This window comes from Gopherus evgoodei, chromosome 2 (genome assembly GCF_007399415.2).
Source record: "Gopherus evgoodei ecotype Sinaloan lineage chromosome 2, rGopEvg1_v1.p, whole genome shotgun sequence".
Lineage (NCBI taxonomy): Eukaryota > Metazoa > Chordata > Testudines > Testudinidae > Gopherus > Gopherus evgoodei.
Window position 1 is genome coordinate 210,621,939 of NC_044323.1, and position 144,179 is coordinate 210,766,117.

Sequence of the window (144,179 nt, forward strand, 5' to 3'; positions counted from 1 at the left end):
CTTTGGGCAGGTGTGACAGTTCTTGGGCTACCCAGGATTGGAATTACTTTGTTATCCCCTGAAGTAGCTGGATGTTAGCTCCCTAACACCACAAGCCTGCCAGCCTCAGCCCTGTCTTTTCCTTGCAGGTTAACGAGTGCCCAAGTCCCCTTGAATCATTCCCCTGTGATATCCAGCCCCTTATATTGGCTACTCACAGAAATCCCAGATTCTCTGCTCCTAAGTGTATCCAAGTTTATATTTTACCTTGAATCATCGCACCTATATAACTAGGACCATAGCTGACAACTCTCTCCTGATTGAATGGGCCATCACTGAGACAGATCATTTCCTAGTGACTAATTTCCCATTCAAGACCATCAGGCATAATTTTCAATATAATTACATTATTCCTTAATTATTACTGTACACACATCTCACACTGATTATGAGTATTGATAAATTACAGGCTTTCAGTAGCGGCCTCACATGCTATCCTTTATGGATAAATACCATGAAAGAGGAGTATTGGTGTAGTCAGTTTGTCAGATCTAAGACAGGAGTTGCTTGTAAAGTACAGTGAAGCCTTTGCCAGGTGTCAGCAGGTCTATGAGCAGTACCAAACATGCTCAAGCACAGTCCTCCTCCCCTGTCTACTGCCTGTTCTCTTTTGGTGCTGCTACCGCCACTGGTTAAAAAACCAAAACACTGTCTCTTGCAGGGCATAGGAAAGGATGTGCACTATCAATAGAAACAATTACATTTGCTATATACTGTCAAATGCACAGTAAATTAAAAAATGGTGGAAAAAACTCTTTCATCTCAGTTATTAGTAATCTTATAGGTTTATTGTAACATTAGTCAATACACAGTTTTCAGATGGCAGATTTTCAAGTTGGCAGTGTCCCTTTAAGCCCTGGGACTTGATGGCTCATCTATAAATCCATTCCAGGTCATTTTTCAGACAGGTGGCACTGTATCTTAATCCCATTAAATGTTTCTAGGAGGAACACAAGTGATGTGAACACCTCCTACTAGTTACAGAGAGATCAAAATTAAATTTGTTTTCTGGATTGTGTCGTGCCATAGTTGCATAAATGGATAACAAAGAACGTAAAAACAAATCCATTACTTTATTTGCAAATAATTTGATTAACCTCTTAATTTTTTTATATAATGATGCACGTACTAAAAAACTAAAAGAAAGCTATATACATTTGTAAAAGAGTTTATGAATCATAACAGCAATTCAGCTAACAAGGAAATCTATGATGGGTGATGCCTACATTGAAGGACGGATACCTCTAGAGCTCTGCAAATCCAAAATTGTTATCTTCTTCATCCTTTTTGAGAATTACATTGCATCAGCCTTCTTTTTATAGTTGTCTAGGATCTCTCTTAAGTTTGCCAGTAAATTTTCTGACATGAATTCTTCAAAGTCTCTATCAACCTTTACATTCTGTTCACCCAGGTATTTCTAAAAGAGAGTTATAGCAAACTAGTTAAACTATTGCTTTCTATAATAATGTTGAACAATGGCTCCTTAGAATATCAGTGTTGGAAGGGACCTCAGGAGGCCATCTAGTCCAACCCCCTGCTCAAAGCAGGACCAATCCCCAGATAGATTTTTGCCCCAAATCCCTAAATGGCCCCCTGGGTTTAGTTGGCCAGTGCTCAAACCACTGAACTATCCCTCAGTATTTGGGATTTGCAGCTGCATGTGTTTTGAGTAATCTCAATTTATAGATGTGAAATATTTTAAGTCATCCTATTCTTAGGGAGACACAGAAGAGGGAGGGAGGAAGATTAAAACTGACAAGGAAGGACTATAAAGTATCAGTTGCCATTCCTGACTTTTAACTGAACAAAGAATTAAACCCATCAACTTTATTATCAGAAGCTCCAAGCTCTTTTTAGCAGGACTATAGATGGTATGATGGGTATTTTATTCAAAGGAGCAAACTCTTTATATAAATGCACAGTTATCCTTCTGAAAGTCCCATGTCCAGAAGGATTTCATTGTAGACAGCAACAAGTTTGACTTACCTCTACTGATACTACATGAGTAGCAATCACTTCCAAGAGACGGTTCAAATTATCACCTACTTTCCTACTCTCTTCTGTTGTCATCTGCATAACAACCTGGTATCTAAAGAATATAAAAAAACCTTTTCTTAATTATACAAGTTGACACAGTGGAAACAATCATTTTACTCTGGCTCAGATTAATACAACTCTTCATGGGATAATTTATTTGAATCAGATCAGACTTGTTTTCTTAAACTTAATTTTGAAAATCAAGCATCATTTTTATTCTGATCAGTAAAAAGTAAAGGATCACAAGGAAAATAAGAGCAACTGAGAAAACTCTATCAGGATCAAAATACAGCTTTCCTGGATTCTTCTAGATGAATTACTGTACTCAGGTGTCTTTACTGAACTTTGATGGATTTCCACTTTCACTATAACCAAATACATGATATGAAGGTACACTGGAAGACAACTGAACACAACTATTGGGCAGACTGGTTAAAAATCCTGGCAAAGCACATTTACTGTGGAGGGAAAATATTTTATAGCTGTAAGCTTGCAGAAGGAAGGTAATGATATTGAGCCTGATGAAAAATAGGTACTTACTCACTTGATGAAATATAAAAATAATATCATATAATGCTAGATATGTTAACACAACATAGAATGACCTGTGCAATATCTCAAAAACCAGTCCCTAGCTGTTGTTGGACTTACTGCCGCTGAACATCATGCAACTCGTTCATAGCTTCACTGAGGCCTTCATTGATTCCACTCTCAAGTAAGTGTTTATGCTTCTCCAATAATTCCAGCTCAGTTGCAAATTTTTTCTCTTCCTCTTCTGCTTCCTGTAATGGTCACAACATAAATTAGTAGTTCTATTTTTTATTTTTAAGAGATAAATTGTTCTCTCTCAATTTACTATTAATATTCACATTAGAATTAGTAAATCAATACACTTGTAACACTATGCTACAGCTTATTTGGAAACCAAATGAGAAAGAATTCAAGGGGGTCCCTTTGCACTGCCCTGGAGTACAACTCACACTCTGCTCTTCAAGGCTTGGGTTGCTCCAGCCTTCCCTTCCAAAGTCTACCCCCCCGCAAGTTATTTGAAGGACTAAGGCAGTAATAGTCACCTTTCTCACAGTGGGAGTACGCCTGGATCCTGACTACTCTTGTAAATTTTTGTGATTTTACAATAATATCCCTTTTAAAATATATATATATATATATATATAAAAGTTTCTCTTCTCTTTCCCCTATTCCTCTGTGAAAGGCTCAAACAAAACAGACGAAAGAGTGAAGTTGGCAATACACATAGTGCTATCAAATGCACACAACCAACAAAAAGAATTCCCCGTCTCCTAAGCTTTCAGTTCTAGTAAACGTAAATGTTACTCATAATAGCAGATAAGTCATACTTCTGCTAAAAAATGGTTGATAGTCTTTCTAATGTTTGTATAGTGTTTTGAAAGTATTATTACCAATATCACAGCTGCTAGATATTTTGTTGACTTACTCTAATCGCACAGTATCAATAGCTGAGTTTAGGTGTGTTGTGAGGCAAGAGTGTGATGATCAACTGCCTTCAACTCCTAATTAGTGCGTCAGCAGCCAAGTAATGCAGACCCTTTTTGTGGTTTACAGCTCTATTACCTCTTTTAAACCTACACCTTTAACATTAACACTAGCTTATTTTGAAGTAGCATTTTTTTTCTGTGCATCATTGTTTCTCGGAAACAAAGAACAAACATAAGGGAAGAGGTTGCTATGCAAGGTGACAGCTGCCAGAGCAGCAATGGGAATGTTAAGGGGACCACTCAGTCAACAGGAGGGTTCTTTTTCGTTACCAAACATGTTCTACTGAATGTTAGATCAAGACTTTCTCCAGCACTGAATTCTCAATTATGTATGAGTTTATTTATGGCTGTGACAGCACCAATAAGATTCAAATGTTCAGTCAGAACACAACTTTAGATTTTCACTATCCAAATCCTTCATTTAATTTGTCTCCCTTTATAAATAGTGCCTACCTTAAGCTTCTGGTGGTAAAGGTCATCCAGCTTTTGGGCCTCTTCCTTAAGCATTTTAACCCTGCTTTTCTTTTCTAATACCATTGTGTTCACCTGAAAGTACACAGTTGGTAAAAAAAGTCCAACAGTAGTCCTGCAAAAATTCCAACCTGCAATTTTGAGTACTTTCCACCTTCACAGAAAATATATACATAGAAGCCACATCCTCCCATGACTCTTATTTTAACTCCCAAAAATGAATACTTAGATCAACTACTATTATGGACCAGTGTAAGGAATAATTGTTAGTGAAACAAACGATGTACACAGAGATAATTATACCCTTTGCCATCAGTATTACCTCTGATTAAGTGAGGATGGAGGTTGGGGGAAGAGGTGAAAAAAAAAAAACTAACTTTCAATACACCACATTGCTAAATAAAAGCTTACTTGTTTCAGTTTCAAGGGGCTTGTGTTGGAAATGGTGGAGTTCTTGCTAATATGTTCTCCTATCAGATTTAGGAGATGCTGGAATTTAGTCTTCTAATTCACATCTTTAAGATTTAAAATACCTAAGTACACTGTGTTTGTATTTCAATCTCTAAATGTTCCAAGTTGTAGAAACAAAGTGTTGTGATACCAATTCTTCCTCTTCAGTATTCTCCAACTACAATTTCCAAATCAGTGATGTTCCCTTTCGTGTCAAACAAGTGAATTTATCCTTTTCTTTTTCTAGAATTCACTTCATTCCCTGACTGAAGACAGATTTGTGGGTTGCTCTGATGATGACATCAAATCAGAACCACGGTCAATTGCAGGAGGCAGACAACTTAAATGTTGTAGTGTAGCTTCCTGTTTGCTGAAACAACTGCCTAATTGACTCTTTTATCCAGTTACTGGCCCATCCTCATATCCAGTAAGGAAGGCTGATGGGACTGAAGAGTTTTTACAGTTATCAAGGTCTCATTTTTGTTGGAGAATCATGTTAAGCGTGCATATAAACATTCTAGACAGAAGTGTTTATATATGTTTCAGATTTAGTGAATACTAAATTTCCCAATTAGTTTTTATAAGCATTGTGTGAGGATTATAGTATTTGGGACTCTGAGCACAGGTACAAGCTTGATACTTATGTACTTTCCCCTCTCAGCGTAGAAGATGAACAACTTTCATGTGTTTAAAAAGAGAAAATATAAGAAAGGTTAGTTCTCGTCATGCTTTCACTGAGCCACTAGAGCCATCTTCACTGACTGGAAGGAGTTGGAACTCTTCTGCCGCAAAGCAGAGAGGAGAATAAATTTGCTGAGTACACGGATTATCCAAGTGAAGTCCAAGAACATTAAGGACCTTTAATTATGCAGGTCACTGTTTAAATGGATGATCTTTAAATTGAGTTTTTCAATGGGCACAATTTAAGACAACTACAAAAACAGGTCTTAATTCCTGAACAAGAGGATTTTGTAATAGGTGTCCTATTAAAAGTGTTTGTTAAAGTGGCAGCAAACTTAGCAGTATGTTATTTCATCAGAAATTTCAAGAACAATTCTTCTATCTGATGCGGTACCAGCTTTGAATGCTCCTTTGTTGGCTCCTCCTCCAGACATGTCTGCACTTTTTAAAATGCTGCTCCTGTTAGTTAATACATGTACACCTACTATTCTTCCCACAATTCTGTTCACCCATGTCAAGTATCCCATAACACTTTGCAAAGCTGAGTTCAGCTTTGGCGTTAGAAAATACGAAGCCCATCAAAGGCAAGATACATTTGTTCTAGGTCCCAGTAGAAGCACCTTCACATGCAACTGGCTTGGAATATAGTATCCAAAACAAAGATAAGGACAAGTTAAGGAACTGGTGGGTTGGATCTCACCTGATGTATAAAGTACTTTTTAACTGGTAAACAGCCATTATATAAATGTAAGTGGTCTTGGGGGTGTATCTTTGAAGCATACCTATTGTGTGATAATCATGCTGAGAGAAAAAAATAAAGTTGTTCTCAGAGGAGGTGTATGCATGTCTTCCTTTTGTATTGTAGCACACAGTTTTGTCTAGACAAATTGGCTGAGCTTGGTTATTTGGTCTCTTGAGCATTTTTAATATCCAACTGCAAATATAGTCAAAATCAATTGGCTATAATATTAATCAACAACCCCTACACATGGAACATCTTTCCCAAACTAATCCATCTTCAGACACCTGCTAGGTCCAATTCTACTCTGAAACCTACAAGATATCAGCCAATTAGTGATGGCTAGGTTGGGCAGCAGTCTGAGAAAGCTCATTTTACTTATTTGTTCATCTAAAAAAAAAAAAAAAGAGCTTTCCAATATTTGGAGCCCTCAAACTTATGTAACTGCATCTTATTTTTGTTACCCTTGACCACCTAACTTCCTCTTCTGTTTCTTTTGTGTCTTTGAGGCAGGGACCATATGTACCTTTGTTTTGTACTGTCCCTAGTACAATGGGGGATGTTGGCTGACCCTGACAAACGCCTTTGGGCACAACCAGAATAAAAAAACTAAATAATAAAATGTTTTTATAATGTGTAAGTCGTCAAGTGTTGGTAATAGATGATCTAGCAAAGCTTAATATTGAGACACCATAAGCATGTGTAGCTCACCTGTTCCAATGTATCCTCTAAACCCATTTTCTTGTGGGTAGCTTTTCTAATTTCTTCTTCGGTTCTATTTATGAGCTCCATAAGGGGAGCCTGTAATGTACATACAAAAGAAATAGCCATTTTAAAAGGGGTGTGTATTGAAATAAGGAAATTGTCCCAGAAACCTCCAGAATTACAATAATTTAGAAATGAACAAAGCCATTATTGCTCAGAGAAAAGCCCCACCACAACTTAAAACCTCAAAGGATGGGAACCTGGAATCTCTTCAACAAGACTCAAGCTTTCAACCAAGCCACTTTATAAGCAAAAAAGATGACTTCGAGGTGGTGTATGTGACAAAAAAAAAACCCTGAAAGTGACGTCTGTCCCCCCCCAATGACTTACCATTCCCATCACCCTATATATTTTGTTATTTAGAATATTTCCTTTTGCCATTCCTGTCAGTACGTCTCAAAGGACTGTACTGATGTTACATAAAGTGTAATTTAAAATTTCTTTAAAAAGTTGCTTATAAATGAAGTACTAACTCTGTTCCTAAGAGTGAATCAGCAATAAAATTACCAGTCTTTTAAACATAATGGTGTCCACTTACATTAATATGAGTTCTGTATTTGACTAGACAGTTTGGTCCTGCTTCAGGATTAAACTTAATCTCAAAGTCATGGCCTTTGGAATTCTCTGCACTTATTGGGATTAGTTTCAGCTTTCGAGCCAGCTTGTGATACTCTGCCAGTTGTGTTTCAATCTGTTGGGGGGTGGGATGGGGGAATAGGAGGGTGGAAAGCCAAAAATTAACAGATATTCTAAGCATGCATCCAACTCTAATGCCTTGCAGCAAGCTCATTGTTCTTGCTGAGTAAAAGACTGCCCAGTTGCTCCATAAAGTGCACACACTTCTTGGAAATGCAAGAGTTCCAGGTAATTGTCAACTTATCAGTTAGCGTTTTTGGTTTAACCACTGTGAGTCTTGTAGATAGGCTCTCAGAAATTTCATAACGTATACAGGTGAGATTGAACAGTTTCCTTATTTGACTTATTGTATTTTCTTCTCATGAAGTATAACTACTCTTGAGTTTTAATTTGGGTACTGACTCTCAAAGCTAGGAGATGGATACTTATGACTAGTTTGTAAGGCTCCAAAAAAAGGCAAACATCTCTCATAACTGCAATGCTTCTAGCGTAGGGAGCAAGAGTTATAAACATTGGTGTAGGGAGCAAGAGTTATGAACACGACACATACACAATTGAATGGCCTAACACGTTATTTTAATGATTTCATACCTAGAGAGTTTCAAAATTGGCCTGTTTCCTGATCCCTAGGTGTTACTTAGCAATAGTGCAACATCTATTTTATTTTTATTTTGCATTAGCTTTGTATTTTACAGCTATAAGCAAGCGATATGTAAAGTTATACAGTGTTTGAGCAGAATTTTTTTTTTTGGTGTGCTTTGTCCAACAAGTAGCAACTTTAAAAAACTGCCATTTTAATTAGCATACTAAGGGCCAAACTCATCCTTTCAGCAGGGCTGAATTCAGTGGAATTGAAGGATGAGTTTGGTCCTAAGAGCTCAGAGAAATATTAATGCAAATTAAAGTGCTAAAATGTCATAAATTACATTAGGGATATTTAATTCCAGGAAAGTGATTTAGACAGCCAACAACTTTGAAAACGCCTTCTGTGATTCAGCATCAGTGGTGCATACCTGCTATACAATCGACGATGCACAAATCATTGTGCATCCCAAAGACATTTCCACTCCACTTGAAAAGAGATGTGGGCAAGAAAGAAGTGTTTGTTCATGATAAGAATAAATACAGACCTTTTAAACAGATTAAAAAGACAGACACATTAAACAGACACATTACTGCTACTGTTGAATTTAGGAAACTAATTGGCAACAGTGTCTTAAATTTCAGTTTTTGACTAATCTTGAAGTAAGTTTTAAGGATGCAAACTGACAATCGCCTCTCACAGATAGTACTGATTTCACATACCGCCTCTTTCCCTCTAGCATATTTCATCTCTTCATTCCATAATTGGTGCTCTTCTGCCTCCAGTTCTTTGGTCAGCTTGTTGATTGTTTGCTGTAGTTCATCCCTTTCATGATTTATTCTCTCAATGTCTGCAACTGAGTACTTCTGGTTATCAAAGATGTGCTGGAGGCGTGCATTCTCCTGCTTCATCGCTTCAACTTCCATTTCTGAATTTACAAAATGTTTTTTTAGATCTATTAGAAACTCAGACTAGTTAATGGCAGCCTCATGTAAGCATTATAACTACTCCATATTAGTTCATACTTTGCTTTCTTAAAAGTTTCCTAATTTAATACGTGACATATATTTCTGAGCCTTGGAGCTAACATGTCTAATGTGACTCAAATCAGCTATATTTTAACTTTTAGCAAAAGAAAAGGTGATTGTTTCAGAAGTTTTGGCAATTTCTAGTTAAAACAAGTTAGAATCAGATGTTTTGCCAATTAAATATTAATGTGGAAAGGAAATCAATAAGTACACACTAAAATTAATAATAGACTCTTACATTTAGATAGATTATTTTTGTATAAAAAGAATCCCAAAATGCTTTACAAACAAGATAGGGATGCTTTCACTCAGTTTTGGAGTAAACCTAGTTCTAGATCAGTGTTTTCAAGCTTTCTGTACTGGCGTCTCCTTTCCCACAACGAGCCTCTGAGTGCAGCCCCACTTATAAATTAAAAACATGGAATAACTTCATGACCACCAGTTTGAGAACCTGTGTTTTAGATGTTAAAATATATAAATAAAAAATTAGGATCAACTAATAGGTTCTTAATTATCAGCCTATACATTTTAAAAAGTGATCTATACATTGGTCTAGGAAGTAATCACTCGCTTGGCATTTCCTCACCCCATTCTTCTCAGAGCCTACAGAGTGGCTACAAATCTAATGAAAATCTGTTTTGTTAGGAATCTATATAGGAAAGTTTCTCTGTAGGATCATGATATGCACAATAAATATTTCACACACTTACAGCTGAACCAAGTTGTTTTTAGCATGGTCAATCATTTGTGAACAGTGCTTCTTCCTCACCTGCTGTTTCAAGTTGCCCATTAATTCCTTTCACTTTTTGGTCAAGGATGGCTGCATGAGACTCCAGATTAGCCATGTAAGCCTGATATTTCTGAACATCTGCTTGCAAAGAAGATTTCAGTTTTTTCAATGACACTAAACGATCCTTTTGTGGGGAGAAGGGGGAAAAAAAAACACCAACCTTTCACTTAGAGAATTTGTAGAAATAAAATCATTTTTACTTTCTACACAGAACTGTGCTGTGATTACAGGCAGCTTTGTTAGGCTGATGATGTTTTTCTTTATACTCTCTCCCTCTTTTTAGTGGCTAAAGCCTTAGGCATTCCCAACAGCTTTATTAATCTCAAACATTTCAATCCAAAAGCCTCTGACACTTTGTTTGCATCACAATACTACTTAGAAGCGTGTATCAAGGATAAAGGCCCAGTTGTGCTAGGCACTGGACAACCAGCAATAAGCTAGTTCCACCTCAGAGAACTTGCAATTTAGGGTTATGACAAGACACAACAGATGGTGGAAACAGCGGAGAGGGGACAACAGTAAAACAAGCACATTTTGCACAGGAAAAGTAGTCTCAGTTTGCCAGTTACCTAGCTACTGAGACAATTTATATTTCAGTAAATATATATTTAAAATACTTGAACTGACTTTTCAAATACATAATGCTTTCTTACAAAACAAACATTTTGATAAGTTGCTGCCACTTTGTCCTGTACTCTCCCACCCCCCAGATATTAAGTCCTTGGAGAGAAATCTTGTTGGATAAACAGTGCTTAGAATTACATTGGCTAAACTGTGAACATTGCAAAGTCTTCCATTATTTGAAAGTATCTACACAATACCCAACTGTGACTCAAGCCTTCCCAATAAAATTATATTGCATTGATATAGAGCACAAATGATATCCAGGGTCAGCGTGAGTCGCTTGGAACATCTGAAAGAATATTTACATTTTATTCTAGCATGAAAGAGCCACATCAGTTTGCCTGTCTTACTGCTGTGGTATCAATGCCTTGCTATGGAAATATTATTTCCAAGAAATGTGCGAGAGGACCCAGAACATCAATATAAATCATGTTAAAAAACAGCTCCCCTTCACTTATATGGGCATATGTACTAACCGGCTCACTTTCCCTTTCTTTCTCTAGTCTTGCAATCTCTTCATGCAGCCTTTTGTTTTCTGCTGCTAGAGCCTCCACCTGGAATTCATCTACATTAAACAAATCCTCTGAAAGGAAACAAAGAAGTTAGACTGCTGTCCTAAAACATCAACATCCATACTGCATAATGCCATGGCAGTTGCTTTTATTATAGCACACCAGACACCCATTTTTTCAATAGACACACTTTTCAAAAGGTTATAGTTTTCATTTAATTCTCAGTGTTCACCTCATGAACCAAATCCCTCACAACATCTCAAGTGTAGCCCCATTTGTGATTGTGCAATATATTACTTATGTAAAAACTGTGATAAGGGCAGGTGGGGAATGGTCACTTTCTCACTCTGCTCCTCTAACAATGATGCTCTTCTTTTCCTCCCATGTGCCTCCCAACAATCTGAGTTGTCTCTTCCCTTGCACCCTGCACATGCTGGACAGCTGCCTGGTTCTCTTTCCTTTTGAATTTTCCTCTCTCACTGATAACTCATGTCTCCTCTCCTACTAATGGCTCCATTAGCAGGCAACTCCAGTCCTATTGGTGCCTCTAGTCTGAGAGTGGCTCCTACGTAAGCAACAGCCACTGAGGGACTGAGTGAAGCGCTCTCCTTGTTTTCAGCTGTTTTGACAGGCTCTGTGTTGGATGCCTGTAGAAGCAGGTGAAAACAAGGAGCTGCACCATACAACTTGCCAACACTTTTCAGACCATCAGCAAGTACTTCACAGGTCAGTTTGAGAAGCTCTGCAATACAGTGTGGAACCACACAGGCCCCGAAAAGAGACTGCAGAAGTGGAACGTTCTTACTCATCTGATCTGCCCTGTATGTAGTCAGTCACATCTGCACCTTTTAGTGAGAAAAGGAAATTTGGATTGCCTTTTATTTGTCAGCCCTGCTGTGCCAGAGGTAAGAATGAGCAGCAAATGCTATTTCATCTTTGCATCAACAGCATTGCATAATGCATTCCAATAAGTTACACCCATAGAATACCACTGATAACACAGGATTGCACGGGTATCGCTGAGGGCATAGGGTGACCAACCTGCATTACTGCAGATGATACATAAGATGAAGACAACCTCACTTGACTGCATGGTTGGCAGTTTGGAGGGGGGTGGAAAAATCCATCCTTTTATTTCATATCAAATTTGCAAGCAAGAGAGAAACATGGAATCAATCTTTTAGTTACAACTAGGCACTTTACAGAGAAGAATTTCACTTTTAATTGAAACAATTTATGGCCAAATATAGACTAATCCCTCCAGCCACAAAAAGAAAAAACTTACTTAGCTTTAACTGTACTTCTGCATCAAACTCCTCAAAAGTGTCTCCACCCTTCATGAAGTGCTCATAGCACTTTACAGTGTAGTCCATAAAAAGCTGAAAATACAATTTAAAAAACTTGCATAAAGGAAAGCCAAAAGCTTCTAAGCATCTGGATATCCAGTTCCACTCAGCAAGTGGAATTAAATTGAACATCTTAACAGATCTTTTTGGTTATCAGTTTATTTATTAAGCACTGTCCCATGTGCTCAACTCTTTACAATACAGACAGACAGGGTCCTGGGCAAGGGATTTACATTCTAAATTAAAAAACAGAATACAGTTCAGACTCACTATACACCAACTGATCAAATGACCATTAACTCTTAGAACTGTTTGTTTTATTCCTGTTAGGTTATTTTTAAATAGTTTGAATTAAGATAGCATAACTATATGGTGCATAGGAAAGAGACTATTCTAAGCATAAAAAAAAGAAGGTACACAGATGAGAATGCAGAAGAATACAAAGAGAACAGTGAGAGGCAATGGAGTGAAAACAAGAACAGGATGAAAAGAACATGATGTAAGCTGTAGCAGAGTTCAGAAATTTGAAGGCAAGATCCAAACACTTGACCTTCATATAGCAAATGAAAGGATTTAAATATGGGACATATATCAAGAGGCATGAGGGGAAATTTTTTTGAAGCAGCATTCTGCATGGCTTGGAGGAGAGCAAAGATGTACAGGAAAGTGTACAGAAATCAAGGCAGAATGGATGAGGATTCAATGGTACATAATGGGGAAGAGGAAAAATTAGAGGCAAAAGGGTGAGTTCAGTTTGAGCTGAAGAGGGAGAGGAGCAGGAGTAAAAGTCATCAACCAAGATGCTCAAGAAATACTGGAAAAAACAAGTGAGCATGGAGAGCAAAGTATGAAGAGAAAACCCATATAAGAGTGAATTAAAGACAGAAAGAATAGATTGGGTATTCAATTGAATTTAGATGCAAAGGAGAAGGGAGGAAGATGAAATGGTATTTGCAGCGGTAAGTCTATCAAAAAAGTCTATTTTTGGTGGTTTTGTATGTTTTAAAAATTAGATGTATGAGGGATGATCTGATATAGTCCTCTGACAGAGGATGTAGCCTATATTGTTGGGGAAGGTGTCCATATAATCCAGGAATCCCCAAGATTGTAATTTGTTAGCAATTTTGCACTGCAGTTCTCTCAAGAGCAACAGAAAGTGGTATTGTGTGTCTTTTGTTTTATGTTAATTCCAGCTCATATTTGTTCAGTTTACAGAGGTTCTTTTTAAAAAACAGTTTTTTGCTAGCCCTGCAACCTCACCCCAGGATCGAAAATTCATCCATGGTTCTTTCTTGCTTGTACATCACTGCTAATAACAATTCTATAGGTCCAATTTTGCCTTCTGTCAAACTATGCAACTCCACTGAAAAGTACTGCATAGCTTTAACTCAGGGCAGAACTTTTATTACTGATAACAGGAGGAAAGAATGAAACTTGGCTTTTAGATCTAGGGTTAGGTTGCAGGGCTAGCAGTTAGACAAAAGTTTTACCCAGTTTAAAAGTAAAAATGAAGATCTGAACTGGAAGCATCTGTGACTAAAGGACCTCTTGATGCCAACTGGCAGAGGGCCCGGGGTAAAGGGATCCTCTGGATTTACCAAAAAAATGTCATGTAAGGTCTCTAATGAAAGCCAGTCACACTGGTCATCATAATCATCAACAGATGTCCGTACAGGAAATAAGTGAGGTATTATGAATATATACTGAAAATTATGTTCTTTAGGCCTGGTAGTTAAAGGCAGAACACTCCAGGATAGAGTATCTGGAGACAACCTTCTCCAGACAGAAGATGGGAGACACTTATCTCCCTGGTGGACAATTCAGTATCCAGTATCTCACAATAGAAGTCTATTAGCATACTGATTCAAATGCTAATGAAGAACTTGGAGACTTTAGAAGAGAATTAACAAGAAGGGGTAAATGGGGATTAGGTTTGCCAATTTTGGTTGGATGTATTCCGGGAGGTTTCTTCACATGATAATCTTTAATTAAAGATTAATTTTTAATTCCTGAAGACTCCAGGACAACCCTGAAGGGTTGGTAACCCTAATGGGGATGGAGAGGTGTCAGGGGAAGAGGGGAATGGAGAAGCAGGGTGGATGGAGAACCCTGTTTTCAGGTGAAAAAATCAAAGGTTTGGTCTGGTATATTTGGGAGTGTAGAGACATACTTTGGCATCTTTTAATCTGTGAAGTCAAGCTGCCAGTGGGCTTGATTTTATGAAAGGGAGCTCTCGGCCATCCTGGCTGAAAATTCTTATAAGAACTTGTGGTAAGCTCTCCCATAGCAGAAAGAGACGGTCTTGTGAGTTAGGTTTAGGTCTAGAAAGCCTGTTATGATTTTGTTTTGTGTGTAACCATATTTCCAATATTCTTACTATCATTTGAATCTTTATTATCAAAGAACAAACTTATTCTTGTTTTTACTATACATATATCTGAGTGCTGTGGGTTAAGTGGGAAGGCAAATAATCCTGAATTAAAACTAATAAGATGGTGTACTATTCCCTTGGGAGCAGTGAATCTCAGAGTTCTGCGAGTGTTCAGTGGAACAGGGGCTTGACACTTCAGAGGGATGCTTGGAAGACTTGGGGGTTGGCATGTGCCTATTGATAACCTATGCAAAGAAACTGAAAGGCAGTGCTTGTGTTGCCAGAGAATGATGGAGTCAGGGAATTGATCTACATAAGGCACAGACAAGACTACTTCATGCTAAGGGCAGATGGTGGTGAAGCGTCACCCCCATAAGAAAGAAACCCTACCTTTTTTAAATGGAGTTACTGTTCAGGACAGTATTGCAATTTAATAAGAAAAGAACAAAGTTCCAAACAGAGGAAATCTTTTACACCATGCCAAGAGAGGAAAATGAAAAGCAGGATGACACCCCCACTCTTCTCTCCTCCCGAGGAGCAGAAGCAGTATGTGATAGAATCATAAAAATCAAAGGATTCCTATTTTATTTTAATAAACAGTTTCCATCCTGAAGTAGAACACTTGAGACTATTAATCTGGTGTTGACCCACATTCAGGGAAGTAGTTTTAGCTGTAATTTACCAGAGCTCAGACAAAAGGAGGATGAGTGCCTTTGCTAAGAAATTTATCTTATTTTAAAAAATAATTTAGGTTGAGGTAAACAGTCCAGCCAATAATCCTGCCAATACAATAAAGCTTATGCTTTATTACATAGTACAATCTGCAAACATTACATAGTACAATCTTACAATTAAAAAAAAAAAGACACTAGTACAAACTGTTACTTTATTAAGCTAATTTACATTGCAGTCATGATTTTGTGAAAATAGCATTAAAGGTGTAAAACTGACCAAGAAAACTGAAAGCCGAATTAAAGTAGCTTAAAATTTTAATGAGTTATACACATTGTCTTATGACAGTATACTTCAGAATCTAGGTCAGAGGTTCCCAAACTGTGGGGCGCACCCCCTTAGGGGAAGGGTGTGGAAAAACATTCAGAGAGAAGCAATGGGACCGGGGCCAGCCCCCACAGGGGGCAGAGAGGGAGCACCACCCTGTCCAGCTCCACTCCAGCTCTGCTCTGGCCCTGCCCCCAGCTAGGACCCCGGCTTCCAGCCCCATCTCAAGCCTCAGCCCTCGTCCGCAGCCCAGCTGCGCCTCTGCCCCCAGCCCTCACCCCTGCCCCCAGCCTCAGTCCTGTTCCTGGCCCCACACCTGCCTCCAGCTTCAGCCTTCTTTACCCTGTTGCTCCCCTGGAACCGCAGCCATGATGGCCCTGGCGGACAATGACTCTGAAAATTGTGGGGACCACTGTTCTAGATGAGTAGTTACTATAGTCACTGGTAAATTGTTATGGTACCTTATGATGTACAATTCCATCTTCCGTTTCTCCTTCCCAGGTCTGTCCTTCATCAAAGGGTGTGTTTTCCCTCATGGCAGAATACAACTAGAAGGGGAATTAATGGTATATGAAGTTAATAGTACTCCAGAGAATGCAGTCTGTGAAGACCTCTACCAGTTCCTGGATTAGAGTATCACATTCATTTTACGAAAAAGTCCATGGATGCAAAATTAGCATCACTGGACCAATATCTCCCTTTTTGATGGTAATTTCTGAATAGCAGCAGTGAAAATAAGTTTTGTTAGTTTAATTCTACTGTTATGTTGCCAAGCTGAGTCTCACAAGAGAGGAAGAAGAACTGTTTAGAGACTCTATATAACAAAATTGTATCATTTAACCTTCTGAATGTAAGCCAAATGTATCTTTGCAGCCATAAATACTGGAAGATTTAGGGTTGGCTTTTCAAGAGTGCTCAAGACACAGGCACACACATCCCATTGTGGGACAGGTGTCCTACATTTCTATTGAAAATTCTACCCTTACAGTTTAAATTTAATAAACTGAAGCAGATGGCCATGGTCACAAGGGGAGCAAAAGGGAAGCTCCTCAGAAGCAAGTGGATTTTTCAAGCCCTAACTTACATACCCTCTTTGAATTCAGTCCACATTTTTTAAAGTGTTCATATATTTAATTTTTACTTCCATGCAGCTACCTTGTTTTAGTGTACGTATTAATCAACATCACAAGTTAGCTTAACAAGAGGTGTAAATATAAAATTAAAATAAAGTCATATGATATACCATTATAAAAATAAGGCTAAAGTCTAGCTCTTAAGTTACATCATAACTAAAAATGTCATCTGACAATTTTTTTGCTTTCTTATTGTAGTGTTTAGGCTATTTCAAAAGTCACTCATTAAGATATCTAACATTCTAGCCTACAACAACACTCCATACATGAAATCAAAGTTATTCTGCTCAGTGAAGTCAGATAGTACCTTGACACAATCGATTAGCCAAACCAAAGCTGCTACAATCTGAGGCCAAGTGTGTGGAGCCCCCACTGTGTACATAGAGCTTTTTGACAATGCAAAGGGATACCTATAAGGAAAAAGAATCAGAGCATTTCTCAAATAAAAGTTTTATTCTGGTAAAAATACCCTGACTACACAAAATGGCCTTCTTACATACACCTTGAGGCTCACCTTACCAATAAAAAAAGGATGTGCTTCTATGAAGCAGCTACAGAAGAGCAAAGTAGATTCTACTTTATATCACGTATGAAAAAAATAAAAAATAATAAAATCAGCTAAGTTCCAATAGCAAAATATTTCAGCTGGTGATGACAGGAGTTTAATGTCTTCTTGGACTGAGGAGGTGGAGGTTTGTTGCGTAGACAAGGGTAGTGCTGAAGCCAGAAGGAATGTCCTCAAACTATTCCCACAATTTCCATTTGCTCACCATATTGCAAGACACATCCCTCCCATTTTCCTCTTTCTAGTCTGGTGCTGGGGGCAACTCTCGGTCGTGACTCTCCTTTGATGCTCTGCCTCCCCACCTGATATCTCCCCACTTGGAATGATTCTCCCCTTTCTCCTTCTTAGGCTATTTTGATGCAAGAGACATCCACAGTAGTGCTAGATGGAAGGAGAGGGAACTATTTAAATAGGTGCTAGGAAAAGAGGCAGAGAGGCCTGGAAGGTAGGGTGTGGGTGATGAGGTAAGGAAGGAAAAAAGAATTCCAACATGTGAAGTACACCTCTACCTCGATATAAAGCTGTTCTCAGGAGCCAAAATTTTTTACCATGTTATAGATGAAACTGCGTTATATCGAACTTGCTTTGATCCACCCAAGTGCGCAGCCCCGTCCCACAGAGCACTGCTTTACCGCGTTATATCCAAATTCATGTTATACTGGGTTGCATTATATCAAGGTAGAGGTGTACTGACCGATCTTCTCCTGCACTGGGGGATGTGGTAATGGTGGAGGCAGGTCTGAAGCCCACCCACTCCTAACCAACTGGACAAGAGAAACAGAGGAAGACCACCCAAGTCCCCACTAAATGAAATTCTCACTTCTGGGGCTCTCTAAATGCCAGACTGGCTTGCAAAAGTGGTTGTGAACTAAAGATCATGTGATATTAGGCAGAAATAGCATAGTTTTCAGATCCTAGGTTGAATTTACACTGCTGGGAGCTAACTAAAACAACATCTGTAATCTGACAAAATTTGACATGCAAGTTACTGAGGAAGTTCATAAATATATAACACCTGGATGTTGCACTGCTAACTACAGACATAGTTTGGAAATCTTCTGAAATTCAATGTTTGGAAAAGTGCACATTTTGTTCTGATTTTGGATGCCAGCTACACAAAATTAGTTTAGATTTATAGGGCAATGAGCTAAAAACGTTTTGCTGCTAAAGTGTGCTAAATGTAAATGTTCTTTAAACACCCAGATTCAGTTTTTTACAAAAAATAATTATTTAAATCCATCCTCCAGCTCTGGAGACAAGTTTCTCAAACAGTCTTAATTCCAAGAATCATTACCATGTTTTGACTGTTACCCAGGATTGTATTTTGGTTACCTGGTTTCTAGTAAAACAGTTAGTTTCTCAGTATCACAAAGTAAGGCCACTGGAAAGGACCCTTCTTTTCAAAATTTCTACTAGATAATACAAACCAAAGACCTCACATATTTGACATGGTGAGTATGCTTGACTCAAAGGTATCAATATGAGATGATGGCAATCATCAGCCTCTCTATCAGCACAAGGCACCTCACAGGATGAGTTAAATGCAATTCACACTGCCCCATAAACTTGGAAATTTGGAGACTACCAACATTTAAGATTTTTTAAAAATGTTGGACCTACTACTATTTCTAAGTAACACCAAAGATTACTATGACTATAGCTAATTGTCCAGCTTGAGTGAAATGCACCCTCAAAAACCCTCTACATCCAACAAGCCACCTCCTAAACAAAACAAACAGGACCAATAACAATGCTGGGGAAGGAGTTTGTACTACACAATTTTAAGTTTTACCATGCACTTTTACAATAAGAAATCAATAAAAATGAATTCCTGATGCATACCCAAGCTCTTTAAAAATTCTGGGGATTTCCTCTTCAAACTTAGAATCAGGAAGCTCATAAGGGCACAGGAAGCCATAGATAAAAGTGAAGATCTTTAAGAAGTCCTTAACGGATGGAGATTGGAGTGATTTCATGGAGACATTATGGGCATAGCCATTCTCTACAAGAAACTGAGAAAAGATACATGCATATTACTAGTGTGTGTAGGTAGGGTCTAGACAAAAGCTAGGTTTGAGGGAAAGGAAAAAGGTAGATTTAACCTTTATGATTTAAACCAAACATTTAAAGAAAATAGCAAAATACCTCACAGAGCTGTCGAATACACTGTTGGATGAATGCCTTGTCATGAAGTGGCCTGGGATCCTTGATCTTTTCTGTACCAAACACACCATACTGACTGTTACGTGAACCCCCTGGACCACTAGTTCTATGGAAAAAAAAAAAAAAAGTTTAGATACCTGTAGACTATAACTGTAGTGTTCTTAAGCTTATTTACTTTTCTTCACTTAATCACTTTTATTAAGAATAATTACTCTGCTTTGTCATTTGTATTCCGGAACAGGGTATCCACACAGGAAGTTATTCTGAAATAGTTATTGCAGAATAAGTTATTTTGCATTATCTATGCTAATCAATGTCTCCATGTAGACAAAGCCTTAGTTTTAATACTAGCTGAATAACAATAGTTAATTGGACTAATAGCCAAAATAAACTGATATAAACCATATCCTTAGATTTCAAAAATAAATTCTCATCTTCCTTACCTTCATCCTATCACTGAAGTTTTTGGTGGTCCCCATCTTCTAGCTTATTATCCCCAACTCTGGTCTAACTGAGAAAAAAATGCATGTGGGAGCAGAGCAGTACAGCCCACTAAAGACTTGTCCCATTGCCTCTCCCCTTACTGTGGCTTCTGAGGGGAAGTCAGTGATCTGCACAGGAACATGAGCTCTGTACTGCTCAACCCTTGTGAGGCGAGAGATAGAGTTATGAAGCTCCTCCTACACCAAAGTGCCCAAATCCCTCCTTCCCCAATAGAAATCTTTCTAGGGAAAACAAAACTGCAGAGATCTTTAAAAAATTGTTCAATTACTTTTTACATTTACCATATAGAGCCCTATCACCAATACCTTTTACCAAAGAAGCTGATTTTTCTTTCTGAGGTACCAGATGCAGGTTTACTCATACTCAGCTTCCCAAAGTTTGTTCGGTCTTGCCTTAATCAAAAAAAAAAAAAAAAAGTTTGTGTAAGTTACTGATATTACAATAATTTCACCTTTATGCTCACTTAAGAAAACTACAGCACATATTCCTAACAGAAGGCAAGTTAGACTAGGGTGGATAGATTTGTCACCAATTTTAATTGCGTTTTGCATTAGTACTTTTTAATTACTGTCCTAAAGAAAGGCTGACTTTCATTTATTGGTAACCGTTAAAACATACTGATTTACAGCTAAATATAACCTTTACAATAAATATGCTGCTGCTTTTTGTTACCAGGAAGATACAAAATGCCTACATACATTTAAGCAAGCAATTATATAGCTTAAGGTACGTTTATTCAGATTTTTAAATTTGACATATTAATTAGATTAACTTTATATTTGCAATATAGTCAAGGTCTACTTGGGTGGAAATTCAAATTCAGTTTAAAATGCACAAAACCGATACTCTCTTTTTATTAAATAAAACCACTTTAAATATGCAGGGTACACAAGAAAAAAACATTTATCAAAAAATGTGAACATGATTTGCATTTAAAACTGACTTATTAAAAAAGGAAGTATTATCTGTAGTTAAAGAATTGAACTGATTGTTTCTGGTCACTGTGTCCTGCAAGATTTTAAAACTAACAGATATCCTCTCAGACCAAGTTTTTATTTTTAGATTGGGAAAGGAAAACAAGCTTTCTGGGTTCAGTGCCCAACTGGTTTCTTAATGCTGAACTAGTTGAATAAACTGAAATGAAAAAAACATTCTGCTGTGCACCTGCAGAAAAGGCAACTGCTTCTTCAACAAGCACTGGTTCCGGGTACTTACACAGTGACAAAGCACTGAACTGGTGGAACAGTCTTTAAAAATTGGCTACAAACACAGATTGCTTAAAATTATTTTTTGCATTTAATTTAAATGATCATAATAGATTATACTAAATTAAGGCCTTAGCACAGGTTGACAATTTTAAATTGGTTTATTTTTTAAAAATAAACCTATATTTAAATTTAAAAAAAAATCAGATTTTATTTTATTTTTTTAAAAGCACCAATTTTTATCCACCCTGAGCTAGACTAAGCATTCTAGAATTAAAAGTTACTTGGTGCTGCTGACCAATTAAATATATTCTTTGGAGACTGTCAATTGTATAAAAACAATGTTGCCAGGGTGTTCTGTACTTGATAATGCAACAAAAAAAAAGTTAAAATATGAAATTTTAGTCACATGGAAGCCAGGAAAATAAAATAATAAAATTTTATTCTCCCAAAGAATTGACCATATTTGCATGCAAACATAAATTATGGCATTAAAGCTAATACCATTACACAAATTGTTGTTTATGGATCTGACCCTGCAGTGACTTAGACGTGCTTAACCCAGTGGGATTAACAATTACCTTTGTGAAAATCCACTCTAAATTACTTGATCAGTGACACTTACGCCTGAGGTGTATGAAGACCCATCTTGTTGGTATCCTGCACTCTCAGAGGCATCATGGATTGCCTACTACTGCTACCAGTGGTACTCGAGCTGCGCCGCATTGTGAATAAACTACAAGGTAAATTATGTTGGTATTACAGGAAAGTCACAATGTCAAGGAACATCATTCTTCTTGTAACACACAGCCATTATGTGCAGGGACTGGATTGAACTAGGCTTGGTTGGTATGTTGGACCAGCATATCTGATGGCCCTAGCATTCCTGAAGAAATTGAAGTTTTGTTTAAGAAAAAAATAGTTAGTCATTATAGCTGCAAAGTAAATTTCCCAAATGTATACTGCCTGAGCCTGCAGATAGACTCTGAAACAAGAGCTTTATCAAAGGGATGACCTGTCTCATTCACCTTATTGATGTGCTAACTCTGAAGACCAATGATAACTGCATTAAACATTTAAAGGAACAATTTCACCACTCCTGTATGCAGTGTTAGTTCCAGGATATTAGAGAGACAAGGTGGGTGAGGATTAGACCAACTTCTGCTAGTGAAAAAGAAGTTTTTGAACTACATAGAGCTCTTCTTCAGGTCAGGGAAAAGTAATCTGAGGCCTTGGCTACACTGGCGCTTTACAGCACAGCAACTTTCTTGCTCAGGGTGTGTGAAAAAAGACCCCCTGAGCGCAGCAAGTTACAGCGCTGCAAAGCTAATCCCCACAAGGAGGTGGAGTACCTGCAGCGCTGGGAGACCTCTCTCCCAGCGCTGGCGCCGCGACCACACTCGCACTTCAAAGCGCTGCTGCAGGAGTGCTCCCGCGGCAGCGCTGTAAGGCTGCAAGTGCAGCCACACCCTAAGTGTCATAGTGAATATAAAGAGGAATAGATTCTTTAGCATGAGAAGTTAACACATGTTGCAAGAGACCATTTAAAATGAAGTGGACTGTTAATTCTTCTGCAGCCATAAGTCAAAAGAGGGTTACTGGGTTACAGAATATTGTAATGAAACATAAAACCAGTGTCTAATGAATCTATGATTTTTTTGGTATCTAGCAGAGTTATGAATTTAAGCTCCCAAGTTCATCTTTTCAAGGTGTTTTACAGGTTTCCTCTCAGGATGAGGACTGAGAGGTCAGATATGGATTGACTGCTTTGTGAAGTGTTCACCTATGGATGACAGGGTATTTTTGTATTCTTTTTTTCTGTGAGAGTTCATTTGAGAGTGTAGTGATTGCCTGGCTTCACCCACATTGTTGTTGTTGGGGGATTTGATGCACTGGATGAAGTACAGCACATATTGTGATAGGCGTCTGTAGGATATATGGATCTTGAAAGATGAGTTACGGGTGAGAACGGTGATTGATCACTGTAGTAGTGGAGGTATGTCTGCAAGTTTTTCATTTGTTATTCTGGCAGGGTCTGGGGTTGCTTTGACTTTGTGTGTCCTAGTCTGTAGGGAGGTTGCTTCTCATGAGCATGGCAAGGTTGTGGGAGTTGTTTGAATACCAAAAAAGGGAGTTCCAGAAAGAAATCATTCAGGATGAGGTCCCCATCAAGTATGGGTTATAGCTGTTTGATGATATTTTGTACAGGTTCCAGTGTGGGATGCTAGGTGACAACTAGGCATGTGTGGTCAGTGGGGTTATTATTTCTGTATTGAGCAGGCTCTCAGGGAATCTAGGTGGCCCATTCCATGATGTGATCTACTTCTCTGGTGCAGTGTCTTTGTTTGGTGAAGGAGGTTTTAAATGTGTTAAGATGCATATCCCAGTTTTTTTCCCTCTAAACATATTCTTGCTTGGGTGTAGATAAAAGATTTTTTGGCATGTCTGGGGTAGCTACTGGATCTGTGAAGTTAAATATGGTGATCCATGGATTTCTTATATATAGTTATCTGTAGGGTTCCATTGATGGAGCTAATCATGATGTCCAGGAAGTTGATGCTGATGGGCAAGTGTTGTAGAGAGAGTTTGATATATGGGAGGTGGCTGTTGAAGTTGTGGTGGAAATCTATGAGGGAACTGAGGTTGTTTGTCTAATGATGAAAACATCACTGATGCATCTCAGGTATACCATTGATTTCATGGTGCATTTTTCCAGAAATTCTTCCTAGAGGTGGCCCATGAAAAGGGTGACATATTGGGGAGCTGTTGTCTGTTCCCATGGTTTGGGCAAAGTGTGTGTTGTTGAATGTAACGTTGCTATGGAGAATGAAATGGGTGAGTTTTGTGATGGGATGGATGTGTGTTGCCCCCTGTCTTTTAGATATTTGAGGCAGGCAGCGATGCCATCATGGTGAGGGTTGTTGGTGTATAGGGAAGGGGCATCCATGGTGGTAAATATAGTGTTCTAAAGGAAGCTGTTAAAGTTGCAAAGTTTCTGGACAAAGTCCATTGAATCTTGGAGGAAACTTGCCCTTTGTATGGTTTGAAGACAAGTTCTATAAGTCCTTATATTTGTTCAGTAGGAATACCACACTCATATATGATGCATCTGCCTGGGTTTCCTGCTTGTGTATCTTGGGAAGAATGCACGAGTTCCCTGGGATGGGAAAGGCACCAGCCTTTCAACAACTCAGGCCATGTCTACATCTAAAATTTTGCAGCGCTGGTTGTTACAGCTGTATTAGTACAGCTGTATAGGGCCAGCGCTGCAGAGTGGCCACACTTACAGCAACCAGCGCTGCAAGTGGTGTTAGATGTGGCCACACTGCAGCGCTGTTGGGCGGCTTCAAGGGGGGTTCGGGGAACGCGAGAGCAAACCGGGAAAGGAGACCAGCTTCGCCGCGGTTTGCTCTCGCGTTCCCCGAACCACTCTGCAAACCGCAGGGAAGGAGACCTGCTTGTTCGGGGAACGAGAGAGCAAACCGGGAAAGGAGACCAGCTTCGCCGCGGTTTGCTCTCGCGTTCCCCGAACCACTCTGCAAACCGCAGGGAAGGAGACCTGCTTGCTCGGGGAACGCGAGAGCAAACCGGGAAAGGAGACCAGCTTCGCCGCGGTTTGCTCTCGCGTTCCCCGAACCACTCTGCAAACCGCAGGGAAGGAGACCTGCTTGTTCGGGGAACGCGAGAGCAAACCGGGAAAGGAGACCAGCTTCGCCGCGGTTTGCTCTCGCGTTCCCGGAACCACCCAGCAAACCTCAGGGAAGGAGACCTGCTTGCTCGGGGTTCGGGGAACGCGAGAGCAAGCTGGGGAAGGAGACCAGTTTGATTACCAGAGGCTTCCTCAGGTATGCTGGGATACCTGCTTATTCCACGGAGGTCAAGAAAAGCGCTGGTAAGTGTCTATACTTGATTACCAGCGCTGGATCACCAGCGCTGGATCCTCTACACCCGAGACAAAACGGGAGTACGGCCAGCGCTGCAAACAGGGAGTTGCAGCGCTGGTGGTGCCCTGCAGATGTGTACACCTCCTAAGTTGCAGCGCTGTAACTCCCTCACCAGCGCTGCAACTTTCTGATGTAGACAAGCCCTCAGGCACTCTCCTCAGGACTCAGGTAATCCTATCCTTACCTTAGACGTTAACATTAGGTGCACCCCAATCTTCAAACCCCCCTCAAAGAGCATTCCCTTGCAATATCCAGACCCCATCATTAGATATTTCCAGAAATTACCACGTCTGCTATCGCTAAAGAGACAATGTACCCATCAGCCTGTTGGCTCAGAGGAGGACATGCACTCCATTTTAATATATTGCACTGAGATTAACCCTTTCCCCTGTGCGATCTTTTTGCTGCAGCAGGTGCGCTTCGCACAGATAGAGCTGCAAAATCCAGGCCAAACCAGGCATGTGTACATGGAGTGTGTGCGTGTGTATGGGGGGAGAGGTGGGAGGACTATAGTGGTGGCTTGGGACTGGCTAGTTGCCAGTAGGACCTGCCCATGCCCCAGCCCCCCCTAGCAGGCAGGTAGGGCGAGGGCTCTGTGAGACACTCCCCCCCCCTTCTCTTACAGGCAGATGGGTCCTGAGTAGGGTTGCCTCCTGTGACTGAAGCTATTCTAGGAGGCCCCCACCCCCTTATGCCGCAATGTCATTTCCTTAAAATCTCCTATGAAATCTCCTGGGCTGCTTGCAGTAGTCACTGGGAGTTCGAGGCCAATGGGCGGGGGGGGGAGGGGTGGCAGCCCCTGGGGACTCTGCCCAGGCCCGCCGGGGAGCGGAAGCTACTAGCAACTGCGCCTGTAGGCCGGAGAGCAAAGCGGGAGGGGGCTCGAGCGGGAGGCTCCTGCTCTGGCGCCAGCCAGACCGCCCGGTGCCCCAGCAACCCCCAGAGGATCCCTCCCTCCCGTCCTCTCCTGCCACAGCCGCGCCGGAACCAACCACCCCTCACTCACTCACTGTCGCTGTTACAGCCGCCGCAACTTTTTCTTCTTCCCGTCCCAATTTCAAATCCACCCGCCACCTGCGTCACTCCGCGTCCTACCCAATGCGGGCAGCCGAGCGTCTTACGTCAGGCGAGCTGAGAGACTCTGCCACAGGCTTGGAGCATCGTCGAACGGTGGTGACTTCACTTCCGTTCTCCTCCGGACGGTATTTTTTCTAATAGCTACGGCATTTAAAAAAAATTCCTCAGAATCCAGTTTACTAGCAGTCGCAGCTGTCGCGCTTCAGCGGAAGTTAGGGAACGACAGTCTGACACAGCCGTTTTGTCCGTACAACAAGATGGCTGCGCTCAGTGTGGACTCGAATCGCTCAGGTGGGAAGAGCTTCTCCTCGCACAATTGGACGTTCGCCTGCCAGTGTCTGAGAATGAGGGGCCAGTACTTGGGGCTCACATAGGCAGGGCACACGGGGCTTCTCTGGGACCTGAGCAGGGGTCCCGCGAGCGGCCTCGCTCTCACCCCAGAGGCGCTGCCTGGCTCCGAGCTGCGCACGCTCGAGTCACGGCGCTGCCTAGGTCGCGGGCCAGCGGGGCGACGCAGAGCCCCGGGACAGGCGCTGCCGGGCGAAACAGGGGCAGGAGGCTGGAGGGCCGAGGGCATGTCCACAACCGGGGCAAAAGCTGGGTTTCCGTAGGGCTGGCTGCGATTGGCTCTGCAGGCCAGGACAAGCCCAGCCTGGCCCTTCGAGGTGTGAGGTGACCCGACCGACCCCCTCCCTGAAAGGTGCAGAAGTCTGGCCAAGCTGTATGTGAATTCGTGGCACGTTATTTTCAAAGGGAGACTCGCGCATTCCTGTGTCGGGGGTTGTCTAGCACAAGCTCTCCGTTTACCTAAACACTGTCAGAGCTGCTAAAGGGATAATCATGGAGTAGGGAATTGTGGCATAACAGGCATTTATTCTGCATATGCTAGAGACGCTTGTGAAATAAACGTACAGTAAGAGTACCGGGGCGAGAGAGTTTAAAGGCTGGAGTTTGCAGAGTTATTAACAGTACATGGTGGGGGGTCAGCAACAGCAGGGCTGGGGAGGGTAGGGGAATGCAGTACAAATTACCGGGTCCGGTGATCTGGAAGGGGGCCCGAGGCCCAGATTCATCGGTCCTGTTTAGCAGATCCACCTTTGCTGGGGGGCCCGAAATTTTTTTTTAACTGGGGCCAGAGCCCATTCTCCGTGGTTCTGGCAACAGACTGTATATTTGAAATGCTTAGCATACTTTAGGCATTGTTTTAATACACTTTAATAATTCTATAAAGTCTGCTTTTGTATTAATTACAGGAAAAACCTAAACTGGAAAGCGAGTATGAATTTCAGCTCCAGTTTCTCAGAGACTGTCCTTGAAAAGGAGAGAATGTGATGTCTGTGGTGCATCAGCTGTCAGTTGGGTGGCTACTGGATCATCTTTCCTTCATCAACAATGCCAGTTACCAGCTTTGCCCCTCCTGCCAGTGCCCTTCTCCCTTGGCTTCTCATGTTGCTCCTGTTTCTTCCGCTCCTTCTACAGAGGATATTGTTGCTCCTTCCACTGTTGATACTACTTACTCTACTGGAGCTGCAGTAGAGAGAACAGGGGCAACACTAAAGAAAAAATATGTGTTTCGGGAAGAGTTCTTTCATGTTTTTAAGCCCCATATAGTTTCAGCTTCCGAACAGAAGCCCCAGCAAGAAAGCTCTGATGCTAGTCCGAGGGATGGGAAAGGCAGTGACAATGGAACAGAGCAGCGCGAAGGAGCCAAGAACAGCGATGGGGATTCCATTGCCAGTGCTAGGAAGGTATGGTCTATAGGAAAAAAAAAGACAATAAAATAACTGTGCATCTACCGTAACAACTTCTTGCAAATTGTCTTGCTACTTTCTGAAATAATTTAAAGCACAAATTGTTGGCAGGTGGGGTGAGGAGGAAGCATATCCACCGCAGATTTCAAAATGTGAAAGAGCTCTGCACTTAAAAGTTGTGTGAAACCGAAGACTTTGCTAGATACTCGCAGGGATTTACCCAGCTTCTTAACAAGATGATGTCAGGGCCTTGTAGCTCATGACCCCATTTTCAAGATGTTAGTCCTGTACAGTTTAGCATAATCTGCTAAACACCTGTGGTCTGAATTTTCAGAAGTGCTGAGCTGACTTCAGTGTAAGTTGCTCAGTCCCTCTGAAAATTAGCAGATGCCTGCCCAGCAAGCTTAGAAATGACTTTTTAATTGCTTGTTTTTGATTTCTAATGTTTTCTAACTTCTTGAGGGAAAACTAGTCACAATCATAGTTGGACTTTTTGTGTAGTGCTATTTTAAAATTATTTTTACCCCTCCCCCTAAATAATTGCTCTAAAATAAATCTGTGGCCAGATCTTTAGATGCTGTAAATTCACCGATTTAAGTGGAGCTTTGTTGATATCTGATATCCTTTATTTTTTTCTTCTAAATAACATTTCTAAAATGGCTGGGTAGTTTCTACTCAAACTTTTAAACAAGAGTACCTTTGGCTGAAATCCATCATGAATCACTTCAGCCCAAAAGAGCAATGTTAGGAAGGAAAGACTGAAAAGAGAGGTTTGTAATGGAACTTTAGATGCTTAGGTAACCTTACAGTAGTGATGTTCTATAAAAAATAACTTTGGGCTCCGTGTTAGACTCTGAATGACTCCTTGGTTAAAACATGCTCAATTTATAAATAACTAGCATGTCTATTTTTTTAACAACTATTTTTTACAAACAGTCTCAGATCTGAGAGTCAAGTTGTTGAGGTTTTGTTTGTTTGTGTTTTGGCTAATGCCTAACCATCAGTGACAAAGCTGCAATTAAACTTCACAATTTTGTTGATTATATGTAAGCTTGAAAAGTATGCAACTCACTACTGATTTTAAATCAATAAAAACTCATTGTTAGTCAAATAAACAGCTATACCACTGAAAATGCTCTTGGTCCAGATATGTTTAGAAAGCACCTTTCATTACACACTCTGTTTTCTGACTCTGCTACCTTTTTTACAGCATTTGTTGGCATGTTTGCTATTCCATATTGAACCTGTTATACTCTGAGTGTGCCTGGATATGCAGTATGTCCATTGGAGTAACTGACTAGGTTTAGGATGTATACAGTAGAATCTCAGAGTTATGAACACCAGAGTTACGAACTGACCAGTCAGCTACATGCTTTATTTGGAACTAGAAGTATGCAGTCAGGTGGTAGCAGAGACCTGTGTACTGTGTTAAACGTACATTACTAAAAACCGAAGAATTCTGTTTCTGTGCCTGTTTCATTTAAATTAAGATGGTTAAAAGCAGATTTTTTTTTTGCATAGTAAAGTTTCAAAGCTGTATTAAGTCAATACTCAGTTTTGAAACTTTTGAAAGAACAACTAGAACGTTTTGTTCAGAGTTACGAACATTTCAGGGTTACAACCAACTTCCATTCCCAAGGTGTTCGTAACTCTGAGATTCTACTGTATATATTAAAGTCTCTTCATGCTGTATTATTGAAAATTTAATAAAGATGGGCAAAATAATGGATCTCTGGACTTTGTCAATTGTTATTGCACTTCATTTATCGACCCCAAAAATAAAAACTTATATATTTTTACTTTAATAGCAAATATTGTTTTACAACTGCAGGACAATACTTAGCTTTTCACAAGATTGTATTTAAAGAAAGTTTATTTGCCAAAGATGATTAAGTAGTTCTGAGGGTTATTTTTTTAAATTAACATGGTAAGGGTGAGTAAACATATTTTGTGCCTGGGCTTGAAAGTTTTCATGACAATTTTGCTGATGTGTTCCATGTAGCATTCGTTGAAATACAGAAATATGAGGTGCATCTGTTCCCTTTAAATTTTGTGTATATGATGTATGGGCTAAATCAATATATGGGCTGTATCTTTCTAGAGTTAGGTGACACTTTCTTGTTGGCAATAGCCTGGGCTTGGCAACCAAACAAAGATTGCATAGCATTTTCATCCGGAGACAGAAAAGCTAAGCAGTGAAGATTAGAGTTAATATGAGCTGTGAAGCGGCATATCATTGAATAGCACTGGCAAATAAGCTGATACAGGCTCTTACAGCACAGATTATCGTATATACTTGTTCATAAGCCAAATTTTTTTAGTAAAAAGGGAAGCACCAGAGAAAGGAGTCGGCTTATGAACGGGTATAGAGAGGGAGAGGTGGGACACAGCCACTTCCCCAACAGAAGGAACAAGGAAGCGCAGCAGAGCCAGAAGGGAAGAGGCGGGGCTAGAGTCTCTGCTTCTGGCCACGCTGCTCTTTTCTCCCAGCCTCCGAAGCAGGGGGCTGGCAGGCTGCAGCCGTGCCGCTTGGCCCCGCCCCCCAGAGCAGGCTGTGACCGCACCGCCCGGCCCACCGGAGCATGCTGCAGTCATACTGCCCGGCCTGCTGGAACATGCGGCTGCTCCGCCTGGTCTGGCCCGCCAGAGCAGGCTGTGGCTATGCTGCTCAGCCTACTGGAGCAGCTCCAGCCAGGTCAGAGATGACATCCTCCCCTGGCCCTCCCCAGATAAGGTGGGAAGGGATGGGATGAGGACAGTGTGGGGGGAGGGAGGGAGTGTCCCAGGCCAGGCCAGGGGTGGGTCATGTGGGAGGTGGTCACAGGGGTTACTCCCCTGACTTCCATCTTCTCCCCCCATCAAAAAATTTCTCTACCAGTTGCTGTCCCAGCCTGCCAGGGTAAGCAGCTGGTGTGCCGGGACACTTTGTTTGCTTAGGTTTACCTCTGTACTTGCAGACACTCGAGGTAAACAAACCTTCTCAGCCCACTAGCAGCTTATCCTGATGGCCCGAGAGCCAAAGTTTGCTGACCCCCGAATTATAGGGTCGGCTGATGAACGGGTTATAAAAATTTTCCATTTTTACGTATCCATCTTGTGGGTGGGGTTGGCTTATAAATGAACCGGCTTATGATCGAGTATATACAGTTTTAAAATGACTGTGGCACCATCAGAAGCTGACTATGACAAAGGACTTAAATTCATAAAAAGAAGGGTATGGCAAATTGTTACAAGCTCTGAAGGAATGTATATGTTTCTCTGGCATATTTTTGCCATGTAGTAGCACAGCTGATATTTTTTTCCCCCCATATTTTGTTCACTGCAGAAACGTAAAAGAAAGTGTAGTGTGTTCAACCAAGGTGAACTGGATGCTTTAGAATACCACACAAAGGTAAGCCTGAGCAATAGTAAGTAACAATGACAAGTGTACAGTGTGTATCTATAGGTAATTTATGAATATAAACCCTCTGAAACTATTCCAAAATATATAGAGCATGAGTCTTGTAATTTCAGTTCATTACAGTTAGAGCAATATTTGGTTTCACCAGTCCCCAAGTGGAGGACTCAATACTGGGACTATTGTAAGTGTGTGTGTGTGTGTTTGTTTTTTGTATAAAAATTAAACTGCAGCTGAGAAATTTCAACGAGCTAGAAACTGGTTTCACATAACACCTTTAATATTCTAGGTAGCTGAACATCCTGGAGTAAGCACCGAGTTAGCTAGGTAGGCAATGTCTGCAAGAAAATGGTACAGATGCTGGTTTTGAGCCTTGGCAGTATAAACAGTTCTAACGATGTGTATATTGGACACCGAACTGAGATAATTCCCCAGCTCTTTTATAAAGATGCTCTGATGTGCCACATCCACTGAAGGGGGGGCAGAATTACCCATTCTTTAACATCTTCTATAGTATCCTGTTTGCTACAGTAAAGTGTTAGGAATGAGTTAGAGCCCATGTCGTGATGTGGGTTTGAAGCCATGACCTTTGGAGGTATGATTACTACTAGCTGAGACGTACTGATGGAATCTAAAAATTGAATCTCTGGACAAATGAGCCTTTCTGAACACTTCTATTTATCAATTTGTTTTGAAAAATGTGTCATGTAATGTAGCAAGAAAGTCTTAGACAAGATAAAAATTAGTCTGCGCTGTACAGTTCATTTGTAACAAAGAGGTGTTATATAAAAATGACTAGGGTTGGCATGGAATCATGATGGGATGCGAATAATAGGAATTTTTTTTCTTTTTGGTGATTAGTTTGGTGGTGATAAAATTTTAAATTTTATTTTCTTCCTTTTAGTCCTTTCTGGAGTAACAGTGGTAGAAATGGAGAATCAGCATAGCTTGGAGAAAGGCAAACCATTTCAGAACTTCGTAATCGCTCAGTGACCAAATCCCCATTCATTTCAAAACTCTTCCTCTGGCACCTTTTTTGGTTTACAATGCTAACCTTTCCCTTCTGGTGAATTCTGTACATATTTTAATTAATAGAATTTAATGTTCTTATTCTAGCACATATTTGTTCATATCACAAAACTACCACAAAGTTGGGATAATTGATTCCTCCACTGCTTTACTTGATAGCAGCTTTTTTCCATCATGGCAAGTAACATGCTGCTGGTGTAAATCATCATTGCTCCATTGAGTTTTGTCTCTGATCTCTGTTCAGCTTATAGTTGTCTTTAATCTGGTACTCTCAGATTTCTACCTCTCTGATTTCTGCCACCTGAGGATTTGGCCCATGATGTTTCCAAAATTTTCGTTGCTTTACTTTTTGAAGTTTTATAGTTTGTATTTAATTTTTTTAACATTTGTAAAATGATTTGAGCTTTAAACATGTCAGTCAGGTACATGGAAAATTGTAGAAATGTGAAGTTACTTAAATGTGACTTTAAAAAAAAAAATTGTGCTCCTTTTCTTCCAAGGTGAGTTGGCTTGGGAAGATGTATGAGAGAGTTTAATTTCCTTTTCTGAGTAGGAACTTAGTCTTGACATTTCATTTGTAAGAGTAGAAATGCACAGTAAAGTGATGGTTTGTGTTCTAGCCAACGCTGAATATAATTCATTAAAAAAATTTGTTGACTGTAAAAATCAAGAAAAAGTTATATAAATGTTAGTTTCCTCTGTTCTGTTTGATTGCAGACAAGATCCATATCACATATAAACTTCAAAATAATTTATTACTAACAAACAAACAAAAATCAAGAGTTGTAAAAGATTAGTTTGTGTAGTTTTAAAAATAGATAAAATATATTAAAAGAATTATAAAACACAGTTTTGGTTGGGAGAATAACTTTATATTGGCAACAGGATGGGAGAGAAGACATTAATATTTGGTGCCAGATGGATTCATTAACACCGTTATGACACTTTTTATACATGATCGCATTGCTAGAAATACATGTTTTTAGATTACATTTGTAGCAAGTATACACTGATCCCATGGTTAAACATTGGCCCTTTCATATGACATAATTGAAAAATAAACCAGATGCAAAAAGCATAAAGCAATAGATTTTTAAGGCATCAATGCAGGAATGCACTCATGCACATGCTTATGAGCTTCCTGAATAGTAATACTTTCCTCAGTTGAGAGGTGTTTGCATTCCTTTCTCCTGATATTGGTGGTAATCACTGTATAAATTTTTATTTTTCTCTTGAAATTGTATTTTAAAATATTAAGATACATAATCTCTATATTACATAACAATATTTTTATAGGATCCCCATTTTATACTCCAAACAAACATTGTGATCTGTTTATACAAGTAACATCTCCTATCTACAGATCTCAAAATGCTTTAGACTTTGGTTATCTTCATTATTTATAATATAATAGGATCCAGGGGTCTCAGTCAGATTAGGGTTCAGTATGCTGGGTGCTATACAAATGCATTGCTCCAAATTGCTTACAGTTTAAGATCCTGATTCTGAAAAGACTTGGGCACAGACTTCTTGAATGGAATTCAATGAGATCACTGTTTGTGGAGTTAAGTGTATACTTAGCACTTTGCAAGATTGGGGCTAAATAAAAACAATGCATGAGGGAGTGAGAAAGATGGACAAGTGATGAAATCTCTTGGTTGCCTATGTTAGCTATGTGCACAATTTTGGGTTTTTTTAATGAAGGTGTAAACAAACAGTAGCTATTAATGAAACACTGTTAATCTCTGTTAGACTCTATTTAAACCATTAGAAAATTTAACTTTGCATTTATAGCAGTAAAAGCTAACCTCCCCAGGTTGTTCCTCCCCATAGGATGAGAAGTCAGTACAAATTATTTTAGCATTTATTCATAGCTGTTGTAGGAACAGAGAAACTGCATTTTTTAAAGTTTGGTTTTTTTATAGGAACCCCTAGTACATTCATTGGTATTCCTGAATGCTAAGACCATGAAGGCTATAATTATATTCCAATATTGCCAACCCCAAGCGTTCAAAAATATTGAGATTGGCTTACTCATGAGATTTTAAAAATAATAGATGTGGTGTTCTTGTTGTTTGCCTTCTCATGTTTGAGCCTTTAAAAGTTCATTGTAACCATAAGGCTAGAAACTTACTTAAAAAAAAAAAAAATTAAGATTCTCACATAATCTCATGATTCCAGGAGCAAGAGCTTTAAAAACAATAATAAATATTGTAAGATTCATGATAGTTGGCAACACTGATAAATGGACAGTATTCTTTTTTTTATAATTGAAAATAGTGAGGTCGTGATGATGATGGATGCAGGGAGTAATTTGAGGCTCGGAATCATTGATGGGAAGTGCATAACCAGATTCTCAATTAAAATCACTGGGATTCTGCATGAATGACTTCCAGGATCAGCGCCTAAGAGGGTGTCATTTAGATAGTCACTAAAAACAAGATATATTAATTTGACTCACTATTTTTTTTTTGCCATTCTTAATTTAATATATAAAATATGTTGTTTTTAAAGTGAGTTTAAGGTTCTGGAAAGATACCATATTAAAATTCCTGGATACTGACATCCTCAGTTTTCCTGATTGTAAATTTGTTTGTCTCAATACGGGTCCTGATGGTAACCTGCAGATTCACAATGTAGCAAATATATATGAAATTTCTGTTTAATTCTCCAGAGGTCTCAGCCAGACATTTCAAAGATCCTTTCCCTTGCTTTGTATGTCTTATTACTGTACAGATCAGGGGTCTGATACTGGAAGGCACCAGATGTTTAATCAAAGAAGGACTCAAAAGTGGTTTTCTTCACCCCATTTCTGCAAAACAAAGTAGCATCAAGAATGTTGTTACAGGACATGTTGGCTGTGAGATGGCTGAATTATGTGAAATGGCAAAACGTTTTCCTTCTGTGAATGAAAATGACCATCGATCTGCACAAATTATAGATGAGGAAACATCCATTCCAGAGCAGGATCTGCTTTCATGCGTTACAGAGAACAATACAGACTATGCAAAGATAATAAATTTAATGGGGCAGAAGTACCTGGTGCCGCCAAAAAGCAGTTTCCTTTTATCTGATATTTCCTGTATGCAACCGCTTCTGAATTGTAAGTGTCTTTACTCATTAAAATTTCCTGTTTTTGAACTACAGTATGACAAGGTATTTAAGAAGAGAGAAATATTTTTTTTCCAGCATTAATTCCTTCATGTGTAGTACCAAAAGAACAAATTATTTAGGCTGTAACCAATAATCAGTGATTTGATAGTTACTTTTATTTCCCACTCTCCAATACTCCATCTTAAAATTAAAAAGAAATCACCCATCTTTTGATAAGAAGGACATGCAAGCAGTGGAATTTAACCTAACAATTAGTTCTTCCCTGACAAATTGGGAGTTCAAGCTGTATGTCTGTTGAGCAAAATGTCTTACTTCATTGAGGTACATGAAAGAATAAAGACATTTTGTATTTTCTAGATCAGACCTCAAATTTATTGCCGCACATAAAAGGTCTGACAGGCCGGAGGAGGCCCACTGGCCATAGTTTGCACATGCCTGCTTTAACTTGTTCTTAAAAACTTAGAATGGTTGTTGCATCATTCTTTATACATGCCTTTCCACTGTGAATAGTTAGTTTGTGCTTTTTAAATGCACGGGTTATCTCATTCAATATTTTTAACTGAATATAATTGTGATCTAATTCTGTCAGAAAGAAATCTGAATTTAGATAAAGAATTTTAAGGTTTTTTTCCTCTTACGACAACTAAAACGGTGGTTGCAGTACTGGCAGGATAATAGCTGAAACATTAATACATAAGTAGTAGTAGTTTACAATACACCTGTAACCAACATGACATAACATAGCAGTCTGAGTGGGGTCTAAAACCATAGCTCTAACTGATCAGCCGTTTTAAAAATCATTAATAACAGAAACATATCTTAGATTGACACATTTATCAGTTTTCATTAATTCCTCAAAATGATAGTTATCATATTGTGGTAAGTTAAAGCAGTTAGAAGCATTTTAGTTAATTATTTGTAAAAGCAAAATAGAATATCGCCCCTCTGCTGCACAGTCTAGTCTTCTGATCTCTGTATTTAGGTTACTTACACTTTGGGGAACAATTTTAGCTTTTTGTTTTAAAACTAGTCTTTCAATTTTACTTTCTTTCTAGATAAGAATAAATATGATGTAATTGTGATAGATCCACCATGGCAGAACAAGTCTGTTAAAAGAAGTAACCGGTAACTTTTTTGTAAATTTAAATATTTCCTGTTTGTTTGTTTGTTTGTTTTAAGAAATCCACCAAACCCCACATTTGATTTTGTTCATGTGCTAGTGCAGCATTCCTGCAAAGTTCTGATTATGTGTTTGTTTGTATTTTTGTTTTTGTTTTTTTTTACCTCCACACAGATGCAGTTGATATAATATGGTAATGCAATCCAACACATTGATAACTGCTAGCTTTGGCCCCAATCTTGCAAACACTTTGACATATGCCTAACCTGAAGCATATGTGTTTGTGAGTAATCTCATGGATTTCATTGAGACTAGTCAAATGCTTCAAATTAAGCATGTGCCAAAGGGCTTGTAGGATTGGCACTTAAATTACTTTCCAGGAGAGCTTGAAGCCAATTTTATTGCAAAGCCCCAATCCTGCAAATACTTACGGATGTGCTCAATTTTAATACCATGAGTAGTACCATTGATTTCAAAGTTAGTGCATACACAAGTGTTTGCGGGACTGGGGCCTAATTTAGAAATTTCAGAATTTTTTTGTTGTGGGTTTGATTCTCTGCTTGATCGGTAGAAGTAGAAAATTTAATAACACAGTACTGAAATTCTCAGGCACAATGGGGTCAGCTGCTGAGAACTCTAGTTTGCAAAGTCATTACGTTAGAATTCATGGGCCTGTTTCTTAAGTGAGCCAACTAACTTTTATTCCAACAGGACTCAGTTTGTTACATAGACTCGCCACCATGTAAAAGTGGTGAAAATGGTGGAGAATTTGGACGTATAACTTTCCAAAGTGAATATTGATATATTTTCTCTCCTGTAGTTCTGGAAGCTTGCAATTAAAAAATAAATAAATAAATAAAAAATTGCACAGACGGGATAGAGTTGAAGTTAAGTGTATTTCCTGAGTTAGCAAATTTTTTTGTGTGGGTTTCAAAATTAATTAAATTAAAAACACCAGTCTAATCCTGTGACATCAGAAGTCTGATTTCAAGTAATTTGTTACTTAGAACATTAATATCTGCACCTGGTGCCTTGCCTCTTAATCATAAAATCCAAATGCCTCTTCTGAAATAAACTGCTCTAGCATACAACCACAGAGAGTACATATTGATGCAATCCTGAAAATCACACTCATGCACAACATTAACTATCTCCAGGTGTTCTTAAATAGTAATAATACATTACAGACTTTTCAAGTGAAGTGTGTCTGCCAGTAAGACGTTTTGGTGTGGTCAGTTAAGGTTGTGCGCATTGGGAAATAGAGAGGAACAGGAGCTACTGTCTTTAGGAAAAAAAATGGTACATAATGTCATGCTGTCTGAAGTGGTTCAGAACCATGAGTGCCAACCTCAGGCAGACATCCCAAACTGGTAATATGTTTTATAATTAGATTTCACCAACCCATTAACAAGTGTGAACTCCTGGATTACTGTAACAGTCTTACTGTGAAGTCACAGTCTCTTTAGGCTCTCCGTCTATCTTGCTACCCAGGCAATATGGACTTCATGATAAATAGTCATATCAAAGATCACAAAATATTCATGTTGCTCCCAGTCCCAAGAGACTAGTCACTTAACCCAGATCAATTATCTCACACCAAAAACAACACTGGTAGCCAATCGTATAGTAAACTAATTAAGGATTTAACAACTAGGGAAAATGTTATTTATAGGTTAAAGCACACAACATATATGCACAACTGAGTTCAGTCTATGGGCTTGGCTACACTGGCGCTTTACAGCGCTGCAACTTTTGCGCTCGGGTGTGAAAAAACACCCCCCTGAGCACTGCAAGATACAGCGCGGTAAAGCCTCAGTGTAATCAGTGCCGCAGCGCTGGGAGCGCGGCTCCCAGCGCTGCAGGCTACACCCGTAGAGGATGTGGTTTACGTGCAGTGCTGGGAGAGCTCTCTCCCAGCGCTGGCGCTCCGACTACACTCACACTTCAAAGCGCTGCCGCAGTGCTCTCCCGGCAGCGCTTTGAAGTTTCAAGTGTAGCTATACCCTATGATTCCAAAAGGTGACAGTGTTATAGCAATCTGTCAGCATTGAATGTCTTTTCAGGGCTTAAGTCAGGTTGGCACTGGGGATGTGTGCTTTGTTTCTTAGCTCCAGCCCTAGTAAGAGTCTAAACAGTAAAGAAATAAAAAATCTTCATATCAGCTATTTTTATTTCCCTCTTCCAGCTTTCAAAACAATGGGGCAAGGCCTTCTGCACGTACTTCTCCTTCGGGCAATTAACAAAGCTTATGTCCTACAATGGCCCGCTTAATTTTGATAGCCCTCCTGGGTGGGTAAGAGGCAGCCACTCTTCCTGTCTGAGTTCACAAGTTCAGAGCAGGCATTTTTACAATTATAAAATAAACTTATATTTTACATTGTAGCATGGAATACGGACATTGCAAGTAAGATTAATGCATGCAGCATTTTATACATTCTAAATATCCTTAAAAGTCTAACACCTGTCTTGAACAATAGTAACATGTAGGTGAGCTGGTCTGTTTCCAGCTATGAATTTGTCACCTGCCGCCTACAGACTTGGCAAGAGCTGGCACCTGGTTTACCAGGGTCACATGTAATAATAGTCTTTTTTTGTTACTAAGGTCCTTAAAACAAACAAACCAAAAAACCCCATCCCCATCATCCCTCCCCTTCCCCTTAAATAAAATATCAAACTTTCTGTCAAAGCAGAAAACTCAGTTATGTCTGTTCTTGAATGTGGTACAGGTTTGTATTTTGAAATAGCTGCACCACTCATAATAGGACTCACCTTTCTATTTTATCCCCTTTGAGGAAGGCACGCTCTTCCACAATAAGTGCAAGTGCTTAATTTTTGAGCTGGAAGCCAGCCAAGGGCTTCAGTGGAGATTCCTTTCAGGTTTTTTACTCATTGCAGATCAGTGGACTATCTTGTTGAATGGGGTTTAGCTTCCTATTCAATATGAGGATCTTGGTCTGTATGATTAAAAATAATTAAGCTAGAGTGGAAATACATATTGAGATTAGTGCTTAACTGAAAAGAAATATTTCTGCAACATTTATAGGAAGACTGCATCCTGAGTGGCTAGTGAGTTCCATGAAAACTACTGTTACTAGTGTAGATAGCATGGCATTCAAAACAATAAAGAACCACCGCCATAAATTAGATACATGATCTAAAAACCTCACTATATTCTTCACACTGGAGTAAAATTAACTTTATAGTATTCAGATTTATTTTGAGCAACCTACTATACCTCTAACAGAAATACTAATTTAAAATTATAAATGATTTTTATATATGGTTTGAGAAGTGATTACTGTTTTGACCTTTTAACCTGACAATCCAAATTGGTATTGCTCTTGCGCTTATAGGTTACTCCATTTGCTTTTCATTCAGATGGGAGATTTCTTACTACACAGTGAATGGTATTGACCTGAGTGGAAGCTATAATATAAATAGAAACTATTGTGTCATCAAATAGTTTATTTTAGTGGACAAATGAGAGTATTGGATTAAAAGCAATAATCTTTGTCAAAATTAAGACTGGAACTCAGCCTTTTTCAAAAGTAAAATTCTTACAGACCTGACACATTTTGAGAATCGGAGAAATATTTAGATTAAAAATTGCAACGTGTGTGGGTGGGTCACACACACACAGACACAAAAAATAATGTGGGGGGGTTGTAAGCATCCAATATATTTGGCCACTAGATGTCACTCTTGACTCATATTTAAGTTTATTTAACTGTGTGGTTTTATTTCTATTCAGGAAATGTTTCTTAAAAGAAGGAAGTCAGAGTTGGGGCTTTATATAGCCCCTTTCACTGTTGTTGTTTTTTTATACTAGTTTTCTATTTGCTAATACACTTTCTGAATATACCGAGGTACAGATATAGCCACTTGTCTTCATGGCAAATCAAGCAAATTCCCATACCATCGCTAGCTGCTCCAAATTGTCTTGTGGTCACATGGGTGACCAATAGACAGAAGCACCTACGTTTTGTTAAGGATGAACTTTATCCTTATTGGTCTGTGAAGACTCTTGCTGAGTGGCACTGGGTGAAAGTAAGTTATGAATCTCTTTGCTTTTGGTGGGTGGGCCATGCAACGTTGTGCTTTTCTGCATATTTGTGTAATTTTTCTGTCCCTTCATGTTTTTTGTATTTAAAGGTCATTACTTCTTCACTGAGATGCAGTAATTTTATATCTTCATATTGTATTGAAGGTGGAGGGGGGTGATTAATAATAACTAGAAAAAATATAGCTGTTGTATACCAAGTCACATACAAAATTTATTTCTCATTTCTTTTTGTCAGATTACCAGATCTGGAGAATTTGTATTTCCATTAGATTCTTCCCACAAAAAACCCTATGAAGTTCTTGTGTTGGGGAGAGTTCAAGGAAGTATAGATTTGCCATTAAGGTAGGAGAGACTATTTTTAGTAAGATTTTTCTAAGTGGTTGTTCTTTTTGCATGTATCATTCTTATATAAGCTGTATAATAAGCTTCCAGGATTGTCACTGTGTGTCACTCTGGAGCCGAGAATCTCTGTTTAGTCAGTGTGAAGCGATAGAAACATACAGCTATAAGCATGGCTGAGAGCTCTTTTTGTTCAGAATATCAGTAGGATTTGTGAGGCGTTACAATCCAGTTTTTAAGTTCTTAATCATTTTGACTTTACAAATTACACTTGTGGTACTGTACCTGTATGCTAAGGCATGTATCTATGCCACGCCAGTCACTTTTTGCCCCTCACCTGGTGCATATGGCACATAAAACTGGCACAGCTGCTCTTGGGAGCATCATCCCAATGAAAGGGGAATTCTCCAGTGGCACAGAGTGACCAAAGCAACTCCTGTCTCTCCCAGTTGCCTGTGTATGAAGCATGGCTCTGGGAAAGGGGACATGGTTAGGGCTTCCCCTTGTTGGCACTTCCCAGCTGCAGTCCTATCTGCTTGGGGCTGTTGGCTGCCATTAGAAGTTGGAGCAGTCTTTTGTCTGTTCTCTCTCTTACTGGGGGACCAGTCCAGTGAATAGGTGGCCCAGAATCAGGAGGAAAAAAAGTGGGTGGGGTTGTGCTGTGCATTCTGCACCATAGCAGAGGGCCATGTGTATGTATTTATGTATGCACGTAAGGTAAGGGTGTGGTGTGGGTTCTTGTGGTTAAAGTAGTTGAAAAGTGATAGAACTGTCAATTAGTTTGTTTTTTTTCCCCCTCTTGTTTCATCCCTTTATTACCTGTATTTTCTCCAGAGCCTCCGGAATTTCATAAACTGCCCTTTATCTTTCAGGAAAACAAATATACTCAGCATTTAGATATTTAGCTTCCCCAAGGCTTACGGTGAAGTCTGATAGTGAATGAGTATTCTATATTTTTTATATCCCATTTGAAACAAAGCTTCATGAAAATGCATACCTGTATCACAGTATTGATTGAGAAATCTCATTTATTTTCTTCTGATTTTATACAACAGGAAATCAGATGTGGCAGTACTTCCAATTCCAGACCGCAAATTAATTGTCAGCATACCCTGCACTCTTCATTCACACAAGCCTCCTCTTACTGGTATGTTATTTGAACACCTTTCTACAATATAGTGTTTGTATAGACCAAGATTTTTCAGACTTGAGTGTCTGAAGCTAGGCACTTAAATCCATATATAGGTGTCAAATAAGTAGCCTGATTTTTCAGATGCCAAGCAATTGCAGTCAATAGGAATGACAAGTGTACAACATCTCTGAAAATCCTGCTGCTTTTAGTTCCTTAAATATGGGTGTTAAGCACCAAAGTTTGGGCATTTGTTTGAAATTTTTGGACAGAGGTCTTAAATAAAATAAGTTGCATTGTTTTATAGTTTATAACTACTTCAAAATTGCTCTGTTCCTGCGTTCCATATAAAAGAGTTCCAGATGACCTGAGTTCTTTCCTTTGTGTGGTGAGCACCATTTCCCTGGCTAGGAATACATAAAATAGACTGTCTGTTGTTTACTTAATTAAAATCACCAGTCTCTTCTTTCTGGGACACCTAATCGTGGAAGAGATTTATTTATTTTTTCATACATGGAATATGCACATATCACACACAACCTTGGGTACGTTTTATATCTTTTTAAACCCACAAATTTAATAAAAATAACTTGACAGCAAGTAGACCATACCCATATAAATTACCAATAGCCATTTTACATTACAGGAGTTGATCTCCAGCCAATCAGTTAGACAAAAGGTACCTCCCATCCAAGCCCTTGCTCATGCTAGATCTGAAGAATCTCATCACCTTTGCACAGTGCCATGAGAATCTGCAAACTGGGGCTCTGGCAGAGCAGTGATGAATTTTCAAATCAAGATTGGATGTTTTTCAAAAAGATATGCTCTAGGAATTTATTTTTTGGAAGTTCTATCGCCTGTGTTATATAGGAGGTCAGACAGACTACGTGTTGGAAGTATTGTTTATGCACAGTATTTCCATGACACTAATGTAACCGTAAATTCATTTATTAAAACAAAAGGCCAAAGCTATTTATAATTGTTCTAAACATGCCTAAATAATAAGGAATTTAGTACATTAAAATGGTAACAAAACACTTCTAAGCATTTGATCAAGATACTTATAAATGGGCTAACCTCCAGGAGTGCCTAGACCCATATTGGGTGTCTTCAGCTTGGTCAGGCAGGTATTAGCACCCTTTAAGAACCCTTTAAGAGTTGACTTTATACTCTTTTTAACAAACAAGTGATGTCATTGCCAATTATCAGATCTTAGTTAAGGCCAACTGAAGCAGTTTCTTATACAGGAAATTACTTACTGCACCTGGTATCCAATTAACTGTGCTTTGGGCCTATTGCTCATGCTAATATCCCAACTTAGTTCAAAACTACAGTTCACCCAAATCTAATGTGGACCCAGTATTACTGCACTAGGTGATCACAGTGACCCTTCTGGCCTTGGAATCTATGAATTTATAGATTGTATCATTAAAATATGCTATACTTGAAGACTCTTCATGTTCCATCTGCTGCAGGAGGTGCCAATAACCACAGGGAACCTGTTAGACTCGTTCTCTGGCCACTGCACTGAATCCATATTAGGTTTTGGGTGTAAATCCAGGTACTGATGGATTTTATAAAGCTCTAACTGGTTTGGGTCTTGGCTGTTGGCTAGACTGTCTCTCTCACCTTGAACCACCATAAATGAGATCAGTTTGAGTTAAATCACTGGATTTACATGTGTGAGAACTTGCTGACAAGGTGTGCAAAGTAGAAGTTTTTCAGCTTTAATTTAGCCTACCCTGCTCTCCATACACACTTCTGACAAAATCCTAATTTGATTACTCTTCTATATAGGTAATTATACTGACCTCATCACTGTAGTATCTGAGCAGCTTCCAGTGGTCCATTAAATGACATGGCTAACATTTGTCATGTGTGGTTCGTTCTTCAGGTCATCCTCTCCCGAGGGGAGAAATTGTGTGTGCAGTGTAGTGTTAGTTGTGGTAAGTTTAAAAATGATATGCATACAATGCTATGTATTTCTGGTGTAGAAGGCAGGTTGAAGAAGTGTGCCTTGCACTCGGAGTGGAAGCTGGTGAGGTTGGAGGTGATTCTTGGTTCCTATGGGAATTTGTTCCACATTCCTGGACCAGCCCACAAGAAGCTCTGTCTCCTGCATTGACAAGATTTACTCTTTATGGTAGGAAGTTACATTGTGTCCGAGGAGCAGAGTTGTCCGTGGATAGAGTACTAGTCTCGACTCCTTTTGCAGTGTTTATTTTGGAGGGTTTTGGTTTTTGTTTTTTTTGTTAAGTGTGTGTTAACATACATGTGTCTGGAGACAAGTAATTAGGCACAATTTAGTAATCTGAAATATAAGCAAGCTTGAATCCATGACCATCCATCAGCAATGTCCTGCAATGAGCCTTATATTCTAAGTCTTTCTGGTTGATTAACAGGGGGGCCTGGGCTGATCTACATGATTGCAAGGTTCATGGTCACTGAGGCAGCCAGGACTCAGACCTCTTAAGACTTTATTGGCCAAGCTTGGAAAGGCTTTACAGACAAACAGAAATGCAATCGAGTTGAGTGTATGTAATGTGATAACTTTTGAATGGTGCATTAGATGAATTCCAAAATTTCAGGGAGTGATCTAGTTATCGGTGGGCAGAACCCTATCTATGTAGGGAGAAATGGGGAACATATGGAGTTGCTGTCATCTGTTCAGCGAAGCCACAGTTTCAGGTACCTCTACACTTGTCTATAGATCAAACAACTTGTTGATGGTACCCTTAACGCCTTCTAGCATAACCCCTGCTCATCATCCCAGTAGAATTTAATGTGTTTGACACCCTGACTGATTTAGCTTCCAGACAGACAGAAGATAAATCGTTTCTCTTCCTGATGGGAGCTGTGATGTAGATGCTCTTCCAGTAGGGGCAGCCAGAGGGAGAAGAGAGAGAAGGCTTCATTCCTCCCTTCTAGTGTCCTGTCTCCACAACTCCTACTCTGTGGTGGGGAGGAAAGCAGAAGTGTACCCCTCCCTTCCAGTCCAGGGGAAATAAAGGGACTTTGGACAGACTCCAGAGGAGAGCTACAAAAATAGCAAAATGCGTAGAAAAGCTGGCCAAAGACAAAAGGTTAAAAAAAAGTCTTCAAATATGTTAGGGGCTGGTATAAAGAAGATGGAGAACAATTGATCACCATGTCCACTGAAGGTCGGACAAGAAGTAATGGACTTAACCTGAAATAAAGGAGATTTAAGTTAGATTTTAGGAACTATTTTCTAACTCTAAGAATAGTTAAACTCTGGAATAGGTTTCCAAGGGAGGTTATGGGTTCCCCGTCATTGTCCATTCTGTGCTTAACCTCCAAACACCTGTCAGGGATGGTCTAGATTTACTTGCTGCTGCCTCAGTGCAGGAGGCTGGACGTAGCCTCTTGAGGTCCCTTGTAGCCTGACATTATGATTCTATGAGTTTGATTTGAGGGAGGGGAGTCACACAGCCTATGGCATAAGAGGAGTGGGTGGGAACAGGACTCATGGTGTTGGGGAAGAGAGGAATAGGGGAACAGAGCTCCTGGCATGGTGCTGAGGAAGGGAGATCCTGCTTGGAGGGATGGGAGATGGAGGGAAGATAGAGACAGTGCTGATGGGGAAATGGGAGGCAGAGACCCTAGCATGGGGAAATGGGGTGCGCAAAGCCCCTAGTATTGCAGGGGGAGAGTGGGCAATGTTGAAATGGGTAGATGCAGGAAACAGGGGATCAGACAGAACCCCTGAGGGAACAGATGCAACCCCCACCACTACCAAACCCTCCAGAGGCTTCTCCCTACCCACCAGTTTCTTATTTGGATTGAACTTCAACCAGCTGTCTCGTATCTGTGTTGGACGTTGGTTAAGCATCCAATTCTGTCAAAAATGACTTTGGTCACTGGTGATATTGCATCTCAAAATGTCTGATTGCCCTTATTGCAGGGGTTCTCAAACGGGGTTGTGACCCCTCAGGGGGGTCGTGAGGTTATTACATGGGGGTTTTGAGCTCTCAGCCTCCACCTACAAACCCTGCTTCATCTCCAGCATTTATAATAGTGTTTAATATAAACATTTGTGGTTTTTTTTTAATTTATAAGGGATGGGGCTGCACTCAGAGGCTTGCTGTGTTAAAGGGCTCACCAGTACAAAAGTTTGAGAACCACTGCATTAGTGCCTTAAATCAACACTGTGCAGGATGGTGGCACTGCTATGTATAGATTGTTCAGGATTCCTGTACTAGAGTGATTCCTTCATACTGTATGAGTCTGATACAAACGATAGAAATGACACTGGTTAATTCCTGTATATGAATTCAGGTCTGAAACTGGCTTAAAAACAAAATATTACACTTTAGGGAATAGCAAAAGTATTTAAAGCCATGGATTTGGCAAAATTAATTATAGTCAAGTAAGTATGATTAGAATTCATCTTTCATTTGTGTGCTTCTTGCTTGTCACTCGCATATCTGGTCCGAAAGCCATTGTAGGCGCGTGGCAGGCTCCATGATTTGTTAGACTTAATGTACCCTCACTGTGCACATACATCATTTTGAAAGCTTATTATGTCTACTTTAAGATGAGAGATGATGCAGAGCTGTCAAGTGGTGCCATTACCATAGACACAGAAATAAATAGTGACACTATCGTCACATTAAAATGACCACTTTTAAATATTTGCCTTTGTTAGTGTATTTACTCTATGTATTATTTCAAGACACAAAATTGGATTTCTTTGTAACTTTAAAGCATCACAACAACAATCTAAAGGGTAAAACAAAATCTAATAATAAATTTGTACTGGTATCATTGAAATGTGACTAGTGACATTTCTAGTCAACATCATTATCATCATCTTCCTGATCTCTATTGAGAGCTTGTGGGTTACCACAGCCTTCCTTGTGTAGGCATATATGCAGTTCTATGAAGGAAAGATCGTTCTGACTATAGACACACTTAACTGTAGACCAATGCCTACTGGTACAGGCACAAATAAGGTCTTGCAGAAGCTGAGATGCCATTAGTCCCGTGAAGAATACAGGAAGTAGATTATACACATTTTTCCATATGTGCTACAATGATGATCCAATATCTGGTTTACTTATATGTGAAGACACCCAAATCTTTGTTTGGCAAGATTCTCTTCTGACATACTATTCAAAACTGTCCTTGCATGGGGGAAATTTGGCCAGTGACTTTTCCTTTTTTGATAAATAGATTGAAGTGCAAACAATTCAGGTCTCTGTGGGTTTCCTTTTCTTGCTCTGGTCATAGGTCTCTGGGTCCTTTTCTTGCACTGTCTTGCTGCAAAAATTGCACTTGTCTGTCAGACCTTCCCAGTTTAGTAAGATCTCTGAAATGGTAAGCTCCCTTTGTTTTGACAACATTAAACATAGATTCCCCAGAGTACCAAATAGGGTTGAGACAGTTATATCTCTTAATGCATGTACAGCAGGAGGTATATTGCAGAAGTCGAGTGAGTTTGCCACAAATTGTGTGCACAAGTATAAGCAATGCTTGTTAGTTGTGCTTGTAGTGATGCCTGTTTTAGGCCACAAGTTATCTGCATATTCCATTTTTGGAAAGTAGTGAACAGCACAGTCCAAATCGTGTGTCAGATGATCTAATTGTTATAGTTCCTTTGACACCCAAGAAACCCGGAAGCCACTCTGACACATACAGCGTGCAGAAGCATCTTTGTGTCACTTCCTCTTGAGTACTGTTCAAGTGTTGGGGCTTGTTTTCACTTACTGGTGGATCGACGCTGCAGCTATCAATCTACTGGGGGTCAATTTAGTGGGTTTAAGAAGACCCACTAAGTTGACTGCAGATCGCTCTCCCATCAACTCTGGTACTCCACTGGAATGAGAAGAATAAAGGGAGTTAACGGGAGAGTGTCTCCCGTCGACATAGATCTACTTACCAGCGTCCACACTACACTAAGCTACGTCGACTTGAGTTACGCTACAAATGTAACTCAAATTGCATAGCTTAGATCCATTGGGCTTCTTCAACACATTTAATGGTGATCGACTTCATTACTTCACTATTGAAAAAACATCCAGCAAGGAGGAGTGTTTGTGCTGGCGTACTCCTGCAGTCTCCGGTCCATTTTGAACTGTATATTGACAGAGAAGTTTTACAAATAACTGCTTCTTGGATGACATGTTTAAAAACTCTTTCCATGGAAGCACAAGAGTGTCCACCAGTCACCTGATATTTCTTACATCTAACCTTATATCCTGTCTGGTGCTGTCTTGCTGCAGTTTTCTGTCAAAGACTTCAGGTACAGAATTAGCTTTTAGGACCTGCCTGAAGTACTCAGCAGCAAGTTCATCGAATGTGTGGAATTTGTGTCCAGACATCATTTGTATGACAGCCATGGCATCTCTGCTATGCACTGTGGTTTCTTTTTTGCGTGCTCTTAGCTCATGGATTCTTTCAGCTTCCAGTTGATGCCCCAATTCAGCTTTGTCTGTGCTTCTTACTGTTACATCAGCATGTAAGAGGGACATAGGTTCAGGTACCCGTGGAAGACTAAGAATAGTTGGTATTGAAACATCATCTCTGTATCTTGCTAAGGATTGGACTCTGTGGAAAACAATTTCAGGACTGATAGCTGCTGTGCTTGTCCCTCCCTTGCCAGACTTAAATTTGGTCTTTTTCACCATGTCAGCACATGTTTTGATTGTAGATTTCTTGACTGGACTGAAGAAGCTATATGTCCCATGAAAATCAAGTGCACCTCTCACAGATCTTTCAATTTGTCCTTCATCAGCATCTGCTATTTTCAGTCAAGACCCTTATATGTGCTCTTCATCTCCAGTGCAGAGGCAAGGACTTGTTTGTGGACTTTGTCTTCACTACTTCATTGGGCCACTGCTTTCTCTCATAGTTCTTGCATTTTCATAATATGAAGCTGTATATTATGATCTCTAACACTGACTTGTGCATATGTGTCACTGAATTAAAAAGCTAGTTTCTAGAATATTTCAAAAGTTAGTACTGCATGCATAGGCAATTACAAATTAAAACCTTCTACCAGACAGACTAGACATTGTATGTACAAAAGCAAGAAGTATTGTGTTTAAATATTCATGCATATTTATATCTGTTCACTATGTAGTACAAACTATAGGCAGACAAGCTACTGCTACTGGTGCCCAATCTTCAGTGTGAGACTGATCTGTTCAGCAAATTTCAACTGAAAATATAAAACAGTTATCACTCATGAGATACTTTGACAATTAAGAATGTGATCTGAAAACATTCCACATTAGTATATTGCAAAATGTTGATATTTTACTGTTTTTGCCATGTGCGAAATAGCTTTAATCATTGCTGAAAAAAATATTTGCTCATGAAAAAACAATAAAAATACTTTGTTTGGTAGTTTTGACCAGTAAACACCATGTTAAGGTGTTGACATTAACGTGAACAGTAAAAATTATAGTCAGTCATGTTGTAGTGGTTCCAGAACTGCAAAAAAAGACACACTCATTTTGGGTATCGTTTCACTGTACTCTTCAGCCTTGCTGCACCACTTGACAGCTCCATGTCATATTCCTATAAAGGTACATAAAGTAAGCTTTCACATAATATCTAATGTAGATGTGTGTAGGATGAGTACATTACATGCCTAAAATTCTTTTGGATAATGTCTTCATGCCTATTGTGCTTTATTCATTTTTATTGCTGGAAGAAGAAAATTTACCACTGAGAACAGATCATCTGGCCAGTGAGTTACACACTTTTTTCCTAATGTACATGTATATTTGCAATAAGTAAAGGTTACTCTTAGAACAGCAAAAAATAAAGAATAAAGATGTTGCTTCTGTTTAAAGATATTGCAGATGTTCTTAGTACTGTAGAAGTATTACACAGGGTTATTATTTTTTTTTTTAAGGCAGTATTCTAGATTTGCCAGTAGAGAGCAGCTGATCCACATTCCTAGATTATTTAGAACAATATGAACAGAAGCTGAAGTTTGGGGATGGGGGAGAAGGAAACTTGATGACTCACACACGCTTTCTTTGTGTTTTGTTTAAGTAGCAACAAAGCCAAAAATATTAGTATTTATTGCTACTGTCTGGCACTTGATTTCTTGTCACTATTGTAAAGTTTTATGTTGGTACATATGTAGCCATTTAATGACTGATTATAACAATTTATTTCTCTGGGGGAAGAGGAAGATGCAAATTAAAGCAAGCCATCAAAAGGAGACATTCGGGTTCCTGCAGTGCATTTAACTATGAAATCATGACTGTAGGGGTTTCTGGTGATATATGTTGTGCGTTTAGTGCTCACAGCTTTAATATGTCATTATAGATGTACTTAAACTGCTTTATGCAAATACTTTAAAATGAAATTTTATCACTTATGATTTTGATTCAAATAACAGCAGGTTTTCCTTCTAGTTCAATTCATTGTTGCTGCTAGGATACATAAAGAGTGGCTCTCTTACATGGAGGACACTAAGCAATGTTGAATTTCAAATAATGTGGGGGTCGGGTGTTTTTTACTATTTTGTACAGGTTCCTAGACTGGCTCTTGAGATTTCAGATTTCTTCCACAGTTTTGTAAAGAAGTTATTAGCTATGAAGAGACAGCCAACTTAAAAATCCTGAGCCTTATTCTTGGGTCTGCCCCAGCCACTTTGCCCTGTTCTAGCAGAGCAAAGCATTGAAAGCCCAGAGAAAACCTGCTTTCTGTAGCAGTTCTGTGCCCCCTTGAGCCATATTATTGAGACATGCCTGAGAGGGAATTAAAGAAGGCATGTACAGGGAGTCCTTATGTCCCATGTCATACCCTGCTGTGCAATAGTCTGTGGGGCTGTTGGCAGCCAGGCATAAATTGGAACTCAGCCAACTGGAGGCTTAGACAAAGGCTCGGTGGCATAATGCCACCTTTGCCCAACCTCCAACACTCCCTCCCCACCCTTTCCTGGTCCTGTGCTAAGCACAAATTTAACTCTTAAAAATATTTGCTTAACATCTAAAGATCAGTCCCAAGAGTATACTAACATATACTTGTGAAGGTAGGAAGGACATAAAACCCAAACAAAGATACTACTGTAACTTACAGAAAGTTAATGTTCAGGTAAACTGGTGGCATTAGATTTTATACCAACAAAATATGGCCATATTATTGTTGTCTATATATGCTAATTTTCATTGCACTGAGGGTTACTGCGTGATGTGATTATGTAAATACCCAATCCAAGCTATGAAATGTTATATCGTAATGGCTTGAATTATTGTAAATATAATCTGGCTGCATCTGTGGACACGGTCATCATGTACTGGAGTGGGATCTTTAGGGGCTGGGAAAGTGGGGGAGACCCCTAGGAACCCCTGGTTAAATTCTGTCACCAAAATTGATGGAAACATTGACATTGCACCTCTGGTTACAGCTAAGTAATCCCTATCAGAATTAGTTTCTCCCTTGTGCTATGTCAGATAGTAGGTATTTTAAAATTCTTTTCAGAAGATGAAAGTTTTGGTGCTCAATAATTAGTAATACCAGTGCCACTGGACTTCTTGTTGCAGCATCAATATTCTCATTCTCTCTATATATAAATAAACAAATAATTAGGAACAAAATACAAGTACCCCAAAATATAAATTTAATAAAACCTTGTTGGCCAAAAATGGTATCTCCTTATTTGGATTTTTTTGGTTATGAAAAGTGGGTTTTATTTTTAAATGGGGGAAAAGAAACTAAAGTGCTGATGTTTCAATAAACTCTGCATGTGCTGGTCCCTGTTGAAGTCAAAAAGCAGAATTTTGCCCAGGGAGAATTTATTGAAAGCTTGGGGCTTTAGAGATTCTCCCTTAATGGGCTTTCTTAGATGATCGAGGAATAGATTTTTGGGAGATGTTTGTTAAAATACTGGCAGCAGATCAGTACACAAACAATCCTCGACTAAAGAGAGCATGGAAAAGAAAAACAGGTTTTTTTTTTTCGTAGGCACATTTCTGAGGAGTGCTATCTAGCTGTCTAATTAGATGGAGGGAGGAAAATGCTTGTGAGCAGTGTATCAGGCTTGCTGTCAGAATGCACATTTTGTTGTGAAGCTGCTAGACTCTTATGCAAATGTTAGATTGGATTAGGTTTTCTAGCCTGCTTATTAAAAAGAATAGATTTTCCAATATGAGATTATTAGTAATAGCAGTATTATGTGGCAAAAAAAAAAAAAGCGTGAATAAGTCACCTGTAGAATTTCTGTAGTTTGATTTTTTTTTTTAAGAGTTGGGGCAGGTCTACATGACCTGTGCTTGTACCAGAATGTGAGAGATAAGGAAACTTTAAAGGAGAAAAAAGTAAACTCATTCTAATATTTTTTAAATATTTAAAAGTGGATGGCAGCTTTCAGAGAAGGGTAAATGTTTGGGTAGAAAAAGCATGTGGTAAGATTGCCACACAGTAGATCTTTGGCAGTATATTAATCTTCCAGCAGCAGGAGCATTTCATGATGTGCATTTGAACAGATGTGAAATCTGCAAGTGGCCACCTACCTGAAAGTGTAATTCTTTGATGGGCAACTCTGACCTGAAAATCAAACAATGGATTCTGGCCGTAAATGTTCTCAACCTTGCTTTGATGTATGCTGATCAGATATATTTCTGCTTTCTGAAATGATAGTGAGAGGAGAGATCAGTTCAGGTAACAAAATGTCTGATATAATAGTGAACGGTTTTCTATGCTTCATGTTCCATGAGGAATAGTGAAAATTCTGAATGAGTTCTGGAGGAAAGTTGAGAAAGGGGGAGCTTTCAATTTTCTAGTCAGTCAGAGTCAGAAGTTAAAATTACATTGCTGGGGCATATTTTTGTTCTAAAGGTATTTTTCAGGCTTTCCCACTCCTACATACTATGTCACTTTTTAAACCCTTTTACTTAGTAAGTTTTTTTTTTTGTACTTTAAACCTTCTCCCTGAAACTTAATTAAGAATCCCTTTGACCAGCAGCAAGCTATATTGATCTATCTGACAAGTACCCCATTCAAAAATGTAAGAAATATTTTTAATAATGCCTTTCAGATAAAATCAATTACTCAAGATACCTTCCCTGCCTTGCCCATACCAAATATTCCTCATAATAAGTGAAATAATTGGTATTAACAGAAAATATCAGTTTATTTAGATTTAAACATTAAAAAAGAATACTAAATTGCAGAAGAAATGTGATTGTTTGAAACACTAGAGGAAAGAACACTTTTATCCTAATGCTTCCAGAATAGAATTGTCCTAGTGTTATGAAGAAGTAGTAGTCTCTGTATTAACTACCTACTAACTACTAGGTGCTTGAACTGGTGTTTCTGCTTCACCTTTTTACAGGATGTCATCAATAATTTGTGGGATGATGTAGTTGGGAATTGGTCATGCTTTGAGCAGGGGGTTGGACTAGATGGTCTCCTGAGGTCCCTTCCAGCCCTGATATTCTATGATTCTAATTACTCTATCCTTTTTGTGTTGTGAAGGGTTGGGAGCACTGCAGTCCTAATAAATAATCGGAAGCAATTGCTCTTTAAGAAGGAAAACTTCTTTTTTGAATGTCCATGTATTTAAAGAGAGTCAAGTCAGTACTCAGGAGATGTTATGATGACAATATTGAAAAATTGAAAAAAGTCACCTAAGTAGGCACTGAAATCCTCATTCCCTGACTCCAAATGAAAACCGATAAATCAGGGCTGTTGAAGGCTTTGACAGTATTGTTCAAAATCTCAAGGGCACTTATTTCAAATGACTTTCTGACTATACATAGTCAAGCTGGTTGATGAAATCCTTGAAATTAATTTGCTGTCTTTTTTTTTTTTAATGAAACATTCCCTTTTTCATCTCCCAACAGCTCAGAGGAAATTGATTTTTTTTTAACACTCCTTTTTCATCATCATCTTTGTTTGTTTGTTTTTTTTCTTTTGCACAGAGATTCTGACAGAATATATCAAACCTGATGCGGAATGTTTGGAGTTGTTTGCTCGCTGCCTGCAGCCTGGTTGGACCAGTTGGGGAAATGAGGTTCTTAAATTCCAACACATTGATTATTTCATTGCTCTGCACAACAAAAATGAAGTAGGATCTTTCGGCTTAATTTGAAAACTTCTCCACTCCCCGTAGTTCTAGAACACAATTTTATTACAAGGGGTGCACTCAGAAGGCAATGTAAATGAAACAGACACTTAAATTGAAATCCTTGTAGTGATTAGCCTTCTGATTAGACTGGTGTCTTCAGTTTCACAAGGTGTTCCTGTATTTTGATTCCCCTTGAGAAGTAGGGCAGATCACTTGAAGTACGTGCTTCTGAATCGGATTGATTTTTCTGAAAGAAAATACTACTTTGGATTGGTGACAAATCAGAAAACAGGGGAAACTGAAGTAAATAAGTATAAATACAGCGTATCTTACCACATAGTCATGTGTCTTTCTATCTCCTGAGATAAAGGTAGCAGTGCCCACATTAATAGGTATGTGGACTGTTGACTGGAACATATTCTGTAGTTCTAAAAATTACACTTTTAAAATAGCCAACAATTCCATTTTTTTAATGCTGTTAATATTTTGAGTATAGTCTCAACATCTTACAAATTCTGCATATTAAGGCATATGTATATGGTAAAAGTTCAGCAGAATATAAATTTTATAAACCTTGTTTCCTCATTCTTGAAAACATTTTAAAAACTAAGCTATGCGTCATGTTTCAATTTATACCTAACTTACTTTTTTAGCTCCTCTTTCTTGTAATGTTCTTGAAAAATATTTATTTAAAGTTTTATATCCGTTCTTTTGAACTGATAACTGTTTCGGCACTAATTAAATTATTTTTAGGATGATATACTGCATATGTCCTTTGCTTCCCTTAGGTTTTACTATGAAAAAGATAACTGTTTAATGAAACATTGCTGTTTGTATGCAACATTGGAGGCAAAGAGATCCTCGGAAGATAAATCGCCATTATTGATAACAAGGAGCAAAATAAATCATACACCTCAAATTAAATAAACTTTTGATTGTTTTTAACCAAAGCCTGATGTTCACAAGTTGTCTCTTTCGTAACTTGAACACAATGATTTTTAAATTAAATTTGTTTTGTCAGTGTATTATTCATAGGTTTTTAATTTCTCTGTTATAGTTTATATTGTGGTTCAATTTCGCATTTTTTTTCTTTATTTGGGCTGTAGACATAGCAAAGCTGAAGTAACGGGTTTTTTTACACTAGATACAGTTAAAACAGAAAATGTACGCAAATATTTCAACAGGGAAATGCAAGCTGTTATAATCCTACCAGTAGGCAAAAACCTTCTTAATAGTTACGGGTTTCTAATTGTTCAAATTGTAAGAGGAAAAAAAAGCTATATATGTACAATATATATAATTGGCATTTAATATGTCTATGTGTATGTATATATTGTTTTACTTGGGTTTGTTTAGGCTTCCCTTAGGAAGCTAATCTCATAGTTAAAAAACATTGTTCTATGTAATTAAGGGCAAAATGTTTATGCAAAACCTTTATTGATATAATGGGAGCTTTGCTTACAGAGTAAGTGTGAAATATGGTTTTAAGATAGTTGAATGTCAAGGGTTACAAGAGGAAGTAAATGCTATATAAAACTCAGTCTAGAGCAGCTCCCAAACTGAGAATCTCATGAGACTTTTTTTATAAACATGTAATTAAATAAGCCCCATGGTACCAGGGCTGTGTGACTTATTCTGGGCTTTGTTTAACACATCTTGTGCAGTTCTAAAAAGCCTCCTCTACAAGCACCAGCAAGGGGTTGTGGTGCCATAGCATTAATGGTGAGAAGTGTGTGTTGGGGGAAGGGCTACAGCACCTAGCATTTTTGGGATTTGAGGTACTCCTACCACCCATAAGAAGCTGGCACCAGGCTGCTATAACTTAAGCTGCCTTCCAGGGCTGTGTGACTTATTCTGGGTGCCATAGCAGTCCAGAATACGGAGAAGTCAGAAGTAGCGTAAAGCCACCATAGGCCCCACAGAAGTTGAGTTTTGTGCTGCACCTCTTGTAGGCACAGCACATATTTTCAGCCCTAGAGATTACAGTCTGAGGGCTTAATCCTCCTGTTGGCTCCAGGCAGGCAGAACTCTGGGCCAGCGGGGACTGCCACTGAAATCTGTGGAGTCCACGTGGGTACCAGAGTCCACCTGCACAGAGCTGGCACCTTCATTTTTAAAATGTCAACTAGTTTTAGGTGTCACTCCATTTCAGGGTTCCATCTAAAGAGAGTTGGGACCTGATCTTTAGAAGATGAGGATCCAGAGTTCCAGCTGAACGCAGCAGATGCACCATGAGCTCATCTTCAAAAACCAGGTCTGCCAAAAGTTGAAAGATTAGGCTTAAGTGATTTATCCCTGACCAGGTCTTATATGGCGGAGTCAAAAATTTATTTAAAAAATTAAATTCCTAGTCCTTATGGCTGTGGAGAAATATTTCCAAGCATGAACCAGTGTAAACAGATGTGTTGTCTTGAGTCTGCAGCCAATCTGAAACAATAGGATTAACAAGGTATGAGTTGCCCTCATTTTCTCAATAAACAATTAACTCTGAAACTTAATGACACTAATATTGTCCGTGATTATTTTAGCAGAAATAGCCAGCTATTATGTTTGTCTCATAATCCCAAACTGCTTCCCACACTTTCCTGGCTGCAAAAAGTTTCCATCTGTCTCTTACCAGCTGCCAAATCTTTCTATAATGCCAGTTGTGGTGTCCATACAACTATCCGATGACATTGAAAATTCAGGGCAGAGTAAAATCAAATTAATTTAAGTGGACCTCCCTCAACTTGAAATCTAGTTACTCTTTTTTTTAAAAAAGCAATTACAGGTACTATTATGTATTGTGGTGATAGCAAAAGGAACCCCGGCTTATTGTGCCAGGCCTGATACAAATGTGGAATAAAAAGACAATCTCTGGCCTAAAGAGCTTGCAATCTAGGCATAAAATGACAGAACAGTTGGAAATACATAAAGAAGCACAAGATATGAGTTTAGTTCAATTCAATGTGATACGCAGCAGCTGCCTATGTATTGTGTGCCCCTTAGTTTTCCTGACAAATGTTTTGTCATCGTTTTTCTATTTTTAAAAGGTTTTCCTCTTTCTTGTTTGCATGAGTCTCTTAACATAGCAACAAGGAACGCTGACTTTATGCAGAGTGCTGTCTAATGAACAAAACATACACTGAAGAATATTTTTTTTTCTGATTTTCACTTGTTGCAATATTAGGCCTTTTAGAAGTACAGTAGGTCATTTTTCGACAAGTGAGATTTTTAAATTGGTATATCTCTTTATTATCAATATGAAGGTTTATTGGAGGAAGAATTGCAGAAGCTCAATGCTTAAGATCCTTTGAGAATTATATAATTAATAAAAATCTTACCTCATAAGAGGAATATTAAGTCATTTAAAGCTATCTTCATATTCAGAATTAGAGTTATTACCAAACATTTTTATGAAGCTGAAGGATTGAATATGATTTTGAAATGTCAAATTATCATATGACCTTTACTTATATTTTTAAAATCTAATAAATAAAATCTTTTATACTGTTAAGATACTTTCCGGAATAGTTATATTTCTAGGTATTGATTGTGATATGAGCTCCTGTTTGAAATTATCTACCAACACTACAAAGCTTCTGTTATAAGATAAAACTTTATTTAGAAGTGAAGTAGTAGTCTAATGTGCTTTTCTCTTTCCATAAGTTTTCAGTCTATGTAGATGGCAAGGTCAGTAAAGAAGAAGCTGTGAAAAATTGCTTCCAGGACATGGTGATAATTCAGGAGATACAAGGATGACAGCTGCGAATATGCTCTAAGTATTGTGTTCATCAACCTTAACACATCATTTGAGACTACTTACCATTTTACACCTGTATTTAAATATAAATTATTGATAAAGGTAGGCAAAATCTGAGATCATATTTATCCAAACTGTTGTAAGAGTCATGATGGCTCGGTTGGCAGATCCTTATTGAGTGGAAGAGCCTTGCTTGACCCTCTGTAAGACCTTGTGTCATGAGATTTCATCTGGGCCCTGATTACCAAAAGTTCCCATATTAAGCTACTTTTATATCTTCCAACATCAACTCCACTGCAAGTGGTGTGTGTGGGATGTGGAGCTGCTCTGCATTAATGTGTTTTATTATTAGGACTGTCAAGCAATTAAAAAAATCAATAGTGATTAATCACACTGCTAAACAATAGAATACCATTTATTTAAATATTTTTGGATATTTTCTACATTTTCAAATATTTCAATTACAAACACAAATATACAGTGCTCACTTTATTTTTGATTGCAAGTATTTGCTTTGTAAAAAACAAATAGTATTTTTCAATTCACCTAATGCAAGTACTGTAGTGCAATCTCTTTATCATGAAAGTTGAACTTACAAATTTAGAATTATGTACAAAAAACTTGCATTCAAAAATAACAATGTAAAATTTTAGAACCTGTAAATCCACTCAGTACTACTACTTATTCAGCCAATCACTAAAACAAACAAGTTTGTTTACATTTACATGAGCTAATGCTGCCCGCTTCTTGTTTACAATGTCACCTGAAAGTGAGAACAGGTGTTTGCATGGCACTGTTGTAGCCAAGGTCACAAAATATTTACATGCTAGATGTCCTAAAGATTCATTTATCCCTTCATGCTTCAACCACCCTTCCAATGGACATGCATCCATGCTAATAACGGGTTATGCTCAATAAAATCCAAAGCAGTGCAGACCAGTGCATGTTCATTTTCGTCATCTGAGTGGGATATCGCCAGCAGAAGGTTGATTTTCGTTTTTGGTGGTTCGGGTTCTGCAGTTGTATTGGAATGTTGCTCTTTTAAGACTTCTGAAATCATGCTCTACACCTCGTCCCTTTCAGGTTTTGGAAGGCACTTCAGATTCTTAAAGCTTGGGTCAGTTAGAAATCTCACATTGGTACTTTCTTTGTCTTCTGTGAAATCTACAGTGAAAGCATTCTTAAAATGAGCATGTGCTGAGTCATCCGAGAGTGCTATAACATGTTATGTGGCAGAATGCAGGTAGAACAGAGCAGGGGACATACAATTCTCCCCCAAGGAGTTCGGTCAAATTTAATTAACACACTTTTTTTAACGAGTGTCATCAGCATAGAAGCATTTTCCTCTAAAATGGTGGCTGAAGCATGAAGGGCCATACGATTGTTTAGCACGGGGGTAGGCAACCTATGGTACGTGTGCTGATTTTCAGTGGCACTCACACTGCGCGGGTCCTGGCCACCAGTCTGGGGGACTTTGCAATTTAATTTCATTTTAAGTGAGGCTTCTTAAACATTTTAAAACATTTACATACAACAATATTTTTGGTCTATATTATAGATTTATAGAAAGACCTTGTAAAAATGTATTACTGGCATGCAAAACTTTAATTTAGAGTGAATAAATGAAGACTCGGAACACCGCTTCTGAAAGGTTGCTAACCCCTGGTTTAGCATATCTGGCACGTAAATACCTTGCAATGCCAGCAAATGCCTGTTTTCACTTTCTGCTGACATAGTAAATAAGAAGAGGGCAGCGTTATCTCCTGTAAATGTAAACAAGCTTGTTTGTCTTAGGGCTTGGCTACACTGGAGAGTTGCAGCGCTGGTGGTGGGTTTACAGCGCTGCAACTTAGTAACTGTCCACACCTGCAAGGCACATCCAGCGCTGCAACTCCCTGGCTGCAGCACTGGCTGTACACCTGGTCTGCTTGGGGTGTAACGATTGCAGTGCTGGTGATGCAGCACTGCTCATCAAGTGTGGCCACCAAAAGCACTGTTGTTGGCCTCCAGGGTATTAGGAGGTATCCCAGAATTCCTGTCCACAACAAACCGGAAGAATGGCTGAATTTCGAGCTCCCTGGAGCTACTTATCTAAAAAACAAACACAGCTGCTCTTTGCTCCAGCAAGTGAGCGGAGGCAGGGAAATTGCTTTGGAATGTTCACAGCTGTTTGCTTGAGGAGAGAGAGGGAGTCCGTGTTGAGCAGCTGCTTATGTGGTCTGAAGGCTATTTAGGAGTACATAATTTGCATTTTGTGAATGAGAGGTGTGGGGGAAGGGGTCAAAACTTTTGAAATGATTGAAGGTAGGTGCTGTGTATCTTCCAGTCCTTAGAACTTGCAAGGCAGGGAGCTGAGAACAGTGTCAGCTCCAAAAATCCACTCTCTGTCTCCCCCACACTCCCTGTCACACTCCACTTCACCCCCCTGTTTTGAAAAGCACGTTGCAACCACTTGAACGCTGGCATAGCTGCCCACAATGCACCACTCCCAACAGCGCTGCAAATGTGGCCACACTGCAGCGCTGGTAGCTGTCAGTGTGGCCACACTGCAGTGCTTTCCCTACACAGGTGTACGAAGACAGCTGTAACTCCCAGCGCTGTACAACTGTAAGTGTAGCCATACCCTTAGTGATTGGCTGAACAAGAAGTAGGACTGAGTGGACTTTTAGGCTCAAGTTTTACATTGTTTTGTTTTTGAGTGCTGTTATGTAACAAATCTAGGTTTGTAAATTGCACTTTCATGACAGGTTGCACTACAGTACATGTGTGAGGTGAATTGAAAAATACTATTTCTTTGTCATTTTTGCATTGCAAATATTTGATTTCAATTACATGAAAATGTAGAAAACATCCAAAATATTTAATAAATTTCAATTGGTATTCTATTAACAGTGCAATTAAAACCATAGTTAATCACAATTAATTTGAATTAATCATGTGAGTTAACTACAATTAATCGACTGCCCTAAGTACTATATATTTTCTATGATGGTTCAGTGTGGATAGGGGAAGTAGCTATACTGGGTGAGTGGAAACAGGATGCATAGGTTAGTTCACTTTAAGAGCAGAAGATTAGAAAAAAAACCAACCAGGACAAACAAGGCTGAGCAATTAACTGTAAATGGCCCACTTACAGCTACCCTGATGTCCTGCCAAGGCTGGAACCTAAAGATGAAAATGGACACTAAAGAGTTAAAAAGTGACCTGCTAGAGCGAGATCCTAGAGAGACAGGTCTTATGGTTGGGTCTGGTTAATTGGACCTTCATGGGTGCTATGGAGGATTGCAGGGAGAGGGAGAGAAGGAGAGCAAGAATAAGCTGGGGTGTGTGTGCTACACAGTACCTAAAACTCCTCGCTCTTTTGCGCGGAGCTGTATTCCTACCATTGATCAGTAAGCAATACTTGTTTTGGAGAAGGCTGCCTGGGTGTTGCATGTTAACAGCTGGTCAGAGTCCCAAAGGAGAGACCAGGAGTCAGGCCTGCTGAGTAATCACAGGAAATAAACAGGAGGCTGCAGTCTAGGAATCCTGTATAAGAGTGAGCAAATTGTGAGATTCTGTGCTGAGGAAGGCAAAGGCAGGGGCCTTGTCATCTAAAGGGGTGCACTTGGAGGATCCAGAGAAGGATCCTAGCTAGCCCTGTATCTATGACAGTGTACAACCCCTGCTTTGCACAAACAGAATTATTTGTGTGTGAAAATCTGGGTTTAGAGAGGAACATTGTTTGTTTAAATCAAGTACAGCCAAAAGTATTGGTGCACTACTGAAAATTGGATCCTTTTGAAGGTGTTTTTAATGTTAACATTTTGAAAGGAAACAAGCATTTATTTGATTAGCCTTACCCTGAAAGCAAACAGTCTCTGCTCTTGACTGAACTATAAGATATGGGTATGTGTGTCACATAGTACTTTTTTAAACCAATGGTAATATAACAACGGCCATACTGGGTCAGACCAAAAGTCCATCTAGCTCAGGATCCTGTCTTCTGACAGTGGCCAATGCCAGGTGCCCCAAAGGTAAGGCTACGTTTTAATCATGGGTATTTTTAGTAAAAGTCATGGACAGGTCACAGGTGGTAAACAAAAATTCATGGCCCGTGACCTGTCCATCATTTGTACTATGTACTCCTAACTAAAACTTGGTCTGGGGTGCTGCAGGTGCTCTGGGGCAGCACCGGGGTGTGTGTGTGTGTGTGTTCTGAGACCTCCACTGGTGCTGAGAGGAGGGGCCGGGTGGCTGTGTGCGGTCCAGGACTTCCACTGGTGCTGGGGGGAATAGGGGAGAAGTGGCAAGGCTGGCAGATTCCCAACCTGGCTCTGCATGTCTCTGCAGCTCCTAGTGGGAGAGAAGGCCAGGAGGACTCCACACGCTGCCCCTGCCACAAGCTCTGGCTCCATAGCTCCCATTGGCCAGGAACTGCAGCCAGTGGGAGCTGGGGGTGGCAGCGCCTGTGGGCAGGAGCAGTGCACAAAACCCTCTGGCCCCTCTGCCTAGGAGCTGCAGGGTCATGTCTGCCACTTCTAGGGAGACTCACCCAGGTAAGTGCCACCCTGCACCCCAACCCTCTGCTTCAGCCCTGAGCCTCTTCCCACATCCAAACTGCCCCGGCAGCGGCTGGAATGGCTGGCCCAGGAGCTACCTGATCTGCTCGAGCAGCCCTGGAGCCAGCTGCACTGGCTGCTGCAGAAGTCATGGAGGTCACAGAAAGTCATGGAAACCATGACAGGCATGTAGCCTTACCCAGAGGGAATGAACAACAGGTTATCATCAAGTGATCCATTCCTTGTCACCCAGTCCCAGCTTCTGGCAAACAAAGACTAAGGACACCATCCTGGCCAATAGCCATTGATGGACCTATCCTCCAGGAATTTATCTAGTTCTTTTTAGAACCCTGTTATAGTCTTGGCCTTCACACAACACCCAACCTGTGGAACTCTGCCAGAGGATGTGGTGAAGAAATACTTCCTTTTGTTTGTTTTAAACCTGCTGCCTATTAATTTCGTTTGGTGACCTCTAGTTCTTGTGTTTATGAGAAGGAGTAAATACTTTTTACTTTCTACACATCAGTCATGATTTTATAGACCTCTATCATATCCCCTCATAGGCATCTCTTTTCCAAGCTGAAAAAGTCCCAGTCTTATTAGTCCCTCTGCTATTGAGATTTTGTAATGTAAAGAGCAACACAGATACCATCATTGCATTGTGGTTCCTTCATGTGGCCCTGTCTCCATCATGCCCTTGTTCCATGGGAGAGCAGGTGATATATAAGCAACTAGGCGGTTTCCTTCCAACCCCATCAAGGGAATACTCAACGACCCCGTTAGGGCAGATTTAAGTCCCCTTTGCACCACTAGAGCAGTGCAAAAATGACTTGATCTGGCCATAAATTTTCTTTAAGCATTGTCCTCTATTCTTCCTCCTCCTTAACCAGATGGACACCTCCCCCTGCCATTTTCCTCACCCAACTTTTATCTGTATAGTATAAAATAATTTGAAAGGTATTCAGAACCATTGAGTTATACACATTGTTAACTTCACACTTGGAGTACAGTCCTGGCCCTAGGAGGTTACTGAGGGAGAGGATGGACTGTTGTAAGAGTTTATCTGGGGGGAGATTTTCAAAGGCTCCAAGGACAGATAAATACCCAACTTTCTTTGAAAGTAAAAATCTCTTCTGTAGAGGACAAACTGTTAAGGCCTGGATCCTGAAAATAGCTGCATGAATTTTATCATCATTTCAATTGGACTACTCATAGTAGTAAAGGGCTGTCTCTTTCTTTGCTATATAGTGCCAAAACACAGTGGAACCTCAGTCTCAATTTGCAGCCTCTAAGTACTACTGCAATGAATAATAATACTTCAGCCATATATTTCTTCTGCCTTTGAATTTTTGCTATTCATTACCATCTCCATATGAGTGAAATAATAGAAATTGAAAAATACCACCAGTAGTTAAGACATGAGTAGAAACACTTCAATAGAAATAGGACAAATACATGCAATGAGGTGGAATTAATTTATGAAATAGCAGGAGCAATGCTCTGTGATAACACAGGGCACAAGGAATATGATGAGCAAGACACTGCAAACAGATCATTTATTTCAAATCATCTAAGAACATGATCTTCATGTTTAACTTGTGTGACAAAAGTTCCTCTTCTACCTTGGTGGGTCCTGTGCTTATTGGCAGATTTGCTCACCTCAGTGATCTTCCCCACAGTCTGAGTCAACTCCTCCTGTGTCCAATCAGGAGCTGGGAGGTTTGGGGGGAACCCGGGCCCGCCCTCTACTCCAGGTTCCAGCCCAGGGCCCTGTGGATTGCAGCTGTCTGTAGTACCTCCTGTAACAGCTACAACTCCCTGGGCTACTTCCCCATGGCCTCCTCCAAACACCTTCTTTATCCTCACCACAGGACTTCCTCCTGGTGTCTGATATTCCTTAGTCCTCCAGCAGCACACCTTCTCACTCTCAGCTCCTTGTGCCTCTTCTCCCAGCTGCTCACACACACTTCCTCTCCTCTGGCCTTCCCCCTGACTGGAATGAGCTTTTTAAACCGAGGTGCCCTGATTAGCCTGCCTTGATTGGCTGCAGGTGATCTAATCAGCCTGTCCGCCTTAACTGGTTCTAGCAGGTTCCTGATTACTCTAGTGCAGCCCCTGCTCTGGTCACTCAGGAAACAGAAAACTACTCATCCAGTGACCAGTCTATTTGCCCTCTACCAGACTCCTGTACCCCACTAGTTTGGGTCTGTCACACTTGCTAGTGTTACTCAGGCCGAGGCTGTGGGGTAGATATTTTTAGTGACATTTTTCTTCTTGCAACTCATCTTGCAGTTGTGCAAAAAAATCAACCAATCAATATAATACTAATAATAATCTTTCTACATCACTGGTAAAAATATAATGCACCTTCGCCTTTTGCACCACAATGAAGCTCGTGGAAATGGCAAATTCTGTAATCACACTGGACTGAGAGGATATTGTGACCATTTATGAGACAGCGTCATACATTAAAAAAGGATCTTGATATCCTTTGGATGGGATCACTCACCACAGGTCCTGCCTATTGGTCAGGCAAGATCAGAGCTTTTTCTGGCGCCTGTGTTCATAGCTCTTGAACTCTTCAATGGTCTGCTCCTTTTGTGACTCAGCCACCTGGCCAGGTCACATATTTATGTCCACCCCTTTTGGGGATACATAAGGAGTCCAGCAATGCACTTAGGCTTCTGGGTTAAGCAAGGAGTTCTGGGTTGCCAGTGGATCAAGAGCTCATCATCTTGATATTTCTGCCTGCAGCATCTTGTCTCAACTGGATTCCCCATATCAGGGGCAGGCTACTATCTCCAGCACTGCCTAGGGGTTGGTAAATGAACCTGGGCCCACCCTCTTCTCCACCTTCCAATCTAGGGTCCAGTGGTAAACAGCTAAATCCCTCACCCCAAAGTGAATATTGCTGCCTCCTGGATCACTTCCTGACAGTCTCCTCTTTTCCCAGTGGGTAAAGTAAAGACTATAAATATTTGAAATCAAAGGTAAAATATCAGACCTTCTGAGAGTCTCAAGTCCCTTATCTGGGGGTTTGACCAAGCTGTCACAGCCAGGCAGTAAGCACTCGTGCTGTGCTGTGCTGTGCTCCTTCCCAGAAGCTCAGAGCATATATCAACTCATCTCCACTGTCTACCGATTACTGTGCTACTCAGCTCCCTTTTAAGCTTTAAGGTGTGGCAGGATGAGAGCTGCCAGGGACCAATGTATCTCTTTAACTCTTCCCTTTCCAGTGTATGGTTTGTACACCCCATCACACTCTTGTTCCTGTTCTTTCTTCCATCTTCTCTCTCTCCATAGGGAGTTCTTCCATTAAAGTGAATGTAGAAGAAAAGGAGACTATACAGCAGGAAACAAAAGGTGAAGCTGGAAGCAGAGGTCCAGCATGCTGAGGAATAACAAAGGTTACAATTTCAGCATACAGGACGTGCTACTGCAGCCTACTTACCCAGTGTGGCTCTGCAGCCCCCCCCAATGGCTGCACCACATGCAGAGTTGAGTCATTACAAACTGCAGAGGTTTGTCATTTAACAAAGGCTTATGCTTTTAGATCCACGAGTCCTAAATTCAATCGCTGCTGCCAACAAGAATTGTGGTATTCTGTCAATTCAAGGGACACACTCAATTTGAAAATCTAGTAAAAAAAAAGATTGACTTCTGAGTACCCCTGCCAGTTTGTGTGGTTTTTACAATCATATTCCACCCACCTTCTTTAAAAAAAAAATAAAACAAAAAAACCCATATTTGGTTGAGTGAAAGGCTCGTATAAAAGAAAGGCCTCGACCTGCAAACACTAATGTGTGCAAGTAATGTTATTCATGTGAACTGCATAGGTGACTGTAGCCAAAACAGGAAACTGACAAACTACTCTCAAATGTAGAGGAAATAAATGAGAACAAAATCATGAAGTGTTTTGTCTCAAATCTCTTTCAGGTATAGTCATGTTAAGTGTTACTTGTAACAACCATAGGTTTAAAAAAAAAATCAGCCAGACATATGGATCGTAATTTTCAAAGTTTGGTGTCTGTAGCAAGCCACCTAAGTCTTTATTTATGCATCTAACAACTGGCTTATTTTCAGAGATGCTGAATAGATACATAGTAAATATTTATATTAGGATAAATAATTACAATTTTGCAAGTAGTACTTCATTGAAAATAACATTATGACAATGCTAAGCCCTCAAAGTACTACATTTTACCTATGTAACTTTTGTATCCTTTGTTATTCTGTACACACTTTCTCAAACTTTTGTATTGCAGTGACTCCTTTTACACAGCAAGCCTCTGAGTGTGACCCCTCCCTCATAAATTAAAAACACATTTTAAAATATTTAACACAATTATAAATGCTGGAAGTAAAGCGGGGTTTGGGGGTGGAGGCAGACAGCTCGTAATCCCCCACGTTATAACCTTGTGACCCCCATGGGGTCATGACCCCCAGTTTGAGAACCCTTGCTGTACACTACAATACTCCTGAAGTTAGGTCAAGTTCAGAAGAAAGTAGCTGTTGTTTTTTTGTAGTTCATGACTCATCTACTGATTCGTTTCACTTCAAAGAGACAATTCTGCAGTAAAAAATAATACTTTCCCACATCAAAGTGACCAGCCCTAGCTTTCTATCCAAAAAGCCGTGAGGCCTATAACCAAACTCATTAAAGACAAGTACATTGGATTAGATTAGAAAGGGAAATTTGTGCAAACTGATGGGGAAAAGTTACAAGGACTTCTGGATTTTGATAAGGACAAGGAGAGGAAGAACATAACACCAATCTAAATACAGCTATAAATTGCATTGCATGGTGAACCTTTATTATATTTTCTATTCTAGGCAAACAACAAAAACCAAAACATAGGAGAGAGGGTAGCATCAACAAGTTAAAGAAAAAAGGTCAATGGAACAACCTTTCAATTCTTATAGTGCTGCAGAGCTCATCTGAACAGTAACATTTATCATGAGGGAACAATGTTACCGCATAATTTGATGTTGTCTGTAAACATATTACAGAACTATATTACAGCCCTGTAAAGACTAGGGTTGTATCATCATTCCATAGCTTAGTTATTACATAATAATAATACTTAGCTCTTACATAACACTTTTTGTATATGGATCTCAAAGAACGTTACAAAGGAAGATATGAACCTTTATTCCCACTTTACACATGGGGGGAAATGAGGCATAAAAATGAGAAATGATGTATCCGAGGTCACACAGCTATTTTGAGGCCTTAAGTAGACCTTAAGTGCACAGACCTTGTATTGGCCCTGGGGAAGAAGAAGGGGGGGATTTCATTCCATATTAACTGCCAGATTGCTGAGATGAGCAAACGGGATACAACTTTTCCTTTAAATGAACAAATTTCCCATTGACATCACATGTGTAGATGTAAGACAATGTGTGTTTTATACTGGGTTAGGGTGCACAATGTATGTATTTAGATTTTTCTTCTTTTCACCACGGTTTGATTTTTATACTATGAACCAATAGAGATCCACAAATTTGGAGAGAGAAGGATGGGAGGTGAGAAGCAGGTATGATGGAGTTGGGTTCAGTCTGTGAACAATGTTTCATTTTTATTAAAGCAGTGCCACATGTAGTAACAGGCACAATTTGCAAAGATTGCATCAGTAACAGGAGTTGGTGAATCAGTTAGAATGTAGAAATTGCCTCTTTCTGAGTCTTTAAAAGTTAATCTTAAGTCTTTACTGGAAATATAAATAGCTGTCCAAAATTTTTAAAGGCTGTTTATTATACAAAATCTTTTTGCATGACAGTAATAAGAAGAGCAAGTGAAAATCAATCCATGAGCGCTGGTGCTGTTTAGACTTCCTTTGCAGTCATCTGATGATATCTGTTGTTTCTTGATAATTTTTACTGTCTAGCCATTTATGAAATGCTTACCCAGTGAAGATAGAATTGTTTTCATTTAAAATCTTGGTACAAGCTATTTAGTCTGAGACCAGCTGTGACACTTAAGTATTTCCTGCTTTGATGAACCAGACGATCAAATAATCTAATTAGTCTCCTCATGAGAAGCAGTCAGAATTATGATAGCTTTCCTATTTAAGAATCAATAAAATGGCAAGATGGTAAAATCTGTCAGGGCATCTGTAACATAAATGCTTTATTAGGAAAAAATAGAAACCTCATACAGATCTGATTAGAGAAGATTACTTATCTTCATTTGCAATAGTCAGGGATTAGCAAACAAAGCTTATCATTTTGCGTACTTTGTGTGAGACTGATGTGTATTAGTAGTTATTTTTCTCTCCCCCAGTAGCTACTGTATGTAGAGACTACACTTTTGTGACATCCTTAGTCTTTCTGGGTTTAATGTAGTGACAGTTCTTGGGGCCAGATCCTGAGCTCAGGGCCATCCCCAGGCACCAGCACTCGAAGCAGGTGCTTGGGGCGGCAATTCAGCAGTGGGTCCCTCAGGACCTGCCGCTGAATTGCTGCCGAAGGTGGCAATTTGGAGCTGCAAAAATGCTGGAGCCAGCCCTGCCTGAGCTTGTTTAAATCAAGGGATCTCCATTTAAGTTAATGATGCTATGCTGGTTTGCACCAGTTTAGGATGTGGCCCCCAATTTGGTACCTTCTAATATTTCCCTTTTCCATTCGCTTCTATGGCCTTTTGAGCTATTCAGGCTGCAGAAGGCTATGGAAAGCTCCTTAGCAGGCCAGTCTATTCTTGAGAAAGGATGGCCTTTTGTGTAAGGCTAAAGCATCCAGTGTTGCAGGCCTGTGAATTACAGAATAGACTGGACATGTCCACCTGTCTCTCACTGCAGCTATATGGCCTATGAACATTTTCCATTTAATTTTATCTCATCTGTCTTAATGTGATTTATTCACTTTGATGTATGTATGCCTAGTTTGCAAGGATGAGCACAGTTTTTAAAAATCCAGATAAATAAAAGTGTCTTACCTATCTATCTAAACACACGTTTATTGTGATTACACTGGTCTACAATTTTTGAGAAGTCATCTGCTTCAGAGGTAAAATGTGATATTTATTAGGAATTTTGATGTGCTGAATTCAAATATGACAATTAAAACAACTGATTGGCTACAGTTTCAAGATATTAAAGTTTTTACATTTTATGTCTATGTATATTGTGTAGATAGTGGAGTTTTAATCATAAATTGTAAACCTAGGTCTTTTCATGTGTTTATGGTTGCTTTACATGATAAATTTCACCTGTCCTGTTTATGTAACACTTCAAAAATCAGCAAAAGGGTTATATAAATAAAATTTATTATGAAACAAAAGGCAAAAAACTATTATGTACATAGTTTAGTCCTATTCAGTGTCTACTTGGCGCTTCTTGGCTTGTCTCTTATCTTCATTAAATGGAGCATCTCTTGTCACTGTCCAGCAACAGTCTGCAAGCATTGATGGGCTCCATTTGCCCTGATAGCCTGCCAGGAGATTCCACTGCTGTAGTCTGGAGCCCAACAGCTCTGCCTTACTCTTGGGTAGTTCCAAATCTCTGACAAGGTCATTCAGTTCACCTTGTGTTATGAGGTGTGGTTCAGAGGAGGAGGATGGGAGAAAATGTGGGTCCTGTGACATTGATGGTTCAGGACCAGAAGTTTCATCCTCTTCCTCTTGCTCGTCTGACTGAAGTGAGAATGATTCTGGTGCATGAGGAACCGGCAGTCCTTCTCCGTGGAGTACTGGGCGTATAGCTGATGGAATGTTTGGATAATGCAGAGTCCACTTTTACTTCTTTGACACACCTTTCCCACGTGGAGGCACCATGCAGAAGTAACAATTGCTGGTATGATCTGTTGGCTCTCTCTAAATCATTGGCACTGCAAAAGGCATAGATTTCCATTTCCTGTTCAACCACTGGCGAAGATTTGTTGCACAAGTGTTGCAGCATATGTGTGGGGCCCACCTCTTGTCCTGATCTCCAATTTTGTAGCCAAAATAAAGGTGATAGGCTTTCTTAACAATAGTGGTTATAGTGCGCTTTTGGGATGCAAAAGTCACTTCACCACAAACATAGCAGAAGTTATCTGCACTGTTCACACAAGTACGAGGCATCTCTGCTCACTTTGACTAAACAGAAATGTGTCCCTTTGCAAAATCAAACACTGACAAATAAGAGAGCACGACACTGTATGATTTCTAGAGCTGATATAGGGCAATTTGTTGAGCAGAGTGACGTAAGCTTCGTTATGATTGCATCATCCATGACTTCTAGGAATAACATGATGCAATTCATATCATGTATGACGCCATACCAGCTTCATATTGCATCATTCATTGTTTTGCCTAAAAAGCAAGTACTGTCCAAACCCTGTCATAGATTTATTCATAGATCCAGTCAAAGATGTATTTTAGTCATTTCTGGTTTAAATTGAGATCCCTTCCCTTTATAACTCACTTATCCTCCGCCATTCCCAAGTCAAGGGTCGTACAGACTGACCCAATAACATATCTTGAAAACTAGAGCCAATGAGCAATTTTAAGCATCATTTTTGTTCTCAGTGACCCAGAATTAGTAAAGTTGGACTACATTTATTTCAGAAGCATTTTGGCTGTAGAGCCATGAGATATTTGATATCTAGCTTAGGTGTTTCTAGGAAATACTCTAAGTACCATATTAATTAACCTTTGCATAGAGCTGTTCACAGAGGACTCAATTGTTGACTCTTTCCTTTTTGCCTCCCCATGGGTTGGTATCTTAATTATTTTAGTATTGTTTGTTTTTCACATTTACTGTTGTTGCTTTTCTTTACTTCTGCTGTTTCAGAAATTTGAGCTTAGCAGCATGGTCTGAAATCAGTCAGGCTTGGGCTAAGTCTTATCTGCTCTGGGAGGTTTCCTCTATAGTATTAGAATGCCTTATCTCTTTGTGAAGGTATCCAAGAGGAGCACAGCTTTTTCACTGGGTCATTAATGGAGAGGTTGTAGACAATTCTACTTGACTGCCCCCCCAACTAGTCCCTTATGAGCTACACATTTCATGTAGATGCAATGGGAGAAGTCTTTTGGACAACTTTGTAAGAGAGGGTATTTGCCCTACAGATCAGTCCAGGAAGAGCATTCCAGCCACAAGGCGTAGGATGGAGACAGGTAGGTTTAGGAGGAGCAGACCAATAAGGAATCAAAGAAGACATCGGTCACAGAGCAAAGGCGTGGGGGATGCTGTGCAACAAGAGCTGACATATAAAGAGGGTCAGACTTGCATAGGTCTTCAAGGTTAAGACAAGAATCCTGAATATAATGGAAGTGTGACTGTAACACAATAGATATAGACTTTCCCCAACTCTTTTAATTGCTGACCTTAGTGAACCTTTCATACAATCCTGTGAAAGGTTCACTTCTGATGAAAATTTAGCCTAACTTATACAATTTTAATTAATTTGTAGATGAATGTCTCACCACCTTAAGTGAGCAGCATGCTCAACCATGTGTGATGGAAGACGACAGAAAGGTAACTCAGGGCTCCAGCTGATATTTTTAAAGGAATTCCTCTTACATTATCAGAGCCAATTAGCTGGATCATAATCAGATATGCTGAGCAACTCATATGATTTACCTGCTCCATCATTGCTGGAGATGCTTTTAATGGGAGAATGAAAATAGTGTCCAAGTCAGATGACAATTAAGATATCCTGTGACTCTAAGTTTAATGCTGGGTGAATATGAGGATGACAAAAAGCATGGATGATTGTGCCTAGATGCTACGATAATGGATACCCTAAAAAGTAACGGAAAGAGATTACATTACATTAGATGTTAATGAAACATTCCGTAAACATGCCGCACACTGCACTGGGCATAGGAGTTGATCTCATTACCACTTCATGCTAGAGATCAAATCACTGAGGCTGGGATTTTCAAAGGAAGCATAAAGGATTGAAGTGTCTAAATCCCATTCAGTTTGGGCATCTAATTGCTTCAAATGCCTTTGAAAATCCAGCCTGTGTTAATAAGAATACTTCACATATTTTAAACAATGAAAATACCTAGGCTACTATACATCAACAACTTGCTGTTAGCCTAAGTTTGTAGTTGAAACTGGCATATATTTTGCTTCATGTCTGAGTGATATTTCATCTCACCAGCCACGCTCTGATTTAAGTGTCAAACATGATGAAAGGGAGAGAAAGAAGTATCACAAAGGAGAAAATTATCCACAGTTATATTGAAGGGAGACACACTGGCCATAAAACAAACCTAAACTCGATTGGTATGTTACGGCCTCTTCTTCTGCTATTGGTGCTTGAGGCGAGCATCACTGGGCTACTGTGCTTGTAAAAAACAGCATTATGGCAATGCTGACTGTCAGCCTAAGAAAAGTAGCAAATATTGAAAACTACCTGATGGTGGCACTGGAGGCCCTTCATCCTCATCCCCTGGAAATTAATAAACAGCCTCAGAAATAACTGTTGAGATCAACAAGAACTAGTGACATGCAGCAGATGGGAACACCCTTTGCTATACACCTAGTTTCAGCCCAGACTATTTACCAGCAAGTTGCGGCAAAAGTTAGGGACTCTAACACTGAGGAGTGAGGAGAGAGTGGAGAGGGAATTGAGAAAAGTGGTTCAAGCTCACTCCTCAGCCTGCTTTAAGTTATTATAATTAGTGACTTTGGACAGGGCCAATACTTTCTCCTTCGTAAACAAACTGGGTGATTTTGACCCCCCACTTTCCTGTTTCCTCCACCCCACACTGTCAACTGGTTAGCTGAGAACTACAACCTTGAACATGTATGGCATGTACAAGAAATAGGGACCTGTATTTTGTGTGTGAACATCCTCCAAAAATATGTGTTTTTTGACACAAGGATTATCAAGAGGAAGAAAGAAAATGCAAATTTCACTTTTTTCCTCTCCTCTCTCTGTTTCACTCTTCCCCCCTTTGATGCCAGTGACTGTAAATTAGAACAATAAAAATACGATACTACACCAAATTTGTGTGCTGCACATTAAACCTGCAGTTTTCCAGGGAGAAGCTAGATAAGTTACCTTGTTACTCACCTACATTTTTTGAGTAGCCCAGTGAGCTAGATGAGTCATATAAGTCAATACAGACCTCTCTCTTGAAAGTATTCACATATACACACTACATTGGAAGAAACGGTGTTGATGCAAGCCTTTAAAAGTAAGCAACACCTAGTGAAAAACAAGCTGTATCTTCTTCAGATCCTAGATACCAGATAGCATTGGCTAAATGGCTTCTGGCTAGGCCTATATCATGGACCACACACTCTTGCAGGACTAGAGGAGCTACTCAGACCTTGGATCTAGGCACTCTGGATAGCAGGCCTATTTACTTCACTCTGGAGCAAGTGGGTGAGGGAACATACAGAGCTGTGGCCCTGCTCCCAAATCACTGTGCCAGTGCAGCTGAGCTGGCACAAGGGATGTCCTTCTTTGCTGATGAGACAGGAAACAGGGAGGAATTTGTGCTTGAGAGGGTGGAGTGACAATGGAGCCTTCCCACAGAGGCTACTGTAACCCAGTGGCTAGGGTAGCCTATGATACCCCTTATGGGACTGTCCTGTAGGGAGAAACGGGAGAATTAGAGGAATCTTATCAGATGATCCTCTGGCCTCACCCAGATCTTTTCCTGGGCTTGGCTCTCCTAGCCCTTGGAGAAAGATCTCCTGCAGAGCAGGGCTCCACACCATGCAAGGAGTACAATAATTTGCCGACCTACTCACTGAACCTAAACCTTTTCCTTTTGCTGCAGAATCACACTGCTTTTCTGACAGGGTTTTTCTAGGGGCATGGAAATAATGTAAGATTTGCCCCTATGCTGTGGAAATGTGTGATAAATGCCTGTTTCATTGTGAAGAATTCCCTTTCTTTCATGGGTTGGTGCACAACCTTAATGTTCCCTTTTTTTAAATATACCAAGATTATCTAAAATATTCTTTCTAATGGGGTGTTACATCTGAACTATTCTAGACATCTCCTCCTCTATGGAGTCATTGAATGCCACATAACACAGAAAACAAAGCACTTGAAATTGCACTAGTGAATATTAATAGGCTGAAGCACCAATTCCAGTATACTGATTAACAACTGCAAGTTTCCTCTATTTTGCTCCTGGTTTGAAAAGCCTAGAAGTGATTGGTTTTATGTTTATCATTTAACACATACCTCATGGGAAGGCAGCACTGTTCTGAACACTCAGACTATTTATCAAGAATAAAAACACATGAATGATCACACTTGGAGAATTATGCTAACTGAAATTTGCATTGTTGATTTTTTAAATGTTCAGTTGTCCTGATTAGAGCTGGATGGATAATTCATAATGAATAATTTGAGGAATTTTGCCTTTTTGTGCCCAAAAAAGTTGCAGTCCTCTTAGATTTATTCATGTATTTCTTCAATGAATAATTCTTGGCCCACAGAAGTTGCCAACAGATCACTGTGAATATTCAAAATCTGAATTTCATGCTGTATTAATTAGTTGCACAAAGCCTGGGGTATTACTTCTAGTTCCATGACAGGATGATTTAGGTAAAGACCAACAATGGTATAATTTAGTTATACAATCAGATATTTGCTTTTAGTGACTATTCAACTCTTTAGATTTAAAATTCACTTTTTCTGAGTATTTGCACAAGTGAAGTCTGTTCCTTAGAATATTTATGGAAAGTGAACACAAGAGAGGCACTGTCACAGGGCTTAGTCTGGCTTTGGGCTATGCTGCTGCTTCAGTTTGCCTTCCTTTTTACATTATACAAACCACTACACTTAGTGTTCTCCCACTAATACTCCCCTTCTAGGTGTGGAGTATTACCATACTAGAACACTCAGACCCTTCCAAACCTCTACCTCTCACTCAGTCTGTTATAACTTGAAAGAACCATCTTCAACATTCATATAGCCTTTCCCCTAGGTTCAAAACACTTGTCAGTTCTTTACCAAGGCTTCCCCTTTGCTACTGTCCTCCCTTCAGGTGCATGCTCCTTTAGAGCCCTCCCCTGTAGTTTCTCACCCTGCAGACTATTCAGCTACAGCTTATCACTCAACAGGTTTCCTTGCAAGTCTCCTTCCCAGCTTGGCAAGTCTAAGATGCTATTACCACCCGCTATTACCTTTACCTTTAACTTTAACTTTAACTTAACTTCCACTTCACTAGTGGAATACAGGCCACACTTATAGTCTCCTGCAAGCCTGGAGTCTTATCACCTGCTATCATCACATGACCCCTGGTGCCATTCCCTTCACCTGGGGAGGCTTGCCAAACCTATTACAGGTAAAGGTGAGCCCTAAACCTTAAAGGGACAACTTACCCTGTGACAAATACAAACAAAGACAAAGCAAATTGGATTAAAAAGTCAAATGAATAGCTGCAATTTTTGTTTGCAGCATTTGCTCTAGCTGTGATGTTAATCTAATAGAAATTAGTAGATCTCTGTGACACTTGAAAAATCCTGTGCAATAACAATTAAAACTATTTCACTGGATTATGAATAGTCTTTCAATAGTTTTTCATGACAGTCTAACCCTGGGATGCTTGTGAAGGGGAACCTCCCCCTCCACCCAAGTAGAAGTCCTGGCAGCTAGGACCATTGGAGTAGTGTTACTGTGTCCACTCCATCATCTCACCCTGTTTCTAACTTTCCAGCATGAAGGTGCAGACAGTCTCTGCCCTGTGTGGTGGACCCAGGTGTTCAGGGACATGTAGAATCTTCCTATTGGGCTTCCTCATTCTTTGGAACCTTGGTGATTCTGCGGCCTTTTAGGCATTCCACGTCCCGGCAAAGGGCAGTGAAGACAGGCTTTGGTCCTATTAATCTGTTCTCAAGAATGAATCCTTATGAAAAGGTCACCAAGACATCAACCATCTTAGAGACTTTTCATTTCACTCTGAAATTCAGACTGCACAAGGACAACTCCTCTACATTACTGCAAGCAACCATTTGAATGCTAACAGCAAAATGATTTTAATGTCTGTTTTGATTATTACAAAGTGCATTAATGTGCATTCTGCACTGCTCACTGGTATGGTATGGAATGTATCGTATGCTTAGGGTGGGTGGAGAATGGGGGAACTGATCATGCACTGTTTTCTTTGCTTATTTTTCAAGTTGCAGAAGCAGCTGGATGTGTCTTTGGATTGTGCTTTGAATTTTATTTAAAAAACGAACAAACCCCAAACCTGGTTCTCAGCTAAAGACTGTGCTGATTAATCTGAGATCAAACTGGCAGCTCTTTTGCCATTCTCTGAATAGATGGATTCAATTTCCTCAACACCACTCCTTATTTAGGCTTTGCAAGCTGAAATAGAGACAACCTAAAGGTGAAATTCATCCCAGTGTACAGACCCTGTGTGCCTCAAACCCTGGGCTCAAGGTAACCCACAAATATGAAAGAAATGGGGTGTATCCTTTTTGGTCTCTGTGTGATGCATGAGGAAGGACTAACCATTTTCCTATTATTAAGGGATTAAAGGGTCCCCCCCATTCTTTTTATAAAGAAAATCAGGTCTTCTCTACCCTAAAAGACTCCATAGTGATGACTGGAAACTGGTAGCACAATTACATTAGGAGTACCAAGGAATTGAAGCCTTGGTAGTCAATAACTAAGAGGGCAAGTGGATTTTATACAGAGTGTTAAGAACTCTTTAGCCAAGCTGTGCAACTTTTACTTGCATTGGTGAACACCTACTCATGTAAGTAGTTTCACTGATGTCATTAGGACTCCTTGCTTGTGTAAAGTATCAGAGGGGTAGCCATATTAGTCTGGATCTGTGGATACGTCTACACTACAGAATTATTCCGATTTTACATAAACCGGTTTTGTAAAACAGATTATATAAAGTCGAGTGCACACGGCCACACTAAGCACAATAATTCGGTGGTGTGCGTCCATGGTCCGAGGCTAGCGTCGAGTTCTGGAGCGTTGCACTGTGGATAGATATCCCGTAGCTATCCCATAGTTCCCGCAGTCTCCCCCACCCATTGGAATTCTGGGTTGAGATCCCAACGCTTTATGGTGCAAAAACAGTGTTGCAGGTGATTCTGGGTAAATGTCACTTATTCCTTCCTCCGTGAAAGCAACGGCAGACAATCATTTCACACCCTTTTTCCCTGGATTGCCCTGGCAGATGCCATAGCATGGCAACCATGGAGACCATTTTGCCTTTTGTCACTGTCACCGTATGTGTACTGGATGTGGCTGACAGAGGCGGTACTGCAGCGCTACACAGCAGCATTCATTTGCCTTTGCAAGGTAGCAGAGATGGTTACCAGTTGTTCTGTACTGTCTGCTGTGCCATTGTAAATTGGCGATGAGATGACGGTTATCTGTCGTTCTGTACCATCTGCTGCTGTTATGGGTGCTCCTAGCTGACCTTTGCTGAGGTCGGCTGGGGGTGCAAAGACAAAAATGGGAATGAGTCCCCGGGTCATTCCTTCCTTTATGTTCTATCTAAAAATAGAGTCAGTCCTGCCTAGAATATGGTGCAAGTGTACTAGAGAACCAGTGTACCAGAGAGCACAGCCACTCCATGTCAGATCCTGCAGAAATGATGAGCTGCATGCCATTCTAGGGGGTGCCCCTGCAACAACCCATCCATTGCTTCTCTCCTCCTCCAACCCTCCTGGGCTACCATTGCAGTGTCACCCCATTTGTGTGATGAAGTAATAAAGAATGCAGGAATAAGAAACACTGACCTTTTAGTGAGATAAAATGAGGGAGAGACAGCCTCCAGCTGCTATGATAGTCCAGGCAGGACATTAAATGGTGGGGGGGAGAGGAGCCCAGCATCCCGCTGCTATGATAGTCCAGGCAGTACAGAATTTTTTCTTTAGACATGAAAGGGGTGGGGCTGATGGAACTGAGCCCCCGGTTGTGATGATGAGGATGGTTACCAGCCTTTCTGTACCATCTGCAGGGAATAACTGGGAGTCATTCCTATTTTTACCCAGGCGCCCCCGGCCGACCTCACCGAGGCCAGACAGGAGCACTCACGGGATGATGACAAGGATGGCTACCAGTCCTTCTGCACTGTACAGTCTGCCACCGGGGAAGGGAGGGGAGAGGATGCTGCTGTTCAGTGCCGCAGCACCGCGTCTACCAGCAACATGCAGTAGACATAGGGTGACATTGAAAAAAGTCAAGAAATGATTTTTTCCCCTTTTCTTTCACGAGGGAGGAGGTGGGGTAAATTGATGAGGTATACCCTGAACCACCCCGGACAATGTGTTTGACCTTATAGGCATTGGGAGCTCAGCCAAGAATGCAAATACTTTTCGGAGACTGCGGGGACTGTGGGATAGCTGGAGTCCTCAGTTTCCCCTCCCTCGATGAGCGTCCATTTGATTCTTTGGCTTTCCATTACGCTTGTCACACAGCACTGTGCTGTGGACTCTGTATCATAGCCTGGAGATTTTTTTCAAATGCTTTGGCATTTCGTCTTCTGCAATGGAGCTCTGATAGAACAGATTTGTCTCCCCATACAGCGATCAGATCCAGTATCTCCTGTACGGTCCATGCTGGAGCTCTTTTTGGATTTGGGACTGCATCACCACCCGTGCTGATCAGAGCTCCACGCTGGGCAAACAGGAAACGCAATTCAAAAGTTCACGGGGCTTTTCCTGTCTACCTGGCCAGTGCATCTGAGTTCAGATTGCTTTCCAGAGCGGTCACAATGGTGCACTGTGGAATACCGCCCGGAGGCCAATATCGTCTATTGGCGGCCACACTAACCCTAATCTGACATGGCAATACTGATTTCAGCGCTACTCCTCTTGTCGGGGAGGAGTACAAAAATCGGTTTTTAAAGAACCCTTTATATCGATATAAAGGGCCTTGTTGTGTGGATGGGTGCAGGGTTAAATCGGTTTAATGCTACTAAAATCGGTTTAAATGCGTAGTGTAGACCAGGCCTGTAAAAAATGACAGAGTCCCATGGTACCTTATAGACCAGCAGACGTATTGGAGCATAAGCTTTCGTGGGTGAGTACCCACTTCATCAAACATATACTTGTGTAAGTGCTTACCACCAGTGTGAATAAAGATTCCCAACTGGACCTTTTACTTTTTTTTAACACCCATTTATTTTTAACACCTGAGAAACCCTGCCGAGAAGGACTCACTTTGTTTAAGATTCTGCACATCTTGAGATCTTAATTAAAGGAGATGGAAAGCTCACAATGGATATTAGTAAGGATGCAAGCAAAGCCAAGGAAGATCCAACAGTTGTGATGTTTCCAAGGTAAAAGCAAACAGAACCATTTGAACCTTTTTTGTCCATAGGCTTATATGTCTCTATCTGGCTATGATTGAACCTCCCTTGAATCCTGAACACTAGTTTGCTTCCCTTCTTCAGTGTCTCAAACTAAAATTTAACATTAAACCCCCCCCAATTTCTTAGCTTTAAATGTGATGTTAAAAGTAAAAGTTAAAAGTAAAGCTCCACGGTATCCGGGTTAGAGAGTTTGAAAATGTTGATGCATGAGGCAAATGCCCTTCTTCAAAAGGACTTTAACTTCATGAATGTATTGGAACAATAAACAGCCTTGAATTCATTGAATGCAATGTGTGAAAGGAGCTTAAGGTACCATCAAGAGGCAATAGAATATAGTCAAGCATTTGTCCACATGTAAATAGTTAATTGACTGTGTTGTCAGACATCATGATTCAAGGTTGTTCTATTATGCTCAACTCAAAGCTGTGCAATTATAGAATTATGCAAGTTGCAAAATACATTAAAGATGACAAGGTAATCTTAACCATGGCATTGGAATGACAATGAGTGATTTTTTTTTCTAGCTTATTTTAGCCTACACAGCTCAGGCATGGCACCAGATACTCAGGATTGTCCTAATTTTATTCAATTTTTCTGCTGGGATGAACGAGGCAAAACGAAGTTAAGTGTTTTGTTCAAGTGCATACATTCATGCCAAAAATGTGCAACATTTATAGGCCTGATTTTCAAAACTGTCAAACCCAACCATTCAAAAAATCATAAGTCAGGCCCCTACGACATCATGGAATATTTAAAAAAACAATAAATTTTGTATTTTTTCTTTCTGGATGCATTTGGGTCATGTTTTTAAACTTTGCTCTGCAACTATGGGGGCTAGACACTTTTGAAATGAAAACCGAGATTCTTATGAAGTAACAAGATTCCAGGAGCTGAGGAAAGACTAAATATAACAAGAGTTGCCAACACTGGGGATGCCTTACATCTTGTGTAGCCTTTTTTACACCTGTGCAAAGTGAGTGTGAGGAGGGTGTAGAAAGCTGCAACTAATTTCCTGGTATTTTACACAGGTCTAAAAGTATACACAAGGCTGGAGAACCACACCCTGCCTTGTTAAAACACTTTGCAATCATTGGACCTGATTCTCTACTTTAATACACCAGTTTTACATTAGTACGTCTTCAGATCAGTGAAAGGTAGGATGAGGGAATAGACAGGAGTCTGTGAATACAGCTGATAGGTGGGATACAGGGAGGAAGGAATTCACCTCTGCTTTGTGGTCACTTTGCACCAGCTTGGCTTGCATTAATTTAGCTGGTGCAGTAATGGCAAAGGGGACAGATGACTCCCCAAGAAGAGCAGGTGGAGCTCCACCACCAACTCTGAGTTGCCTCTACAGCAGCACAGCAGTGTTCTGTGCAGGGGCGGCTCCAGGCCCCAGCACGCCAAGCTCGTGTTTGGGGCGGCAAGCCGCAGGGGGCGCTCTGCTGGCTCCGCAAGGACGGCAGGCAGGCTGCCTTCCGTGGCTTGCCTGCGGAGGGTCCGCTGGTCCCGCGGCTTCGGTGGACCTCCTGCAGGTGTTCCTGCGGGAGGTCCACTGAAGCCGCAGGACTGGCAGACCCTCCTCAGGCAAACCACCGGAGGCAGCCTGCCTGCCATGCTTAGGGCAGCAAAATCCCTAGAGCCGCCCCTAGTTCTGTGGTGGGGGTGGATGCATGGTCAGGGAAAATCTTTACCCTATTAATGCTCTATAGGGTCTCTTGCAGCCCTCTATATAGTAAGTTGAACTTCCTCCATCACTGTGCAGGGATGAGTCTTGCCCTGTAGCATCCAAGGTCAAGGGAAAAGAGTGTATAGTTTTAAATATAAGTGCATTAAAATTATTGGTATTAGTAAGAAGATGAAAATAATTTTTTTTCAGTAAATTTATTGTATTTGTCAACTAACACAACAGTGCTGGTTCTAAAAGGTAGCAATCTGCAATTTTTATGGAAACTGGGATTCTGTGTCTTTCTGAAACAGTTGATCTGAGAGGAAAACTTGCTAGCAGACAAATATTAGAGGGCTAAAGAGATTAATTTATTTTGTTTGTAGAGAAACTACAATTACTGTAAATCGTGGGCAGCTTTGGGAAAAGAATTTCCAATTGGAAATGTTACCCTATTTGTCTCTGACAGAATTAATGTGTACTCTGTACCCCTACAGCTGTGGTATTTATGTCAGACGGCTTCCCTGAGTGTGTCAGTGCCAGGGCTTCATTTAAATTATGAAGAAGAGAGATTGCAGATTTTTTGATTTATACTACAGTTAGGAAAGTATCAAGTTATTACAGAGCCCCATAGCAGTGTGAGTAAACCTAAGAAACAGATCATTCCTAATAAAGAGGTAGGAAAAGATGCAAGAGAAATGGAGGCATTCAAAGGGAGATAAAATGCTAACTCCTTATGCAGAGTGGTGATGGGAAACAATCAATATGCGGTGCCACAGGAGCTACACGGATTAAAATAACTGCAACACGAAAACATTATTAAGGGGTAAGGGGAAACAGGGAATTAACATAACCCCAATAACAACAAAACAAACTTTGGCAGATAGAAAGACCAATCAAGACAAGAAATCGAGTTTTCAAAATATCACACACCAAACACTGTGCTCAACATAACAGAACAGAAGTATATTTAGAACCTGAAATAATCAAAGCAGTGTTCTGGCTATTGAGAAGTTTCCAGATGTAAATCAAGGAGTTTCGGTGCAGGAAAATTATCATTCAGATTAAAAAGAAATTTACCTGTTGACTGTTTTCCTAAAATGTCTATTGCCATGCAGTGATCCTTCTTGCATAGAGGGAAAAACACCACATAGTTTTGGATTGAAATTTTTCAGAGTTATTTAATTCTGTACTGATTTTGATATTGCCAACTCCAGTAATTGTCTGACTTGGCTATTCACTAACTACGTATTGAACTTCATTTCCATGACAACTTCTTGTATTATAATGTTTGATAATCTCAAAATACCTAAAAGATGCTCAAAGGTTCATCTCTGGTTTCCTAGGCAACATCTTTCATGTCATCCCAGGATATCCCAATGCATTCAAGAGGCATTCCATCAACTTTTAATAATTGTACACTGACCGACAGTATGCACAATATATAAAACTTAAAATATTAGATGACAAAAATCTTTATTGATTGTATTCAGAAATGTTGCTTTTCAGCTATAATCCAGTTAGTTTGCGCAAATGCATACATTTTCTCCATTAGGCCTGCAAAAACAATATTCTAAGAAAACATGTAAGCATCCAGACCAATCAGAGGATTAAAAACAACTTTGCATACCAAAAGAAATATTTTTTACTGTATTAGTGACAATTTCTTACCACCTCAAAGTAAAATACACGTATAAAATAGATAAAACATTGCCATCTGTGTGAAGAACATCTGGAGAAAACCAAAGGGTGTATTGAAATGTATGTACTCTGTGTAATGGTTAAAAAAAGAGCACAACAGGAAACCCACCCCAATATCTTTTGAAAGATACTGAGGCCCACAAAATGAGCAAACATAATTCTGTACCATGTCTGAGGCTATTCTAAATTGTGCTGGCTTTTTAGAGCCCACCATAGCACATTATGCTGGTGCAGAATAGCTGGAGCATGCTGCTATTTGACCACACTTCCTCAAGAGTGCCGGAACCTTTATAGATGTGGGGTGGAGAGGCCAAGGCCAAAGTGGATTCCTATGCCCCTTCTGTCCTAATCCCTGCACTCCCCTTCTGTGCCCCTTCTCCCCAGTGTCACTCTACCATCTCCAAACTACATCCATGTTAAAAAGCAGGGGGGCATGGTCCCTTGGTTCCCCCCAGTTCTGGTTCCAGTGCACCCCCTTCTTCCCAGCTTGTCCTGACAGGCTCCTGAAATTGGGAGGGTGGTGGATGTTGAGCTATTATGCTATCTCCTCACTGGCTAGAGAACCGCCTTTAGAGTGCCAAATTCTGTGATGGCAGTATAAAATTTGCTACATCATGAAGTAGAGTTGAGACTGGGATCTGTAGAAAGAGTTCAAAAATAAAGTAGAAAGCAGTTCAGATCCTGAATATATATTATTTAATAAGACAACAGTATATCAAATCCAAGATGTCCACACAATTAATTTATCCACCTACCTCATTTAATCCTACCTGCTTGTTTTTTTTGCAAAATTACTCAGTTCCCTGTTAACCCAGAAACTAATATAGGGGCTGGCCTACAGTAGATAGTTTTGACCTTTCAGCCATTTGTTCAGGTGTCTGGAATCAATCTAGGTATTTATATAACCCTCATTACCATAGCAATTCTGAGTTGGTGGCATTTTACACTTAACTTTGCAAAGTTGTCTACTGAGACAACACTCAGTAGAAAGCAAAACAAAATAAGATGCTGTTGGAAATTATTACTTGGTCAGGCCTTGGGTGACAGTAACACAGAAGCCCATTGATAATTCACTATTCTGTGTCAGCAACTCTGTCAGGCCTGACAAACTCAATACATCTGACACACTGTTGTCATGATATAGACCCAAAAGGTAGTATGTAATATATTGTAGAAAACCAATAACTCATTGATCATTAATATTCTTGCATGATGTATATGTGGGATATGTACAAAGAATTGTAAACATGTGCTGAAATTATGTCTTGATGTGTTTGGCAAACAATGCAGAAAGCCAGTCTGCCCTTGCTAAAGGAATATATATTTGCTTGTCTGAGTAGCCTGGTCTTCAGCTGGAGACAATGAAGGGCACTTTACATATCAAATAAACAAAGGAAGAAGCTTTAGGGCTAATTTTTCAAAGAACACATTTTTAGGTTTTACAGGGCTATAAAAAGAAGGGGAGAGAACAGCACAATTATCTTTCACCTGAGGAGACAAAGACCTGAGCACTTTGAGTTCTGTGAAGGATGCTGGAAAAGAAACTTGGTGAGAAAATCTTCTTGAACAAAAGACTCTGCTTTGTGAAATCAGAGTTTGATAGAATGTGACTCTTCATTTAATAAGCTTGTTCTTCTTTTACTGTAAGACAATTCAGTGCTTTGAAAAAAATTGCGTGTTAACCCCAGTTAAGGTAATAAGCTGCTGGCCACTGTCTCTTAAGGGGAGCAGCAAACTTTATAACTTGTGTAAGTATTCAGCAAGAGGGCTGGACATCACAAGGCAGGCAGTTTGGGGGAAACTTGGGACGGAGAGTGTTGGGGTTTCCTCAGGACTGGTGCTAGGGGTTTGAGTGCCCCATGCGCATGGCAATTTCGCCACCCCACGCGCTGGTCCCACGGCTCCGGTGGAGCTGCCGCAGTGGTGCCTGCGGAGGGTCCGCTGGTCCGCCGCTCCGGTGGAGCTGCCACAGTGGTGCCTGCGGGAGGTCCACCGGAGCCGCGCGAGCAACCGACCGTCCACCCGCAGACATGACTGCGGCAGCTCCACCGGAGCCGCGGACCAGCGGACCCTCCTCAGGCACCACTGCGGCAGCTCCACTGGAGCCGCCTGCTGCCTCCTCTGGCAAAATGCCGCCCACCAATTATTCTGGCGTCCTAGGCAATTGCCTAGGCTGCCTAAATGGTAGCGCCGGCCCTGGGTTTCCCTGTATAAAGTAACTGGGCAGTTGAAGGCAGGATGTGACCTGCACACTTGCCACAGCAGTAGAGCATTTAAAGTGTCCAGAGCTTTAGGACAGGAAGTGACACAACCTCTTACTGGTTTGGGTTGAATCCCAAAGCATCAGAGTGACACCCCCCCGGGAGCACCACAGTTTAGGATTTAATAACCTAACTTTGCTGCTCTGAACTGAAACATCTATGGCCTCTTTCCTTGTTTCACTGTTTCAAGTTACGTGGGGGGGTGTGGTCAGTAATCACTCTTAGCCCAACTTGCTTATTCAGTGACACAATACCAACAGCCTCTGCATAACAGACTGGGGCTTCTGCAGCACCCCTCCACCAGATTTCTGTCTGTTAAGAAAACCCACTTAAAGGCACAATTTGCAATTCCACAAGGTGTTTTCAAACATGACTGGGTCATGGCCAGATATGTCACTTGGGCAGGTGCCTAAGCAAGTGAAAGGAGGTCTGCCCGTTTTTCCTTTGGCTGCATTTTCTCTGATTATTAAATGTTTTTATGCTCTAACTTTTTGCAAAACAAACAAACAAAAAGGCTTAATAAGTGCACAGGCAGATTTTAACCTGTGTGCCAGTGCCTATGGATGTATGCTGAAATTTTTGAAAATGCAGGCCTTAAAGTTAGCACTGTCATGAAACCATGTTGATGTCTTTTTTGGCTCTCTTCTTGGGCTCGGGGTAATTTGCTGAATTCAAAACCATTCTAGAAGCTGTTCCTTCTCAGCTGTTTCAAAGGTTTGACTGTCTAGGTTATCTGTTTTACCCTCTTGAGAGGATGACTGTTTTGAAATAAAGAAATTATTCTCTAGCCATGATATGTGGTATGCTATCTTGCCACTCCCTAAGAACATTGATTTTTATAGCTAGAGGAAAATTATGATCATACTTGCTATCTTCAAAGGCTCAAGATTTAGGAACAAGTGTGGACTCTGGCAGAGTGCTTAAATATCTCCTTGTTCATAATGTTTCTTCACAAGGATACAGTCCTTTCTTAAAAGACATAAACTGTTCTCTTTTGCCTATGTGTGACTGTGATGTGCTAGCTCAGGTATGAGCCATTTTCTAAGCCATTCCTGAATCTTAGACATTGACCTTAGACGTCCAGCCTCCTCTAGGATAGCCATGTGCACTGGGAATTTCCACCAGACCTCTGATCTAAAGCCCAGACCCACTGGCAAGCCAGGGATTACCTCAGGTGCTTGCTAGAGAAGCAGGATGAAGAGTGAGAACACACTGTCATAATCGTGGTAGTTCCCCGTAGGACATCAGGAATGCTCAGGCTATTATGTGGAGGGAATGGCATTGCTGCTGACATGGAGGCTTATGAAGGACCCTTAGAGTTGCTGCCTCAATGGACATTGAGCAGAGTCTTGAGAGAGGAGACTTTGGCATTGGAAGGAAATTTACTATTTTTTCCATTTAAAAAAATCTGTCAAACCTCCAAAAATAAACAAAAAGGCAGATGTGTGATGTTTGGGATCTGTTTTTTAAAAACAGGTGAAGGAAAGCAGATACATTTAAAAAATGAACTGACAATAACTTAATAGATGGGTAACTGGGTCTAGTTTATCTATTTTTTAAAGGGTACACGTCTCATTCATTCTTATAATCACTCTGATGACTTTGCTTCTGTTTTCCCTTTTTTGCCCACCCTTTGTCTCTGTATGTGAGAAGTCCCATTGAATCCAATATAGTACTTAGGCTTGCAGGATCAGGGCCTCACGCTGTAAGCTCTTCAAGGAGAGGATCATGTCTTTCTATATGTTTGTACAGTGCTGAGCACACTGTGGCTCCAAGCCTGACTGGAGACTTTGGGCACTTACAGTAGAAATAATAAGTGTAGTAAGCATCTGCTTCCATAACTAATGCATCATTTCAGGCAAACTTAAAATACTGGGTGAGGCAAATGCTGTTAATTTTCTTTCTCTCATGAATAAAATTACAGCCTGATTTTTTTTTAAGGACTACAATTTTACCTCCCAATTCTCAAATGTATTTAATAGTGTTTGGTAGATTACTTCCATTGCCAAGGTTTGCTGTAATGCAAAATGCACTTTAATTAGGATTTTAATGGATTTCTTTTGTCACTGTTCAAGGTTTCCATAGATGTTTTTCACAGTGTTCCAGTTTAATGGTAAAATATTAATAGAACACTTTTTTTTAAAGTAGAAGCTATTCTTTGAAAATGTATTTTTTTCCTACTTTACACTGACACCGACTTGTATTCCTTTGGTAAGCACAAGTCTCCAGTTAGCATGAAAGTACAAAAACTTGATGGAAAATAATGGCTGGAAGGCATTTAGGTAGGGTTGCCAATTTTGGTTGGGCATATTCCTGGAGGTTTCATCACATGACATAATCTTTAATTAAAGATTAATCTTTAATTCCTGGAGACTCCAATACCATCCTGGAGGGTTGGCAACCCTTAATCTACAGCCTGATCTAAAGCCCAGGAAAGTCAGTGGGCGTCTTTCCATTGATTTCAATGAGCTTTAGATCATGCCCAGAGTGAATATTTTAAAGACACAGCGTCCATGTCCTTACCGACATTCATAGAATCACAAATTTTATGTTAGGTTAAAGGAACAGTAATATGTATTTTCTTGTTCAAAGTATACAACATTATTTTTCCTCCTGCAAAGGTGTTTACATACCACACTAATGGCCATGTTAGAAATAGGTAGAGAAAGAACATGAGGGTCAGACACTGGGAACAGGGACAGATTATAGTTGAAAGCAAACTGATATTGTGTTAAAAGATAAGACTTGATGAAGAAGTTCTTTTCTAGTCCATTGATGGGGTAATTAAATTCCTGAAGTGAAGACTTACCTGTCAGACAAAAAGTACCACCTAATCAGTCAGGACACTGCAATTCAAGTCCCAGCATTCCAAGTTGCTTACAATATTTAGTAAGGAAATAAAGAATTGGCTTACAGTAAACTTACAGACATCTCTGTGGTCTGATTCTCCACTCCTTTACAATAGTGTTACGAATAAATCAACTGAAGTTAATGGGGTAAATCCTGTGTAAGTGAAGGAGAATTCGGCTCCTGAGATTGGGACATACACATGCATAAAATATAGTTTATACTAATAATTATTAACATTTTATTCTTCATATGGCACCCATCAGGCAAAAAGAAACCAACCTATAAAGTAGCATTGTGTCAAACTTTGCAAAATAAAAATTAAAAATAAATAAACGCCTTATAAGTGAGGCTAAATATTAGGTACATCTGAATTTAGAACATCTGATTAATGAAAAAGATTTCCCCAAAATGAATCTGTCTCCCTATATTTTTTATCAGGATTTAACCCCAGCACAATGGAACATGAACAATGGAAATTCATGTATCTGAAATAGTGTGTTGTCACAGAGCTACAGGATTGGTGCTCTAGACCAAGCTTCGGAATGGTGTGTGCCAGACCCCCGTGGTCTCGCTTTTCCTCCAGGGTAAGTCATGCAGCTTCACTGCTTCCTTAGTCTTGACCTCTGGGCCTGCATCACTCCTGCTTCACAGCATAAGCTGCATTCAGAAAGTCCAACTGAGGGCTTGTCTACATCACAAAGTTGCAGCGCTGGTGAGGGGGTTACAGCGCTGCAACTTAGGAGGTGTACACATCTGCAGGGCATCACCAGCGCTGCAACTCCTTGTTTGCAGCGCTGGCCGTACTCCCGTTTTGTCTCGGGTGTAGAGGATCCAGCGCTGGTGATCCAGCGCTGGTAATCAAGTGTAGACACTTACCAGCATTTTTCTTGACCTACGTGGAATAAGCAGGTATCCAAGCATACCTGAGGAAGCCTCTGGTAATCAAGCAGGTCTCCTTCCCCGGTTTGCTCTCGCGTTCCCCGAACCCCCGAGCAAGCAGGTCTCCTTCTCTGCGGTTTGCAGGGGGGTTCAGGGAACGCGAGAGCAAACCGCGGGGAAGCAGGTCTCCTTCCCCGGTTTGCTCTCACGTTCCCCGAACCCCCGTGCAAGCAGGTCTCCTTCCCTGCGGTTTGCTCTCGCATTCCCCGAACCCCCGTGCAAGCAGGTCTCCTTCCCTGCGGTTTGCAGGGGGGTTCGGGGAACGCGAGAGCAAACCGCGGCGAAGCTGGTCTCCTTCCCCGGTTTGCTCTCGCGTTCCCCGAACCCCCGTGCAAGCAGGTCTCCTTCCCTGCGGTTTGCTCTCGCGTTCCCCGAATCCCCGAGCAAGCAGCTCTCCTTCCCTGCGGTTTGCTCTCGCGTTCCCTGAATGCCCGAGCAAGCAGGTCTCCTTCCCTGCGGTTTGCAGGGGGGTTCGGGGAACGCGAGAGCAAACCGCGGCGAAGCTGGTCTCCTTCCCCGGTTTGCTCTCGCGTTCCCCGAACCCCCCTTGAAGCCGCCCAACAGCGCTGCAGTGTGGCCACATCTAACACCACTTGCAGCGCTGGTTGCTGTAAGTGTGGCCACTCTGCAGCGCTGGCCCTATACAGCTGTACTAATACAGCTGTAACAACCAGCGCTGCAAAATTGTAGATGTAGACATACCCTAAGACAGAACCCTGATGGAGACTCTTCAGAGAATAATGCACCTCGCCAAGCATTCACAGTGACACTCACACAGGTTTATTCATTAACTGGAACACAGGATAGGAAGTCCTTAGGTCAGTCTAGAGAAATGAAGGTTAAAGCATAGTCCATTCTGGTTAGCCCATAACCTAGCCAAGCTGCAATGAACCCTCTGATTCAAAGTTCTGTCTCTCTCCGTCTTCTGACCTCCTTTTGTCAGACTCTATGTGAGATCCCTGATTCCTTCCAGCAGCTAACTCTTATCCCCCACCTCCCACCTTCCCAGTCCTTTGAGCTCAAGCTGGGGAATTGTTGTTCAGTTTCCCTAAGAAGAGGCAGGGAAATCCCTATCCCTCTGGTTCATTGGTTGCTAGGTGTCAACATCCTGGCTATTGGATTTGGCATTGTCTTCCCAGATGCTCCACTGACATGGGGATTAAGGCCCAGAAAGCTAGGCAACACCCACACCTCTTAGCCTGCCCAGGGGCAAACAGTCCTTTCCTTCCCATCCGGGAACAAGGCAGCATATAGGGGAAACTGAGGCAGAAATAGGACTCATAAAAATATTACAAAATAATCTCACTTTGTCATTTGTGTATTATGCATACTGAATCTATTTTTTAAAATGCCCTACATATTAATTACGCTGCAGTTCTAAGAGCAATCCCTGCACTGTTGACATTTTAAAGGGAGAGAGTTATAATAACAGCAGCAATGTGCTGGGAATTGCTAAAAACCCATAGTCCAGAGAGGGGGATCTGGTACTTGTACATACTAGTAAAGTACGTTTATGTTTTTGTTTGTACTTTTGGCATTAAAGATATTGCAAATTTGCAATAAATTGACTTTGTTTTATTTAATTTAATTCCTGCCTTTAGTTCAAGGGGGTCGCTAGGAATATCGTAATAATGTAGCAAATGAGGACAAGTTTTCTTTAGAACACTCAAACACAATCTTTACAGACACCAAAGACTGTGCCAGGTATATACCTGGGCTGAGGGTTACTCCTAATTTGCACAGAAATTTACATAGTATTTCATCAGCAATAAATGCACATGATTCTTCTTTATTTATGCATTCTTCTTCTTCTTCTTTCTTTATGTCACTCTTCCTGGTGAGGGTCGTGGCTGCAACATGCAGCGTAGGGAGGACCAGACTTCCCTTTCCTTCACAACAGGTTCCAGCTCCTTCTGGGGGATTCCCCAGCGTCTCCAGGCCAGCTGGAGATATAATCCCTCTAGCCCTCAGGGCCTTCTTCCAGTGGGATGTGCCCAGTAGAGTTCCAAAGGAAGCCTCCCAGGGGGCATCCCTGTCAGGTGCCTGAACCACCTCAACTGGCTCCTCTCGATCCAGAGGAGTATATGCTTTATAGATGACGCACATAAAAGATGTTTCAAAGGCTGGAGGGGGAAAGAATATATTGACTTCTTCTTGACATCCATCTCTATCTTTGTGCTTTATTTAGCACCCTTTAATCTGCCAATACTCATTACACTGAATCTGCTCAGGAGCAAGCTAAAGCTTTGTTTGGAAGACAAAAAAGATCAGAAACTAGTTGATTTTTGCCCTGAAGTTGGAGATTCAAGTCATTCAGTTGTAACATCATATCAGTGTGAAATAAAGGAGCCCAGAGCTGCTTGCAGTGTTCAGGCAAATGGACAAATTGTCTCTTCTTTATCATACAAGCCTTGATCTCTTCCAAAATGCTGCATCTGCAGAGCCATTAAACTGCAGGGTAGTAAAGCGAATCACTGTACTCAGTTTGATTTCCTCAGGCAAGCCTTAAACTGGTGGTGATGTAGGCCATAATGCAGTTTACTGCAATGATGAGACCACTTAGGCCTCAATGATATCACAAGGAGGAAGGGAGAGGATGTATCGGGGAGGGAGCAGATGTGACCAGAACACCTGGCAAGCAAGCTATTCCGGGCCATTACAGGTGACTATAAATCAGAACAACCCTTAATTTAGAGTTGTCTTTCCCTACCTCAAAATTCTCTTAGCTCAGTTCTGAAGAGCTCAGAATTGGATCCTAAATATATTCCCAACAAAGGGTATCCTTTATTCAGGCAGCCATGTGGCAGCCAGTCATGTTAGGAAGGTTAGTTTAGGCTAACCGGGTTCTTTTTAAAATGAAAACTTAATTTTGAGTCACTAATGGAGTCATGAGTAGATTACAGGAAACAATAGTGGGCTGCAGAGGTGCACCACAACTTTAGGGTCAATTAACAGGCAAGAAGAAGTGACATACAGCATAATAATAGATTAATGAAGGTGGAATAGCTCTCACCAGGCTGGCACAGTTTGGATCAGGGAAAAACTCCACAGCCCCTGACATAGTATGTGTCTTGTTAGAAAGTCATGACAATAGTAAAGTTGCAAAGGCTGATTCCATTCTAGTTCATATATTTGAACACCTTCTGTCTTTGTTACAAATATCTTTTTGGCCTGAAAATTCTGAAATCAACTGCAGATTGGACCCTTGCCCATGCTCCACAGTTCACAAGTTCACTCTTGCTAATGAGGCTAAAAAACTGGGTGGATGTACAGTAATTACAGGCATAGCAATGTCATTTGAAAGCGTCTTTCTCAGTTGCTTATAACTTTGTCAAATATTTACTTTTCAGGTTGAAACTGAACATACTTGATTTCAGTCAAGATTACTTTTTTTTAGGTTTGAGCAAAAGTGGATCAGACATTTTGAAATCTGAACAGAAAAAAACACTTTTGTTATTCAAAATAATTAATTGCATCTTTAATTTAAAATAGTTGTAGCGCCTCAGCAATTTTTCAAATATTCCCAGGCCAGAAGGGACTGATCATCTAGTCTGATAATTTCCTGTATAACCCACTTGCTTGATGATGATGATTCCAAGCTTTCATTTACATTTTCAGACCTATCAGTTAATCAGCTTGTGTACCATATTAATTTAATATCATTCTAGTTTTTTAATCAAAATTCAGGGCAGTACAAGCTTAAATGCCTTACAGAAGTCTAAGTATAGCACATCAACATTATTACTGTTATCAAACAAACTTGAAATCTCATTTAAAAAAGTGAGTTAGTTTGACAGGATTTATTTTCCATAAACGCATGTCAATTGGCATTATATAGTACCTTCCTTTCATTCTTTATTCACCGAGTGCCCTATCAGCCACTCCCTTATTTTGCCTGGGATCAGTATCACATTGACAGGCCCATAGTTACCCAAATCATCCCATTTAACCTTTTAAAATATTGTCACAACATTAGCTTTCTTCCAGTTTTCCAAAGACATGCTGAAAATCAACATTAGTGGTCCAGAATGTTAATTCTATCATTTCCATGTAGTAATAGACCAGTGCCATTGTCAGGATCCTTTTTGTTTCTAATTACGTAACAAAAATCCCTTATCATCCTTAACGCTGTTGCCCATAGATTTCTCCTTTTGTCCCTTTGCTTCCCTCATTAATTTTCTACAATTCCTAGCTTCCAATTTATATTCAAATTCCCCTTTCTTTCATTTGTTTTATATACATATATATATTTTCTTTTTTACAGCTGCCATCACCGGGGTGGCTCCAGGCACTACCGCAGCAAGCACGTGCCTGGGATGGCAAGCCTTGAGGGGCGGAGTGCCGGTCACTGTGAAGGTGACAGTCAGGCTTCGGCGGCATGCCTGCGGGAGATCTCCTGGTCCCACAGCTTCAGTGGCAATTCGGCAGCGGGTACGCTGAAGGCATGGGACCGGCAGATCACCCGCAGAAACGCTGCTGAATCTGTGTGACTGCCGTGCTTGGGGCGGCAAAAAACATAGAGCTGCCCCTGGCCATCACTATCCTTCCAAACCAGGTCAGTCTTTTAACCGATAGGTCCTTCTTCAATTGTTGCTTTTTGGACACCCAGTAAAGTGTTAAAAAAATTCTAATTATCATTCACATTTTTCTGATTAAATTCTTCTTTCTAGTTCATAATTGTTTTCAGCATTGTGAAATTGGCCTTGTTAAAGCACCAAGTAAATATACTACTGGGCTGGAGTTTATTCTGTTTGCACATAACAAATGTGATCAGGTCATGATCACTTGTACCTAAGCTACCATTAAATTTTAGTTCTGTGATGAGTTCCTCTTTATCTGTTAAGACAGAGTCTGTAGAATTCCCCCATGCTGGATGCAACACTTTCTAAGTTAGGAAATTGTCATCTACAACATTTAGAAATTCCAAGGATGTTTTGGTATGGCAGCAGGAAACCTTCAGCATATATCATTCCGACTGAAGTCTCCCACGATCACATAGCTTTTTTCCGTTATATATTACAGATAGATGCTTAAGGAGTCAGTCATCCCGTTTCTTAGTGTGATCTGGTGGTCTGTAGCACACACCAATGAATAATACCCCATCTTGTGCTTTACCTGTTAGCACATTGATTTATAAGCATTTAAGACTATATTTTTGTGAGTTATCAGTGACTCAGAAATAGTAATACCATTTTTGACATAGAGTGGCACTCCAGCTCCTCTTTGCCCACTTTTTCCTTCCTAAATACAGTAAGTTATAACTATTGATTTTAACATTACAGTCATGCTGTTCATCCCACTAGGTTTCAGTAATACCAACTAGATTGAATTTATGCTCATAAATGAGCAATTCCAATTCCTTTTGTTTGTTACCCATGCTCCTCAGCATTGGTCTATATAGGCAATTACAAATTTTCCTCTCTTCACCTTCTTTGCTTCTTTAATTTTTTTTCTGAACATCTCAATTTTGTGCTAAATGAGTGTTCATATCAACCCTCCATAATAATAGCAACAATATAATAATCTGTAATATAGCAGATTTTTCTTCTTTTAAACTAATGATCAGCCAGCATTCCCTGGGTTCTGAGCATATTAATTGAGTGGAATTTCATTTTCTGGCCCTGATCCAATGCCAATTAAAATCAATGTGAGTCTTTCCACTGATTGTATAGCAGGGTTTCTCAAACTTGGGTCACTGCTTGTGTAGGGAAAGCCCCTGGAGGGCCGAGCTGGTTTGTTTACCTGCCCCATCTGCAGGTCCAGCTGATTGTAGCTCCCACTGGCCTCGGATCACTGCTCCGGGCCAATGTGGGATTGGCTGGACCTGCAGATGGGGTAGATAAACAAACCGGCTCAGCCCGCTAGGGGCTTTCCCTACACAATCGGCGACCCCAGTTTGAGAAACCCTGCAACACAGTCAGTGGACAGACCCACATTGATTTTAATCGGCATTGGATCAGTCCCAGAAAATGAAATGCTGTATTGGGTATCAAACTGACCCTTTAACATGTGACTGTGATAAGGGAAGGTGTGTATAGATGAGGCAGGGCTCCAGAAGATTCTGCTGATCATCATCAAACTAACTATGCCATAATTTATTAACTCACCTGATTCTTCACTAAATCGGCAAGTAACTTCAAATCTATACAAAGGGAATTATATATTATAGGTATGCTAATGATATATAATAGGACCTACTTATATAATATAAAGAGATGTTATAATTGGCAAAATAAAGATACTTAAAATTCAATGAACTGTGCTTGCTAGACTGTTAATCACAAAAACAAACAGCAGCTAGGACAATGGAGAGTCTACCGGAAAACTCTAAATAGTGTAAAAGTAACCTGAAAAAATACGGTTAATGAGATTATTTTCTTAGAGAACTACTGCTGAAACCTGGCTAGTATCTGTTTGCATTCTTGTGGATCAGCTGCAGGAAAATTATAGCTTTTATTACAACTATCCATTATATTTATTGCAAGCCTGCAATGTTGCATCCATTTCACAAACCAGTAGAAACTATAGATTTAGCATGCATCTTTAATTGTCTTTCAGTTAAGACTTCTTTTAATGTTTCATTTGTCTGAGGCAGATTTGGATGTGTAACTAATATCATTGCAATATATGAATTCATTTTCATAATTAGTGTCTTATGAGACTAAGCATGGATTTAATGTGGGATTCAGTTCTTAAGTGTTTTGCAATATACTGATTAATACTAGCCTCTCAAGCAGAACTTAGTCTAGTAACAGCCACCTGTTAGGGACCTCCTTTCTAGAAAATCCACAGATGAAATAGCCTAATGTTAACATCTGAAAACTAAACAAGGGTAGATGAATACGTTGCAATTAAACCATCCTTGCAAAATGAGCAACAGCTTTGGGACTTTGGATAGTAAACATTTGGAAATAATTTTGCATATTTTTATGCATGATGTATTCTGTAGTTAGACTATGCCCCAAAGATAACCCTTTATACACTAATAAAATTATTTCAAAGTACTAAAGCTGAATTATTAACCATCTTAAGGGCACAATATTTACCAGCAAGAATTAAGCAGAAGTTGAGACAATTATGATTTATTTTCCTGCATAACTTTACTTCATTCAGTAATCAAAGAGTAGCTTCTAAGAAAAGGGATTCAGGATGCGTGTTATGTTAGTGGGGATTTTTCTTGTACTGGTTCATTTGAAATGCTGTATGGTTTTCCTTTTTAAAAAAATTATAGTTCTAATCTGTACTGGCCCTTATACTAAACACCGAAGGAGCCACATTCAGACAGAGTATACCTTTGACTTCCACATGACTGACCCTGTTTACACTTTGTTTCTGATCATGTGTTCGGCATCAGTAAATAGACTGACAGCACATCATTTCTAGCTCTCAAGTAGAATTTAAAGAGGAGTCTGAACAAAGGCTTAGCATTCTAGAAAACCAGTGTGTGAAACCTAATGAATTTAAATAGTCATAGTTTGAGCCCCACTACTACAAAATCACGTGTTTTATATGTCTAGGTTCTTACTCACTGTGGTCCCTGAGTTCCTTGGTTTACTACTAGATGAAAGACTTTCCCTTTACCTATAGCTCAACAGGTGAGAAAAAGTAAGAAAAAACAAAGAGATACTCCACTGCCAAACTGGCATCCAGTTGATTTATTGATCATCCCTGCAAGGGCGCCATGCCATAGGAAGCCGTCTTTGATGTGAGTTCACAGATGAGGAACTGGAACGACTTCTGCTGACTGCAGGTAGAAAACAAAGTTACTTGCTTCCTCTAATGAGGTGCCTGCTCCACAAAATACCTACTAAAAGAAATGTAGATTACATTTTTGAACCCTGCATTATTCAGTTTAAAGTGACTGGCCGGAGCTGGACAATGTGTGAATGATTAGAATTTAATAATATGGCTGGGGATGAAAGCGTTAATACAAAGCAGGAATCTGAGAATGAAATGGTTAAAAACACACCAGTGGGCAGGGTATCTTGGAACCAAAGTTGTATGGTCTCTTGTTTTGAACTACTGTCCTAAACAAGCAATGTGAAGAAGCTAGCATCTGCAGCAGCGTGTGTGCATGAGGCATTTGATTTGATGTTGTGATTCTTACCCAGCTGCAGACAGTTTTATTTTCCTTTTAAGAGTTGCAAAGAGTGCATGGGTGCACAGTGAATTTCTTCTCCAGTTACTGGAGGAGGCACTCTTCTCACTCCCCTTCCCACCGCGGCCCTGAGGCTGAGTCATGATGGGATGTGATTCTTGTCTGTGTCACTTGGCAGGGAATTTGTTTGGGCTTAAATGAGCTGGTCACAGTAAGTCTTGCTGTGCCCGAGAGACTGTCTGTGCACTCTTTTACTCTGGTTATTTCCAAAAGTTTTTGTTTTTGAGGGTGGATAAAGTGGGGAGGGAAGAGGGAGAGTGGCAATGGTGAATTATGGAAGTGCAAGTGCTGTGGGTTAGCCCATGAATCTGCAGGAAACCCAGGGATGTATAGTGAGGATAGGGATGTTGTTAGGCTGCTTAGGTCTGCAAAGAGGAGAGGGACAAAGTCCCAGCAAAGAACTATGGGCAGTCAGAACATTCAGCTACCTGGGAGGAAATGGTCGGATAGAAAGAAAAGTTGGCAAGGAAGAAAAGCTAAATCTGCTGGAGGTTTTGAAACCCAAATGTAGGGATTTCCACATATTCTCAGCAGCTCCAACTCTTGTTTGTATTTCACTCTTTCACCCTCTTCAGTCTCTCCCTTGGCCTACTGCTGGCTGAAGCCTGAGGAGTCCTTGAATGGTCACATTTCTCCCATTGGGACAGTCACTTCACACTAGCAAATCCCTTCTGTCTTTTCCACCATCAACCTACTCTTCCCACAGTGTTAAGTCATGATCTTGTTCCACAACTTCTTTGCACTTTCCCCAGCAGTGGAGCTCACAAAGTGCATCAGAGTGAGGCTCCTTTCTGTGTACTTTATGAATTGTCCAGGAAACCTCAGCTATGTGTTAGGTGTGCGGGGGCAGAAGCAAAGTGTGTAGATACTGGGAGAGGGCTTTACTGCACTTGGTATAGAGTGCAGTGGTATTGGAACCCCTGCCTCAGTCCCCTGGCTCCACATTTGTCACTATGCTGCCATGCCTGTGTGCACAGTGAATCTTTCATTAGGTGTGCATTTACAGCCATAGAGATGTTGAATGTCTCACTGAAAGTGGCACAGAAAATCCATGTAAGAGTGAAGAATATATCTGCCAGCTCCTAGCCCTGTGCCTTAGCCACAAGAACATCCTGTCATGTGACAATGATCAATAATCACAACAAGCATCAGAGTTTAAGGCCACAAAGAGACCACTCCCCACTCGGATCATCTAATCTGACCGCCTATATATCACAGGCCATCAACATCTGCACACTAACCCAACCACTGAAATGAGACCAAAGTATTATAGTCCACAGGAGAGTAGACTATAATGTGTCACAGGTAAAGAAAAGGAGGGACTGACATGCACCAGTACTTCAGGGTCCTGCAATGGCAGAGAAATGATTAAGTGATATATACCCAGATAATTGTGGCAAGTGATCTGCACCCACATGCTGCAGAAAGCAAACAATCTCCAAGGTCATTGCTGATCTGACCTATGGGAAAATTCCTTCATGGCACCACATATGGAGATCAGTTAGACCCTGAACATGTGAGCAAGAACCATCCAGCCAAGCACCTAAGAGAGAGAGCATGCTCAGTGCCACCTTACCGTGCTGGCCCACCCCTCCCAATGTCCCATCTCCAGCTGTGGCCATCCTGAGGCTTCAGAGGAAAGAGATTTTTAAAACCTCTCCCAGAATACACTGGGGGAAAAATCCCTTCCTGAACTCTGCTGTTGGTCTGCTGAACCCTGAAGCATGAACTTTAGGAACATTAGACATAAACTGGAAGTGAGTCCAAGAGCAGTTGAGCCCTGTCCTCTACCATCACAAGCAGCCCTGTCAGACAACTGCACTCATACATTTGTCCTTCATAAAGTTGCTTCCTTCTAATGCTGAACAAGGAACATTATGAGAGCAACAACGTTATCTCTAAAGCTAATCTTTCTGATTCTTTATGGAATTTTGACCCAGAACCACTCCCTTTCCCACTCTTTTCTGACCTCCAGCTACAAATGTAAAGAAACAGTACACAAACTCACTCAGCCTTCCTCAGGAAAATATATGCTGTTTAGTAACTGGAACATTTTATCAATTAGAAATGTTAAACTTCTTTATATAAGAAATGTTCTTACTCTATTTATATATGATCAACAAACAGAGTTATGTCCATAGGAAAATAAATAGAACTGTCAGGGAAGCTCATTAATTTAATCTATTATGATTAAATAAAATGAATGTTCACTTCTCTGTTTCATCAAGAATTATAATAAAGGTTTTAAAATGGCCAGGAGGGACATTCAAACTAGTGATTTAGTCTGTAAGACAGAAAGCAGGTTTTCTATTGGAAAACAAATTTAAATATGCGACTACAATATGCCCGTGTGTAAATCTGAAATGTATTTGCATAAAAATCTGGACACTTACATCAAAGAGTTCTTGAGGGAGTTCTTTTTGGGTGAACACGGCTATTTTTTTCTTTAATTAGCATCGACTTTAACAAATAACCTTTACAGTACAAGGAAAGGAAGCACTTTATATTTTAAGAGTTTTTTGAGGTCTGGATTGTGTGAGTGTATTTTCCCCCTTTATAACTGAAAATATTTCCAGCAACAAACAAATGGCTTTATAGACCTGTCCCAAGGTTATAAACACAACAGATCAGTACTCTATAATTACTGGTTATAATACCAGTGACAAGGACATGTATTCTGGCAATTATTCATGAGAGAAACAATCTGTTTATTAGTAGCTAAATTGGAATCTTTCTTGCCACTTTTTCTTTCTGTCCTTGTATTCCATAAACAACCAGGGCCATCCTTACCCATACGCAAAGTACGCAGCTGGGTAGGGCACCAGGAATATGCCCCTTCCCTGCCTACACTCCCCTCAGGACTCCAGAAGTGATCGGGCCTGCACTCATAGCATGGTAAGTGGAGGGACCCTGCGCCAGCCTGCTTTGCTCCCCTGGCTCCCAGCCGCGCCACCAGTGAGTGCTGGGGAGCAGTTCCCCCCAATCCCCCAAGCCTGGGAGCCAGGGGAGCAGAGCAGGCTGGAGCCAGGTCACTCCACTTCCTGCAGGAAGTGGCCAGCCCCCTTCCTCCTCATCCCCCATGGAGGCCTGGGGCCAGCTCCCCCCCACGGAGGCCTGGGGCCTGACACAGCCCCCCTGTGGAGGGGGGGGGATGCATAGGGCACCAAAATAGCTAGGGACAGCCCTGTAAACACCCATGATGGAATCACTCCCTCTCTGAGCACGTCTCCGCATTCCATTCTTTTTTTCTCCCTTCCTTTCAGGTGAAGTAGGAACAGATTTCTGGGCCATTCCATCTCAATCAATCAATAAAATAAATAACTGGGACCTCTGCTGAAAGCTGAACAATGTAATGGATTGTACACAACATTCCTTATACTTAAAAAATGAGTTTGGACACCTACTCAAGAATGATTATATAAGCAGAAATATAGCCACTCACTAAAGCAAAGCACAAGAAGCCACCCAAAATCAGAAGCTACATTTTGGAGAATGAAAAATGGAACCATAGTGTCTGTTTATACAAACCATTTCCACTTCTAAATCTCAGAGCACTTTTCATAAGATGGGGAAAGTGGAGCACAAAAATATTAAGTGACTTGCCCAGAGTTACAAACCAAGGTGGCCATCTCAAAACTGAAAAGAAGCTAGGCGCTAAAGCAATATCTATATTTCAAGGAGAAGTGGGTTACATTGGACACCATGGGCATACAAAGACAGAGAGGTAAAAATGGTAGCTCTGTTGGGACCTACATTGTAGCGGTGTTTCAGGACTGGGATGTGTGGCAGCATTATAGTAAGGCTTTTGTCATATTAAGCCAGACTGCATCCCTCTTGCTCCCACTTGTATGCAGTTCTCAGAGAAGTAATCCCCTCAACTTCAGTGGGTCCCTGGGTGGGTGCAGAGACCTGCCAATCTGGATGCAGTTTTTAGCCATGGTCACTGTCTGGGATTTGTGTTGAGTGTTACTCAAATGATGAGTGGAACTAGCCATTCGTTACCTTTTGCTAAACTTCAGTAAAATGATGATGATGAAGTGAATGTACATTGGATACACTCAGATCTCTGGCTTAGCTTAAAGGTGTTCACTATCCCCTGAGAAAGCAGCAAAGAATCCTGTGGCACCTTATAGACTAACAGACTTTTTGGAGCATGAGCTTTCGTAGGTGAATACCCACTTCGTCAGATGCATGTAGTGGAAATTTCCAGGGGCAGGTATATATATATGCAAGCAAGCTAGAGATAATGAGGTTAGTTCAATCAGGGAGGATGAGGCCCTGTTCTAGCAGCTGAGGTGTGAAAACCGAGAGAGGAGAAACTGCTTTTGTAGTTAGCAAGCCATTCACAGTCTTTGTTTAAGCCTGAGCTGATGGTGTCAAATTTGCAGATGAACTGAAACTCAGCAGTTTCTCTTTGAAGTCTGGTCCTGAAGTATTTTTTGCTGCAGAATGGCCACTTTAAGGTCTGCTATAGTGTGGCCAGGGAGGTTGAAGTGTTCTCCTACAGGTTTTTCTATATTGCCATTCCTAATATCTGATTTGTGTCCATTTATCCTTTTCCTTAGAGACTGTCCAGTATGGCCGATGTACACAGCAGAAGGACATTGCTGGCATATGATGGTGTATATTACACTGGTGGACGTGCAGGTGAATGAACCGGTGATGGTGTGGCTGATCTGGTTAGGTCCTGTGATGGTGTCACAGATATAGATATGTGGGCAGAGTTGGCATCAGGGTTTGTTGCATGGATTTGTTCCTGAGCTAGAGTTACTATGGTGCGGTGTGCAGTTACTGGTGAGAATATGTTTCAGATTGGCAGGTTGTCTGTGCGTGAGGATTGGCCTGCCACCCAAGGCTTGTGAAAGTGTGGGATCATTGTCCAGGATGGGTTGTAGATCCCTGATGATGCGTTGGAGGGGTTTTAGCTGGGGACTGTATGTGATGGCCAGTGGAGTCCTGTTTGTTTCTTTCTTGGGTTTGTCTTGCAGTAGGAGGCTTCTGGGTACACGTCTGGCTCTGTTGATCTGTTTCCTTATTTCCTCGTGCAGGTATTGTAGTTTTGAGAATGCTTGGTGGAGATTTTGTAGGTGTTGGTCTCTGTCTGAGGGGTTAGAGCAGATGCGGTTGTATAACCAGTTTCTCCTCCCTTGGTTTTCACATCTCAACTGCTAGAACAGGGCCTCATCCTCCCTGATTGAACTAACCTTGTTATCTCTAGCTTGCTTGCATATATATACCTGCCCCTGGAAATTTCCACTACATGCATCCGACAAAGTGGGTATTCAACCACGAAAGCTCATGCTCCAAAATGTCTGTTAGTCTATAAGGTGCCACAGGATTCTTTGCTGCTTTCACAGATCCAGACTAGCATGGCTACCCCTCTGATACTATCCCCTGAGGTTATTTTTGGTTGAATTGTTAAATTGGCCAGTAGGGAAAAGAAAGATCATTACAATATGTAGACTGTAGATTCATTTTTTAAAAGTAATGATTATAAAGGAGGAGTCGGGGAAATTTAAGTTCACATGGGAATAAAATTTACCAGAAAACAGAGTAGCAGTGTATGAGGTACTTCAAGGTGTGTGTGTGTGCATGCATCTGATTTGTTAAGGGTACAGTATCTCAGACAGTTTTGCACGTAATGTGGCAGTTGTTATGGCAACATACACTTTTTATGAGCCATGTTAAATATTATATTATATATATATTAGCAGAGATTAAAGTTACTTCTGCTCTGTTTTATCTTCCTTTCACACATTTAAAAATGTTTCTGAACGGTTTCTGTGAGGGTGTATACAGTCCTTTTTGCATACTTTTCTTAAATACATAAAAAGAGCAGACTTTAAAAGGCAGAAATTAAACTAATAATGCCCTCAATAACACTTTATTACTAATGATCATTTTTCATCTCCATGGTAATAATGTTTTCAGTATTGTTTAAAGTGAAGTATGTGACTTTAATTGTGTCTGTTTCATGTTGACAAAGATCAATGTGATCAAAATGCTGGTAGCATTGTTACATGTTGGCAAAAGGAATATTCTGCTACATGAGAGCTTAATCGTACCATAAGAGATTGATCCGCATTTGGCATGGTGTGGAATTGTCCAGGAGGCAATGTACAGCAATGCCTCCTTAAACTGCCAGGCACCCAGGGGAAGCATGCCTGCTGGAGAAGTTTAATTTAAGGAGGTGCAAGGTAAGTTCATCTCTGCAGCCAGGCAGTATTGAGAGAGTGCAGAATCATGTGCTTCCTACCCTGCTTGGGATAATTAATACCACTAGAGGCCCTCTCTAAGAATATGCCTTGTGCTCAAGGGGATACAAGGACTAAAATTGTAAACTGCTACTATATGGAGACTCATAGGGGAAGTTGTTCATTGAACCAAGTATCAGAGGGGTAGCCTAGTTAGTCTGGATCTATAAAAGCAGCAAAGAATCCTGTGGCACCTTATAGACTAACAGACGTTTTGGAGCATGAACTTTCGTGGGTGAATACCCACTTCTTCATGCATCTGAAGAAGTGAGTATTCACCCACGAAAGCTCATGCTCCAAAACGTCTGTTAGTCTATAAGGTGCCACAGGATTCTTTGCTGCGTTCATTGAACCGTCCCTGTCCTTTGGTAACTGTGTATCTGCACAACACAACATGGCCTGACCATTCACAGTAATTTCTGATTTTTTGTTACATTATCTGTCTTTTAAGAATCCTCTGCAAAATAATAACAAATAATAATAAAATGGTCCTGATGACAAGTAAGCACCCGGACATCTTGTGATGGCATGCAGCCCTGTATTCACACTCTAACACACGATTGTAGTATTCTGTGTACAGAAGATGCCCTGTGTGGTATCATTTGAAAACTAATAATTTGCTGGTCAACAATGTCACGGTGAAATGTATGTAACAGAATTACATATAAAGTTATGAATTCCCACCAGAATGATGTTGGGCAGATGTTCAAAACCCACGTTGCCCTGATTAGGCATGACTGGTCAAACAGGTCTTAAACAAAGGAATGTGTGTTTACCTCAATTCACATATAAGTTGTAAACGGGGTCCTTGGGCCTTGGCTACACTGGAGAGTTGCAGCGCTGGTGGTGGCTTTACAGCACTGCAACTTACTCACTGTCCACCACTTGCAAGGCACATACAATGCTGTATCTCCCTGGATACAGCGCTGGCTGTACTCTTGTTCTGCCTGGGGAATAAAGACTGCAGCACTGGTGATGCAGCGCTGCTCCACCAGTGTGGCCACCAAAAGCACTGTTATTGGCCTCCAGAGGTATTCGGAGGTGTCCCAGAATGCCTGCTCAGCCACTCTGCTCATCAGTTCAAACTCTACTGCCCTGGCCTCAGGTGACCTGCCCTTTAAATGCCCTGGGAATTTAAAAAATCCCCTTCCTGTTTGCTCAGCCAGTGTGGAGTGCAATCAGTGAATCTTTCCAGGTGACCATGCCTCCACGTGCCAAACGAGCCCCAGCATGGAGCAATGGTGAGTTGCTGGACCTCATCAGTGTTTGGGGGGAGGAAGCTGTGCAATCACAGCTGTGCTCCAGCCGTAGGAATTACGATACCTATGGGCAGATCTCAAGGGCCATGCTGGAAAGGGACCATGACCGGGATGCAGTTCAGTGCAGGATTAATGTGAAGGAGCTGCGAAGTGCCGATTGCAAAGCCCATGAGAGAAACCGTCACTCTGGTGCTGTCCCCACAACCTGCCGTTTTTACAAAGAGCTGGACGTGATACTTGGGGGTGACCCCACCGCCAATCCGAGGACCACGATGGACACTTCAGAGTGGGGGGTGGAGGTGAAGGTGGAGGAGGAGGGGGGGAGAAGGAAACCGAGAGTGAGGGTGCTGGGGTGGGGGGAGACACCCCGGAGTCTCAGGAGGCATGCAGCCAGGAGCACTTCTCAAGCCAGGAGGAAGGCAACCAGTCGCAGCAGCTGGTACTTCGTGAAGGACAAGCAGAGGAGCGGGTTCCCAGTAAGCGGCTTTTATTTTCAGGATGGAAACGTTTCGGGAGAGGAGGGAGGGTTAGGGCTGCATGCATGCATGCCTAGATGTGGAATAGCCCATTGATGTGGTCTATCATGTCGCGGTAATCGGCCTCTGTAATCTCTTCAAAAGTTTCAGCCAGGGATGCTGCTTTCCCCCCAAGTCTAGCTTCCCATACAGCTTGGGCAATGTGCTTCTGCAAGTTTATAGAGAGAGCCACTGTGGTCCTTGTCCCAGTCAGGCTAACGTGTCCTCGCCACTGTGCCGCAAGGGGTGGGGGGACCATTGCTGCACACAGGCAAGCTGCATAGGGGCCAGGGCGGAATCCGCATTGCTGTAGAAGACCCTCCCTCTCTTCCCACAGCAGTGAGATATCTTCCAGGATTAACTCCTGTGGAAAATGTTGGGAGAATGTTCGCTGTAGGTGCTCCCTTCAGCAGTTTGCTTTCCCCAACGCACAGAAACCCCAGCACAGCCCTGAAGCAATCATTCCCCCTTCCCAGGTGACCCGCAGCAGCGAGATAGCTTCCAGGATTAACTCTTGTGGAAAATGTTGGGAGAGTGTTCAGTGTAGGTGCTCCCTGCAGCAGTTTGCTTTCCCCAATGCACAGAAACCCCTGCGCAGCCCTGAAGTAATCAGTCCCCCTTACTCATCATTTCGGAACTCCTGTGGGTTATGTGCTCTCTCTTTGGTATGGGAAAATTATGCTAAAGTGAAGACTGTAAACTCCTTCACTGTCTGGAAATAACTGTCTGAGATATAAACAATGCTGCCTCTGTTAACTGTTGCCTTTTTTTCCTTTCCACAAGCGACCTTGAGTTCTCAGCTGCTCGTGTTAACAGCAGCTCAAAGACTGCAAAACCTGCGGAAGAAGCCACGAAAAAGCAAAGACTACCTGCTGCAAACAGTTATGGATCACTCTGCCAGAGAGACTAAAAAACTGCAGGACTGGAGGGAAAGGGAAAGCACGATCCGCCAGAGAAACGCAGCGGCCAGGAAGAAAAGCACGAAGCAGCTGATAAGCATCCTGGCGCGCCAAGCTGACTCTATCCAGGTGCTAGTAGCCATGCAGGCAGAGCACTACTGCACCACCCCCCTCCGTCCCAAAGCTCTTTCCCTTGTGCCCCAATGTCAGCTCCAAACCCCCTTCCCTAGCATGCAGGTTCTTACCTCCACCAGCTGCCTCCAACACCTGTACGTTCACTAACCAGCCCTGAGAACTACGACCCTTACCCTCTGCACTCAACCCCCATCACCATGCAGTATAGGCATCCTGAAGTGCAGCAGTCTTTCCACAGCACTCCAGGCAGGACCTATTCAAACCTGTGACTGTACAGTTCCCCATCCCATCCCCCTTCCCTTTTAGGTTGCCAAAATATTGTGTGTCTGTCAAGTTATTTTCTTTACAATAAATGAATTCTTGGCTTTGAAAACAGTCTTTATTAATGCAGAAAGTCAAAGATACCTTAGCCCAGGAAAGAAACAGGCACTGCAAATCAGCTTAGGAAAAACAGATTCCTACTAACATTGTAAGCACTGCACTTCACTTTCATGCAAGGCACCAAACATTACTTTTGGTTTTCAGCCTCAAATTCCTCCCTCAAGGCATCCCTGATCCTTGAAGCCCTGTGCTGGGTCTCTCTAGTAGCCCTGCTCTCTGGCTGTGCAAATTTAGCCTCCAGGCATTGAACCTCAGAGATCCGTGCCTGACTGAATCTTTCACCCTTCCCTTCACAAATATTATGGAGGGTACAGCACGCGGATATAACTGCAGGGATGCTGCTTTCCCCCAAGTCTATCTTCCCATACAGAGATCGCCAGCGCCCTTTTAAATGGCCAAAAGCACATTCCACAGTCATTTGGCACCGGCTCAGCCTGTAGTTGAACCAGTCCTTGCTCCTGTCAAGCTTCCCTGTATACGGTTTCATGAGCCAAGGCATTAAGGGGTAAGCAGGGTCTCCAAGGATCACAATGGGCATTTCGACGTCCCTGTCATAAACAGATAGTTAAGGGTTAATGTCTCTTTTACCTGTAAAGGGTTAACAAACAGGGAACCAAACACCTGACCAGGGGACCAATCAGGAGACAAGATACTTTCAAATCTCGGTGGAGGGAAGCCTTTGTTTGTGTTTTTTGGGTTTTGCTTTGTTCTCTCTGGGCTCTGAGAGTGACCACACGTTCCTACAGGCTCTCTAATCGTCTATTCCAATTTTGTAAGTACAAAGGTAGAAAGGCGGTATAGTATTTTTATTTGTTTTTTCTTTATTTGCAAATGTGTATTTGGCTGAAAGTAATTTAAATTGTATTTCTGCTGGAGGAGGCTGTTTCTCCAATGTCTAGAAGCTGACAGACCCTGCAATATTCCATCTTGAATTTACAGTGATTTTCTTTATTCTTTTTTTTCTTTTATTAAAAGTTTTGTCTGATTTTTCCCTTTGTTGAGGCTCAAGGGAATTGAGTCTGTACTTAACAGGGAAGGAGAAGGGAGGGAGAGAGAAAGGGGGGGGGAACCCACCTGATTTCTCTGTGTTGTGATTCAAGGAGTTTGAATCACGGTGATCTCCTAGTGTACCCAGGGCGGGAAAGATCTGGGAGGAAGAAAGGAGAAGGGGGAATCCCTTTGTTCAGATTCACAGAGCTTGAATCTGTATATCTCTCCGGAAGCCCAGGGAGGGAACACCTGGAGGGGAGGAGGAGGGGAGGGAAATGGTTTATTCCCCTTTGTTGTGAGACTCAAGGAATTTGGGTCTTGGGGGTCCCCAGGGAAGGTTTTGGGGGAGACCAGAGTTTATCAGGCACTCTATTCTAAGTCCTGATTGGTGGCAGCACTACAGGATCTAAGCTGGTAATGAAGCTTAGGGGAATTCATGCTAGTACCCATATTTTGGACGCTAAGGTTCAGAATTGGGAATTTTACTATGACAGTCCCCTACTGTGATCTTCCGGTCTGGGAAAAAAGTCCCTGCCTGCAGTTTCCTGAACAGGCCAGTGTTCTGAAAGATGCGTGCATCATGCACCTTTCCAGGCCAGCCTGTGTTAATGTCAGTGAAATGCCCACGGTGATCCACAAGTGCCTGGAGAACCACAGAGAAATACCCCTTCCGATTAACGTACTCGGATGCTAGGTGGGATGGTACCAGAATAGCAATATACGTCCCATCTATCGCCCCTCCACAGTTAGGGAAACCCATTTGTGCAAAGCCATCCACAATGTCCTGCACATTCCCCAGAGTCACGGTTCTTCTAAGCAGGATCCGATTAATGGCCCTGCAAACTTACATCAAAATGACTCCAACGGTCGACTTTCCCACTCCAAACTGGTTCCCGACCGATCGGTAACTGCCTGGAGTTGCCATCTTCCAGATTGCAATAGCCACCCCCTTCTCCACCATCAGGGCAGCTCTCAATTGCGTGTCCTTGTGTCGCAGGGTGGGGGCGAGCTCAGCACACAGTCCCATGGAAGTGGCTTTTCTCATCAGAAAGTTCTGCAGCCACTGCTCGTCATCCCAGACTTCCATGACGATGTGATCCCACTACTCAGTGCTTGTTTCCCGAGCCCAAAAGCGGCGTTCTATGGTGCTGAGCATTTCCGTGAAAGCCACAAGCAATGTCATGTCGTACCCGTCAGGCGACTTGCAATCATCGTTGGACTCCTCATCACTTTGGAGCTTAAGGAATAGCTCAACTGCCAAACGTGATGTGCTGGCGACACTTGTCAGCAAAGTCCTCAGCAGTTAGGTCTCCGTTTCCCACAGAAATCCCGCTGCACAGAAACCTTTGGGAGAGTCACAATGGCGCCAAACATGGATGGAAAAACAGGGACTGCTGGGATGCAAAGCGATGCATCATGGGGCATTGGGACAGGAAGCAGAATGACCTGCACCCTTCCGTCCCCTTCCCACAACCCACTGCGCCAAAATGGGATGAGATGCTCTGTGAGATAGCTGCCCATAATGCACCACTCCCAACAGAGCTGCAAATGCTGCAAATGTGGCCACACTGCAGTGCTGGTAGCTGTCAGTGTGGCCACACTCCAGCACTATCCCTGCACAGCTGTACGAAGACAGCTGTAACTCCCAGCGCTGCAGACCTCCAAGTGTAGCCAAGGCCTTGGACAATGAGAGAGGGAAGACAGGAAACAAGGAAAATCTGCATTTCATCAAAAAGAGGTGAGAAGAAACAGTGTGAAACCTTTTTCACTACCAGATCCCATGTCTACATCCTCACAGCTGGAAAGAACTCTATCTGGGGGTAACCTTCAGGGAAAGGGATTTAAAAGGGTAACTGAGCTATAAAAGTGAAGAGCAAAAACACCCCAAGTTCTCTCTCCCTTTTCCACCTAAGATGACAAAAGAAATAGCCTATAGACTTTGGGAGAAGATCCTGATCTGAAATTTGGTCAGCCCTGTTGTTGGGACCATGTGGGAAGAATCAAGTCTTGAAGCAAGTCTAGTTTGTTAAGTTTAGAAAGTGTTTTATCTTTATTTCTCTAGTAGCAAGTTCTGACTTTAATACCTCATCCTGCGACTCACTTAAGATCTATCTCCTTGTAGTTGAATACACTTATTTTGTTCTTTAATCAAAACTAATCCAGCACTGTGAACAGTGTGGGTAACTCCATTCAGGGTAGCAGATTCTTGTATATTGTTCTCTTCAGAGGGGCAATGGATCTAAAATATGCGGACAGTCCACGACAGGGCTGGACAATGCAGAACACACTTTTTTTTTGAAAATCTGGGACTGGGAGAGCGTTGGGGTCATCCTGCAAGTAATAACCATGGTTGCTGGAAGCCAGAGTGTGCGTGGTGGTTGCTAACAGGCTACTGGGGTCAGAGTTGCTGGACCAGGGCTGTGACTTTACACAGACAGGCGTAACCTTCGGGCTGTTTGTGAGGAGCCCAGGTCAAGTGCTAAAGCAAAGCATTGTGAGGCGCCCCAACTCGCAGGGTAGGGGTAACAGCCCCTCACTGATCTGAATTGCAGTCCAGAATGTCATACATCTATTAGAAATGTACAGGTATTGTAGTTTCTAGGATTTGTATTGACTTCTAGGTACTCTCAATGTGTCCAATTCACCAATGCATAGGACTACCCCAAGGTCCTTAACCTGTCATATCACTCTCTGGCTATTGTCAAACCACCCCTACTATGGATGACTTTTATACTTAGCTCATAGAGATACTCCTTAAAAAACTCTCTCTCTCTCTCTTTTTTCCTTTGGAATGAATCTGATTGCATGAAATGGCAGATAGTTTCTCAATAATTTCCCATGAGGAATATCCCTGGAGTCTACTATAAGGGCTTTATCATCCTTTCTGCAAATTAGTTCAAACCTAGATTGTATGTGTGCTTGTGAGGCCATTTTCCACTCAAAGGAGAGGGCAGAGGCCCTCTTCTTGGACAGCATGGAACAAATATTTCAGCTATGTGTTTCTTCTTCCTTTGATGTTAATAATAAGAAAGAAAAGCTAATTGTGAAGGGGTCAAACAAACATGATTTGCCTGTTACATAATGGAGAAAAGTCAGGAATGGGGCCCCTGCAAGGATTGGCTCAACCCGCATTGTAAGAAAGGCTGCACAATTAAATCAAATCAAAGTACAGTGTAAGTTCTGCTTTCTAAAAATTTTCTGTGTGCAATAGTAACTTTTTTTTATTCCTGGAAGTGCATAAGGTATTGCTCCATCTTCTATATAACTCTCAGACTATGTCAGTTTTATTATTTACTTTCTAACTGAGAACTGCCTGAGGCCATTTGCTGACAAATCACCAAATAGCACTACTACTAAACATCTAGAGATCATTTTAGATGCTGATATAACTTCCCCCTCTGCCCCCAGAATATCTTTTACTCAAACAAAGGCAATTCCTTATGGAATTAGAAAAGTTTACTTTGGATAAGCAGCCAAAACCAGTAGGCATTTTTTGGTTCAACACTGATCAGTCTGCATTGTTCAAAATTCAGAAGTGAGTCAGCCCTGTTGCATATCTTTGAGATTAAAGGAAGGTGTTTTCCCCAAATGCCTGGGAAATGCCAAAATAGAGCTATATCTGAGATGATTCTTACCTTTTGAGAAAACAAGCTTATTTGAATAAATAAAAGGTCTATAATATATTTCTATTATTTAAGATTTTCCCTGTGTGCTTTCAAAAAATTACTGCACCACCAGGAATATTGGTCTGAACTCTCTGCTTTCTCACCACTATTCAGAGACTTGTATGGCTTAAAAAAATCAACAGAGAAGACTGCTTTCTTGCTGTGCAGTTCAGTGAACTGAACAAAATTTAGTTATTACTAAACAATTATGTTTTCAGATTTATTCTTAGAATGCAGATTGAGCCATTAAATGGTTTTATGGCATGTCTGAACTTTTGGAAGACTCATAACTGTCAGTTTATATATATATAATATGTATTCAGCACTCCATTTAATCTGTTTTTCACTTGAGCTTTTCACTTGAGTCTCTAGAAGAAGCACTTGTGGTCAGAGAATATGGTTTCTGAAAGAGAGAAGAGGTAGTTTTGAGAGGGATTGGCAGATTGGGAAGAAATGCAGACTGCTGTCTCTATTCAGGGCCCAAGGCTGGAGTTCCAAAGTTCAGGGTGGGTTGGAGCTCCCTTCTTATCAAAGCACTATGGGTATGAAAGGATTAATATGTAGTTCCCAGGGCAGCTAGGAACTATAATTTAGAGTCTGGCAAGGCATGATGGGAATGGGGAAGAGTTTGAAAGATGCTCCTTATCCTCAGAACTGAAAAGAGTTTCAGGAAGCCACAAAGGGAAAGACTTATCTCCTAGAACAGGGAATTGGCAACCTTTGGCACGTGACCAGTCAGGGAAATCCGCTGGTGGGCTGGGACAATTTGTTTACCTGCAGCGTCCACAGGTTCTGCCAATCACAGCCCCCACTGGCTGCGATTCACTGTTCCAGGCCAATGGGGGCTGCGGGAAGCCGCGTGGGCCGAGGGATGTCAGTACAAAGCTGGGAAATGTTTCAGAATTGTCTTATTTTCCTCCCTCTAGACACAACCAAGACACCATGAAGCTAGATTCAAAATATTGTGCAAATGAGCCCGTGTACAAAACAATGTTCACATAAATGACAATGGGTAGAATTCTTTTCTCAGTTAAATGACACTGGGATAATGGGGTTACACCAGTCCACCTGGGGATTTATCCTCCATGGGCCTGAATCTCAGCGACACTAAGGGCTTCCTTAAGGATACTTTACACTTCAAGAACAGTACAGTGTGGGTGCAAGTCCCATTTTTCAATCTCTCTATCTTGGTTTTATCTGTAGTGCCTGTTGGATAGGACCAGATTGCGAACCCCTTATTCACTTTAGCCCCATTCACGCCTGTTGTAATATCTGGGTGAGTAACTCTTCACCAAAGGGAGTATAGGGCTCACAGTCTGGTCCTACAGTATCTAAGGGCAGATTCTGATACCCTGACTCAGAGGGACTAGCACTCTATTCCACAAGCAGTCCCACTGAAATCAATGGAATTACTTGTAAAGCAAGGGGCATCTCAACATGAGTGAGTGTGGTAAAACATGGCCTGAGGTGCTGATTTTTCCTTATCTCTCTTGTCTTATTCCCTCTTCCCGCTCTCTACAATGTCTTGAGGTATTTTCCACCAGTTTTCTTCAGTGTCTCTGTTTTCCCTGTCTAGTTTTTCTTATTCATTTCACCCCTTTCCCTGCAAACCTTTCCATTCAAAGTCACTTTTCTTATTCTGGTTTTTCTTCTTATGTTTACTTTTACTTGTCGTGTTTTCTCCCCCGTCTCCTTTTTACTGTTGTCTGTCCCAGTCTTTCCCACTATTATCCAGGGTGCTATGGATCATGGGTCTGTTCTAGTATAGCTATGCCTATGGTCCTAAGTAGACTTTAAAAATATTATTTATTTTTTCAGGCTTCAATAAATGAAAAATACCTGGTTTTTATATATAGCGTCATCTGTCTCTGTCTCAGTGAGGATGTAGCATGGCTTGTAGCTGAAAGAAGGGTGCTACTGGAATTCTAGTATCTTATATTAACTGACTACTTTAAGTCAAGTGTACAGATCTGTTCTTCTCTAGCTGAACAGAATATCTAGCCTACAGTGTAGCCTGACAGACAGGCTGAATACATAGATTTATTCCTATCTAAAGGTATGTGTGGACAGGAATCCAAATAGTGCATTAGGCTTTCTGAAGTGTCTGATATTCAGTAACATCTGTCTTTGTTTTAAAAGCATGTGTAGGAGAAGTTAGAATGATGATCTCTCAACATCTTCTTTCTCTAATAAAATAAAGATGCCATTTTAGAGAAACATTTTTCAAAGGTCTCCAATCTAATATTTTCTATAATCTAATTTTTTTCAGAAGGCTTAGACTGTTCCTAAAAGCCCTGATGCTAATCATGTGTCTGAAGTGCTTTTATTTTACACAGTGCTACTATCCAAAAGAACCCCTGAAGTACTGAATCAACTCACACATAGTTAACAGCACTTCAAATCTCTACAGCAAAATGCCCTTCCTTAAAAAGTAACTAATAGTTTTCCAAATCTCATACTATTTTAGTCTTTTTTTTGTGGCCTACAGGAAAATGGTGCCTCAAATAATCTTTGATGAAATATTCCACCTGAATACTACAGTCTATGCCCTTCTGCAACTTCCCATTTGTACTACACTTCCTTTGTAGGTCTGTATTTCCTCTGACACTGGCTGCTGTACCTGCTCAGCTACGGGAACTTTGTTTCTTCCTAATCTCCTGTCCCTTATTGCCTTAGTGTGAAAGTGGATTGTTCATATAGATTTTTGGTCACTGCCATTCCCAGAAGTTTATGCAGGGTCTAAAGGTAGTGAAATTCCTTCCTTTAGACCTTTACCTTTCCTGCATTGGCCGCTATTTTATTTCAGTACATTTCTAGCATCACCCAGTACTCTCTCAGTTTTTCCATGGTTTTCTTCTGACTGTGGGTCAGATCAGGATCCCATGCCCTTCCAAGTCAAATGCTTTACAGAAATCTAAGTGTTTTACATCAACACTATTAACTTTATCAACCGGCTCATAATTCTTTCCAGCTTAGTGAAAATAGCCCTATACTCACCAAGTATATATATATTATTGGGTGAGACTTATTCTGTTTGCACTTAACAAATGAGATTAAGTCATAAAATACGATCAACAGGGGATGGATCACTTGATTGCCTGTTCTGTTGATTCCCTCCGATGCACCTGGCATTGGCCATTTGCATTGGCCATTTTTATGTTCTTAACCAAATTTGTAATCTTATCAAAAAAACATAGTTATTTTACAATCTATTTTCAATAAACCCATGTTGATTGGCATTAATATATTACTGTCCTTTAATTCTTTATTAATCTAGACCTATATCATCCACTCCATTATCTTGTCCAGGATTAATATCAGATTGACAGGCCTATAATTTCCCGAGTCATGCTGTTTACCCTTTTAAAATACTAACACAACATTAGCTTTCTTCCAGTCTCCTGGAACAATGTTCAAAGATTTATTGAAAATCAACGTAATGATCCAGTTTGCTCCTCAGCCCCCAGCTCTTTTAAATGCTTGGATGCAAGTTACCTGGACTTGCTGATTTAAAAATGTAACTTTAGTAGCTGCTGTTTAACATTCTCCTGAGATACTTGTGGAATGGAATGGAATGGAAAACAAAGGCAGCTATGAAAATAGGAAAGTAAGAAATTGTCATCTACAACATTTAGAAATTCCAAGGATGTTTTAGTACTGGCAACATGAGACCTCCAGTATATGTCACTCAAACTAAAGGCCTCCCATAATCACACAGTGTATTTTTCCTACACATTATATATAGGTGTGTAAGAAGGCAGTCATATCCTGCTCCCTAGTGTAATTTGGTGTTCTGTAGAAGAGACCAATAAATAATACCCCATCTTGTGCTTTATCTGTTAGGACACTGATCCATAAACATCTGAGACCATTTTCTTTGAAGATACCAGTGACCATTTTCTGCTATCCATTGGTGTAATTTGGTGTTCTGTAGAAGAGACCAATAAATAATACCCCATCTTGTGCTTTATCTGTTAGAACACTGATCCATAAACATCTGAGACCATTTTCTTCGAAGATATCAGTGACCATTTTCCGCTATCCATTGGTATGACAGCAGTTTATAAAATAGGTCATGTTACAATCCATTAGGTTCCAAGTGACAGTGATTGATTAGAACATTTCTTTCTTAATTTTTAATGTTAGTTTGCATTGGCTCATCACCTGACAGGAAGTGACATTATGTGCGATGTCAAATGAAGCTTCACGTTATGTGGCAACATGAAATGCCATGTCATTGATTTCATCAGGCAATGCTGTATCTTTTGCCATGCAAGAATTTTGCATCATCATTACATTAATTCACTTGAGAAACAATTTGTGGATTCTTTTATCACACAGCCAGGTTTCATCTTCAAATTCATATGTCAAGGGTTCTATCATCTTTCCATCTGAACAGTTGATTTGCACAGCTCCTGTCTTATCTAGCAGAGAGCAGAACCCAAACGCAGCTTCGTGAAAGAGTGCACTCACAGCAGATATGCCCCCTCATAGCTGGGCATGGTGTAGCAGCTCTTTTGTCACCTAGTGCCTCCTAATAACCACTGCTCTAGCCTTTTGGTGATATCTCTTAACATCATTTGGCCCTCCAGCCAAGCCATATTTAAGTTCATCCCTTCTGGGGTAAGAAAAAGTCCAAATAACAGTCTAATGTCCTCACAAAATGACTTTTGGCCTGACTCTGGGCCAGTGATCCTTACATCCCTCTCTTCAGACACCGAATTGTTCTTCTACCCCTCTGTCATGGGGCTTCTTGTAGGGTTGCCAACTTTCTACTCACAAAAAAAACCACCTTTGCCCCACCTCCTCCCCTGCTCCTCCTCTGAGCCCCTGCCCCTGTCCTGCCCCTTCTCCAAGGTCTCGCCCCTGGCTCACTCCATCCCACTCTCCCTCTGTTGCTCGCTCTCCCCACCCTAACTCACTCGTTCATTTTCACCAGGCTGGCTCATGGGTTGGGGTGCAGGAGGGGGTAAAGGTTCTGGCTGGGAATGCAGGCTCCAGAGTGGGGACAGAAATGAGGCGTTCAGGGGACGGGGCTCTGTGCTGAGGGATGGAGTTGAGGGGTTTGAAGTATGGGCTCTGGGCTGAGGAAAGAGGTTGGTGTGTGGGGGTGTGTGTGTGAGGGCTCCGGCTGGCAGTGCAGATTCTGTGGTGGGGCAGGGCATGAGGAATTTGAGGTGCAGGAGGGGGCTCTAGGCTGGGACTGAGGGGTTAAGAGGGCGGGAGGGGGATCAGGGCTGGGGCAGGGGGTTGGGGCGTGGAAGGGAGTGAGGGGTGCAGGCTCCAGGCGGCGCTTACCTCAAGCAGCTCCCAGAAGCAGCGGCATGTACCCCTCCAACTCCTATGCAGAATTGTGGCCAGGTGGCTCTGCCTACTGTCCCATCCACAGGTGCCACCCCCATACCTCCGTGTGGGCATGGTTCCTGGCCAATAGGAGTAGTGGAGCTGGCAGTTGGGGTGGGGGCAGCATGAAGAGCCCCCTGGATGCCCTTATGTGTAGGAGCTGTAGGGGGGACAAGCCTCTGCCTCCGGGAGCTGTGTGGAGCTGCTGTACCACCGACTGAACTTTTAATGGCCCGGTCAGTATTGCTGACCAGAGCCAATAGGGTCCCTTTTCTACCGGGCATTCGGGTCAAAAAACAGACACCTGGCAACTCTAGCTTCTTGCCACCTTCTCTGGTAGGGAAACCTAAGCTCATCCTCTACACTGGGTTCCAGTCCAGGGACTCTGGGATGAGCAGCCAAGGTGAGCTCTGCCAGACACCTTGCCATTGCTACCTCCTTGGAGTCCTTCCTCCACAGTCTTTCCTCAGGCCTTTTCCCCAGCCCCTTCTTGGGCTTGGGATTGTAATGATCAATACCAACCAGGGCTTCTCCCCAGAGGTCTGGTTCCTAACTTTGTATCAGTGTCAGCTACAGGAGCTTACTCCAGTCCAGTGTCTCTCAGGTATTGTCTATCCCTAGGCTCCTCCTTGTCCTGTGGGAGCCTTCCTGTTCCCCACAGGTTTCTCACTCTGTAGTGAAAGCACCCCTGTATTCCCACCCTAAACATTATTGTAATACTCTTTTTGCAAGATATGCCTTGTGTGAGGTACCACTTAAAAACCCTCAAGGTGCAGCCATTTGGGCTACTTAAGCTCTCTGACTGCTGTTAACCTCTTCATCACTTGCGAGAGATACACACCCCACACAAGCATATAAATGCATCAAAATGGAACTTGCTTATAGAATATTTTGCAATTATCATCAGATTTTGATACCCTTACTCTATTAGTAGTTAGTTCCACCAACTTTAAAGGGCCTACTTGTACAGTAAGGTACTAGTCAACATAAAAATATCAGAATCTGACCTTTATGTAGCACCTGTCCTCTGAGGATCGTAAAGTGTTTTACAAATATTATTAGTAATATTAGTAAGCCTAAACACACCAGTGAGGCAAATATTATCACGCCTGTTTTACCAGTAGCATGGTAAGTCCCCAGTTTACTGAGGTACAGGGAGATTAGTGATTTGGATAAGGTCACAGAATGAGTTAGTAGCAGAGCAAGGGATAGAACCCATAAATCCTGACTCTCAGTCACATTCTTTAACCAGTGGATAATGCTCCTTCCCAGCTCATGTTAGCACTTGACTACAAACTGCAGGAATCACTTTTGAACTTTAAGAATTTTTCATTCTGGCCTGTCACATTCGGTTTCAGCTGGAGAGCTATGCTCTCGACAATGATTTATGTTTCAATACATTTGATAAGATGATTTTGACTTAACTTGCTTCTGCAAACTGACAAGCAAAACTCCTCTGTATTTGAACACATAAACATGTATTGTGCATTTAATTGTGCATGGCTGTGTTCATGTGCTTTTTTGGGTGCTTGTGTTTGAAAATTTAGCCTCTAAATGCCCTTTTATCCTAGCCATGTTTGATAAGGTGATCGGTTCTGAACAAGGCACCAGTGTTTAAATAAATACGTTTGTAAGCAGAGTCAGGATGAGCTCTACCCTGACATCTGGTGGTGAATTATGGGGACTGTAGAAAGGAATTTCAGGTATTTGCATTGGCACACCCACCCCACCTAGCATAGCCCACAGCAGCCTGGGATGGTTATTTTGACAGCTCTGGGATCTCCAATTTCTTTGTTATTGGGGCAGGATGAATAAAGTGTTGTCACCCTGATTAATGTAAATGAGGAACTATGAGACTGCTTTATGACGGAGATGTCTCAACATCAATTAAGTAGCACTTGCTAGACAAGGGACATGGGTGCCAAAACCCAGTGAAATAAGAGAGGTTGGGGACTGGTATATGTACCTGATGGTATGGGCCCCTTTTGAGGGCCTGGAACACCAATTGCACATCCTCCTCTCTCCACTGTTGAAGAGGAGAGCTAATTTTGATTCCATTAGGAGTCCATCTAGAGGCTGCTGAGCTGAATTCACGTTGGGCCAATGGTGCACCAGCACCAGGGCTCCTCTACTACAAACTGAAATCACTGAAAGAGCTAAGCTTACTGAGCTGAGATCACTGAGTGCTGTGTTAACTAGTGGGGGAGTCTGAAGGTCTATCACTAAGCGGCTGGCAGAGCGGAGCAGTTTGCAGCCCATTGGAGCAGCCCACAAAAAAGTGAGCAGCATAGAGTGGTTTGCGGGGATGGCTGGAGGAGTGGCACAGCTGGTGTAGTGGAGCTGGTCCTGGTGAAGGTTGCAGTAGAACTCCACGGAGAGGCAGAGCAGTTGGCCCTGGCCCACGTAAGGTGCCTCTCAACACCCTGTGTGTGCCCCCCCCATTTCCACCCATGCTGGGGGGTAAAACTCTGCAGATAAACTTTTGAACTCTGGGGTGGCACTGACCAGAGACAGAGACTTTTGGGTTGTTGGACTTTGGGGTGATCGGACTTAAGACCCTAAGGGGGAAAGGACATTGCCAAACGTACTCGGAGGTGGGTTTTTTTTGCTTATAGTTTGTGTTATAATCCTGTTTGTGGTGTTTCTCCAACAAGATGCCACATTGTTTCCCTCCTTTATTAAAAGGATTTTGCTACACTCGGACTCCGTGCTTGCGAGTGGGGAAGCATTGCCTCCTAGAGGCGCCTGGGGGGGGGGTGGTATGTAATTATCCCAGGTTGCTGGGTGGGGGCTTGAGCCGGTTTTGTATTGTGTTATTGAAACGGAACCCCTGGATACTGAACCCAGCCCTTGTTGCTGCCAACTCAGAGGGGCAGAAGGGTTACACGTTAATTAATAAAGTTATGTTGATTTGGAAATTATGTCTCAGGGTATGTATATACTTCCTGCCGGATTGGCGGGTAGTGATTGATCTATTGGGGATCAATTTATTGCATCTAGTGTAGACGCGATAAAATCGATCCCCAATAGCTCTGCCGTCAGCTCCGGAACTCCATTGTGGCAAGAGGCAGAAGCGGAGGCAACAGGGGAGTGGCAGCGGTCGACTTGCCACTGTCCTTACAGCCAGGTAAATCGACTTAAGATATGCCAACTTCAGCTATGTTATTTGCCTAGCTGAAGTTGGCGTATCTTAGGTCGACTCCCCCCCAGTGTAGACCTAGCCGAAGACATTATCAGTGGAACATTCCATGTACATTTTCAAAGTTATTAGATATAAACAATACTAAAATGTGATGTATACAGATCCATGATATGTGGTATGTTATGCACTTGTTTGAGATGACTGCATAAGGAAGGAATGGTGGAGCTATTCATGACTAAAGTGGCCATTCCAAACTCACAATAAAGCCTTTATACCATACTCACCCTCATGTATTCTTTCTATCTCTCAAAAATATATGCAATATCAGGTCTTGTTGATATCTAGCAGGATTACCTTTTTGGAGTCTTAGATCTGTTGGTATGATGGGTTGGGGTATAGCTAACAATTGGTATGCACAATGGCTCCCTCATCCATTGCCCCATGCCTACACTATAGTCTCTCTAGGTCAGTGGTTCTCAACCTATTTACTGTTGTGGGCCACACATGCAGCTCTCTGTGTGTTATGTGGGCTGCCTCCAAACAATATATATACTAAGTTTATGGCCCTAAGGATGTCACATGGGCTGCATCTGTGTGCTGATTGGGCTGCAAGTGGCCCAGGGACTATGGTTGAGAAGCATTGCCCTAAGTAGACATGTTATACTGTATCACAGATATAGCTGTTCAGATATCCAGTAGTGTTTCAGTAAAAAGTTTATGGCCTGAGATTCAAAAGTGCTAAGCAGATTAGTGCCCCCCAGATCAGGCATTAATGAAGAACCAAAGGACCTGTTAGTCACCACAGGAAATGCTGTCCCAGGAAATTGAAAATGTTATGTTGCGTCACACATGACATACTCCTTCAAATTCAATATTATAGCCTTGTGCTGCAAACTAACAACAATTTGCTTGACTGTCACAATGGATAACTACTTATGATTTTTTTTTTAAAGCAGCTTGATTTTTATTTTTATTTCCAATCTTAAGCTTCCTATTCTGTTTCTCATGTTATCCAAAAGATACAGGCATTCTTTTTGTCACAAGTTTTTCCTGTAAAACATAAAACTACTATAATAATCCAATAAGTACTTCTAAATACACCTCTACCCTGATATAACGCTGTCCTTGGGAGTCAAAAAATCTTACTGCGTTATAGGTGAAACCGCATTATGTCAAACTTGCTTTGATCCGCCGGAGTGCGCAGCCCCCTCCCACCCTGGAGCACTGCTTTACCGCGTTATATCCAAATTCATGTTATATTAGGTCATGTTATATCGGGGTAGAGGTGTATAAGGATTTACAGCATACAAATGGCAATGATTCCTTCCAGCAGAATTCTTTGAAGCAAACAAATATTTTAAAAAACCTGTTAGAAGATTTTCAAAAAAGTTCAGAAAAGGACTTAAAGGAAAAAAGAATGAGATGGCCATAAAGTCTGATGCTGTAAAGAGTAGAAACAGTCTGAAGAAAAATTGTTTCTTTTAACTTGGACTTTTTAAAGAGCTGTCAACTAGAGAAAAATGAGTAGATACTTATAAACTAGTGACAAGTGACAATTTATAACTAAAGATAAGTATCTATTTTTAATTCAAGCAGTAAAATCTAGGGCTGAATATATATCAGAATTTTGAACCTCTGACCTTTTTGGTGTTAGCATTTGGAACAATGGCTGAAATCCATTTTTATTTCTAACCCTTTTTTGGTTGCACAGATGAGCTAATCCAAAGGGCTAACATTAAATTATTACTAAAAATGTGGTGTTGAACTGGAGCTTCAAAATGACATGAGTTTCAACCATCTGATCACCTGCATTTGCTTATTTTAATCTCCTCTAAATTAATTTTTGCTCATTTGGGATCTGATCCTGCAAGGTACCCAGAGACTCCTGGGTCCTTCAACTCTCAGGACCCTGAAGTGACAAATCCTGAATAGGCAGAATGTGAACGCATCAAGATGAAATGCCCTCGTATCACTTGCTTTTCTTGTCTTACTTCTGAAGCAGGGTCAGATACCCAGGAAGCAGAATTTTAGCTAATTAAACAGACATGAATTAAAGACCATTAACAAGGGATATTTTAAAAGAATGTTAAGTACATGCATTACATATTGTCATTATACATGTATTCTTTTTACTGTAGACTGTTAGATCTATGTGCAAAATATCATTTCAATGGCTGTCACTGTGACAATATTCTGTAATATCCTGAATGGATCTCGTGGAATTAAGATGGACATTTAGAATTAAGTTAAAATGTATTGAATTAGGGTTAATACCTTTTGGATGCATTGTATTAAAATCAGCAAAGAATCCTGTGGCACCTTATAGACTAATAGACATTTTGGAGCATGAGCTTTCGTGGGTGAATAGCCACTTCGTCAGATGCATTAAAATGAAATTGTGTGTGAGCTGTTGTGGCACTGTATGTAACTTCTCTAGTAGGGAGGGGAATGTTAATGTACTTTGTCCGTTATCAGCCCTTTGAAGCCATATCCTGGAGAGGCGCACATATACTAGTTCAAACTGGATTCTTCAGGGAACAACAGACTCCTCCCCCCCAAAAAACCCAAAGGAGTGGGAGGATTGGATAAATAACCTGGTTTTGAACTGGCTCATGGCCTTCTTCCTGATCCAGCAAATGGAAAGGCGCTCTGGTCCACTGAGGGCCCCAGTCCTTAGGGTAGAGTTGGAAGAACTGGGTCTACTGAAGCCCCATAAGACTGGGTGCGTGTTCTGAGCTGAAGCTGTGATGAACTTGTAACCACAAGGAATTGCCTTGTGTGAAGGACTGCTCCTGCCAGAATCCATGTTAGTGTGAATTCTGGTAAGCTTATTAGCATGCATGTAGGGTCTTTTTTTTGTTTAAATACGTTTTCTCTGTAATGCTTTTTACCTTAAGAATATACAGGCTTGCCAAAGAAGTGCTGTGTGATACCTTATAATGGTATCAATTACACCTGATAACTGTCTCTGAACAGAAAGCAAGCAGGTGTCCTGGGGTAACTTGTCTGTGCTGGGAATGACACAGAGAAGGCAGAGAACTGTGCAGCCAGGAAACACCCCAGTCAGAAGGGAAAGAGGCCTCCAGCCAAAAAGGTCTCCAGCCAAAAAGGCAACACCTGGAAGCCTGAGAGTTTTTGCCCTTGCTGGACCAGTGAGGGGAAATACAGGTCCAGTTGACCTGAACTGTGAAAATCGCTATCTTACTCTCTGACAGGTGTTTGGTGGCTGATGTGAAATGAGTTGGCGGTTTCCATCTTGTTCCCATTAATATTTTCCCTCATCACATTCACCACCAACCAGCTGGGCACCCCCATGAGCAGTCTCAGAGGAGGTATTGTCAACATAAAGGAGGACCAGAATATCACACAAGACGATTTGGATGATCTTGAAAACTGGAATAATAGAAATGGGATGAAATTTAAAGTGCACAGTGCAAGATCATGCACTTAGGGACTAACAATAAGAAATTTTGCTATAAGCTGGGGATGCATCAGTTGGAAGCAACAGAGGCAGAGAAAGACCTGGTCGATCACAGGATGACTATGAGCCACCAAAGTGAGGCAACTATGAAAAAGGCTAAGGCAATTGGAGGATGCATCAGGCATGATGTTGCCAATAGAAATAGGGAACTGTTATCACCATTATACAAAGCACTTGCGAGACCTCATCTGGAATATTGTGTGTAATTCTGGTCTTCCACTTTTAAGAAAGATGAATTCAGACTGGAAAAGGTACAGAGAAGGGCTATTAGGATGATCAGAAGAATGGAGAGCCTACTTTACAAGAGGACACCTAAGAAGCTTGGCTTGTTTAGCCACTAAAGTGAAGGCTGATACAGGGGTGAAAGTAAGCCGGTACGGGCCAGTAAACAGTGGCCTGTATCCAGCTAATGTTAAAGCATCGCTGCCCCTTTTGCGACCCCCCCATTGGTGGCCCTGCCAGGTCCCTACTGGCAGGGCTGCCCACAAGGGTGTGTGTGCAAAAGGGGCAGTGACATTAAAGGGCTGCAGCAGCAAAGGACCCTGCTTAAAGCGCTCCTCTGGCAGTAGCCAGAGCTGCGGGCCCTTTAAATTGCCACTGGAGCCCTGGGTGGAGCGGGCCAGGCAGTGCGGATGGGCTGTCTGGGGGATACTGACCCCCGCCACAGCCTCCCTTCTGCCTGAGGGCTCTCCTCTTCTGGGGGCTGGAGTCAGACCCTCTACTGGTACGTGCTGAATGTTACTTTCACCCCTGGGCTGATGGGATATATATGCTTATTCTCTATAAATATATCAGAGGTATAAACACCAGAGAGGGAGACAAGCTATTTAAGTTAAGGATCAATGTTGGTGAAAGAACAAATGGTTATGAACTGGCAATCAATAAGTTAGGCTTGAAATTAGAGGAAGATTTCTTACCATCAGAAGGATGAAGTTCTGGAACAGCCTTCCAAGGGGATTAGTGGGGGAAAAAAACCTAACTTGTTTTAAGACTGAGCTCGGTAAGTTTGTTGAGGAAATGGTAGGATGAGGTTGCCTACAATGGTATATGGTCCATCTGCGTCTGCTATTGGCAAAGATCTCCAATGGCCAGAAATGAGACACTAAATAGGGAGGGTTTTGAGTTACTACAGAGAATTTTTTCCCAGGTGTCTGATTGGTGGGTCTTGCCCACATGCTCCGGGTCTAACTGATCACCATATTTGGGGTTGGGAATGAATTTTCCCCCAGGTCAGATTGGCAGAGAAGCTGGATTTTTTTTGCCTTCCTCTGCAGCACGGATCATGGGTCACTTGCTAGTTAGAACTAGAGTAAATAGTAGATTTGAGGACTTCAGTAACCCTGCTAGTGGTTATGGGCCTAATACAGGAGAGAGTGGGTGAAGTTCTGTTGCCTGCAATGTGCTGGAGATCTGACTGGATGATCATGATGGTCCCTTCTAGAGTTAAAGTCTATGAGATTGAAGGGACATGTAGAATGAATCCCCCTCACACCTCTGGAGGCTGAGGCACATTGGCAGGTCAGTGGGAGGCAAACAATTATAGGACATCTGCTTCTATTGCTGGAGGACTTCCGTTGCTGGTGTTGTCAATGTGGCAGTTTTCCTGGGTATTAAAAACATCTATGACAGATGCCAGGAGATGTTTGGTAAGGGCCCAATCTGAGGAAATAATGAGCACTTAATAAAGATTCGGAGCATCTTCATCTTATCTTGGCTTCATTGAGTGTTAAGGATGCTCAACACCTCACAAAACTGAGCCCATAACCTCTTAGGCTGTAGAGTGAAAGGCCATTCATTCCGCTTAATAGAGAGTCGTGCAATTTATAGCTCACTTGTTTCAAAATAGAGTTGTTTGAAATATTTACCCAGGGGAAGAATGTGTAACCTGCTCTTTTCTTTTCCCTTAGTAATAAGAGGCCAGAACCCCCAACATTAACTGCTTATTTCCCTAAATTATAACACCAGTGGCAGAATTCACAATGCTTTAAGTCAAACCATGCCCTGAGTTAAATGCACTTCCATGAAAGTTAATGGCAGATTCAGGCCCAATGTCATATGGAGAGGTCTGTGTTATGGTACCTTCTCATTTTAATCTTGTGAAAAGCTGAAATAAGTGTAAATTCAGGGCTAATTAGTCCTACTATATGTTTAATTAAGTAAAATGTAAAAGAAGTGCAGAATTTATGGACTGTATTTCAATGGAAACCAAAGAGAGTCTACCTGTTCCAATTCAATTTGAATATATTTAATGTATTTCTATTAATTTTAATAAACTATCAAAGTTCAAAGGAGGTCAAACACTTGAACACTGTATCATTTGCTGTAATTAGGACACAAATATGGGAAAGAATAATGTCTTAGAGTCTGGTTCACCTTCCATTTACAGTGATGTAAACCAGAAATGATTCCATTGAACTCAATGGAGCTACCCCAGTGAAAGGCTGGTGTAAAGTTAGAAGAGAATCAGTCCCCATGTCCTTAAAATGTATTAGGATCTCTGAGGTTTAACAGTGTTATGCAGAGTTCTTTCAGTCTTTGCGTATGGGTTTCCTCAGTTTCCTCAAAAAGGATAGTTTCAATTATGTGGCAAATCTTATGCTAATCTGTTTGATTTTTCTAAGCTCTGTACCATATGTCACATCTTAATTACACAGACTCATTTTTGGAAATAGATCACAGCAATTCTGAAGTCACTAGAATGCTATAGGGAAAACAATATTTGTTATGGTAAAGTCGACTATTATAAACTGAGGGACAATTTCTGCTTTCTCTATTGAAAACAGTGGCAGGGGCTGGTCCTGAGCACATATATGAGTGGCTGAGTACCTTGACTTCTATTGGCGCTCCCAGGAGCTAAAGATGGAATGGAATGGATTTGTCAATTAAAACAAACAAAAAGCAAATGAATGCCTTGTAGATCAATAGCTGTCCATTGCTTTTAGCCTGTAACCATTATTGCATTGATAACTCTAATTGGGCTCTTTTTTTCCTAAATAAAATAGTCTAAAAGCCAACATTTCCCGATTCATATTTTCCATTCAGATACCTCAGTAATATGAATATAGTTTACTACCTAGAGTTAAGAGCATGTTTAAAGAAAACTGTTTTTCTAGAAGTAAATGTGAAGTTAAGTTGCTGACAGCTTAAGACTTATGATCATGTCTTTCCGCTGTGGGTTCTTAGATCAAAAGGCTCCAGTAACATTATACAGTAGCATTCCCTTTAGAATTTTGTAATAGCTTAAAATGTCATGCAAAAGATTTTGTCATTTATCATTATAATGCAATATAACAAACAGTACCTTATGGGAATGAGGATGGAAAAGCTTTTATATGATTACATCACATGATGATAAATGCTAACAATTTGTGTTTGTTATGAGACCAGCATTCTCTTTGGAAGGCTGTTATAAATTTTGCCCTGGCCCTCTTCCTTGACAATAATAGAATACTAGGTTAGAAATCAGCAAGTTAGCTCTGAGAACAATGTGGAGAGAGTAAAATTGGAATTTGTGAATGGGCACTTACATCTCATTCTGATTAAAAAGATTACCAATTAATACAATAAAAGGAAAATATAGGAGGGAAAACATGGTACAATTCCTTAGAATGAAGTCACTTTGTCCCTTTTGTCCTGACTCTCATGTGGGAGAATAGTAGAGCTGGGTGGAAAATAAAGGTTTCCATCCCATGAGGATTTTAAAGATTTCAAGCATTTTGTCCATCCTGAATCAGGCTGAAAAGTTGAAATCTGAAATATTTTCACAAACCAATAATCTGATTTTTTTCAGGATCGGGGTCAATCAAAATGTGTTGTTTCAATGATTTCAAAACATTTCATTTTGAGTTTGGCTTTTTAATAATTTTTTACATAAATTAACTAAAGTTATTTCAAATTTAAAAAACCAAAACTTGTTTTGAAAATGTTGCAACTTTTGTCTTTTAAACATTTTTCTAGTCAGGTGATTTGTCAAAACCAGCTACAAACAGTTTTGGTTTCAATGAATCAATTTCTAAGATAAAAATATTTGTTGGAAAATTCCCTACCCAGGTCTTTAAAACAGTGAGTTTCAGGGTTAATAATTACCTCATAGTTGTATAGTTTTTTAAAAGACAGTGGTGGTGGTGGGGAGACCATGGTTATTAACTCTTCCCCACCCCCATGAACCCTCTCCACTCATGGGAGCAATGGTGATTTCACAAAGTAACCCAGCTCCTGAAGGTGTGAAGCAAGAAGAGCAGCACCATTGCTCCTTGAAGCTAATGGAGGCAAGGTGAAAGGCAGGATCAAACAATCTCTCCTCCTACATCTTGTATCGGGGCCTGATCCAAAGTCCCTTGAAGTCTATGTAGTGCTTCCAGTGACTTTGAATCTGGCCCTTAAGGGATGAATTATAACAAGCAACATTAACCCTCCACCACCCCTAGAGTTACCTAAGCAGAAAGAGACTTAGCCAACAGTGAGATACCCAGCAAGATGGGAAGGAGCAGCTGTGGCCAGAGACACTTGCCTGGTCATGGAGATCATTCCTTGCCCAAATCTTCCCGTTTTTTTCATATTTTCTTCATTGTCATAATCCATTCAGTATCTCTTTACTGACAGATGTTTTATAGGATCAATTGTCTTTCTGGTACAGCACTGTAGTCTAACAATGATGTCAGCATGCATGTACTATACGCTTAGCAGGATATCATCTTTTCCTATGGAGACAGATCTGCCTCTAAGTAGAAGTGTATTATTAGAATCTCACAAGCTGTTTCTCACAGGAATATCCTTCAAAGGACTGCCTACACTGGTGGTGGTGGTAGTGGTGGGTGAACCCTTATCACAACCAGGTCAGACAGCTGCTGTATTTTAAAAACATTTTATGTTGACACACAAGCGTGCTGCTGACGTTGCTCAAGTTTTGCCAGTATGGTTGTAGTTGGGAAACTTCTGAAGAAGTCCTGTCTGTATTTCTGCTTGCAAACTTATTTTGCACCATTACAGTGTTGGTGTTGGTGCTCTTGCCCAGGCTTCAGTGTCCATAATGGGAAGGGATACCTGTGTACTTTTTTCTACCTGCCCAGATCTTGAGGGGCAAGTGTACAGGAAGTCCCTCATTATAAATAATGCACCCTACTGCTCAAATAATTATTATGTGCTTGGTTGTTATCATTCACTTCTGTGTCAAAATCCCATGCACACTTTCACCACTTTGCTCTTCTCCAATATCTTCTTTGGAGTTATTCAATCACGCTGCCATTTGGCATGAAGACTCTCATTAGTTCCTGAGAAGATAAAGTGAGGCAGAGGCCAATTCTACTAGGTGGGAAAACTCACTGTGTACCAAATACTCCCAGAGGCTGGCCATGGTTAACATTGAACATAATCCCATGCAGTGCTGGGACATAAGAGCTGAAATAAACACCACAATAATGGCCTGGACAACTAGACATCTAGGGCAAGAAAGCATTCTTGCTCCCTCTAGGATGGGCTCAAATAAATGCTCAGATCAAAGGTATCCTTTGAGTCTCCCATGGTTTTGATCTCCAGCTGAGGACATGAAGGGAATTATTCAGAGATGGAGGAGAGGAAGGGAATGACACAAGGATAGAGAGCAAGACCAGGAATTCATAGCTACAAGCTCCCTGAACCTGTCACATGCACCCCACTGCTCACAGTAAAGGAGCCAAGGACTCACTCTGCAAGCAAAGGATCTTCCAAACAAGGCATAGTGCCATGCTCCTCTTTATTCAAAAGTGTAAACCACTGAATCAGCCTTGTGTATCACAAATCAGGGATGAGGGACAAAAATATGCTGATTTTAAAGATAGGAGGTCACACAAAAGAGTAAGACCTGGAAATTTGGCAGGATACAGCAGTGTCACATAAAAGATGCTTTGCCAGGAGCAAATTAGGGCAGATGGAAATAAACCATTGTATCACAAAAGGTGTGCTATTCAGACTTCAGAGAGAAGCATTGGCTGCTGGGATTTTCTGCTGCTGACAGAACTACTCATGTCACCTTTAAGATAGTTGGGGCTTTCCCTTCTGGCTTCAGCAAAGAAGCTCAAAATACCAGATTACGGTATATATAGTGTGGGAAAAATGGTGTCAGATGGAAACACATCCTACTGGGAATGAAAATCTCCTCAGGCAAAGGCCAGGTCTACACTAGGAGCACTTTGCTAGTATAGTATCCTGGTAAAATGCTCCTATTGTGGATGCAGTTTATACCAGCCAAGTGCATTTTTGCTGGTATAGATGCATTTATGGTCTTTTGCTGGCCCAGCTATGTTGGTCAGAGATCATGTCTTGTCATATTCTTGACCAGCATAACTATGCTGGCAAAAGTCTGTCATGCAGACAGGGCCAAAGTTGGAAGAAGCCATGTGTTAAGGATTTGTCTACATACGAAAGTTGTATTGATTTAGCTGTATGGAACAGTTAGGCCTTGTCATACCACTCATAAAATTTCTGCTGGCATAGGCACAGTTTATATAAGCTAAAGGGTCCTTTTGCTGGTACAGTTTATACAAGTTGCCCAACGGAAATAAGCTCTATTGCTAAAAGCACTTTTTTGCTGGTATAACTGTATCTACATTGGAGCTCTTACTATACTGTGTTGGCAAAAACTCAACCCCTTAACTGCCGTAGCTATGCTGGCAAATCTTTTAAGTGTAGACCAGGTCTTAAAGTGGTACAATACCTTTAGTGTGGATGCAGTATAACTATTTCAGTAGAAAAACCAACATAGGGATACTGATACAAAACCTGAGAGTAAATCAGGTCTCCGAGTCAGTGCATAACTCTACTATGGTCTGCACAACAGCTGCCTAACTGTATGTTTAATACTTGGACAGGTGACCTCTAGAAAAACAAGAGCTGGCGAAAGGCATCAGAGATCTTTGCTAGATTAACTCTTTGCTCAATATTTATTGTTTCAATTACTTTAAAATGGGACCTTCAAGAGCCATGTGAACTGGATGGAAATGTATTTTTACTTCCACTGTAGTTCAAGTAAATAGCACTGTTTTATTTGCTAAAATGAAGGGCTGGGGCTGGGAAAGTACGGATTCTTTTTCCAAGTTTGGAGTTGGAAGTGAAAGTGAATTTTCCCTACTGTAGCCTGGAAGAAAGAAGATGGAGTGAGTGGCCTTAAAGCATTGCAGGTCCTGGTGCAAAGAATCCTGGAATGTGGAGTCACAGATGAGAAAAAGGACTGAATTTGGGGGTTATGGAGGAAAAGAAGTTGAGATCAACTGGAGGATCTGAGATATTCTGTCCAACCATATATCTTTCATAGAAAAGAAAGATTTGCATAAAAAAAACCAGAAGAGGTTTGGAAGATGACCAACTAGAAAATAAAACAACTAGATTCCAGAAAGAACAACTAGCTGCAGCTTTCATATTAATGATGTTAAAAAACTTGGAATTCCAAATTGACATCCTACTTCACTTGTGATAGCAGAAGCAATTGCCATGACAAGGTTAGCTCCAGGGGAATGAAAAGATTTTTATAATGATTGGAGATGAAGCTGGAAAAGCAATTAAGCATTCTAAAGCTCTTCACTATAAAAAGTGGTCTTTCAGTATTAGGGAATTTCTTTTACTCTGCAACCCATCCTTTTCAGACTATGAGGGGACGGGTTTACAAGGAGCAGACACAATTAGAGTAGATGTTATGAATTCATTTAGGACCCAAATCATTAAACCCTTGGTAAGTGACAGTAGATATTTTACACTATATTTGAATCTTTCACCTTTGTGTGGACTGAAATTACCTCCCTGACACAGACTTTAGCAAGGGGCTACTTATATTATGCTGTAATGTAATTGCTTTAATTTTATGCCAGACTTTTTATTTGTGGACTACGAATAGACCAGTTTTGTCAACATACATATTACTAATGTGCTAAGCGTGCTTGCTCATTTCCACCCCCACCAGTAGTATATTACTTCTTAATCAAACATTTTATCAATACTCAAACATTCTCTGCTACTATCCATCCAACAGACAATGGAGCGCTATGCTTTTTTTTTTCCAGCTCAGCCAATAAGATCTAGCTAAGTGGCACCTCAAGCCTTTTCTGTGTTATTACAGGACAATATGTATGAGATATGAGATCAGTATTTGTTAACTCTTCCACTGCTGGGCAGGTAACAAGTTGGAACCACTGCTGATGATGTAAAATGTTCTTGTTTCATGATTATCTAATCCTCCCAACCCACAATCTTTTCTGTTTCTACCACCTCTTGTATCTTGTCATAATCTTAGAGTCTGAGCTCTTTGGGGCAGGGCCTGTCTTTTTCACTTTTTTGTACAGTGTCTAGATCAATGTGACCCTGATCCTTGTTTGCTGCTTTATGTGGTACTCTAATATTAGTATTACCATCACGGATGATGATGGATGATTATTTTAGTAGAGATATCCAGCTAATGCACTGTCAGAGGGAAGACACTAGCCTTTTAAGAGGGAGTGGGGCCAGTGCTCCTGTGTCACATCAGCTGACCCAGATTAGGCTTTAAAAGAGGGCACCTGAGGCTAAGGAAAAGGGAGACCCCATGCGCCAGAGCTAGGAAGCTGCAGGAAGCGGGCCTGCCAGAGTCTCTTAGGAAAAGAGGCATTGAGACCCTGAGAAGTAATGTGTATTGTAGCCCAGGGTGAGTTGAAGAACCATTTTTGTTTGTTTTGCCTATGTTTGAGAAATAAAATTGCCTAAAAGAGACTGTGGGTGTGGCAGTAGATCCTTTGCAGACTGGGGAGAAGCCCTGCCTTGTTACATGTAGTAGAGAATGTGGGCAGTTGATTAGCCCCTGGACTTGAGGGAAACTGAAGCTTCCAAGCATTGACTGACGACATGTGGTTGCGTGATCAAGGAAGATGAAGGAGGTGATACGCCTGTTGTTGATGGTGCTGCTGCAGCAGACACAGCACAACAGCAGCAGATAGCTGTTTTACAGAGGCAGCAGGAATCAACCTAGGCTATGCTCCTGCAACTGATGGAGAGCCTGCAGAAGCAACAAAAGGCATAATTTGTCACTCAACAGCAGTGGCAGGATATCCACTTCCAGCAACAGGAGTGATTTCAGAAGTTGCTGGGCCATTAGACTCTCCAGCTTACTCCAGCAGTGTACAGGGACTGCTTTCGGGTCAAACCATTCCGGGGGAGGGGATGGGGGGGGAGCACAACCATGGCTAGTGGCTTAAAGATTACAAGACCTCATAGCTATGTCCCGAGATTACTTGGAACAATTCTTGAAGGTCCTTCCCTTGGGAGCCCAGAGCTGGGTAAGGAAGAGGGTGAGGTAGTAAAATGGGCAGAAATCTTCTTTGAGGACAAAGGAGATGAGCAGGCTGAATGACATTGCAGACGAAGAGTGGCCCATTGGGAAAGACCAGAGCAGATGGAGTTGTAGGGAAGTTCCCAATTGGAGATGACCTTGAATAGCCCAAAATAGAGGTATGCACAGGATCTACCAGGGCCCCAGGCAATGCAACAGTCCAGCAGAAGCACTTCTGAGGGCAGCCAGGGAAATCCATGGTGTGCTTTAGATGTGGCAGACGTGGACATATTAGATAAGAATATCTGAAAATGAAATGTGATTACCTGGGCTGTTATTACAGCCAGGCTTGTGTCCTGGGGACCATTCTGAATGGCACTGGGACTCAGCTGTACATCATACCAGTCAGGCTGGGAGGAGGGCCATTAGGAGGTCTCATGGACTCAGGTTGTGGATTCTCCTATGTCTGGGAAGATGAGGTGTTGGCAAAAAAGATGGACTAGTGTACATGTCTCATATATACATGAGGAGACATGTCTATCCCACAGCAGAGGCTGAGCTGGGTGTCCAGGGTCAAAGAAGTCAGCTACATATCAGGGTAGTCAAGAATCTTCCATAGTCATTGATCCTGGGGAGAGACTGGTCCTAATGCGGGGAAAAGTAGAGTAACAACTGAAGATGGAGAAGACCATTATGACTGGAAAAAGAGGGGTTAGAGCAGGAAGATCGAGTAGAGATGGCAGAATGTGACTGAGAAGAAGCTCTCAGCAACCTTCAGTGCCTACAGGATCAACTAAAAAGTATTGACAAGAGCTTGAGGATATAAGCACCTACTGGCAGAATAGTGTTGCTCATTCTATAGGACTGGGACAAGAATTAGTATGATTTAGGATGGAGGCAGTGAGTGGGAAACAGCCTGGTCAATGCTGGGGCAGGAATTGGCCATGCTCCAGATAGAGAAGAGTGCTATGGAGTGGAAACTCATGGCAGGGACTGATCAGTATATAGTGGGGACTCAGACAGGGCTTCAGACTGATCAGCATATAGTGTGGACCCAAGCAGGGCCTCAAACTGAACAGGATGCAGTGGAGACCCTGACAAAACTTCATAAAGCAGGCTGGGGCCCAACTAAGAAGCCAGGAGTGAAAACAGTGGTCCTTTGTGGTAGGGGAGGCAAGGGGCATCTGTTTTATGGCTTCCTATTGTAAAGCCTGGAGAGCTTCCAGATTGACTGGAGGCCTCAGAGCGTGAGCTACAGATAATCCGGTAAGTAAAAGAGCAACTGGCTGAGGAACATCAGGCCATTCAGGAAGAGTGAGATCACCTGAACCCGATGGTCAATGAGCTTAAAGTAAAATTAGAGCCTTTGTATGCATAAAACTTATAGTCCTGGAGAAGTTGAGGCTATATAGACAGTATATTTGGGGATGGGGTAAGGTGTATATGGATAGTAAGGCTTGTCTTAGTGGTGGGCAAGGTTTTATGGGGGAAAGAATGTCTGAAGATGACACTGACCCTGTAAGAGAGAGCAGAACCAGTGCTTCTGTGCCACATCAGATGACCCAGATTAAGTTTTAAAAGAGGGAACCTAGACCAGGGGAAAAGGGAGACCTTGTTAGTCAGAGCTAGGAGGCAGAAGCAGCAGGACTGCCTGAGTGCCCTAGGAAAGGAGGCAATGAGAGCGTAAGAAGTTAGTGGGATTGTAACCAAGGGCGAGTTGAAGAACCATTTTTGTTTGTTTTGCCTATGTCTGAGAAATAAAACTGCCTAAAAGAGACATGCTGTGGCAATGGGTCCTTTGCAAGCTGCGGAGAAGCCTTGCCTTGTCAAAGCCCTCGTTTCACAATCTTTAATTGTATCCCCAGGCCTCTCCAGGTGCCAAACCTCTGACTTGAGCCTAACCAGCTGTTAAAAGCTCCAGTTCCTGTTAGATGAGCTTGAGTAGAGTACCACCGTGGCCCTCTACATTCCCCAGCAATCTAACCTCTTTCCGAAGGCTCCAGAAAAAATAGCGAGGCAGAGAAATAGAGAACCAGCAGTGACGAATCCCCTCAGTTAATCCTGCTGGTTGAACACTGAAAGTTTGGCAGCTACTTTTTACTTCTTACCCTGAGGTCATTGATGTCTGTGGTTTAATTTAAGCCATTAGAAAAAAACAGTCAGTCTGGCCTGGGCTTGAAATACTGCAGAATAGGCCACCTTTGAGGTTGAACTCGCTAAAGTGTTCTCATTATTTTTGATTAATCTTGACTCTTCGTGATGCTGAACAGTTACTTTTCGTCCTCGTTACAAGGTATTGGTGAGGCTCTAAATTTGAGATGTATGACTTCTTGGCTCTCTCCTTTCTTGTAAAAGAAAAAAATGAAATAAAATTGGACTTTCCTGTGCTTGTTTTTAAAAGTATGTGTGGGAGTGGGGAAGGGAGGGAGGAAGCTTTGGAACTATATCAATATTTCCAAGGTTCTGAGAGTGATCTTTAATGCACAGTAAAAAAACCCAACAAAACAACATGCACTTCCCAATTCTCTCAAAGCTGTTAATTAAAGATTCCCCCCCGTGTTTATCTCTGTGAAAACCCAGGGCTGCCCTAAATTACCCATCTATTATAATTGAGGTGGTAACCTTGTCAGCGTCTGAGAGTCCCGTTTGTTCAGATTGATGAAATTCTTCATGCAAGCTGAGATCACTCCTGCATAATTATTAAAATTATTCTTGTAGCTGCTCTAAGTACATTACCACAAAGGGCTTGACAACTTTCTTGACACCTTAAGGACTTTTTCTCTTTTCCTTAAATAAACTTCTCTTTTCTTCACTTACCTACCACAACTATTCTTTAATCTTTGGTAGTGAACTGATTCACTGAATATTCCTGATATTATAAAAACATGCATATAGCACAATTAATGTACGCCACACTTTACAAAGTCTGCAATTTACAATCTCAGCTTCTAGGTTTCATACCTTGTCAGGTCAAACTTGCTCAAAATGTAGGTTTTGAAAAAATAATACTCAAAAGAACTTTTTCCAAAAAATTCCCAAAGGGTATAGTTCATTCAGTTCAAGTTTTTTAGCATTATTATTGTATATTATTAGTATTATGGTGGTAGAATCCACCATGTACTAGGTGCTGACTACTCATACAGGAAGAATCAGTTCTTGACCTGAAGATTTTGCAGCTGAAGAAGAAATACAAATGTGGTGGTGATCATTGAATCATAGCATTGCAGGGGACCACGAGAGATCATCTAATCCAGTCCCTTGTGCTCATAGCAGGACTAAGTATTATCTAGACTGTTCTTGACAGGTTTTTGTCTAACCTGCTCTTAAAAATCTCTAATGATGGAGATTCCACAATCACCCTAGGCAATTTATTCCAGTGCTTAACTACCTTGACAGAAAGTTTTTTCTAATGTCCAACCTAAACTTCCCTTGCTACAATTTAAGCCCATTGCTTTCTTGTCCCATCCTCAGAGGTTAAGAAAAACAATTTTTCTTCCTCCTCCTTGTAATAACCTTTTACATACTTGAAAACTGTTATCATGTCCCCTTTCAGTCTTCTCTTTTCCAGACTAAACCAATCCAATTTTTTCAATCTTCCCTCATAGGTCATGTTTGCTAGAGCTTTACTCATTTTTGTTGCTCTTCTCTGGACTCTCTCCAATTTGGCCACAATCTTCCTGAAATGTGGCACCCAGAACTGGACACAATACTCCAGCTGAGACCTTCATAACAGAATAGAGTGGAAGAATTACTTCTCGTGTCTTGCTTACAACACTCCTGCTAATATATCCCAGAATGGTGTTTGCTTTTTTCGCAACAGCGTTACACTGTTGACTCATATTTAGATTGTGGTCCACTATGACCCCCAATTCCCTTTCCACAGTACTCCTTCCTAGGCAGTCATTTCCCATTTTGTATATGTGCAAATGATTTTTCCTTCCTCAATGGAGTACTTTGCATTTGTCCTTATTGAATTTCATCCTATTTACTTCAGATCTTTTTGTCCAGATCATTTTGAATTTTAATCCTATCCTCCAAAGCATTTGCAATGCCTCTCAGCTTGGTATCATCCACAAACTTTATAAGTGTATTCTGTATGCCATTATCTAAATCATTGATGAAGATATTGAACAGAACCAGATCCAGAACTGATCCCTGCAGGACCTCACTCATTATGCCCTTCCAGCATGACTGTAAACCACTGATGATTACTCTCTGGGAATGATTTTCCAACCAGTTTTGAACCCTCCTATAGTAGCTCCATCTATGTTGCATTTCCCTAGTTTCTTTATGAGAAGGTCATGCAAGACAGTATCCAAAGCTTTACTAAAGTCAAGTTATACCACGTCTACCACTTTCTCCCTATCCACAAGGCTTGTTATCCTGTCAAAGAAAGCTATCATGTTGGTTTGACAGGATTTGTTCTTGACAAATCCATGCTGATTGTTATTTATCACCTTATCTTCTAGATGTTTGCAAACTGCTTAATTATTTGCTCCATTATCTTTCTGGGTACAGAAGTTAAGCTGACTGGTCTGTAATTCTCTGGGTTGTCCTTCTTTCCCTTTTTATAGATGGGCACTATACTTGCCCATTTCCAGTCTTCTGGAATCTCTCCCATCTTCCATTACTTTTCAAAGATAATAGCTAATGGCTCAGGTCTCTCCTCAGTCAGGTCCTTGAGTATTCTAGGATGCATTTCATCAGGCCCTGGTGACTTGAAGACATCTAATTTGTCCAAGTACTTTTTAACTTGTTCTTTCCCTATTTTAGCCTCTTCTGATCGTACCTCATTTTCACTGGCATTCACTACGTTAGATGTCACCAACATTCTTGGTGAAAACCGAAAGAAAGAAGTCATTAAGCACCTCTGCCATTTCCACATTTTCTGTTATGGCCCCCCCTCGCCAATTGAGTAACAGGCTTACCCTGTCCTTGCTCTTCCTCTTGCTTCTAATATATTTGTAGAATGTTTTCTTGTCACTCTTATGTCTCAGGCTAATTTGATCTTGTTTTGTGCCTTGGCCTTTCTAATATCGTCCCTACATACTTGTGTTATTTGTTTATAGTCATCCTTTGTAGTTTGCCTAGTTTCCACTTTTTGTAGAATTCTTTTCTGATTTTTAGCTTGGTCTCTTGCCATACTTCCTATCTCTCCTACACAGTGGGATAGTTTCCTCTTGTGCCCTTAATAATGTCTCTTTGAAAAACTGCCATGTATGATTGTGTATAGTTGCACACCTAAAATTGCCATCAGAGCTTGGATCATTGCTACTGATAGGTTACTAATAGTTTACACACCTAGTCTGTGTCAAAAGATCCTACTCACTTTGTTATTCCCGCTCTCGCTGTTTGTTTAATCCATTTATGTCTTGTCGTTTAGACTGTATCTTCTTTAACTGATATTGACTATATGTTTGTATAGTGCCCAGTGAAATAGTGTCCTGACCTCTGAGGCCTCAAGGCTGTACTACAATTAGGAATAATAAAGTGGAAGAGCCTGAGAATGAAATTGACTAGAAATTATCAGTAAAATGAAAGTGACTACTCTATTTTCATTGTGCAAGCGGGAGCAATGCAAGAAGTAAATATCAGAGACAAGGAAAAGTAAATTAGATTTTTAAAAATGATTTCAATTTTCATAATCTGTTTATAACACTGGCAAAGAAATTTGTTAGAAAATATGATATTCAATCTGATAGTGTTCCTTTAAGTATTCTTCTTACACTTTCTGGAGCTGCCTGTAGTCTGAGTCAATGCTGTTTTGAAATGATATGGCCAGAAAAATTTGCCACTTGCCAATTCTTTATAAGGAGTATTGCCCCTCCGAAAAGAAAACCAAACAAGAGAGAAATACCAGCTGAAAATTCTGAAAACTTATATAGATGAGAGACAAAAGCCCAACAAAAATTTGATGTTCAGTTGTCTTATGTTTTGATTTGATTAAACAGACTACATCCTACCTTGGGAAAGCCTGACAAAAATAATTTGAGGATTTTCTTTGCAACCCGTCTTCTCAGGTGACTTGCCATCCCTGGGAAGATAATGTCATTAATAGAAGCATTCTATAATGGAATGGAAAGCTGTGTTCAAGTCAATGGCAGACATATGGCCTGGTTTCCTGTTTCCATGGGACTTTAGCTAGGCTAGTTCTGTCATCATTGTTGTTTAATATCAGCATTGATTGATTGATGGATAAGTTAGAGGAGGCAGCTGTTGGAGGTGTTGAGCTGAACACCATTCTGCTTGGAGATCTTGCACATGCCAATTACATTGTCTTGTTGGCTCTGTTCATTGATATACTGCAACTGAATGATCAATCTGGTGAGACAAGAAGCATGGTTATTAATTCAGATAAAATAAAGTCCTCAACCGTTACCATCAAGCAGCATCCAACACCAGATTACAAATAGCTCAGTATTAACCTGTCTGGATGGGACATTGAGCAGGTGTTAACTGTCAAAGACCTGGGATGCATCACAGACAGTGCTGGAGAAAGTGTATGTGGACACTGGTACAGCAGCACCTGCTGCTGTTTCAGGCCCTTCAGCGGCCTCTGTGGGGATGTTGTGACATCAGGCTTGCTATGAAGCTGCAGATGTATAGGACCATGGTTATATCAACTTAATTATACAACAATGAGCTTTGAGCCTTGAAGAAGTTTTCAACTCTCATCATTTTCATCAGCTGTTCCCTATTAAGTGGTAGGACTTAAGATGGCCAGAGAAGATATTTAGAGCTGAACCCAGCAAATGCCTACATCAGCACTGGTTTGGCAGCTTTCTTGGATTGAACGTTATTAGGCTGGAAGACCAATGAATTACAAAGCTTGTTTACCAAGGAATGCCAATACATGACCAGCGATCATGTGGCACAATAAAATTGTCAGTGATAAAGTGAATATCCATCCAGACCACTTTAAGAACCTAGCTAGAGATTGATCTAGGTGGTGCTTGAAGTGCAAAGAGACTATGTCCCTTTGGGATTTTCCATGATGATGGATTTGGAACTTCAGAGTGGCTTAGCCACAATTGTTAGAATCTTGGTGTCAGATTTGAATCAGTATAGAACAAAGATGATCTACATTAGAAAAATCAGGGCTGCTCTAAACTATATCTCAGCAGCAATGGTCCCAAAGTGTTGTGTGCCAGCTAGGGACTTCACAGCACCCAGAGATTCCTCTGACACAAGGACAATCCCCAGCTGTTTAAACCCCTTTGTGCCACTGAAGAAGTATAAAGGTGATGTAGTGAGTTTCATGAGTGAGCCTCTTGAGTTATTTCCACCGTGTTTATATTAATTCTGGAAGATAAAGCTACCTTATTTCTGACCTCAACTTACTTTATAGAAGTCTTTCTGTTTCGTATTCAAGATCAGAAATTTTATTTATTAGTAATAGAAACAGATCATTCCCTGTTTACCCCTCCCTCCCCTTTACTTTAATTCTCGCCTCTCTTCTGGATTTGTATATCTCCCACTTATACATTGGTGCACTCACCCAGACACGCACCCTTCAGATATGTTGAAGAACATTAGTTGAGGGCCTGATTCTGACACCTTTATTCATGCAGAATGGTAATTTGGTGGGCCAATTGCAGTGAAGTGGGACTATTTACCAGGAGAGGGGGAAGGGTAGCAGAACTTGGCCATATGTACAGTTTCATAGGAAGCATAGCATTTCTGACATTTTCCTTTCTAAATTATGTGACAATTGACTTTCAACAGAGCCTTAATCCCCCCAGAGTGCTATTGCTATTTGTAATCTATCTCGCTCGCTCTCTCTTTTTAAGCTCATTTGGCCTTTTGATGTGGTCTGGTAGCTTTGTTCTCTTAAAACTGCTACAAATGTTTTACAGCGGGCTTTCAGTCATACTGTACAGGTTGACATCTCCTTTTCTCTCATTTTTGCAATAACTAGACAATACAGCTGTCAGAGTAAATCAGTTACTAGAGAGCCCTCTTTGATGTGTATATATATTAACAAAACGCTTCCAGGCTTATTAACTCCCAAACACCTGACAATCCGTTACACCAAATCCACGAAATCCACCACAAGAATATGTGATAACTCTGGGGGCAGGGGAGCCCAGCAAAAAATAACTACATGTACTCAGATTGCAGGACTGTTTGTGTGAGGGAGAATGCCAGTGGAGCATGAAAAAAACTGAATATGTAGGGAAACATTAGGGGGGCTGGAGGAGAAACCAAAACTAAACTGAACCAAAGCCTCACCCATCACCAGTAGTTTAGTTTGGCTGGGCAGCATGTATAACACCCCATGTGTCTACGTCTCTTTTCTGTTGGATTTTAAAAAATATTTTTGACAAATAAACAGACTTTATCCTTTGAGCAATATTATTAGGAGATTAAGGTGCCATCGTGTAAATGTGTATATAACCCTTCCCCAATACGTATTAAAAAACAACCACTATTCTGAAGAACTTACAATCTACATTGATAAGACAGACAATGGATGGGAGAAAGTGGACAACATACAAGCAGAAAATTGGGAAGTGAGGCACAGGATGAAGTGACTTGTCCAAGGTCACACAGGAAGCCAATGGCAGAGACAGAATGCCTGACTTCCATTGCAGTGCCTTAGCAACAGTGATACTTCCAGATTCCTAAACCTTTTCATTCTAAATCTTCCCTTTCAGTGGGCTGTAACTTTCTCATTCCTTCATCTTTCCTGATGCAATTTTCCACCCTATGTTTGAAAGTTTATTTGTTTGTTTAAAGCTTGAGCAAAACCAGTTCCTCTTGAGTGTGCAGACAATACCTTTTTCCTTTTTTTTTCTGTGGCGACCTTTTTTTCTCCAATAGGTCTAGCACTTAAATACCTTGGGTTTGAAGGTGGAAACTTGGCAAGGAGATAGTACTTAGGGAAGAGAGATGCTGTGGTTTTGATTTGGCTACCTTAGGGGAGCTTGACAATTGTAGCTGGAGCATGTACAGTAATGTTTACAAACACTGAAAGTGCTTTTTAATAATGATCTCTCAGAAGTCTGATGGAAAGAGAGCTGCAGTGCCAGATGCGTTTTGTGCATATTATAAAAGAATCCTGGAGATGTGCAGACTTAGTACTGCATCCTACAGTACCTGCACAGTCAGTGAAGCCAGGTTGCTTGCTGCATAATGGTTGCTGTTCATTGAAGCTTTCCAGATAATTTTAATGGGCCTGATCCAAAGCCCACTGAAGTCAATGGGAGTCTTTCCAGGAACTTCAGCAGGATTTGGATCAAGCCCAATGTGTATAGTTAACTACACACACTCTGATGAGTTCATAGTGACTAGTGCTGCTAAGCAGAAGAGCTTCTGTGCTTGAAGGTAATTGAAGCCTTTTTCACGTGATATAGCTTCATTCTTATATAGATACAAATTGTGGTAATGCAGTGTGGCAATCCCAGATGTGTGGAGCATGGTGGTCAGATCTGGGGAGCAGTCTTCTGGCCAGTCACAGATGGCAGTGAGTGTTTTTTGTGCCATCTGTATTTGGGCGACCAATAGCACTGATGAATCCAAGAATGGTCTAATTATTACATAGTCCTGCCTTGAGTGCAGGGGACTGGACTAGATCTCCTGAGGTCTCTCCCAGTCCTACAGTTCCATGACTCTATGCACAAGTTCTTGCTTCCGCCATTTTCCAAGTGAAGCAGTGGGAGCCTGCATCACTGACAGCTTTAGGCCAGCTTCACTTTTCATGGCTTTGGAGCCATCTAACCACTAAATACTGAACGTAACTTTTGCATTTCCTGGGAAATTTATACAAAAACTGTATTAAGAAAACGTTCGGTATGCAAAGTTAAGCACTCAAAAGTCAGGAAGTGCCAATAATAAGCCTACATGCTCCCCATTGTGTGTATGCATTACAACCAATACAGTCTTTAATGACATAACCCCTGGGGAGCTATTTCTGCTGGACCCCAGCTGCATATAGTCTGGTGCCACTGATTTATAGCATCTCGTGTGCAGTAGATTCTAAACTTAACCATGTCTACACTAGCGACCTTACAGTGGCACAGCTATACCGATGCAGCTGCGCCACAGCAAAAGGCCTCCCAGGCAAGTGTCTGTATTTGAACCTGATTTAAAAATCTCACGGGCAATTTCTGTAACTTAAACCCCGCCCCAAAACCACATATGCAAATAGCATGCTGCAACTTTTAAAACTCTTCCTCTGGTGGGGGACCTGATTAGGACAGTGAGCTTGAAACAATCAGCAAATATGAATGATCAAATTCTGAAGGCACTTGGAGTGAAATCCTGATCTCAACAGCAAAACTCCCACTGACTTTAGTAGGGTTGGGGTTTCACCCTTGGAGTTATACATATGTTATTCAAGGGCAGAATTCAGCCTATGGTCAGGAAGAATTAAAAATACTTTTTTGGATATCCTCTGCATGCACAAGGAAATGGCCTTTCAGTGAATTCCTTCTTTATCTCTATTAATATTGCATGATTTTATTTGTTGTACTTTGTACAGCCTGAGAAAGCTTGTTATATGAAATATTTTACACATCCTTCTCTTTCCCTCCTGCTGCTAGTGCTTCTTGTATTGCCTCACCAAAATATTCAAATTAGTTAAATATTTCATGTTGTGTGACCTAACTGTACATTGGAATATATGTAGCTGCTCTTAGGACATGGATTTATTATTGCTTTTAGCATCACAAATTATTCATGCAGTACAAACAACAGAAACTGACGGAGAGAATAATCTGTGATAAAAGCACTCTTCTGTTTTTTAACATTTTCCTGCGTACTTTAACTTGACAGATCATCAGATGTTTAGTGCATTACTTATTAAACATTCTTAGCATAATTTTGAAATATTCAGTGAACACTGTGCCTATAAAAGGCACTGATGACTGAAGAGATGATGACACTGATGACTGAGGCATGTTACGTAATTTTCTTTAGAGTATTCTGACATGTTATTTGTGACCTGAAATAACTATTTTCTCCCTTCTTGTATTATTCATCCTGTCCTTCTGGGGCCTGTTAATGCTTAACTGTGTTTAAAAATTGTAATCTGATATTTTATGAGCTGTTGTGCACTGTTTTACTGTAAGAATTGCAGTTCATTTAAAGAGCTGCACTGGTTGATGTATTAAAATTGGAGCTGAGGAACTGTAAGTTCCAGTTTAAGTTTTCCAGAAAAGCTGAGACATAATTCTGCAGAGCCAAAAATCAGAAGTAATTTAAACAATGAATGTGGAACTATGTTCCTCAGATGAGAATTCCTGATTAATCAGTCTGCTCATTGTTCAGCTTGTCATCGTTGGTTGGTAAAACAGCAAGCTCTCACCCCTGGTGGCCCCGTGTGGAACCATAGTTACATCCCTGCCTCAGTTTCCCCTAGTGGGCTTTCAGTAAGTCCAATGAGGCTTGTATACACTGAATAATGCTTCTTCAGGAGTGTAGTATATTTAATCAACCAACACCCATAGTACATAAACAATCCTTCTCTTTCTGCTGTAAGTCCCCAGGCTTCTCCGCTGCAGGACCTCTGCAGTCTCTTCCCTGCTGATTCTCCTATTCCTCCCTGTCTTTGTAGTCTCTTTCCTGTGCAGCTTC

At 41.0% G+C, this 144,179-nt stretch overlaps 2 protein-coding genes across 13 annotated transcripts; one reads left to right on the forward strand and one right to left on the reverse strand.

Moving 5' to 3' along the window:
- Nucleotides 1–806: 806 nt before the first annotated feature.
- On the reverse strand, nt 807–26,305 carry NDC80 (NDC80 kinetochore complex component). 6 transcript variants are annotated; one of them, XM_030552854.1, is made up of 17 exons: nt 26,224–26,305; nt 21,784–21,894; nt 20,259–20,345; nt 19,432–19,555; nt 19,129–19,298; nt 17,029–17,131; nt 16,050–16,136; nt 12,158–12,251; nt 10,837–10,943; nt 9,716–9,860; nt 8,641–8,846; nt 7,238–7,390; nt 6,646–6,735; nt 4,047–4,139; nt 2,728–2,858; nt 2,026–2,128; nt 807–1,456 (listed from the first exon to the last, which is right to left on the reverse strand). In XM_030552854.1, exons 2-17 carry the CDS (start codon nt 21,882–21,884, stop codon nt 1,334–1,336), a joined length of 1,917 nt encoding a protein of 638 aa, XP_030408714.1. In that variant the 5' UTR covers nt 21,885–21,894; nt 26,224–26,305; the 3' UTR covers nt 807–1,333. The 6 variants fall into 6 exon arrangements, with proteins under 6 accessions (XP_030408714.1, XP_030408715.1, XP_030408712.1 ...); XM_030552855.1 differs by having other exon boundaries at nt 26,198–26,259; XM_030552852.1 differs by lacking the exon at nt 26,224–26,305 and adding an exon at nt 26,113–26,195.
- METTL4 (methyltransferase like 4) lies at nt 26,217–57,986 on the forward strand. Of its 7 annotated transcripts, none has more exons than XM_030552861.1 (10): nt 26,217–26,304; nt 27,433–27,927; nt 31,256–31,321; nt 35,093–35,459; nt 36,526–36,595; nt 40,463–40,637; nt 40,889–40,995; nt 42,048–42,139; nt 54,025–54,116; nt 57,819–57,986. In XM_030552861.1, exons 2-10 carry the CDS (start codon nt 27,511–27,513, stop codon nt 57,909–57,911), a joined length of 1,479 nt encoding a protein of 492 aa, XP_030408721.1. In that variant the 5' UTR covers nt 26,217–26,304; nt 27,433–27,510; the 3' UTR covers nt 57,912–57,986. The 7 variants fall into 7 exon arrangements, with proteins under 7 accessions (XP_030408721.1, XP_030408718.1, XP_030408724.1 ...); XM_030552858.1 differs by lacking the exon at nt 26,217–26,304 and adding an exon at nt 26,311–26,470; XM_030552864.1 differs by lacking the exons at nt 26,217–26,304; nt 57,819–57,986 and adding exons at nt 26,311–26,470; nt 54,959–55,120.
- The last annotated feature ends 86,193 nt before the right edge of the window (nt 57,987–144,179 follow it).

Excerpts from the sequence above, each read along its gene's own strand:
- NDC80 (XM_030552854.1), bottom strand. The coding sequence starts at position 21,884 with ATGCGGCGCAGCTCGAGTACCACTGGTAGCAGTAGTAGGCAATCCATG. Across the intron at positions 17,132-19,128 it reads AGAATTTTTAAAGAGCTTGG|GTATCCCTTTGCATTGTCAA; the intron begins GTATGCATCAGG and ends TTTTCCTTATAG. Across the intron at positions 2,859-4,046 it reads TTTACCACCAGAAGCTTAAG|GAAGCAGAAGAGGAAGAGAA; the intron begins GTAGGCACTATT and ends TGACCATTACAG.
- METTL4 (XM_030552861.1), top strand. The coding sequence starts at position 27,511 with ATGTCTGTGGTGCATCAGCTGTCAGTTGGGTGGCTACTGGATCATCTT. Across the intron at positions 36,596-40,462 it reads TCTGTTAAAAGAAGTAACCG|ATATAGCCACTTGTCTTCAT; the intron begins GTAACTTTTTTG and ends ACCGAGGTACAG. Across the intron at positions 54,117-57,818 it reads GGACCAGTTGGGGAAATGAG|TTTTCAGTCTATGTAGATGG; the intron begins GTTCTTAAATTC and ends TCTTTCCATAAG.